Here is a 124,265-nt window from a genome sequence, read left to right on the forward strand (position 1 = left end):
CCTGAGGGTTTCCCTGCCCGCGCCATGCCCCACCCCACCCCAACCCCCATCCCGGTGGATTTCCATGGCGACACCCCTCCCGGGGGCTCGGGGGTTTCCATGGCGACGGCCGCCGCCCCCTCCGGCGCTGAGCCCCGCCGGTCCGAGCCGCCGCCCCGGTGCTGAAGCCGCTCTCCCTTTCCCCGCAGCCCCCCGAGAGCCCAGCGGGGCCCCCGATGATGCCGGGGGCGCGGGCGGCGGAGCAGCAGCAGCAGCAGCAGCAGCAGCAGCAGCACCAGCGCCTGGACGTGTGGCGGCCGCCGCCGCCCCAGTGACGGCCCCGCCATGTCGGTGATGGTGGCGAGGAAGAAGGTGGTTCGGAAATGGGAGAAGCTGCCGGGCAGGAACACCTTCTGCTGCGACGGCCGCATCATGATGGCCCGGCAGAAGGGCATCTTCTACCTGACTCTCTTCCTCATCCTCGGCACCTGCGCCCTCTTCTTCGCCTTTGAGTGAGTTCCCCGCGGCGGCCCGGTGACCCCACGGCCCCGGGACGGGGCTTGCTCGGGGCTCGTCTGCCCGGTGGCCTCGGGAGAGGGAGGGGAGCGTGGCGGAGAGGAGCCCGGCGCGGTGCGGCTCTCTCTGGCGCGATCTCCCGCTTCGCCCTCAGCGGATTGACCCCGGCGGGTTTGGGGGAGGAGGGCCCTAGGATGATGGAGCTCCCCCCCGGCTCCTCACGCTGCCCCTTCGTCCCCACCGGTTGTGCTCCCCTACGTTCGGGACTGGCGGTCCCTCGTCCTGGAGGGGACGGGGGTTGCCCCAAAGGGCAAGGGCACTGCTGCCGCAGCCGCCGGCGCCGGGCGGTGGGGCTGAGCCTGTGTCCCCGCAGCCCCCAGCTCAGCCCGGTGAGGGAGGTGACCCCGCCGGAGAAGGAAGGAACAAGGCGGGAGCTGGGGGGCAGCGGGGCTGAGCGCCGGTCCGGCTGGCCCTGCGGCTGCCTGCCAGCGCGGTGTTGCAGAGCGCTGCGCTACAGCAGAGCCTCCCGGGGGCTGGAGCCCTGGTGCTTGCGGAGGATCCGGCCGCCCTTTGAGGTCGGCTCGGCAGCCCGAGGGGCTGTGGCCGAAGTCTCGGATGCTGCCGAAAGAACAGGACCTGCCCCTTCCCCGCAGCTCTCCCGTGTGAGCTGGGCTGGGGAACTGGGCTGGCCTTCGACTAATCCTACGGGGAAAAAATAAAACCCAAAGAAAAAGGAAAACCAGCCTGTGTTTGCCTGTGCTGTGGGGAGGGGGCAGGAGTGCCCCTCTTGCCTGGTTTGGGGGTGAGCTGGGATCAGCTAAAGAGCCGCGAAACTTTCCTTCCTCTGTCTCCGCCAGCGTGTGTTTATGTTGTTCTCGGGGAGGCGAAGGTCCTGAGCGGTGCTGGGAAGCACAAAAGCTCTGTAAGGCAGGAGAGCGAGCGGGAGATCCTGCTGGCTGTTCCTCAGGTGCATACAGCTCTCGGCCCAGATGCTGGCCTCCAGCATCCTCCCCAGCGCAGGGAACCTCTCTCAGCTGCCCCTGGCCCGGCGTGGCTCTCCCGAGCTCCTCCCGTTAACGGATAGCTCCGGCAGCCTCGGAAGGGGCTTTCTGGAACAGTCTGCCACATCCCGACGGCAGCGGTGGAGTGGGTGACGTTGGGCCTGGGTCAGGTATGGGACTGGTTTTTCTGCTCGGTCTGGAGGCAGGTGCCGCAGAGCCGTAGCGCGAGGCGTGGGGGGTTCCCGGGTGTGCGAAGCCCAAATTATCCCTGACTCAGTCTGGACTCCAAGGTATGAAATGGCACCACCGGTTGTTTTGTTGTTTGGTTTGTTGTTTTTCTTCCCCCACGGCTGAAAAATGGGGCTGAGGCTTCCTGCCTTGCGGGAAGAGCTGGGAAGTGTCCCTGCTCCAGAAACACGGATCACGAGGGATAATTGCTCTGGCTCCCTGCGGAGCCTGTCCTTAGCCACATCCCGCTCTGACACGGTTGCCCTCGCCGTGGTTGGCGCGGGGCAGGGCGAGCCAAGGCTGCCCTCCCGCTCCTAGGCCGTGTGGCGGAGCCGGCGCCGCCACGGTTAGCGCGGCCGCGGGCGCGGCGGGTGCGTGAGACTCCTCGAGGAGCCCCTTCCCCTGCTGCGGGGGGCAGAGGCCTGCGGAGGGGTCGCTTGCACCAAGATGTCCAGGAGGGTGGCCTCTGCGGGGGGAGGTTTTGCCAGGAGCAGAATCGTCTCTGAATGTTGGTTAAATCCGCTGAGTAGCTTCGACTGGGGAGATGAGGAAAAGTTTGGGAAAATCCAAAATGCCCATTTGATTCTCTCAACGCACAACACCTTAACGTTTTCTGTTTGAAAGAGATGGGTTTGCTTTGAAGTCCTGCGGGGATTTTTGAATTTGGGACGGGGGTGAAATGCTGCTTTCCCCACCAGAAATGCTCCACAACGTTCCGCCCACCGAGCTGGGAAGATGAGCAGCGTGGCTGCTCGAGAGCCCGGCTCGCCCTGCCTGCCTCCCGCGTGCGTTAGGGTGCTTCTGCGTGAGGGTCTCGGCCCGGATCTCTTCGCTGTGTCGCCCGTCCCTTTCGGCTTTGGGCAGAATCTGTGGCGTTTGCGCAGAAATTCACCGTTTCCCCTTTAAAGTCGGTGCCACGGAGGGACGATCTGGGTTGTTAGGGTCTGGATTTGGAGAGCAGCGGGCTGTGGTGGGCGGAGGAGTCCTTCTTCATTCTTGTACGCTGGCTGCAGGGGTGCCTGGGTGGCGAACGCTTGTTTCATTCAGCTGAATCACTTGCGCAGTCCCACCTTGTCTGAACAAGGCTCGGGGACGCCTGAAGCCAGAAAACGCCTCGCTCCGCCACCGGAGCCGGCGCGGGGCTGATCCTCGCCCTCCCGGTGGCTCCGGCTCGGCTCCGGTGACAAACGCCGTCGCTGGAGAGCCGGCGGCGGCTGGCGTTGCGCGTCGTGAGCGGAGCCGCCGCGTTCCTTGCTCACGAAGGAGCCCTCCCCGGCTCTGAAACGACAGCCCCCCAGTCTGCGCTGCTGCTGGCGGTGTTTCGCTTTGGGGTTTGTCCCCTCCCAGCAGCTCCGCTGCCGTCGGCTCGTCTGCTGCGTCGCCGGTCGGACGCTCTGAACCCCCCTCAGCCCCGTGTGCGGGAGCGTTCGTGGTTTTCATGCCCTGGGCCGCAGAGCTGCGGTCTGGAGTCGGGCAAGCCGTGTCGTCGGGGAGCGAACGAACCCCAGCGGGCTCACTGGGGTACCGGGGCCGGACCTGGCGACCCGGCTGCTCCCTCCCCGGGGAAGCAGAGGGCCGTGGAGCTGTGCCGGCTCCCGGGGAAGGGCTCTGCAGCCTCCTCTGCCCAAGGGCACCTCTCGCCAGCGCCTTGGCAGAAGGCAGCTCCCGCTGCTCGAGGGCTGAGGCTGGTCCCCGCAGGGTCCGAGGCCGATGTTTAATCGTGTCTACTCTGCGACCGTGACGTGCCACATAAAATTCTGCTTCGTACCCTCTTGGCATCGTTTCAGACACTAAATGGGCACGTCAGCTTGTGTGGCAGGGCGCTTAGCTGGCTAACTGTGCTTGTGGTGTTGGAGCACGAGGAGAAGCCCAGGTAAAGCACTTAGTGCAATCCCTTCGGGAATCCAGGCGATGGGATGGATCGCCCGCTCTCTGGCTGCTGGGAGCTTCCCCGTTGCAGTTTGCCAGCGTGTCTGTGACGGCCCTCCTGAAGCCAGAGTTCCCCACTCAGCTCTCCAAAGCAGCTGCAAGAGAACTGGATTTCTTTTGTCTCCAGCTTTCCAGCACGAACGCTTGACGTTTGTAAATGTTACAGGCACGATAGCGCCGGCGATGCCAGGCTCCTGGCTGCAGAAGGGGCTGCTGTTTGCTTTTCCAGTCACCCGGCACGTTTATCGCTTCGGGTTTTTCCCTACTTCCTTAGCTATGCAGAGATTAAGATTTCTTTGTTTTCTGATGAGTTGAAAAAACCTGTGCTGACCCTTCATGTGACTTATTTTTTTTTTTTTTTTTCCCCAAACCCCAAAGATCCAAGATTTTGCCCTGATAAAGAGGTGCTGCTGAGATGGCTTTTCCCTCTGCTTAGGTCCGTGTCAGCCAGTGTCACAACTGACCCACAAGTTGCTTTTTGGAAGTGACTGCCTCTCGACAGAGGCAAACTCGCTGCTGTCCAGACCTCAGCCCGTTTCGCTGGCGAAGGCGGGTTTCTGCGGGAAGCGGCTGCTGCTCCCGGGATTTCGAGTTGCACGTGGGCTCGTTTCCACGAGACAGCTTCGCTCTCCCCACGTGCACGTCCTCTGCAGCCCCGCCGCTCCCCACGCGGCTCTGGGGGTGCTGCCTCGCCCGGGCAGAGGCTCGAGGGAAAGAGCCGTAACATCGGCGCGACGTTTCTGCCCCGGCCCGGGGCGGGTCGCTGCGCCGGCGGGGTTGGGCGCGGGTGGCACGTGCTCGCGGTGGAGCTGCGCTCGAGGCGGGTCTCGAGCGAGCGTTTTCTGCGTCGCTGTTGCCAGACGGGGCGGGTTTCCGTAGGCAGCCCCGGTTCTGCCCCAGTGCTGCTGGGGAGAGGGCCCCCAGCTTGTGGCACGGCAGCGCGGCGGTGCCCGGGTGTGCCGAGCGGCCGTCTCCACGCTTACCGCAAGCGCATCGGCTTCTGGAAGCCGGCCCAGGCCCGGCAGGTGCAGATGACCGTCAGTGCTCGGGTGAGGGTCGGGCGTTGGGCAAAGCCGCTCCGCTGCTCCGCCGGCGTTGGGGGCAGGCGCGCGGGACCCGGGGGTTTCCAGGTGAGTTGTACAACGGAGCTTGCGCGGGACCCCGGAGGGGCCGGGCCCTGGGACGCGCTGCCTGGGGGCCGTGGCTGAAGTCCACTTCCATCGGGGCTGGCGTGTTTGTTTTCCCCTTCCTCCAGAGCTTTGCTCAACGCGCTGGTTACCACAGGCCTTCCCGAGCGGGCGCGAAACCGTCGGTCGAGCAGCCCTTGCCCCGTGCGCTCGCGGCACCTCCCGGCTGCTGCTGCCTGCTGCTCCCCGCGTCCCACCCCGTTCTAATGACCTCTTTGTTTAAGCCCTCCTCACCCCCCCAGCCCCCCCAGCCCCACGATGATGGGTTGTGATAGTGCTGTTATTGTCTGCTCTGAGATGACAAACTGCTCCAGAGCACAGATATCGCGCCGGGAGAGGAGGAGGAGCAACATCCTGACGTGCCAACAGTGGGTCTCTGTTGACTCTCAGCTTTCCCAAACAAAAGATCTTTAAAATGTCTGTTACGTAGCGGTGTAAGTGACTTGCTGAGCGTAACCACGCTGAAGACCCCCCAGCGCCGGCGAGTACCCAGTCAGAGCCTCACTGGTGGCCGTACCTGTTGCTCAGCCGTTCTGGACGGCGCTCGGCTTTCTCTGCCCTGGGCCTGTTCCCCGAAAGACACCTCCCTAAGAGCCAGGCTCCATCAGCGCCGGGAGGGCCGGGAGGGCTCACAGTTGGGTCTGGGGGCTCACGGTCAGTGCGGTGGGGGGTTGTGTCGCTCGCACATCTCTGACCCTGCCGAGGGGCCGCGGCGCTGCCGGCCCTGCTGCCTGGGGAAGCAGGAGGGCCCTGCTCGGCCCCCGCTGTGCCGCGGCACGTCTGAGTCCAGCCCGGTGCCTGGATGGTCGCTTCGTGCCGGAGGGACGGCGGCAGCGGGACAGCGGCTTCGCCGAGCAGGCGCTTCGCCGAGCGGCGGCCGAAGGAGCTGGCGTTAGGGCTTCCTCCGGCGGGTTTCTGGGTGTCTGTTCCCCGTCAGACAGAAGAGCAGGCAGCGGGTGCTTCCCGGGGCTTTGTCCCTGTCCTCCCCCCTGCCCACCCCTGGGATCGCTTCTCTCCCCTCCTGAACTGGGGGCGTAACCTGCCCCGTGCCACACTGGGAGCCGAGGGAAGGGCTGGGAACCAGCTGGATGGTGCTGCTGCCCCTGCCGCAGCGGGGAGGACGGTCGAGCGCTCATCCCTTTCACCTCCTAAAATCGCGGGCTGCTCCCCGGTCCCACGCCACGCTCTGCGGTGCGGTGCCGTGCCTCGGGGACGCAGGGCTTGCAGCACCCCAAGGGGCAGGTGTCCTCGCACAGCGGTCAGCAGGGAGCGAGTTGTGTCCCGCGCTCCTGTGGCCATGCCGGTCGCGGCAGGGACTGATCCCGTTTGTTCCGGGGCGCCGCTGCGTGGAGCTGCCAGGACTGTGCCTGGGAGAGCTCACCCGGCCTGCGGGGGGTAGATCTCCCTGCTGACAGTGCGCCGAAGGAGCTGTAAGGTGTTGGGGTGTGTCCGAGGCCGGGAGCTCCGGCTCTGCTTTAACACACTTCACGAATCCATGTTTTCAGCCCGTCGTATGTTGGTGTTGCTACAACCGTCACAAAAGCTGTCCCGTCAGCTGGACAAGGGTCAAGCTGCAGCCCTTGGAGGCAGACCCTGTCCAGCTTTTGGAAGAGCAAACCCGTATTCCTTCCCGAGACAGGATCCAAGGTTCCTGTTTAATCGCTGGCTGACTTGCAGCTCTCTAGACTTTGCCCTTGTTGCCCGAGGCTGCCTGAAGACGGCCAGCTCAGCCCTCAGCCTGGCCCTTCGGACGTGGGCAGGGCTCCGCACGTGCTGAGGCTTCTGTTGTTTCGAGTAACTGCAGGGTTTGTAGTGCCTAAAATTAACGACGCCGGTTTAGGGGACCAGCGTGCGGCGGCTGTGGGCAGAGCAGGCGGTGGTTGAGCGGGCAGCCCCGTCTGCGCCTCGTCACACGCAGGGGACAGTCGCTGGAGTCAGGCGACGGCGAAGCGGAGCCCGCTGGGCCGTCCTGCGGCGGGCGGTGGGCTTGGGGAATGCGGTGCTGCGGAGGACCCGGCTGGCGCTGGAGCCTTCATCGGGTTTGCAGACGCTGTGGGTGGTTAGTGGCGTGGTTAATGCTGTGGATGTCGCAGAGATCGCCTTGCTTAGGGCGGTGGATCCTCGGGGGAGGACAGTCCCTCGCCTTTCGCCACTGTAGCCTTACGCTTCGTTGGAGAGCAGGAGTCTCCGTCGGGAGAACCTGGGGGAGCGCGGCGTGCGAGGGGAGGTGAAACGTTGCACGAGCGCTGGGGTTTGGGTGGGGTTTCCCTTAAACCGTAGGGAACCTCCGTAGGAGCGTCGCCCCGACATAAATGGGGTTTTCTGAAGGAATCGGGGTAAAAATATGTTTTCTTTCAGCCCAGTACATCTCTAAACCATGGCGTGTGTACAGGCCTTCTGCCGTGCCCGTGTTTGCGGGTGCCCAGAAGTGACCCGGGGCACGGTGAGATTAACTCCTTGCTCCTTTGCACCGCCTCAGTCGGCGGAATTAACGACACAAATTCCCCGTTGGGCCTTTCTGTATGGGTAAAGCAAACCAACCTTACGCCATGTCTCCCCTCTCGAGCCAGGGTTGTCTTGGGGCAGGAGCCTTTCTGCTTTATTTGGAGCTTTCGAGTCCCTTACCTCAGAAGAGTCGAAGGGAGCCGGACATCTTGCTGCACGGGAATGTTGCGCTTCCACGTGAGTCCGTTCCTGAGGAGCACGGGACGCAGTTAGTCCCTGGAAAGCCGTTCCTGTGGTCTGGGAAGCCGCTGCCTCTGCAGGGGGCAGCCAGAGGTTCCCACCCTTGCGATGTGCTTCCGCGCCTTCTGGCTGTCTGCGGCGGCGGGCTCCCACAGCAGGCCCCGGGTGCCTCTCCTGGAGGCACGGTCCGTCCCTTGGCAGCCGGCGGCGGCGGGTGTCCTCTAGGCAAGGTCCCTCTGGCGGGCTGGTTGCGGTTCTGGCATCGCCCGTGACTGAGCAGAATGGGAGCTGGAAACAAAACAAAACGCTGGGAAGCCGCCTGTGCCTGGCTGGTGAAACCCACGGTGGTGCCTTGATCGTGGCCGGTCGTTAGAGCTGCCCCGGGGGTGTTTCCCCGCGGTGGTGGGATCAGGAGGAAGTGCTGAACAGCTTCTCTGCCCCAGTTGTAACCAGTGTTCAGAAAAGTCTGGACTCTGATGCCTTGCCAGGCCCTGGCTCGGGCAGAGCTTGCAGAGGGCTGATTCATCACCTCCCGACGTCTCTCTGCAGGTGCCGGTACCTGGCAGTCCAGCTCTCCCCAGCCATCCCCGTGTTCGCGGCGGTTCTCTTCCTGTTCGCCATGGCCACGCTCCTGCGGACGAGCTTCAGCGATCCCGGGGTGATCCCGAGAGCCCTGCCTGACGAGGCAGCCTTCATCGAGATGGAGATTGGTGAGTGCGGGGCCGGCCGAGCTGGTGACGGCTGGAAAAGCCTCTCTGCTTCTGGCCTCTCGGCGGGCTGCGCGCTCCGCAGAGCCTTCCTTCCCGCTGGCCCTCCGAAAGTGAGGATTGCCCCAAGCGGGGCAGCTGACCACCCGCTGGCTGCTTCTGCTTGGCCGAGCCTCAGAGAGGCGGCGCCATGTACCTGCGTCCCTTTCTGGGAACCTCCTCCCGTGCTGTTTCCTCTCGTGGAGCTGCGTGCGTGCGAACTCGGTGTGCTCTTGGGCAGGGGTGCGGGAAGCTTGGTGTGGGCCCCTTGGTCCTTCAGGTAGAGAGGAAGTTTGGGGTGCGGGTGACACCCCCCGCAGGCCCCCGGCCCCTCTCAATGTGCCCCTGAACGCTCTGGCATCCCTTCTCCTGCCTCCAAGCTGCCAGGTTGGCTCTGGACCCTGCGAGCAGGGCTGCAGCCGCTGGCTCCGGACCCAGCAGGCTCTGATCCCGCCGGCAGGAAAAGCAGGGAGGAGAGTTGTCATTCCGGGCCCGCCGTGTTGCAGCGGCAGGGCTGATCGCTGCCGCGTTCCCTCTCTCAGAGGCCACCAACGGGACCGTGCCGCAGGGTCAGCGCCCGCCCCCGCGGATCAAAAACTTCCAGATCAACAACCAGATCGTGAAGCTGAAGTACTGCTACACCTGCAAGATCTTCCGCCCGCCCCGCGCCTCGCACTGCAGCATCTGCGACAACTGCGTGGGTGAGTCGGAGCGGCGGCGCCCGCCCCTGCGCCCGGGCGTGGGGGGAGCGCCTCCGGAGAGAGCGGGCGAAGGGCTGCGCCCCGTCTCGCTCCCTGTCGGGTCTCGCGCTGCGCCTGCGGAGCGGGTCCGGCGGGGCGGTGTGCGAACAGACGGGGACAGTCTGCCTCCTCTTCAGCTCCAGGAGCTTGAGGCTCGCTCCGAACCTGAAGCCAGATGGTTCATCTTTGCCAGCGCTGCTTTGGCAGTAACTAGGCTGGCACGAGTCTGCCTCCCCCGTGTAAATGTGCAGCCCATTTCTGAGTTTCTCCGAGCTGCTGGCCTTGCCGGGCGGGGGGGCTGTGCCTGGCGTGGAAGCAGCTCCTTGCGTCAGCACGGAGATCCTGCCGTGGCGGGGAGCGCCCCGGCTTTGGTTCCCCTCGCTGCCTGGCAGATTCTCTCTCAGCCCTCTTGTGCACCGCAGCTGGCTCGTGTTCAGCAGCCCTTCTCAAGGAAGGGGTCTCCTTGTTTTGGATCCCTTTCCACCAGATTCCCAGCCCTTTGAGTGTTTGTGCGGTTCCTTGAACCTTCTTTGATTACTCCAGTAGGAGTGAAGTGGCACGTGGGTTAGATTAGAGCCTCTGAACCCCCAGACCTTCCTCTAACCTGTGTCCTGCCTTAGTAAAAGCTGTTACACCCTCGGTCTGTGGGAGAGACGACGTGCCTGGGGCCGAGCGCTTAAACTTTACCTGAACGTGCAAAACAATCCCTCGGTAAAACGGTTTTGCGCTTCCCTGGGCTCCCCTTCTGGAAAGGGGCCGTGGTCTGGGACCCCGAGTTAGCAGAGGGTTGGCCTCGATGGCCCAGGCAGTCCTTGTCAGCCTTGGAATTTTCTGAGTTGGGGGCCCGGGAGGAGGCGCCTGGAGAGGCCCTGACCTGCTCCTCGCTTCCGCAGAGCGCTTCGACCATCACTGCCCCTGGGTGGGCAACTGCGTGGGGAAGAGGAACTACCGCTATTTCTACCTCTTCATCCTCTCGCTCTCCCTCCTCACCATCTACATCTTCACCTTCAACATCGTCTACGTAGCACTGAGTGAGTCGGGCTGCGGCGGGGAGGGCGGCGGGGCTGGCTGAGGGGGCCAGAAACGGGGGAGTGGGGAAGGGAACTGGGCTCGGTGTGACGTTCCGGGGGAATAAAAATATATCTCTCTCTCTCTCTCTGTGTTGCCAGAATCTCTGAAGATTGGGTTTCTGAACACGTTGAAGGAAACCCCAGGGACATATCCTTCCATGGTGCGGAGGGGTGGGCTTCTCCAAAGCTGGGGGGAGGGGGGTTAGTGTGAGCTGTGTTATGGAGAGACTGGAGGCCTGAAGCCTTGAGGCTTCTCTGAGGAGCCTTTCAGGGCGTGTTCCCCCGTGATTACAAGGCGAGGAGCAATGTTGTGGCTTATGGGTGGGGTCCCAACCACGTCTAGGAGGAGAAGTTAGGGTAGTGTCCCGGGGGGTGGTGGCACAGCTGGGCTGAGACTGGTCCCAGGCTGTTCCCAGTCCTTAACTGTTCTCACTGTACTGGAGGTGCTCATCTGTTTCTTCACCTTGTGGTCGGTGGTGGGGTTAACGGGGTTCCACACCTTCCTGGTGGCACTGAATCAGACAACCAACGAAGACGTGAGTAGAGTCTTTCCGTTCCTCTGAGCCGCCTCCGTGGCTCGTCGCTTCCTCGGCGCATGGCGGCTGCGCCCGCCTCGCTGCCGTGCCCGGCGGGGCGCCGGGCGCTGGGCCCAGCGGTCGGGGGAGCAGACCTGAGCTCGTGCCCTGCCCGTCGCAGATTAAGGGGTCCTGGACCGGGAAGAACCGCGTGCAGAATCCCTACAGCCATGGCAACATAGTGAAGAACTGCTGCGAGGTGCTCTGCGGGCCTCTGCCCCCCAGGTGAGCTCTCGAGGGGCAGCCCTGCCGCCCTTGCCCCCGGAGCCCAGCGCGGGACCCTGAGGAGCTCTCCTGGCTTGGGGGCAAGAGCTGGCTGCTCTTCCGCCAGCACCGAGGGCTCCTGGAGGTCACTCGGGACGCGGCTGGATGCTCTGGGGAGGAAGGGCCCGTCCTGCCTTCCTCGCACGTCTTCAGTGGTCCAAGCCTGAGCTCCCTCCCACGGGGACGGAGGAGCGGCTCCCCTTCCCTGGGGCAGCGTGCGGAGCGGGGGCTCTTTCCAGGGCGCTCGTTCCGGTGAGCTCCCGCTCTCCGAACCGGGCTGCTCTCCGAGGGGCTCGGTTTTCACAGGGGACGCTGTAAACTCCGGTTTGGGCTGCGCACCGCCCGTTTTGGAGAGGAACCCCTTCCCCTGGCGCTTGTCTTCCACCAGCCCTTTCCCTGCCGGGAGGAGAAGCCGGCTTTGGGGGGACGTGTACGCCTCTGACGGGGTGTTTCTGTCCTCGCAGCGTCTTGGACAGACGGGGCATCTTGCAGCAGGAGGAGAGCCCAGCTCAGGAGGAGTCGTGCCCACGGGGGCCCAGCGCTCAGGAGCCCCCGGCCGCTCCGGGCCCCGGCGGGCAGGCAGAGGAGGGCAGCGCTCCGCAGAAGGACGGCAGCCTTCCTCACCGGAGTGCCGTGAGTGATTCCTTCGGGGTGGGGAGAGGGGGGGGGGGGGGGCGAGCGGGCTGCGCCTGCTTGGAGCTGCTGGTGCTTTGGGCCAGCAGAGAGAAAGCCGACAGGGAGACCGAGTGGGAGCGCAGCCGCACGCGGGGCCTCGCTGAGAGGCCAACGATGAAAAGCCCCTTGTGGTCTGGCCCTGGAAAGCAGCGCCCCTTGGTCGGGTTTGATTCCCTCAAAGGAAATCCCAGCTGGCGGTGGTTTGGGAGGTGCCGGTCCTGCCGTGAGAGCGCCCGGGAGCTGGCACCTACGGAGGCTGGGAGGGGCTGAGGAGGGGTGGTGGGAGGTTTCAGGCGTCTTGTTTTGGCACGGAGTGCGAGCCGAAGGCTGTCCCTGGGAAGGGCCCTGGTGTGGGAGCTCCGGCCTTGGAGAAAGCCGTCGCCCCGCTGGACGTGGCCTCGAGCAGCCTGCCCTGCCTTTGAAATCAGCCCCGCTTGGAGGCTGTGGTGGGGCAGGAGACTCCCGGCACGCCCTGCCCGCTCCAGTTACTCTGTGGACGTGGTGGGAGATGGCTGGGCCTACCCCTGCTGGGGCACGAGCTGCTGTTTCTCTGGTGGCAACAGTCCAGCCCGCTTCTGCTGGCGCAGTCCAGTGCTCCAGATCTTCCCGAAGCTGCTGTTTTGCCTGTTTGGTGGCCCCTGGTTTCTCCTTCTCTCAAGCCCAGCTGAGACCTCTGCCTGCTGGAGCTGGCAGCAGGAGCAGGGCAGGGGGTCCAAGTGTCTGTGTGCTCAAACGGATGCTCTGTATCGGGGTGTATCCGTGCAAGTCACTGCTGTCTTCTCTCTCCAGGTCCCTGCGCCCTCCCTGAGCGATGCTGAGATGCCAGAAGAGAAGCCGCTAACGTCTGGGGAGCTCCCGGTCCCGTCCCAGGACGCTGGGCAAGCAGAGCACTAGCGTCTGCTTGAAAGGGAGAACTTTCTTGTTTTGTCTAATCGAAGCTGGAAGTGGTGGAGGAGAGGAGGAGATGGGCTGGATGGCAGGCAAACGATTCCTCATGGCCATTTTGCTTTAGTCATTATTCACCTCGGCGCGCAGGCGGTGCGGGCGGGCGCTGGCCTCGCAGGGTGCCCAAGGATAACGAGCGCGAGCGGCCGCTGAGGCTGGTCTGCCTGCAGGCCGAGGCAGGACCTCTTGCTCTGCGGGTTGTCCTGGATGCTCAGCACCGGCTGGGTGGCCGGGGCCGTCCCTCCGCCTGGCCCCGACTCTCGGACGAGACGACTTGCGGTCAAGCAGCTCCGAAGCGACGCTAGGGCCGGCCTGCTCCCTGCTGCTGAGGAATCCTGGTGGGAAGGGAAAAGCAATTTGTGGCAGTAGCGTCCTCTCTCCCCTCCTCCCTCCTTCCTCTCATCTGTGGCGTTGTTTTGTGGGTTGACGTGGCAGGGGTTGTCAGGAGGCATTTTGGTGCCGAAAGGGCCAAAACCACCGGGAAGGTGTTCTGCTGGCAGCGATTTTTTTAAAGTGGCTTCCTTCCCGCGCTCCTTCTTTTCCCGTGACGTAGCCGGCGCGAGCGCGGTCGTGGCGGGGGGCCTCCTCCCCGTCCTCCCCCGCGGCTCACGCCTCACCGGGGGCTCGAGGGAAGGAGCGGGGCAGCCTGTCCTCCTGCCGCCTGCCTCCACCCCGCGCCGCCCGCAGAGCGGTTGTGCAAGGGGTGCGCCGAGCTGCGGGGCGGGGGGGTCCTGCCCGTGCCGCGGGCGCTCCGGCTAGTGCCGGGGCTGCGTTTGCCGCCGGGGGGCCCTGCCCTCGCCCCCCCCGGGCTGTGGCACGCCGCTGGGCCGCTGCTCTGCAGAACCCCAGCCCCGATTCTGTGTCGTGTCGTCGTGTCCCCATGTCCCCCGCCCTTTCCCTGCCTTGCCCTGCGTTTCTCAGCCGTCCTCCGCTGGCTTTCGGAGCCGTGGGTCTGCCGGGGGCTCGGCCGGCTGTCCCGGGACGGGCTGCGCGGTGTCATCTGCGCCTCCGCGGCGGAGGAGGGAGGAGAGGCCAGGGCCGGGCGGCGGTGGGAGACCCCCGTGCCCTGGCAGGGCTCCTCTTCCACTGCGGCGCTCCCCGTCCTGCGCCTGGCAGCCCCCAAAGGCCGGCGACGGAGGGGAGGCCGTTCTGTGCCCTGGTGGCTCTCCGTCCCCCGCCACGGGTGCTGGGTGCCCCTGTGCCTCCCCGCAGGCGTGCGGTGGGCGGGTGGCAGTGGAGGGTGTCCTGCCGGGGCAGCCCTGCTCTCTTCTCCGCGGTGGTCCTGCCCGGCAGCGGGAAGCGGCTGCTCCTGCTTCCCTGGCCTCCTACTCCATCCCGCTCCCCACAGCGGCGTGGAGCGGGGCGAAGCGGGGCGCCTCGTCCCTCTCCGGAGCCCCACGTGTCCCTCCAGCTCGCTCCTCTTCCCCGGCCCCTCATGGCGTTGGCCTGGGCGGTGGGTGCGGTGGCATGAACGTGGCGCTGCCCCCTCTCCCGTGGCGCCAGGGTCTCCTCTCCCCGGGGGAGAGGGCAGAGCTGCCGCCCTGGGCTTGGCCAGCGGGCTCGCAGTTGCCCCGCAGCCCCCCTGAGCTGCCCCGGCTCTTGCGAGGGCAGGAGCCACCTGACGAGCTGCCACCCGGACCCTGCCCGACCCCACGGGGTGGGGAGGGGGGATCCCGGGACCAGCCCCACGCACCCCCCCGCCGGCGGTGGGAGCCGCCCCTCCTCTCCCACCCGCCCCAACACGCTACTGACCAAATCTCAAAACTCGGTGTGGAAAGGTGTATTTTTTTGGGTTTTGCTAATCTATTTTCTAACGCGGTGTGTCGAGCGCTGCCTGCCGGGGCCGTCACGGACGCTGCCTGCACCTGCGGTCACCGGCTGCTCCGGTCAGGCTCTCCGTGAAGGAAGTGGGGGTAGGGCGAGGGTTGGGGTTTCTTTGGGGGTTTTTTTCTTCTTCTTTTTTTTTTTTTTTTTTCTTTTAAAACAATGAAGGAAACTTAATTGGTTTGAAAAATGGCTGAGCTGTGGCCTCTGCCTCTGTCTGTGCCTCCCCAAGCCGGCTGCTTCTTTCCCCTTCCCTGTGGCTTTCCAGCCTCTCCCTCGCCCGCTTCCAGGGTGTCTGATCCACATCCTCCTGTCCCCCCACGGCGGGCGAAGGGGGCTCTCGGGGCGCAGATGCTGCAGCCCAGGCCGAGGGGTGACAGATCCCGGCGGGTGCAGCCGCGGAGGGTCCCGGGAAGCTTGTGGTTATCTTCAGGCGCGGGTCCCTGCCGCAGCCCCCCGCCCCAGCCTGCCCGGCGGGTGGGAGCAGGCGGGAGGCCGGGGCACAACGGACCCGCAAACTTTTATTGGCATCGAGCGCAAGGGAACAAACTGGGTGCCCGAAGGCTGACGCCTGCAGCAGCGAGAGCTGGGCTGAGGGGGGCCGGGGCAGGTACCCCCAGCCGGGCACCAGCCTGTGGATGTGTCGCCTCGCTCTGCGAGGGCCCGGCTGGTGCTTTGGGGGGATCTGGTGGTCTGGAAGGGGATGCCCTCGCCCCGCCGAGCTCGTCTGCCTGCGGAGCAGCAGGGCGGTTGCTCCAGCTCCCTCTCGTAGCCCCCTTCCCCGGGCCAGGCTTGGCGAGGGAGGGGGCTCCCAGTGCCCTTGGGCTGCTCGCAGCCCCGCTGGGCCTCTCCCCGCACGAACCTTTCCCTGGCCGAGCGAGGAGGATGCTGGAGGAAGGCAGCGCGGCCGTCCTCCCTGCCGGATCGGTGGGACCCCTGCGCCCTCGCACCCGGCTGCTCGGCACTGGGTTTGCTCCATCCCTGCCTGCCCTGGACCCCCTTGTCCTTGCGGGATCCTGCGCGCTCAGGAGGAGCTCCCAAAGCTGGGGATAGAGCGGAGCAAGCCCAGGAGAGGCAGTCAGGGCCCACGGCATCTCGGTGGGGAGCGCGGTACCCCAGGGTGCCCCCACCTTGGGGCAGCGCGGTGTGAAACGTCCTGGGGGCAGCAAACGGGGCAGCCTCGGGGGGCCGAGGGCTGAGCTGCCCGCAGCCACGCGTGGCAGGGCCACGGGGTGTCCTGCTGCCCCACCAGCAGCCGTCCCCTCCAGTCCGGACCCGCTGCCAGGGCTGGTGTGCCTGTCGGCGGGGCAGTGCTGGCAGGCAGGGTGGGCTCAGGAGGACTCTGCCAGGGAGAGACCCCGCAGCTGCCCCTCGGGACCCCCCAGCTCGGCTTCGTCCCGGCTGCTGTCTAGGGTCTCTGATCCCTCGAAGCAGCCCGAGTCCCGGGGAATGTCCCCCTTGGGCTCCGAGGGCGAAGGCTGCGCTTCCGAGCTGTCGCCTTCCTCCGCCTCGCTGGCCGCTGGGGGAGAGGGGACGCGGCGTTAGCGGGCAGCGGGGCCGCTGCGGGGGCTGCCCGGCGCGGGGGGCCGTGGGCAGCGCGGGGTGGGCGTCCCACCCCCTGCTCTTACTGTCGTAATCCAGGAGGAGCTCGGCGGCCGTGAGCAGCTTGGCGCGGTGCTGGGGGTCCGTGATGTTCAGCTCGTTGAGGTGGGTCTCCCGCAGCTCCTTGAAGTCCTCCAGGGTCTGGTAGCCGTTGAGCAGCAGGGTGGAGGTGTGCTCCTGGGGCGGGAGGGCGGCGGGCAGCACGGCACGGCACGGCACGGCTCCCCCCGGCTCCCCCCGCCTGGCCCTCGGTGCCAGCCACGTGGCTCCCGCCTCGGCAAGGGTCCACGGCGGGCGCTCGCCCGAGCATCGTCCAGAAAAGCCCCATGTGTCCCCTCTGCCCCCCCAGTGGTGCTCGGTGGGGGCACCCACGGGGATGGGGGGATAGTGAAGGGCTGCCGGGGAGCGGAGGGGAGGGTGGCCCTGCTGCTGGCGCCCTGGGCTCGTGGTGGGTGCTGCTGTCCCCCCACGGGTCCCCGTCCCTTACCTGCAGGTTGATGCGCTCCAGCAGCTCATGGAGGGTCTTGGGCTTGAGCCGCTTGCTCTTGCTGGGGCCCCGGCTCTTGCGGGCGGGCGCCGTCTCCTCGGGGATGACGTCCACGTAGATGAACTTGAAGGAGCCCACCCTGTTGTTGAGCAGCCCGGTCCAGGTGCCCACGGGCGGCTTCTCGATGATGCCGATGATGTCCCCTTTCTGGGCCAAGGGAGATGGGCGTGGAGGCGGCCTCGGGGGGCTCCCCGACCACCCTCCCTCCCCAGTGCCTGCACCCCCGTCCTGCCCTTCGCCCCAGCTCTCCCCAGCCCCGGGCTGGCCGTGGGGGGTCTCACCCGCAGCTTCAGCGAGTCCTTGTCGTACGGGCTGGGCGTGAAGTCGGTGTGGACGCGGGCTCGGCCGCAGAAGGGGCCGCTGTAGGCTGGGCCGCTCTCCTCCAGCTGCAGGCTCTCCCGGTTGCTGCCCCCGGGGCCGGGGCTGGACACTTCGCTGCCTGCGGAGGGGACGGGGGTCAGGAGGTGCCCGGCCGTGGGGCGAGGGGCTGGCGTCCTGCGGGGGCCAGGCTCACCGCTGGACAGCTGGCGGCCGAGGGCTGGGTGCCCGTCTTCCTCCGTCTCCAGGTAAGACAGGGGCACCTTGTCGTGGCTCAGCTCCTCCGGGCTGCTGGCTGGGGACGGGGGACACGGGGACCCCTCCTCCTCCACGTCTCCCTGCTGGGGGGTGGGGGGCGACACCAGGGTCAGGCCAAGGGAGGGGGAGCTGCCCCCCGCCCCCCGCCACCTGCCCGGGACCCCCGCTCACCTTCCCCTCGGCTAGTGCTTTCACGGCCATCCTGCCCATCTTGCGGTTCATGGTGCGGGAGATGACGGCCCGCCACTTCTTGCCCAGCTTCATCCCGCTGCTCCGTGCGGCGGCGTCGGGGCCGGCGCTGCTGGGCTCATCCTCGGGGATCTGGTGGAGGGAGGGAGAGTGAAGGGCAGAGCCCCCCCCCGCCAGCCCCCCACCCCGGGCAAACCTCAGCTGGGGGCTGCAAGACTCCTTGGGGAGTGAGACCCCCCAGATCTTGCCAGTGCTGGAACCCCTGGGGCTGCCCCAGGGCACACGGGCCACCAGTAGGACCAGGAGTTTGGGGACACAGGCTCTGCAAAGGGCTGTGCCCGGCGGGAGGGTGGTCCCGGGGGGAGCGGGACGTGGCAGGGGGTGCTGCCGCCCTGCGGGGGGGGGGCCGGGCACTCACGTTCTCCTCCAGGTTGACCTCCTCGCTCGGCACGGGGGAGCTGACTTTGGACTTGGCGAAGTCCTTGAAGCTGCTGGAGCGCTGGAGGGAGAGCTGGGGGAGGCGGAATGGTGTGAGGGCTTCTCCCCGTTCCCCCCCCCCAGCTCCCCCCCGCCCCTCTGGCAGCCAGAGCAGCCCCAGGGTGATGCTGGTGCTTGAAGAGTTTTTTTGGCTGGCACAGCCTCGCCCCTCCTGCCCCCTCCAAGCTCCACCGCGTGTTGCGAGCCCCCCGGGGAGCTGGGCTGCAGAGACCTGGCATCGCCGTCGGTGCGGACACGCCGAGAGCCCCCGCTCCAGCCCCCGCTGTGGGCGCTCGGGTGCTGAGCCTGGCACCGCCGAGCTGGGAGCAGCCCAGGGCTGCAACACTGCCGCTCCGCTCAGCACCCAAATCGGGGTGTGCCGAGCCGGCCCAGCCCCCAGGCCGTGGATTTTGGGAACGAGAGCGGAGGGGGACCCTCCTTGTGCGGGTGGCCGTGCCGTGGGTCGGGCCCCCCTTCCCAGCTCAAGGCTGTTTTCGGCGGCTGTGAGAGCCGCCGTGCCCCTGCTGCTGCCCTCGCGTTCGGCTCCAGGCCCGAACGCTGCCCACGTTTGCTGCCCGTGAGCATCACCCCGCGGCCCCGAGAGCACCCCCCTGCCGGCATCGCCGGCAAGCTCGGTCCTGCCTTTGCGCCAAAGCCACCGAAGCGGGTTTCGGCCCTCAGTCCTGGTGCAACCCTCCATCAGTGCCTCTTCCCGCTGCCCCCTGCCTGGCTCTCCTTCCCTCCTCTCCATGCCCACGGGTATGTTCCACATGGGAAGGGGAAGGAGCAACCCCGGTGCCGGCCAGCCGCACAGTCCCGGCTCTCCCTCGCCCCTGGGTGCCCAGCACCAGCGCTGCCGTGGGAGCCGGCTCGTGTGCCGGGGCTGGGCGAGCTCAGCTCCGCGCTCGGAGCGCACACCGCAGCTCCGTCCTGCCTCGACCGCAAACGCAGCAATTTCCTTTCTCGAGTCGCTCTGTTTGCCCTGGGCTTGCGCCGGAGGCAGCCGAGGCCCCTCGCAGCCCTGCTCGGGCACGGCCCCGCTCCTTCCCCTCCTCCTTCTCCTTTTTAACGACTCGGCCGAGCATCCTTTTTTACTTGTTTTTGCCATTTTCTTAGAGGGGGGTTGGCTCGGATGAGGGAGACCCGGCTCCATCCCCGCTGTGGCTTGGCAGGACCGGCTGAGCTGGCGCGTCCGTGCGGAGGAGATGCTGGCGGTTTGCCCCGCTCCCACCCCAGCCCCCCTGAACCAACCAGACCCAGGCAGCTGGAGCCCCTCGGGTCTCTCCCCGCATGCTTCGGATGCAACGGCCTCACGCCCCTCCCCGTAGCCAGGAAAGCTGCAGCACCGGCCGCTGCAAGAGCAGCTGCGGAAAGCCTGGCAGCGGGGGGACGTGGAGCTGGGGTGGCCGGGCCCCCCCCCTCCCCGGGGAACATGGCAGCGAGAGGGAAGTGAGAGCAGCTGCTGCGGCTGGGCAAGGGCAGGGAATGCCCGCTGGGGCCTGCCGGGCTCGTTGGGCCACCCCTGGGCACAGGGAGGGGGGTGCCTTCACCCAGACTTCCCCCAGGAGCTTCCCAGCCCAGAGGAGCTGCCATGGCGCGTGGCTCTGCTGGGACCTCTGCCCACCGAGGGCAGGAGCATGGCACCAGGCGCTGTCCCCCTGCTCCCCTCGGTGACTCCAGGGGCCGGTGGTGGCCCCCACCGGTGGCTCCAGCCCTCCAGGCGGGGTGGCAGAGGGCGGCGCAGGGTGGCACACGGCCCTGCCGTAGCGGGGGGGTGCTCTGGAGAGGCCGGGGTGCTGGTAGCCGGTGCTGCCGGTGGCTCCCAGCCCTCGGTGCGGTGCTGCCGGAGGAAGCGGCCAACGCACGTGACGGAGCTGCAGCCTGGCAGCGCCTCGACCGCAGCCACCTCGCTGCGCGGGCCGGGATGGGAGCTGTGTGCTCAGCGCTGCTGCCGTCCCCCCTCCCCGGCAGGAAGCGGCAGGCAGCCGCCCACGCTGCGGGGAGCCCGCGGGGAGGGGGACCCACTGGCCCCCCGCACAGTCCCACGGCTCCCACCCGCACCCTGGCTCGCACCCGTGCTGACCCCGAGGGGTCTGTGCATCCCGGGCGCCCACCCCTCCGGGCTGCAGGCCAGGGCGGGAGCAGGGCGCGGGACGAGGCCAGGACCATGCACTGGTGAGGCCACGGTGGTGGCAAGGACCGACTGCTGGCAGTGCCACCCCCAGGCCCCACAGGCTCTGCCCCAGCCCCCCGATATCAGTGCCCCCTGCTCAGCATCCTGTGGGCAGCGCGGACTCGGCCGGTGGCGGGCACGCAGGGACACCCGTGGGTGCCACCGGCACTCACCTTCCTGTGTCCCGGCTCCTTCTCACCGGCGTTGGAGGGCTTGCGGCGCAACATGGTGCCGGGGCCCGTTGGCAAGGGTGCGGCGTTGGGGCAGCGCCTGGCACGGCACGTACGGCAGCACCGGCACCGAGGCCGGGAGGCGCACAGGAAGCCGTCGGTCACATGAGGGGTGCTTGCAGCGGCGCGGCTCGGGGTGCGCAGGCTGGGCCAGGAGGAAGGAAACCCTCCACGAAGCCGCTGCCCTGCCCAGGGCCCCCGAGGTGGGGAGGTCTGCCTGCGCCCTGCCACCCCTCGGCGATGCTGCTGGTGGGCACCACGTCCCCCCCCATGCAAAGGACAAAGGTCCCCAACCCTCCGCCGTGCCCACTCCCCTTGCACGCTCGTTCTCCCCGCTGGCACACAATGGCCAAGCTCTCCGTGTGACGCCTGGTCCGGGATGTCCCCTGCATCCGCAGGTCCTCCTGGCCGGCCATCGAGCCTGGGTGGGACACGAGCATCGATGTCCTGCCACTGGCACCCACAGCGCAGCGGTGGTGGCCCCGCCATCTCCCCTGCATCCTCTTGCTCCCGTCCCTCCATCTCTTGTGCCAAGCATTAAAATCCACCCTGAATCTGCCTCCTCGCCGCTGGTGCTGACTTGGCGGCCCCCAGGACGGGGCAGACGGCACGGGCTGGGTGACACACGTGGGGCCGCGCGGGGCAGGACCCCAGCCCCACACCAGCGGGCGAGGGGGCTGCCGCGGCGGGACGCAGCGGCGCCTAGGCACCCGCCGGCGTTGCTCGTGTTTAATCACGAACGAGCGAATAGAAAACACACAAAAAAAGGAAGCGAGCGGCGGGGAGAAGGAACGGCCGCGGCAGGGAGGGGGCTGGCGCGGGGTCAGGCCTGCAGCCCCGGGAGCAGCGCGGAGAGGAGGGAGGCGAGGGCCAGCGCGCCCAGGGGGGTGTTGGTGTTGGTGTTGGTGGCACTGCCCAGCAGGAAGGGCTCGGTGTTCCTCTGCAGCCAGCCGTACTCCTCCTCCAGCCGCTGCCGCTGCAGCTCCGGCCCCACGCGCGCCCGGATGGTCTCGTAGTAGGCGTTCAGGTACCGGATCTGCAGCCGGGCATGGTGGGGGGCTGCGGCGGGAGCCCTTGCCCCCTGTCGGCCCTCCCCATCCAGCTACCCTCCCCCCGGTCGCTGGCCCCATCGGCAGACCCCTCTCCATCCACACATCCATCCCTGTCCTGGCCCCGTTTACCCACCCCGTCCTGGTTTCCCGCTACGTCCACCACCCCCCGCAGCCCCCTGCACTCTCCCCGTGCCCCAGGCCCATGCCCCTGCTCTGCCCCAAGCACCCCGTACCTGCTCCGCTGACAGGAGGCTGAGGTCGATGAGGTTGCGGTCGTAGGGCACCAGGGACACCACCTCGAAGGTCAGGAAGGGCTTCTCCCCGCTCTGGTGCTGCCGCAGAGAGGTGGCGTTGGGTGCCCCCAGCCCTGCCCGGGGAGGGTGCCCCAACCCCTGGCTTGATGCAGCCCCCCCCGGGGCTGTGCCACCCCTGCCACCCCTGCCCCATTGCCCTACCTTGGTCTGCGCCTCCACCACGAGGGCAACGTCCTCGATGCGGATCCCAAACTCACCATCCCGGTAGTACCCAGGCTCTGGGGGCCGGGAAAGTGCCCGGTGAGTCCCGAGCCCCAGCAACTCCCCCAGCCCATCCCACCCCACCCTAGAAGGGCTGGAGCTGGCCCCTGAGTGGGGCCGAGAGCTGGACGCCCCCTGCCCTGGCCGGGCTCTGTGCCTCATGGACGTCCCCAAGAGCCCGAGGCTCCAGCCGGAGCGGTGGGCACGCGTACCGATGGAGGTGAACATGCCGGCCACCAGTGGCACGTTGTTGGACTGGAAGCCCACGGGCCCTGCAGGGGACACAGGGTTGGTTACAGCTCCTGGGGATGGGGTGGGCTGCGGGGACACCCCAACAAGGTCCAAGGTGTCACCCCGGCAAGGACCAGGCGGCCACCATGTCAAGGACCACAGGACCACCCCAGCACGGACTGCAGGGCCACCTCAGCAAGGACACGGAGCTGCCCTGGCAAGGACCACAGGGCCACCCCAGCAAGACCGTGACTACCCTGTCATGGACCATGGGCCCACCCCAGCAAGGACCGCAGCACCTTGCAGGAAGGGGACACCCGCCCGCAGCAAGAGGCTCCGCTGGGCAATGAGAAGCCCCAGATGAGCCCCTGTCCTCGTCCCTGTCCCCCGCAGCTCAGCCCGTGTCCCCGGCGCCGGTGCCGCAGCACCTACACTCGTGGACCGAGAGGAAGTTGCCGATGCCGTGGCCGGTCCCGTGGCCGTAGTTGAGTCCCACGTCCCAGAGCGCCCGCCGGGCGAAGGACTCCACCGTTCTCCCTGGGGAACGACGAGGTGGCATGGGGACCGGCGAGCCGATGAGGGACCCCCCTGACCTCCTCCTCCCCATGCTTGGGGGGACCTGGGGGCAGGGCAGGGCTCCCCGACCCCCGGCTCAGCACCCACCCGCGGTGTTGGGTGGGAAGACGAGGCGGGACAGGTCGATGTTGCCCATCAGCACGCGGGTGTAGGCTTCCTACGAGGGGCATGGCAGGGGTGCTGAGCCTGGTGGTGCTGCACACCCTCCCCCCTGCCCCCGGCACATCCAGCCCTGGCCGGGGCCTTGGTGCTGAGCGCCGGGGGCAGGGGTGCTGGCTGGCCTGGGAGGGACTGGTACCTTCTGGAGCGGGGTGGGCACACCCCAGTGCACCGTCCGCGTGATGTCTGTCGTCCCGTCCCTGCGAAGCGGGGACATGAACGGGGGCGATGCAGCCCCCAGCGCTGGCTTTGGGGGCCTCCTGCCACCACCCAGGGCTGGGGGCACAGGGAGGGGAAGGGGGTGGCCTGTGCAGGGCTGGGGGTGGGGGGTCCGAGTGAAGGGCTACACACAGATATTGCCCTCCGGTGTCCGAAAGGTACATCTCATCCACAGAGAGCGGCCGGCTGCTCCCGTTGGAGGGGCTGCGAGGGGACGACAGGGTCAGAGCCCACTCCCAGCCTCAGGCAGCCCCCTCCCCACCACCGCTGCCGGCCCCGACCGGGGCTGAGCCGTACCTGTAGTGGGCCAGCGCCGCGTTGAGCCCGCTGGCGGAGATGGACTGGAAGCTGGGCCCGTGGCTGTACTCCTGGGCTCTGGAAGGCAGCAGGGTGGGAGATGCTGGGGGTCCCCGGCTGCCCTACACCCGGCTGGGGGAGGGGGGGCTGCAGCGTCAGCACTGACCGGCGGAGCGTGTCGATGTGCTGTGCCCCCGAAAACTCATCCACCTGGCCCTGCGGGACCATCTTCTCCAGCCACAGCAGGTACTGGATGACGGCTACCGCGTCCCGAACCTGGGGGTGGCCCAGCGGCATTTGGAGGGGGACGATGGGGGGCATCAGCACCCCGCTTCACCCCCCAGCTATGCCCTGCTTCTGCTGAGGGGCTGCGGGGACGGGGACAGCCCTCACGTGAGCGGCTCGCAGCAGCTCCTGCTCCTTGGCGTTCTTCACCGCCTTGGCCAGCATGACGGGGGAGTAGCTGTCCTCCAGCAGCTTCTCCTGCAAGGGCAGGCTGGGGGTGGCACGGCCAGGCACGGCCACCCACCCCTCGTGCCCCCGTGGCTCAGCGGCACGGGGCCACCCCCGAGCCTGGCGGGACCCCCGTCGCCCACGTGGGCGCGTGGCGGTGTCCCACCTCGGGGATGACGCCGTAGAGGCCGTAGTTGGTGTACTCGGTGCCCAGCCAGACGGTGACGTTGCCCTGGGCGTAGTGGCGGAGGTGGGCGCGCGCCTGCCCGTACTCCTGCAGCTCCACGCACAGCGGCCCCGGGCAGCCGGCCCGCAGGGACTCCCATGCCGCCACCGCCAGCCGCGCCCCGTCCACGAACAGGCTGCGGGGGGACGCGGGTGGGCACAGCCGTGGGGCCGCCTTTGGTTGCCCCCTTGCCCAAGCCCAGCCATGGGGAGGGGGCTGGGGGGGGGGGGGGAGCTCAGAGGGGATGGTGGGCTGGGAATGGGGGGGGGGGGGGGTCGGCCTCAGGCTGGGTGGAAGGGGGCTGCACCCGCAGGGTGGGCTGGGTGGGAGGGTGCTACACCCCCAGGGTGGGCTGGGTGGGAGGGGGCTGCAGCTGGGAGAGATGTGGGACTTGGAGGGGACAGTCAATGGGCATTGAGGGACGTGGTGGGGGAAGGGGGCAGCTGGGCTGAGGGGAGGGTCCCGTGGGTGCTGGCCCTGGAAGGGAAGGAGGGGCGGGTCCTGAGGCCCCATCCTGTGGGAGATGCTGCCCACCTGATGTTGGTGCTGGTCAGCAGGGTGTAGGAGTAGAAGACGGGGTTGTAGGGGATGTCATCTCCACGGAGGTTGAAGAGCCCTGCCGGGAAGGAGACCTCCGAGCCTGTGCCTGCCGGCTGCCCTCCCACCCCCAGGGCTTGGAGCCCACAGCACCCACCGTGGCACCCACCGTGGCACCCACCGCGGCGCCACGGCTACTCACAGGCCGTCTCCTCCAGCCCCGACAGCAGCACGGCTGTGGGGCGTCGAACGTGCTGCTCCATCTGCTGCCGGATCCCGGCCACCTTCTCCTGCCAGCTGCTCCCTGGGAGGGGAGCGAGCGGCTGGCTCAGCACCGGGACCACCGCGGCTCCCCGGGCTGGGGGCTGCCGTGGGCGAGCATCCACCCCGCAGCCTCGGGGAGGACGGCGGGCGTACCTGTGAAGGCTGCCGGGAGGCTGTAGATCTCGCCGGAGGCTGGAGGGGGTCTCTGGTCACCCCACACCTGATCCACGAGGTTGGTCTCGAGGGGGAGCAGGGCCCTGCCGGAGCCGTGCAGAGCCTGGCTGTAGCTGTTCCACGTGTCTGGCGGGGGGGGAGCAGCCCAGGGGTGGGGGCGCTTGGTAAATCCACACCTGGGGGCTGCCCTCCCTCACGTTGGGCAGGGTCACCCTGTGAGACTGGCAGCCCTACCGATGGAGAAGAGGAAGGGGTCCAAGCCGACGTTCCCCTCGACGGGAACCGCCTCCAGGATCCACAGCCCGATGGACTCGATCCAGACTGCAGGACAGAGCTGGGTGGCACCACGAGGACGAACCGCGTCCCGGCCCACGCTGAGCCCAGATGAGACCGGGGCTGGGGGGGGGGTGTCCTGGGGGCAGGGGCACGTGGCAGCCTCCCCAGCCCACCCCCCCACTGACTTGTCCTCTGCAGCTCCCAGTTGCAGTCCAGCTGCCGCTCTGCCTGGGTCCAGTAGCGGCTGTCAGTCCACAGGGCAGCCTTGTCCTGCGTCACCACGGCGGTGCCTGGGACAGGAGCAGGGGGTCAGGCGGCACCTCTTCCCGCTCTCCAGGCGGCCGGCGGGGACCCCCGGGGATCCCCAGCCCGACCTCCTGTGTGGAGCGGGACCATGCCCAAGGACCCCCAAGGATGAGGACCAGCAGGCAGCTGGGTGCTGGCCCCCCTCAAGCGGGGTCTGCAGGGTGCTCTCACCTGCAGAGCCGGTGAAGCCGGTCAGCCAGCCCAGCCGGGAATCCCGCTCGGCGATGTACTCGCTCTGGAGCCGGGGATGGAGCCGTGAGAGGCGGCCACGGGCACCGGCCGGGGAGCGGGTCCCCGGGGGCGCAGGCAGGCTGCCGCCGCCTTACCATGTGGGCGTCCGTGGCGGGCACGACGTAGGCCTGGACGCCGTGGGCTCGCATGGCGCCTCGCAGGGCGGCCAGCCGCGCCGTCGTGTTGGTGGCCGTCGGGGGCAGGTACTGGTGGCACAAGGGGACGCGTGCTGGGGGGGGTGGGCACCAGCTGCGGGGCTGGCGGGGGGGGGGGGGGGGGCAGTGACCCCACGGTGGGGGGGGTCCCAGGAACAGGGAGGGCTGGGCACGGCGGGGCTCACCGGTGGGTCCACGGAGCAGTCACGGATGTCGGTCCTGGCAGGGGCAACCTGCGGCGGCTGGGCTGCGGCACAGCCTGGGGGAACGGGGACACCCCGGAGCCTCGGGCTGCAGCCTGGGGTCCTGCTGGACCCTTGCTGCAGCCCGGAGACAGCACCGGGGCAGCTGTGACCCTTGTCCCCAGCCCCAAACACGGAGCCAGCCCAGCTTTGGGGCTTTTTGCAAACGACAGTGTTTCACCCAAAGAATAGTGGGCGAAAACCAACGCCGCCACCCAGCTGAGGAGGAACTGAGTGCTGCCGGGCACGGCCAGCACCCACGGCACGTTTGGGGACAGGCCCCGGGGCTGTGTGGGGTTGTCAGGAGGTGCAGCCAGTGCCCAGGAGCTGGGGAGGGGGTTGGCAGGAGCCAGCCCTGAGCATCCCTGGCGCTGGGGCTGTTGGAGGAGCCGGTTGGCAGCTGGGGATGTGCCCTGGCGGGACCTGACCTCTCCCCAGCGCTGCTCTGCATCTGGTGGCACCACCGGCACTGCCGTTCCCCGAGCTCTCCATCACCGGCACCGCTGCCGCCTGCGGGCAGGGACCTGGTGCTTCCTCTCGGGCCCAGGGCGCCGGGCTGGGGTCCGTGGGGCAGTGGGGGAACGGGTGACCCTTAGCACGGCGTGGCCTTGGGCGCCGGCTCTCTGCGCCCCTGGGCGCTGCTCCTAACCCAGAGCTCGCCCCCGGGGTCACACAGGAAGGATCGGCCCCTCTCCGCAGCCCGGCCCCCTGCCCTAGGGTTTCCCCCCAAGGTTTTTGCCTTGGCCAAACCCCCCCCTTGCATCACCCGAAGTGATGGTTCGGGCTGCTCCAAAACACCCCTTCACCCTCCAAGCTGGGACCAGCCTGGTTCCCGGGGGGTCTCAAAGATGTGTTGTCCCCTGGCCAGCCCCCCCCCCCCCCACCTCCCAGCCCCTCGGACCTACCGTGGAGCAGGAGCACCCAGGCTGCGAGCCACGGCGTGGGGTGCATGGCTGCCCTGGGGTGCCCGGCGGGGTGGGAGTGGAGGGTACGTTTCCGCAGCGCCTTGGGTGACAGGTCCTTCCTCCTGCGCCTTTGCCCCAGGGGCAGAGGGATGCTGGATGGGAGGGCCAAGGCCCGGAGCAGATATGGGGAGGGGGGGGGGTGCGTGTGTGTGTGTTTTCCTATGCATTGGGAGCGAATCCTGCCGCTAAATAAAAGCAAACAGCAAAATCAGCACAAAGTCCAAAGATCCTCCCGGGGAGGAGGTGGGGCTGTGCCATCTCAGCCTGGCACCTCCCCGGGGCCCCGGGGTTAGGGCGCTCTGCTCCCCTCTGTCCCCGGGCAAACCTCTGTCCCCTGGAGCCGGGGAGAGCTGACATGGGGGTCCCTGGGGTGGGGGCACGCTGGGGAGGAGCGGGGGGGCCCATGCTTGCCAGCCCTCCTCCTGCACCAGGACACGGAGCGGAGTATCCTCCCGGGCGTGTGGCCGTGGTCCCCAGCCCAGCACCCAGTGGCACCCCCAAGGCTGGGGCTGGCAGAGGGGACGCTGGGGCTTTCCGTAGGGCCCGAACTGCGCGCACAGGGCTGGAGCCACCGTTGGCAGGGGCAGACGGAGCACTCGCAAAACACCCACCCCAGGCTTTGGCTCCTGCAGACGGCTGCGCGCCAGTAACACAGGATTTTGCACCCCCTGGCCACGGCTGCACCCCTAATTTTTTTTTTACATGGCTGTTCTTCCACCGAGGCTCTAGCAACGGGGTCGGCAATCCTTGGGCTGCACGAGAGGTGGTGGTGAGGGAAAACCCTGTGTGCTCTGGGGAAGGGACAGGTCTCGCTGTGGCCGGCTGGAGGGGCACCCAAAATCCTACCACAGGCCCCCTTCCCGAACTGCAGAAGGAGCAGAGGTGGGTGCTGCTGCCGCCCCTGCCTGCTCTGCCCGGCCCCTGCCTGCAGGCAGAGGCAGAGCTGGAGACGGGTCGTGGAGGAGCACGAGGTCCCCACAGGACACGGAGGTGGAGGGACGGGGCCACAGCAGTGCCGGCGTCCCGGCTTTTAGCCGGTGCGATTACACGGAGAAGGGACCGAGCTTCGGAGAGACAGAGCTGAACCCCTGACCCCAGCACTAGTGTGTGGGTGCAGGGTTCTGGGGAGCAGGAACAGGGGTGAGGGCTGAAGGTAGGCAGGGGGTCGCTCCAGCGCTAGTGAGTGCAATGGTCTTGCTAACGGGGTAACGGGAATAACGAATCCGGAGGCATTAGTGGGTCGGAAACGCTGGCAAAGGGGACAATGGCAGTATTTCAGCATCGAGCAGCCTTATGTGATCAGAGACGTGGCTGGTGACAGCGTAGGAGGGAGCGTGGTGGTGGGTAACAGGTGGGGCTGTGTTGTGCAGGAGGGGTACCAGCCCCTGCCCCGGGCACGGGGCTCGGGGACCAGCGGCCACCTTCGAGGGCTGCGCCGGGCCCCGCTCTCCGCAGGAGGAGCCCGCTGGGACGTGCCCTTTGTCCTGCCAAGCCCGTGAGCTCCGGCCCGCCGTGGCACCTGCCTTGCTGAAAAGCTCACGGCGAGCCTTGACCCCGAGGCCTGTCACTTGTATTGCACACGTCTTTGACGGGTTGAATGACTCCATGGTTATCGAAGAGAACGGCCGGCGGAGGCACAGACCTGCTGCCGGCAGCAGAGGCGTCCACCCGCCGTCAGACGCGGACCTTCAGGGGAGGACGCGCATCCCCACCCAGGGCTGGGGCGCCTGGATTTGTCCGAGCCGCTCGTCGCAGACCACGAAGCCCCTTTTCACCGGCTGAGGTGGCTCCTGGACGTGCCGCACCGCAGGGTGGGCGCAGCCTCACCGTGACAGCCAGCTCACGGCCCAAGCCCGTGTTTGGAGGAGGGTGAAACGGAGCCGGGACCCGCTGCGGCGCGGGAGGGGAGCCACGCAGATAGCAAACCCCTCTGCCCACCCAGACCCCCCCCTCCTGGGGCCATCTCCAGCACCGGGCTGGGGGTCCCTGCACCACCTCACACCAGCTCTCCGGTTCCCTGGCATGGGCACGGCCGTGGGGCTGGATACAGCCGGGCCAGGGGTGGGACCCACGGACCCGCTCGGAGCTGCTGCCCCTGCCTCGACCTGGGGGACAGCCCGATCTTAACCCGTGTCCTGTGGCAGCCCCTCTGTGGGATCCTTCCGGCTGTGACTGTCCGGCTGTGACTGTCCGGCTGTGCCACCACAGAAACTGTCCGGCTGTGGCACTGCAGTGACTGACTGTCCGGCGGTGTCACCGCAGCGGCTGCCCGGCCGTGACTGTCCAGCTTTGTCCGGCTGTGTCTGTCCAGCTGTGTCTGTCCGGCTGTGTCACCGCAGCAGCTGTCCAGCTGTGGCACCGCAGTGACTGACCGCCCGGCCGTGCCACCGCAGCGGCTGCCCAGCTGTGACCGTCCAGCTGTGACCGTCCAGCTGTGTCACTGGGATCCCGCTCACCACGAGGTGGCACCAGGACCGCGCCGTGGAGCCGCGCAGACCCTTGTGTGTCCCCCCCCCCCCGTCCCCCGTCCCTCTGTCCTGTCCCCTCTCCCCGTCCCCTGCCCCCAGCCCGGCGCAGCAGCAGCCGCAGCCCCTCGCCACCCCGCCGCCCCCCTGCCGCTGCCTGCGGGCGGGCCGAGGCCGGGCACACTCATGTCACGAATGCTCTCAGGCTGCGCCCGGCATCGCCCCCCGCTCGGCGGAGGAGCCCGGAGGGGGTCGGGGGGGCATCCCCGGCATCCCCAGCACGGGCAGGACAGGGACAATGGGGTGTGTGTGGGGGGGTGTGACACCAAAGCTGCCTGTAATTGTTAGGGCGACCACAGCTCTGCAGGGACGCGTGACGCGGCTTGCAGCGCTTTGCTGCCAGCCTGCTAATTAGTGCAACGTGCTAATGATGCTGCCACCCTCCCTGCCTGGTCCCTGCCCAGTGCCAGGGTGGGGGCTGCACCCACTGCGGTGCCCAGGGCCCCCCCCCCAAACCCCCCCGCCCGGTCCCATGGTGACAGGGGGGGGTGTGGGGTGTGTCCCCACCCCCTTATCCCCAACCTCCAAGCTCATCCCTGCAATGCCACCCCCCGATGCCCCCTCCAAGGGCTGGGGCTGGCCTGCCCCCACGGGCACAGTGCCAGTGCGAGCCCTGTGGCTGCGCATCCATCCATCCATCCTCCTCCTCCTCCTCGTTGCCCAGCACCGGGCGGGTGGCACCGTCCGTCCCCGGGGACCCCCAGTGCCGCGTGCTGCTGCGAGCGGGACGGTGTCAACAGGACGAAGCTCATCGGCCGCCGCGCGTCCGGTGGGGCCCTTCCCTCCCGCGGGAGGTTTCCTCGAAGACGAGCCGGAGGAAGGCTCTGGAGGGGGGGACATCCTCCCTTTGTGGGCTATTGTGGGCCTTCCGCCACCTGCGGAGGCCGTGGGGTGACTCAGGCCGGGGTGACGCGCCCGGCAAACAGGACACGGGGCGGGTGTGCGGGGCCGCAGGAATGCGGAAGGCAGCGTGGCACGGGGGTGCTCCTGCCACGGCCCTGCCCGGGGGGGTTGTGGGGGTCCCCGCTGCACCCCAGAGCCTGGCAGCTGGCCTGCGGGGAGGGGGCTGTGGCTGCTGGACCCCAGGAGCTGCCTCCCCCCGCAAGGAGCACCCCACTTTGGGGGCGCACAACGCTGGTGGGGAGCAGTGACCCTACACTGCGCCAGCACCGGGGGCACAGCCAGCAGGACCAGAACAGGCACAGAGGGTGTTGTTCCACCCCCCCCCCAGTGCCTATGGACACGGGCAGGGTTGGACACGGTCCCCACCCCTGGCTGTAGCCCCCCTCACACGTGTCCCCCCCCAGCACAGCCCCTCCCACACCCTGTAGCCCCTCTTGCAGCCCCCCCAGCCCACCCTCACATCCCAGCGCTGGCAGGGTGCTGGCAGGGCAGGGCCACCCCTCTCTGACCCCCAGTGGGTGCTGTCCCGGGGTGCAGTTGTACTTGTCACCCACCTATCGCAGGGGCGATACCTTGTGCCTTGTGGTGGGTGACCCCGGTGGGACACTCGGTGCCCACCAAAGCCACGCGATCAATCAAAGCCGCTCGATCGCTCCCCTCCTCAGCTGGACAGGGGAGAGAAAATACAACGACAGGCTCTTGGGTCACTCACCAATTACCGTCAGAGGCACAAAACAGCCTTGACTTGGGGAAATTAGTTTAATTTATTACCAATCAAATCAGAGAAGGGTAATGAGCAATGAAAAGTAAATCCTAAAACACCTCCCCCCCACCGCTCCCTTCCTGGGCTCACCTTCACTCCCGATTTCCCTACCGCCTCCTCTCCAGCAGCGCAGGGGGATGGGGAATGGGGGTTGCCGTCAGTTCGTCACACGTTGTCTGGGCCGCTGCTTCCTCCTCACACTCTTCCTCTGCTCCGGCGTGGGCTCCTCTCTCCGCGGGGCCACAGGTCCCGGCAGGAGCCTGCTCCAGCGTGGGCTTCCCGCAGGGTCCCAGCCTCCTTTGGGCACCCACCTGCTCCAGCGCAGGGTCCTCCTTGGGCTGCAGGTGGAGATCTGCTCCACCGTGGCCCTCCGCGGGCTGCCGGGGCACAGCCTGCCTCACCGTGGTCTTCCCCACGGGCTGCGGGGGCATCTCTGCTCCGGCACCTGGAGCACCTCCTGCCCCTCCTTCTGCACTGACCTGGGCGTCCGCAGGGCTGGTGCTCTCACACGTTCTCACTGCTCTCTCCTGGCAGCTGTTGCCCCATAGAGGGTTTTTTTTGTTCCCCCCCTTCTTAGATATGCTCTCCCCGAGGTGCAACCCCCATCGCTGATGGGCTCGGCCTGGGCCAGCGGCAGGTCTGTCTCTGGGCCGGCTGGCACTGGTGCTGTCAGACATGGGGAAAGCTTCTAGCACCTTCTCACAGAAGCCATCCCTGTAGCCCCCCGCTACCAAATCCTTGCCACGCCAGCCCGACACACACCTGTACCCACAGCCCACCCTTGTCGGCCAGCTCAGGGCACCCCCACGCCCAGACCTGGAGGAGTCGCTCCCTGACCGCTGCCTCGCAGAGCCCCGCTTGTGTCCTCGGTGTGTGCCGGCTGTCACCGCGCCGCGCCTGGCGCACGTGCCTTCGTGGGGTGCCCACTCCCCGGCTGCCATCTCCCACCCCCAAATCCCTGTGGGGTGATGGGGGGGGGTCCCAGCAGCCATCACCCCCAGGATGCTGGGTTACAAACCGGGTTCGGCCTCCCCAAACGCCCCCGTCATGAGGTCTGCAGGGGCTGGAGGGTGATGTCCTGGCCCGGCGGGTGGTCCCCGTGGCCTCCCCAGCAGCACCGGGCCGCAGGCAAGGGGGTCCCTGGGCTGTGGGAGACTCCAGCTCTGCCTTCGTCACCCACCACCACACCAGTGGCTGCACCCGCCCACTCCAGTCAATGCGGGGGGGCCTCCGTCGGGGCTCAGCCAGCACCGAGGCCACAGAGGGCTGGCACCCCTGGGTGCATTGGGGGGGGGGGCTTCAGGGTGCTTTACCCTCCACCCTGGCCTGTGCAGCGCAGAGCAGGGGGCTGCAGGGCCCACCCTGCCGCGGTGCTCTGTGCCCCCTCCCCGCGCGGGCAGCGGCGCCCGCGCTGTGCCCCCGCAGAGGGGCTTCGTGCAGTGGCTGGAGGACCTGGGGGGCAGCAGGGGGGGCACAGGCGGACCCCTCCACGGGCACCGCCTGCCTGGGGATGTATGTCGGAGGGGCAGAGGCTGTTGTAGGGGAGTGGGCATGGTGGGGGGTGCTGGGACAGCCTGCTGCCCCCTTGGGTACTAGGGAATGAGTGGGTGGGCTGGAACGGGGTGCCAGGGCCAGGCTGGGTGGGGAGTCCCGGGCCCCTGGGGCCAAGCTGGGGGGTGGTCCCAGAGCCCTGGGGCTGGGGCGGGGCTGAGGGGGGTGTGTGCGTGTGCGTGTGGGATCCCCGGGGGGTGGATGGCGCTGCGGGGGGGTGTCCCTGGGGGGGGCGGGGGTGCGGGCGCTGGGCGGGGCGGGGGACGGACTCCCCCCCCCGGGGGCCCGGCAGCCACATGACCGGGCGGGCGGCGGGGCCGGGCCGGGCTCTCACCGCCTACAAATGCGGCTCCCCCGGAGCGGGGCCGCCGCCGCCGCCGCCGCCGCCCCGCAGCCCCCAGCATGGCCGCGCCGCGCTGGCTCCTGCTCCTGCTCCTGCTGCTGCTGTCGCTCGCCCTGGCCGCCTCCGCCGGTGAGTGCCGGGACCCCCGGGCTGGGGACGGGAGGGGGGCGACCGCGGCTCCGCGCAGTGCTGGGGACCCCCCGCCCCATCCCATCCCCGAGTCCGGCATCCCGGGGCTGGCAGCGGGGAGGATGGAGCGGGGGGGCGGCCGGGTGGCGGCGGGCGGAGCGGGGCTGGGATGGGATGGGATGGGGGACACACACACAGGCACCCCCTGCCCGTGCCGGCCGGGAGCCGCTGCCGCCGGGCTGGGGAGGACAAAGCGCTTTTCACGGTGCCAACAAACCCCCCCCTGTCCCCGCGGGCAGCACAAGAGCCGGCCGGGGGATGGAGAGCCGGCACCGGCACCGGCTGCCGGGGCACGACCCGCCTGGCGCGGCGGGTGACAGCCCAGGGCATCGCCGGGGGGCTGGCGGTGGGACCCGCGCTGCCCGTGGCGGGTTTCAGCCCCTTCCCCGCTTGCCGTGCCAGTCACAGCTCAGCGTGGCGCTGCCCCGCGTCTGCTGGGTGCGGGGCTGGTGGTGCTGGAGCATCTCTGCCGGGTGCCCCGGGCACCAGGGTCTTGGTGGACCCTGCCCGTCGCTAGCTGGGGGCTCAGGAGGGCAGCTTTGGGGAGGACTGAGGGCCTGAGGCCTGAGGCCGGGCTGCTCCGAGCCCCTCGGTGAGGCCGGTGGCAGCGGCGGCACGAGGTGGCCATGTGCGGCGCAGGTGGCCGGGGCGCAGGAAGCGCTTGGGCGGCCGATGGCTCCTGCTGGGGGCAATTCAGGAAAGGGCCGGCACTGCCCGGCCCTGCCGGCCTCGGGCCAGGCGGCGGGAGGAGCGGGCGAGACCCCCCGGCATTGCTGTCCCACGCGCGGGGTGGGGGGGACCCGGCTAACGCTCTTCATGCCATCCCCAGGGCCGCTGGGCCAGGCGCCGGACGGGAAGGATGCGGAGGACGGCCTCATCCGAACCCTGGTGCGGCCGCGGGGTGCGCGGCGCGGGGCCGGGCACCGGCCGGGCGGCTGGCGGAGGTACCGCCGGCCCCGGCCCCGGCTCTCCCACAAAGGCCCGATGCCCTTCTGAGGCAGGTGAGGAGCAGCAGGGGGACGAAGGGACATGTGTGACATTGCCGGCAGGGAACTCACGCGTCCCTGCGTTTGCTCTCGTTGCAGGGTTGCCACCAGCCTTCCAGGGACGCGGCTCCCATCGCCCGCTCTGTGTCCTAGCCTGCTCCGCTCATCTCCCGGCCCTGAGCACGGGGTCCTGCCTGTGAGCCCTTGGCTGGCGTCACCTCCTCCCTCCGGCTGTCCCTGGTGGTCCTGGCACCGTGAGTGCCTCCAGCCTCCCCTCACTGCCTCCCGGGGCTGGCTGAGAGCGGGTCGCCCACGTAGCTCGTGGCAGGGCCGGGTGCTGCCTCGATGGCCCCGTCCCGGTGGGTGCAGGGCTGCCCTGGGCATCGGCTCGCGGGGACCCGCGGGCTCTGCGCGAAGCACTTTGTCAGGCGGAGGAGCTTCTCCTTTGGGGCTCATGCCCCATCCCCGCCAGCCGCCCGCACGCCGGGGTGAGCACACAGCTTGTCCTGGGCTGGGGTCTATTTATTCCCGTGGTGCTAATCCCGCACCCTGGGTCAGCTGCCCTCCCCTCCCTGGCGAGCGTGGTGTCCCCTTCCCGCTGGCAAACCCACCTCCTGGGGACGTCCAAGGTGTGGGGTGCCCGCTCAGGATGCAGCACAGGGCTCTGGGCCCCTCTGCCTGCTCCACGCTGTGGGACAGCGGGAGAATGGGGGGGCACGAGGGTCTCTGTGTTAAACACTGACATATGCCAAAGGGGGGCCCTCGCTCTGGTGCCGCTGGGTCCTGTTGACCGTGTCTCTCACGTCTGTAAAGATTTATTCTGTGTAAATACATCTTTATAATAAAGAGTTATGATGGCAGTAACGCCTTGTTTTCGGAGGTGTGGGCAGGGGTCGCTCGCCTGGCAGTGGGGAGGACTCCCGGGGACCCTCTGCTCCCTCCCAGAGCTGCCCGGTGACGGCTGGGGTCCAAGGCAGCCCCTTCCCCAGCCCGGCACTGGCAGAGAAGATGCCCAGCAACAACAACCAAGCTGCAGGGCTGCCTGGCCCGTACAACTGGGGAGGAGGATGAGGGACAGGCTGTGCCACTGAGGAACCCTGCAGGGACGCAGCACGCCCAGGGGAGGGGATGCAGCCCTGCCCACCCGGCTCACCGTCCCCGTGGCACCGATGGTGCCCGGGCCTGGGGACTCGAGCAGCTCGTTAGCCGAAGCCTTTGCTGGGGTAACGGCTTTTGTGAGGCTGTTTCTGCAGGGAGGCGGGGGTGCTCCTGCCATGCTGCCCCTTGCTGAAGGCTCAGCACCCACGTCCGGCAGCACAATGCCAGAGCAGGGAGGAGGGTTTGGGCCTGGCTTGGCCCCAGCGGGGGGGAGGATGAGGCCGGTGGGGCAGGCAGGGATGGCGTGGGGGCTGCTGGGGCCGTCTCTGCCGGCTGCCAGGCGCCTCACCAGGATGCTCCAGCCCCGGTGCTGCGGGACGGCAGCCCAGTGCTGGGGACGGCTCTGTCACTGGTTCCATTTGACTCTCCTGCCTTTGGGATGGAGATGCCAGACCCCACCAGCCCTGGGCAGCTGTCCCCACGGCCCCGCACGAGGGAACAGCTGTGGGTGCCTGGTACCTGGCATCTCCATCCCTGGCATCCCCCTCCCTGGTGTCCCTGTCCTTGGTATCCCTGTTCCTGGTGTCCCCAGCATCCCCCTCCCCTGTGTCCCCATCCTTATGTCCCTGTCTCTGGTGTCCCCATCCTTGTGTCCCTGTCTCCAGTGTCCCCATCCCCACGGGGCTGTGTGTGAGCAGAACCCCTGCTGGGGGGGTGGCAGGCAGTGGATCAGGGTTCAGCAGCCTGAGGGTCCCTTGTAGGACCTTGCAGGTGGGTGGGGGCTGACCCCTGCAAAGGGATGGGACCCCTCCCAGCCCCAGCCGGGCTCCTCAAGCCAGGCACTGACCCCAAACCCCGTGCTGTTTGCAGGAGGCCTCCCACGAGCCGTGTCCCCCGGCGGAGGGCAGCTCGGCCTCGGCACCGCGGCGGGGGCTGCGGGCAGGGGAGGGGGTGGCAGCTCCGGTGGGGAGCGGGTTAACGGGGCCGCGGCGGAGCGGAAAGGCTGCAGCTGCGGGGCTGGGAGCTGAGCCTGGGGGAAGCGGGGCTGGGCCCATCTGGCCTCCATTAGCTCATCCTCCGGGACCGGGGAGGGATGTGCTCCGCGGCCACGCGCCAGCGCGCTCCCGCCACGCCGCCCGCCCACGCCCGCCGTGGCCGCCGGCCACCCCACGCGCCACCAGGGAGCCCCCGCCGCCTCGCTTCGCCCGTGCCCCCGTGGTGGGCCGGGGCGGGTGGGCAAGGGGCGCCAGCTCGCTGCCATGCCCGTGGTCTCCAGCCCCACCAGCCCCCCGGGGCCGGTGCGGTAGTGGGGGCAGGACATGGTGCCCTGGCCACAGCCCCCTCGGCTGACCCCAACTCCCGTTCTGGCTGGCCTGGGGTGGTGGGGGTGGTGGGGGTACCACCCCTGCATTGCCAACCCTACGGTGCTGCTGTTACTGGTTTGAACTGGGAAGGCTCTCCCCCTCCCCTCAAACCCCGCCTCAGCACCAGCTGCGGGCATCCAGCACCCTTCCCCGTCAGCTCCGGCTGCGGCCCCTGCTAGGGGAGGCAGCGAGTCCCACGGCATCGCCCAGCGCTGGGCTGCGGCCAGGGGATGCACAGCTGAGCCCTGACCCCAGCCCTCCCGCCCCAGCCTGGAAGGAGGAGGCCAGGGAGGACCCCCCGGTTGGGCTGTGGCCAGCCGGTGCCGGAGGAAAAGGCTCCTGGGCCGGGAGACCTAAGGAATCTCTGGCTTTTCCTGGCCTGGCCGCCTGCCCGCAGGCAGGTGGGAGACTGCCGGGCTCCGCCATGTTCCCCGTGGGCCGGGGCAGCTCCTTGCCCCCCGCCGGTGCTGCCGGAGCCCCTGCACGGTGGGCAGCGGGGCACAAGGATGGGGGCACGGGCAGGGCGGGCAGGGGCAGGCGGGGATGGGGGCTGCTGAAGCCCCATCTCCAGCGCGGTGGCGGCTCCAAGTGCTGCCGTGGGGATCGAAGCCAGGGGGCTGCGGGGTCCCTTGAGCCGGGGGCAGGTGGGAGGGCGCAGAGGCAGCCCCCCACCCCAGGCAGGTGCCTGGCTGCTGTCCCTGGGTGTGGGTGCAGGGGGCAGTCCCGGCCTGGCGAGGACAGGGTGCTCTGCTGGGTCCCCGATCCCTGAGTGGGGAAACAGGAACGGGAAGGGGCCGAGCGATTGCTGGGACCCTCCGGTCCTTGGGGACCCTTGGCTGCCTCTGGGGGGGGCGGGCAGGGCTCAGCGCCCCGCCTGGGGCCGGCGATGGACACCCAGGGTGGGCACGGGACAGGGGTTGGGCCACAACCACAGGCTGAGGCCGACCGCTCGTGGCCGGCGCGCGCTGCTGGGACGCCACCAGCTACACCAGTCCCACCGCGCGGGCGTCACCAGCAGCCGTCAGTGCCCCTGACGGCCGTGGTGGGCCCACGGGCATTCGTGAGCCCCCCACCTCCACCGAGCAGCGTGCCAACAGCCTCCGGCGTCCCCCAAAGACCCCCCTGTGCCAAACCCGGAGGATGGGCAGGCCCGAGCCTTCGGCCTCGTCCCTGGGGAGCCTCATGGCTTCGCGCTCGCTCCGGCATTTCCGCCGGCAGTGGCAGGAATGTGGCGGCTGCGGGAACAATGCCGGCACCTTGCGCCGGGTCCCCTCCGTGACGGTGCCGGGAGCAGCTGCCCGGGCACGGCCCCGCTCTCAAGGAGCCCGCAGGAAGCAGATGGAGATGACACCGGCGGCCATTTCCTGCGGCAGGACGCGGCGGCTTTCTCCAGCGGACAGCGGGAGCCGGGGTCCTCCGTGGGCAGCGCTGCTCGGGCCTCCAGCAGCCCCATGCCCCACGCTGGCACCGGCACCCCGCTCCGTGACGAGTCCCCTGGCTGCACCGTGCCCGGTGCGGGGTGTTCCAGGCCGCCCACCGAACAGGCCACGTTGGCGGCACGTTGGGAGCTGCAACCTGCCGAGCAGGAGCTGAACCCCGAGGGACCAGGCGAAGGGGAACGTCTCCCGCTGTCCCCCGGCATGGCGGGAGAGCCCCGGGAAGGACTCGGCCGCGGTTGGAAGGCTCCAGCCCCTCAGCGGGAGCGCCGGAGCCCCGGGCAGGGAGGACAGCAGAGCCAAGCCGCAGCTCTGCATCCCGGGACGCCGCAGCCACCCCCGGAGCTACAGGAGGGACGGCAGGCTGGGGGCGAGCGCCTGGCGCGGCCCCGCAAAACCTTGCACAACGGAGGTTTATTCGGAACGAACGGTTTCCCAATAAATTATGTAATTTAAAAATTTAAAAGGAAAAAAAAAAAAAAAAAAAAGAGCCACGAGGTCGGGGAGGCCCCAGCAGCTGAGCTCAGGCAACCCCCCGGGGACCCCAGAGCCCCACAGCTCTCCCCCCGTGGGCTGAGCACGGGCACAGGCTGGGCTCCCCCCACGTCTCCGGCCGCCGAGGCCGCGCAGCCCCTGGCCCGAGCAGGCAGGACTCTGCTTAGTGTTTCAGTGGGACAAGCCTCCCCCTTGCCCCCCTCCGTCGCCGGGCCCCAGGGGGGTCCCCTCCCCAGGGGTGTGTGACCCTGGCACTACAGACACACCCCCCCCCCCCTCCATGCCCCTCAGCTGCTCCCCTGGGCCTTAAGGGGATTTCTGGCTCATCTTCCCCCCTTCCCCTTCTCCCTCCAGCTTGTACCGCCAGTAGCACCTCGGGGAGGAGGGGAAGGACAGCATCCATCGCTCCCCCCCACCCCCAGTCCTACCCCCCAGGGCTGGGAGGGACAGGAGCAGCTCCTGCTGGGTGCAGGGACAGCCCCGGAGGAGCAGAGGGCAGGTCAAGCCAGGCCCCTCCACGTCGCCCACCCTCCCCTGCGCCCCAGAAGGAAGCTGGGGTGGGGGAGGTCAGAGAGGGGAGCAAGGCCCAGGGGACAGCGGCGGAAGGCGGGGAGGGCAGGGTGACCCGTGTGCCGCAGACCTGCGCCCCAGGAGGGAGGGGAGAGGGTAACACCTCGCCGAAGGGAAGAGGCCGAAGGTCCAGGTGACCTTCCCGGGGCAGCTGGGGTCCAGCTTCCACAGCGCAGCCACGAGGCACCAGCGCTGGCCGGGTCTGCTGCGTGGCAGAGGGTGCCCCCCACCAGTCCGGGGTGGAGCGGGGGGCTCTCACCAGTACAGTCCGCACACACGCCTCGCCGCGGCCCTCCGAGCGCACCCGCAGTCTCCACCCTTCCCTGCGATGGCTCCAGGGAGATGGGGGTGAGAAGGAGAGAGAGAAGCGTGACTCGGGCAACAGTGAGGCTGCCCTGGGGCGACGGGGCTGCTGGCGCAGCGCTTGGGTATCAATGGATCCTCCCCGGGAGAAAGCAGGAGGCTCCTGTCGCGGATGGCAGTGCAATGAGCGCGCAGGTCCTCTGCAGCGTAGGGTACAGCGGTGGGAAGAAGAGGGGAACACGTCCCTTCCGACTGTAAACATGGCCCTTGGAGGAGCTCAGAGCCTTTCACCCTTCCGGAGCGGCCGGAGACCCGGCCCCAGCGCACGGCCCGGGGCACGGGCCTCAGCTTTGGCACACGGGCAGGAGTCACTCCTCGTCCCCGGCAAGGAGGAAGCTGTAGAGGAAGTTGATGGCGCGCTGGCGGTCCTGCTGCGTCTGCTTGGCCATCAGGTTGGGTGGGGGGCGCAGGAGGAGGCTGGAGAACAAGGCGGCTGCAGAGGCAGGCGAAATTAGGGACGGGTCCAGAAGGGAGGCGCCGGGAGGGGGCTGCGTCTCAGCGAGGGCGGCAGGAGCGGGGCACTTACCGATCATGGCGACGCTGACGTTGTTGTCTTCCGAGTACCTGAGCAGCTCTCGGAGGAACGACATCAGGTACCGAAACACGCTGCGATGGCATCGAGGCAGCTGGAAGATCACCTGCAAGAACACACAGAGAGGAAGCTCTCTGCCAGCTCCCGTCGCTGCAGCCCGGGCACGCCGAGGCACCGCGGCCTCCAGGCAGGCACCTTCCCCCCGCCGCTGCCTGGAGGCGGCTGCGTGACCACCGGCGTGAGCCGCAGGCCCAGAAAGAAACCAGCAAGCCACCAGCTGTAGCCCAGTGCTGATGCGCTCACGGGCTTTGGCTCCTGGCAACCCTGCCTCGAGGGTCACTGCGTCCCCAGGCAAAACCCACCACTGCCCTGGGACTGCTTCCCACTCGTTTCCAGTCTGATCCCAGCTCTTGCCCCGCAGCTGCACGGCAGCAGCGTGAGGACCAGGACAAGAGGTTTCCCAGCGTACTGAAAACGAGCCCCAAAACTCCCTCCTCTGCCCGAGGACGTGCTTGGCCTCGCTTGTGCCCCACCAGCTGTTTTTAAGAGCCCCTCGCAGTCCTCAAGGGAAGCGCAGGGACTGCAGCGCTGAGCAGGCGCTTAAGCCCTCGACCCCAGCGGAGGCTCTTTCACCCCCCGTGGCTGCTGTTCCCCCCGTGCTCAGGGTGACACAAGACATCTGGGGTCTCTCTGGAAGCCACCAGGACTGCTGGGAGACACTGCAGGGCCGACCTCGGGGCGGGAAAGCACTGCAGAGCTCATGCCTCCCACTGCAAAGAACCTCCGAGTGCCGGCTCCCCACGCGCCCCGCCAGCCCACCGCAGGGGAGCGGGACCCGGCAAGCCCCAGGACCCCGGCAGAGCTCACCGGGGCATCCGGCGAGCCGCGCCGAGCCTGCGGCAGCACCGTACCTGTCGGCACAGCCGGCTGTTGTGCGACCAGTCGAGGCACCGCTGATAGAGCTCGTAGCAGATCACCGGCTCCGGCAGAGCCTCCAGGAAGATGAGGAGTGCTTCGGCCACAGAGTGGTTACTGCCCGCTGCACCGGTGGGAATCAAGGGGCACGCTGAGCAGACGGACCACCTCCCTCCCCAGTCTGCTCCCTGCCTCTCCTTCCCAGTTGCTTAGTCTGCTTCCTCCTCGCAGGCCCTGCAAGCTCTCTGCCTGCCTAACCACTCCCCGACACCAAAGCCCTCCTCCTCCTCCTCCTCCTCCTCCGTTGTCCCCCATCCATGGAAAATGCCGTTTCATCCACCCTGCGCTGCATTTGCCCACCCTGCAGCCCAGCAGAAGCCCTCTGCTCCATGAGCCCCTTCTCCAGATCACGCTCCTCACCAGCTCTCGCGCTCGGCACAGCCTTGCGGAAGCTCCCAGAGCTCTGGCCCCGTGGCTGCTTTAGCCAGCACACGTTCAGCTTCAAGAGAGGGGGACAGAGGGGAGCCAACCCCCCAGCGGGGACCCTGCTGGCTAAAGGCTGCAGACAAGCTCTCCTGAGAGGGAGCTCTCCCAGCAGAGCCGAGATCCAGCAGGCTCCTGGGGAAGTCAGGGGCAGCAAGGATACGGATTGTCTCGGGGATACTGGTGTCCAGGCAGTCAATGATCTGCTCCAACTCTTCCTGCATGCCTGGAGTCTGGAACAGGTCCTCCTGCGAAAGACAGCACAGGGATGGACAAAGCCCCCCTTCCTCAGCAAGGCTGAGGCACACAGCGACAGCGGGGTGAAAGCTGGCACCCCCAGCCAGCGCCCCAAGGAAAAGTCCTGCCCTACAAACACCGAACTGCAGCTGATCTCCAGGTGCCGGTGGCAAATCAGGTCACCAAGCTCTCCAGAGGCCCTCTCCCTCACCTGGTGGCAGGCATGCTTGAACAAGTGGTCCACCAAGAGCCAGATCTCCTTCGGCACCTGCAGGGGCATCCCACCCGCCCCCTCGCCGTCCAGGGGGCCCATCTGCAGCACGGATTTCTCCTGGCGGCAAAGAGCACACGAGGGTTCAGGGACACCTCAGGCCCTCGGCACAGAAACCCCGGGGCGGGGAAGCAGCAGGACCCAGGACTCCTCTGGCCCTGAGTCGCTCCGACAGCTCCGCTCCCTCCCGCCGCCCCCCAGAACCACCCGCCCGCTCCCCCCCGCCGCTGCGGAAGGCAGCCCCAGCCGCGCCCCAGCGCGGCTCCCCCCCACCCCAGCCCCCAGGGGAGGGGGCTCTCGCTGGCCAAAGCCCAGCTCCCACCCCGTGCCCGGCAGCCGACGCTCCGAGGACGGGAACCCAACGGCTCCTTCTGCCGCAGCCGCCCCCGCGATTCGGGGGAGCCCCAGCCCCCGCGCCCCGCTCGCCCGCTGGGCTCCTCTGGGCGCAGCCGGGGACGTGCCCTTCCCGACGGGGTGGGCTCCGGCCACGTCTGCCCGCGGGGCTCTACAGCAGCCCGGGTCCCCCAGGTTTCTCCCCGTTTTTTGAAGGAGAGGTCCCTGCTGAGCACAGACGACCCCAACACCACTGTCACATTTTCCCACTTACTCATGGAAAGCAGCTGACAAGCCCAACTGCTCGGGAATCTCCATCACACCACTCTTTACTGGGATCTGTTTTTTTGCTTGGTTTTACCCTCACTTTACAATCGCTCCTGTCCCCGTGTGCTCCCAAGGAGGAAGCCATGCAGAGCTCCCCTGAAGCACATCCAGCAAAGCGCCCAGAAGAGACCGGCACACGCAGGACCACAACCCAGCGACACCAGCACAGCGGAGCACCGCCACCACACGCAGAGCGCTTCGTTTCAGCTGTCACCTTACGTGACAAGTGCCATCGCCGTCCCCCTGCAGCACCCACAGCCAGCCGGGGCTGGGTTCGGCTCCCCCCGGGGCACCCAGCGGCACCTCAGGTTGGCCCAGGCAACAGCCACGCTGGCCACACAGCCCGGTACGGCTTGGCTTCGCCCTGCGCCCACTCGGTTTCACCCGGCCAGGTCAGGGCCCGCCTCGCTCGCCCCAGCGCCCAGGGAAGGTTCGGGAGCAGCGCGTTGGGCGAGCGCGGCACGGCGTCCCTCCGGCAGGGAGAAGGCGAGAGCTGCCGACCCTCCCGAGAGCTCTTCAACAGCGCGGCCCCGCACCGGGGCACTGCGGCCCTGGCGTGACCTGGAGAGCTGCGGGGACGCCCACGGCAGGAGCCCCCGGCTGCTCGGGGCAGAGGAGGAGGAGGAGAAGGCTTGGAGCTGCTCGGGGAAGAGGAGGAGGAGGAAGAGGAGAAGGCTTGGAGCTGCTCGGGAAGAGGAGGAGGAGGAAGAGGAGAAGGCTTGGAGCTGCTCGGGAAGAGGAGGAGGAGGAAGAGGAGAAGGCTTGGAGCTGCTCGGGACAGAGGAGGAGGAGGAGAAGGCTCGGAGCTGCTGGGGGCACAGGAGGAGGAGGAGAAGGCTCGGAGCTGCTTGGGGCACAGGAGGAGGAGGAGAAGGCTCGGAGCTGCTGGGGGCACAGGAGGAGGAGGAGAAGGCTCGGAGCTGCTGGGGGCACAGGAGGAGGAGGAGGCTCGGAGCTGCTTGGGGAAGAGGAAGAGGAGGAGGAGGAGGAGGCGGCTCGGAGCTGCTGGGGGCAGAGGAGGAGGAGGCTCGGAGCAGAGGAGGAGGAGGCGGCGCTGGGCCTTCGCTCTTCCTCGCGCATTGCCTGGCCCCGAGCGCCCTCTCCTGCCGCGTGCGGGGAAGGGAAGGCGGATCCGTGTCCTCTCCTCGGGAAGGAAGATGCTCTGCAGAGGGATGTTCCCAGAAGGCAGGCACCAAACTCCCCCTCTGCTAGGAAGGGGTCCTGGTGCAACACCCGAGTTCAAACCCCTCTCGGGGAGGGGACACCCATTCCCTCTCCTGTCGTGCCCTGTCCCTGCACTGACAGTCTGGAGAGGGACAAGCCACCCGGCCCAGAGCCAGCCCCGACAAGTTACCGAAGGTCTGAGGCGGCGCAGGGCGAGCGGGAGCGACTGCCCCACGCCCCCGGCATCTCCCACCCGCTCTTCGAGCGGCAGCTCTGACCCGCTGGGCCGCGGAGCACGAGGGCAGAGCAAAGCCGCGATCCTGCTCGGGCATCGGCGGCCGCCAGAGCCGGCGGCTGAGCTCTGCTGCTCGAGGGAGCGGAGAAACACCCGTCTCCCCCGCGAGGCCCTCCCTCGGCCTCCATAAGGAGACACGACGAGACAGAAAGAGCAAAAGACTTCAGTTTTCTAATGCAGCTCCCTCCCCACGTGTCTGGAGAGGGTGCTGTGGCGAACCCCACCTTACGTGCATGGTCAGAGCTAATTCAGGGATGTCCCAGGTTGTCAATCTTTTCTGGAAATATCTATGACGGCTGCCAGGATCGGGAGAGCCAGGTTTGTTTTTTTTTTTTCCCCACAAAGCAAATTTGGTGAGCTTGAAGCAGCTCAGTTGGGCTGGTCCCATCTTGGCTACGGGGTCACTTTGTGCTCCTACGCGTTCCCATCTAGCCCGCAGCTCCGCTAAGGGGCTTTGCTGGAACGAGCGCTCCCTCTGCACCCACCTCCCCTTCCCTCCTCCGCAGAAAGCAAGGGGAAAGCTCATTCTTTACAAACAAGTCACTGAGAAGCAGGCTTCCCCAGCGTGTGTTACCTTCTCTAAGAAGCTGTCTTCTCCCTGAGAGCAGTGGGAAAGAAAGAAGAGGAAAAAGTATTGTTAAGAGAGAGCACGCACTCTCAGATTAAGCAGAAACCTAATTTGCGTTACAAGAACCCGCTGAATGCCAGGTCCTTCACACGTTTTGCTGACACGGCCAAAGTTAAACCTGCGGTGAGAGATTTGCCTGCCAATTAGCAAAAATCCTGCTCACATGATGCACAGCCTCGTCAGGATTTCTACAGACTCCTCAAAGGCGCCTTGCAGCAGCGCTGGTCACTGTCTAGCAAACCGTCAGGCCACAGGCAGAGGAGAGGTGTCCGCCAGGAAGAAGCTCGCTGCCCTTCTTGAATCCTCCCGGTCAGAAATAAATATCCCTGTATTATTTCAGCCATCTTCCCTCGTGACCAGGCCAGAGAGAAAACATTCACTAGGCTAAATCTGTATTTCCGAGCGTGTGGCAGCTGTGGAGCTAACAGGCCCCCTAAGCAGCTTTGTGTATAGTCAGGGAAATGAGTGTTTGTGCTCAAAACCCCGGGCTGCTCGGCTGTCTCAGCCTAATAGCATTAACAGGCTGCAAGGAGGAGCTCGCCAAAGCCCCTCCAGGCTGCACGTCCAGCCCCTCAGGTGACCCCGAAGCGCAGCGTCCCTCTACTGCCGCGGTGGCGTCGGCAGGAGGACGCAGAAGCAGGTCGCCCACGCTGAGCTCTGGCAAGGTGGACCTTCCAGGGTGGGAGCACCCGAAATGCGCTCAAGGGCTGAGCTGGGACACGGCTGGGCCCGCCGGGGCGCAGGGCGCGCCTGGGAGGGGGCAGCGGCTCGGGCTCCCCTGCGACTTCGGCAGCGCCGGCTTCCCTCGCCGAGCGTTAGCGCAGCCGCCACAGACCGGCCTCTTGCAGAGAGCAGCTCGCTCCGAACGAGCTGGCGCAGGTTCTCCTTCCAAGGCGCAGGGGGAGGGACGGCCGTCGCAGGTTTGGGATGCCAGAGAGCCTCGCTGCCCAGGGGAGAGGCTCGTTTCATAACCGGGTGAGTCATCCCGGCAGCCTCCCGCCGCCTACCTGCCTGCTCGCCCCGCTGTTCCCCTCTCCTCCTGCAGGGTTCGGCACCATCAGCTCCCGGAGACCAACCTGCTCCCGACAGAGACTCTTCAAGAGGCTTTTTAAAGCCCCCAGCAGGATCCCAAGAAAAACCAGGACGGGACACTAACGCTGAAATCCCAAAGGCGAGATGCTCAAGCGTCAGCAGCTTCTCGAGCCGGGAGAGCCGCTTCCAAACAAGCTCCTACACCTCCCTGCCCCACACAGCCGCCTCTCGGAGCCCTACTGACCTCCCTCTGCTGAAGAGCAGAGACTGTCTGGCCAGGCTGAGAAAAAAGCAGAGGGCAAGCGCTAAGGCTGCAGCAGCGCGGGAGGGGAAGCGGCTCCCAGCGCGCCCACACTCCGCCTGCCTCAACATCGGCTGCAGACACAGCCCTGGACCAAACCGCTCCGGGGCTGCGGAGCGGGGAGCGCACACACCGCTCTCCCTGGCGGAAAGTGCTCGGCTCGTCCTGTCTCCAAGGGGTTCTCAACTCACAGGTATCGAACCCAAAAGACCTGAACTAGCTCTAACACGACGGCAGCTTGATAATCTAAGCTGTGGGCCGTCAACCATCGTATGCCTCGAGTTCACCTAACACGCTCCGATGGAAGTACCGCAGTCACTGACCCCCTGACGCCAGAGACTGCTCTTCGCTGCAGACGCTGGGACAGGCTGCTCTTCTCCAATTGTTTTGCTTCCTGCACTTCCAGATGTTTCACTGAACAACAGAGGGAAGCCTACAGGTAAAGGAAGCAGACGAAGCCTCAGAGTACCCTTAGAAAAGTAATAGTGTGTCCCCGTGAGGGCAGAAGCTAAGAGTCGGCTCCAGTATCCAGCAAGACGCCAGTGCTGAGCACCGAGCAGGACAGAGCAGGTGGAAAAGCCCTCAAGACTGATGAAACACTCCAGATCAACACATTTCTAGAACAACACTGACTTTCAGTCAGACCCTGGAAAGTAGGAGCAGCTTGAGGCCTGGATTAGCTGCGTGGATCGAGGAGGCAAACACCGTATCTTGCCATCTGGACTCTGCTTAGCCTGATCCTGTGACTACAAAAATCAAACCTCTGGTATAAAAACGGCCTTTCTGTGCGTTGGGCCTGTGAGAAAAGCAGAGACCTGCAATGGAAGGTGGGGACTGGGAAAGGCAGCAAGAGGCTGCAACGGCCAAAGGGAAGAGAAAGCAGCGCAAGCAGAGGGGAGCGGAAGCTGTCAGATCTACAGATGTGAAAAAGCAGCAGCATACTGGACACAAAAAATGACGTAAGGGTGACAGCGCAAGAGAGAAGAGAGGAAAGGTCTGACATGTCAGGGAGACTAAGAGAACTGGCTGAACGAGAATGGGTAAATAGTCTGAAAGTCAGGAACTGCTGAACCTCACTGAAGCAAGGCCAGGAAAGGCCGCCAGAAGAGAGGGGTGAAGGCAGGCTGACAACAAGAATTAAGATCCCCCAAACGGGGCTTAATCTCAGAAACGGCCAGGAGATGACAAAAGGTGACCAGGACACAACCGCACCCCTCGCGCACCCGAGTGGCTTCAGAAGGAGGAACACCGGTGCTCGGGGCCGGCGCCGGCTGGGGAGGGGAACAGCTCTGTCCGCTGCAGGAGAGAGGAACCGGCCAGAGAGGCTGCGAGCCTGGCCGCTCGCCGAGCCCTGCTCATCAGTACCCCTAAGGGCACCCCAGTCCCCGCTTCGGTCCTGCGTCTGCTCGCTCCTCCCCTGAGCAGCGCCGATGCCACGAGCGTCCAGAAGGGAACGGGCCCCGGAGCCCTCGTCACTGCAGAAGCAGCCTGGGCACCTCGGGGGAGAGCGCAGCAGCCCTGCCCCTCCAGCACACCAGTGCCGCCCAGCTGAGCCCACCAGCACGGCAGCAACACAAACCACAGGGCACTGGGATCGCCTTTTTGTCCCACCAAGCAAGAGTCAGAAGCTACTTGGAAACTGGGGATGAAGCACAGGCTGTCCAAAGCCGTTGGTTGTGGGGGAGGCCAACAACAAAAGCGCACTTCAAGCCCTGGAAAAAGTCAGCTCAGAGCCGGCACAGCCGACCCGAGCTGGAGGCATCGCTCCTGCTTTCAGGAGCCAGCAGAAGGGGACATGCTCTCTGCCCCCGTTACGAGCGCCGCTCCAGGACGCTGCTACTCACCAGGTCAATGAGTTTGGTGACGGGAACTTCTCGGATCGGCCGCCTCATTCGGCATAAGGCCTCCAGGGAGGTGCCAAAGCAGCTGGGCAGGTAGGTCCCGCTGATGGTGAGGAAATAGTCCTTCCCTCGGTCCAAGTGGAGGACAAGAATATCCTCAATTTTGTCCTCGCCAGAGTTCAGAAGGGTCACCGAGTCCTTACTGACGTACACATCCAGCGAGATGTCTGTGCTCTCATCTGCAACAGACAGGAGCTCTCAAGAACGCACAGACACTCTCCAAAAGGGATGACAAGGACAAACGTACAGCGGGAGGGACAAAGGCCATAAACCCGAGAAGCCAAACAGACAAGGACGACGGCAAGCAAGGCGAGACACAGGAAAGACGGGAAGGACCGAACGGAGACGGGGTGGCAGCCGACACCAGCACACGCTGTAGAAACCGCGGCAAAACCCACCTGGCTCCAGGTAACCTTCACACGGCTCGGCCCGAAGCCACGGCTTACAGTAGTGGCTGTCGTTGAGCTTTGGGATGAAGGAGAAGTGACAGGTGACCTGCCCGTTATTGGTGATCTGGAACTTCTGCTTCTGCAGCTGACGGAACTTCACGTTCTCAAACTCGAACTGCAGAGCAAGGAGAAAACACAAAGCACGTCAGTGGCCATGAGACGGGACACACAGCTCGGCACCCAGGCTCTGCAGTGGCAACCCACGGCTGAGAAGTGCCCACACCACACAGAAGCCCTAACAGGAGACCCGCCAAGAAGCCAAGACAAGAGATCCCTTCTCAGCCAATTCCTGATCATCAAATAACGGATAAGGTTCCATTTCCTATAATCCACTTTACTGACTCCAAGTAGCTCTAGTCCTTCTAAGGCTGCTGTGTTCGGGGAGTGGACAGTGACCCAGGTTGCATCCTCACTTCTCTCCTGCTTAGCTCCAGCGAAGGAAGAAAGTCATTCTCCATCCTGTCCATGATACGAACGATGTCTTCAAACAACTTCCGATACTTCTGCTCATCCACAACCTTCACCTGTGGAGTATCGGAAAACACTCAGCAAAGCTCCTGACCAGATTCACAGGAGCTCTTCTGATTGTGGGTAAACGGCAGAAGGGAAGTGTTTCTCTAAGCACTTGCTACGTGGAGCTGAAAGCTCAGAGAATTTGCACGCATGGGTGCGCCTCCCGGCTGCACATGCGACTTCACGCACATGGTATCCCTACAGACGTTACCAGGGTCTTTCTGGCCACTGATGGCACCACTGGGAGGTTACTGGGCACGATCTCTGTGGGACAGCACCGGCATCCTGCAGCATCGCTCCTGATTCTCAAGAGGAAGGCTCTCCTTTAAGGAGGCCTGAGCTACCTAGGGAGCAGGAGGTAGCAAAAACGGACGTGGACCCTCTCCCATCGGTCAGCCAGGAATCCCAAATCTGCTGCCAGCCCCTCGCACCAAAGAAATTCAGATGGGAGCCAGCGACACGCTCTCCTAACGCACCAGCGGCAAGGCCGCGACCGCAGGCACAGCTCTTCCCAGGCTCCTGCTGCGCCTCTTCGCGGAGGAGGGAGAGCAGCAGCTCACCCAGCCGAGTACCAGACACCCCGGGTTGCACCCAGCAGCCGAGCCGCCCCATCACAGCAGGCCGCGGCACCACCACACCTGCTCGGGTGATCCCCAGCGACCACCGGCACGGCCGCGGCGTAGCACGGCTGCGCCGCGCACGGAGCCCCCGGGGGCCGAGCTGCCGGCCGAGCAGAGGCTGGCACGGCTGCCCAGCAGCAGCACGCCTACGCAGTGCTCACACCTCGTCTTTATTCACTCTGTCCTCTCGCAGCAGCGTGAGCCGAGCTGCCCGGACTGTCTATGGCCACCCCCGCGGGCAGGAACGCAGGACGACACCGGGATCCCACCCTGGCATGGGAAAAATCCTTACCCCGATGCGGAACAGCGCGCTGACCGGCTTGTGGTCACTAGTCTTCAGGTCCATGTGGCTGCAGTACCGGAGCTGATGTATGTTCCCTCCTCTCCAAAGGATTCGGTCACACCACGCTGGCACACGACACTTTCCACTACAAAGAAAAACAGGTTACCAGGGAATCCAACGATCCGAACAAACCACCCAAGCTGTTCCTCTTCCCAGCCAGGCAGCTCCTGCCACCCCCATCATCAGCGAGTGCATCAGCAGTGATGAGAAACTCCTATCGCTTCCCCCAACTTGAGCACTCTGACATTTCTTCTGCTCTCTTCCCCTTTCCCTACAACACAGTAGCTAAAATGACCGTCCTTTCCAGCATCCGAAAACAAAACAACCCCAAACAAGACTGCTTCCACGGCCTGAAGCCACGTGTACTGTGACCCGAGCTGCAATAGTTTCTTTTGCTGCCCGCTACAATCCGATCCATCGCTCACCGTTCCCACCACGTCAGTCTACTCAGCTATGACTGTTCTGTTATGAAGTCTGGATTCCGGGTTATCCTTCTCCAGATTAACTACCGTGCTGATTCATAAACACAGGCAGAGTAAAATCCCATCGCTACATGGCTTGAAACTCCTTCTTGGGAGTTTCTCCATCTAGAGCAAGCTTCTGCAGCAGCTGCATGAACGTCTGGGGGAGGCACCAAGCCGAGAGCAGCAAGCAGGAACCACTGCTGCTATCGCAGCGCAGCCAGCCCTGCAAGTCAGGGGACGGGATGACTCAGAGAGGCGCTTCCTTATCTCCTCAACTCCTTTTGTTCTGTTTGTCTGTCCCTGGTAGCAGAAAAACCCCTCCAGCGCAGGGCTACCTGTGAGCTCAGCCTTTACCCGCCTTCATCTACCGGAATGAGCAGCAACCCAGGTTAAAGGCTCGAGCCTGGTCTGCTTATTTCAGAGAGCAGGGGAAACGGAGGAGCACAAACTCCTCTGTGCACTCCAGCCGCCACCATGACACTGAGGGGTACTGCCAGCTCTAGGAAGCAGGAAATCCAGTTTTGTGAGAATATCCTCGTTATGTCGTGGGTAACCAGTCCATCGGCAGCCGATTTACCTGGAGTCCCAGCGATCTGTTTTAGAGTCATATTTGTACGTGGGGATGAATTTAATCTCTCCCTCGGTGAAATCTGCAAACGCTTTCTTCTGAGTGCGCTGAATATTCAGCTAAAGCAAAAAAAGAATGCTTAAAATAAATAAATCAAACCCAAACCCAACAAACCACCCCAAACACCCACGCAGCAGCATCAGAGAGAGATCTACAGGCAGAGCAATTGCAGCCTGCGGCCGTGGGATTCACCAGACACCCCCCAAACTGCCCCTCGGACCGTAAACCTTTATCAAAGGTAAAAATCCAACACATCAGTGGAATGTTTTCTAAACAGACTGAGCACAAACTGGCCCAGCGCTGCTTACAGACCACGCAGACAGCACAAAACGTAGTTAAAGGAAATATTAATTTCTCTGCTTGTGCTAAACGCCTTCATTAGTTTTCAGGCTTAAGCATCACCATCGTTAACATTTCACTGCCAATCATTCAGCAAAAGCCTCCAGGAGTGCGCTGACACGACTTTCCTTTCCTCATTTGCTCTTCTGAAAAATTTCTTAGCTGTTTTCCTCACAAAAACCCAAGCTACAGCTGTTTTCTGCACAGCAGCAGTGAGCTACAGCACAGAATCGACCAGGTTTACTGCTAAACCCTGTCGGAGATGATGCTACACCGCTCCCGTTCACCTTTCACCAGTACAATCCTTCAGTTCAACGGCGCACCCGGGGCTGCCCCGGTTTTCCGCGCGCTGCGGGGAAGCCTACAGCACAGAACGGGGGTCAGAGTGGCCGAGCAGAGCGCCTCGGCTGCAAGCGCTGGTCTCCAAATCAACACCTCCAGGGCACCGACTACAGCAGCTTCTGTCGCTGTTACACACCCCACGTTCTGGCCTGCAGCTCGCGCACAAGGGAGAGCTCTCCCAACAGGAGTTGCAGAGACACCTCTATGGTAACTGCCCGAGTCAGCCGGTGAACGCCGGTATAAGGCCCAGCCTGGTTTTGTTCAGGGGGTTGGTGTCACCAGGACACGCAGAGCCCTGTCTCGGGTCTAGCCCCTGTGTCTGTAGACACTCACTGCCAGCTCCTCCCGCGCACAGGCACACCTCGAACCAAGGTGAGCTCGCAAGTACGCAGCAGGTGTAAGCGGAGTTCACTCACCTGGTCGTACGTCAGCAATTTCTGAAGCTCATTCTTGCTGATGAGACTTTTCACTTCACTGGCATCAGGCAGACAAAGCCTGTAGTTCAAGTCTCCCAGCCAGATGACAACACTGAGAACAAACACGGGAAAGAAGAGGCGGCCGTTAGTATCGCAGGGCACACAGGGGAGAAGGGGCGCGGGAGACTGGACGGCCGGTTGCTGCTGGTTAAGGCGGAGACGCGCGGAAGACAAAAGGAGACGTGAAAGATCAAGTCTGACGGCAGAAATTTCCAGTGGCAGCAGGTACCTCAGTACTGAGTCCATCTCCTTTGGAATCCCACCTGGGACTGAAGCGAGTTGAATGGGAGATACTTGCCTCGGACTGAAAAAAGCCGGCGAACCCCACCAGCTCCCCGAGGAAGTGAAACCGGTGTGCCTCACCAAGCTCCAGAACCTCTCAAGCTACACAAAACCCACCCAGGACTGAGGACTCGGGCTCCTCCTGTGTACAGCAGCAGTGACTGAGCTCGCCAAGCGGAGCCTGCTCCCCAACCAGCCAGGCGGGCTGACGCGCACGTCCCTGCGAGCTCGCACCCCGTGTGGTACCGCGCATCTACCGGCTCCTCCTCCACCGCCCGCCTTTCAACCAGATCGGGCCACGGCCGCATCGCCCGCCAGCAAGGGCTGACTGATGCAGAACTGGCAAAAGCAGAGCTTGGCTCCTGCTGAATTTACGGCCTCCAGACTGTCCCTGTCCTCTCGCACCCACCAGCACCTGCTCTTCCCCTGCCCCTCTCTGGGCTCCCTGCAGCCCTCTCGCTATCAGCCGCCAACGGACACTTGTGGTATTCACTCTTCACTCCATAAAGGTTTCATTTGAAGATTAACATCTATACCCCTCTCTAGTATCAAAGCTCTTCCTGTTTATAGTCAAACCTCAAAATTTCCATTAGCGGATTATCAAGGATAATCTAGCATTTGAAGTTTTTTCTGTACTAACCCCCTCTGCATTTTATTTTCAGTTTTTAAATGGTTTAAATATTAACTACAGAAGTACTAATCATTTGTATCACGCTTAAAAAAAACCCTTAATTTATATGTTTTGTGGGACACGTGTTTGAGTTTGACTTTGATTATTCAGCACCACCATCGCCTCATTAAAAATAATAATTAAAAAATAATCCAATATTGCCTGCGTATCATTCAATTAATTTAAAAAGAAGCTGCAACAGCAATCGTAAGCACTTGTGACTCAAAAGAAGCCTGAACAGCCCCTGCCCGTCCGGCTATCCCTGCTCCTCCCCTACCCACACTCCCGTTTCCCACCACAAACCCCCCCTGTTTCCTCGAGCCCTGGAGCGTTCAGCCGCTGCAACGGTGCCTGCTGGAATGGCGGCGTCGCCCCACGGGCAAGGCAGGGGCCACTGGAGGACGGGTCGCACAAGGAGGTGACCCGCAGCCGGACGGCAGGGGCTCGGCGGCCTGGGCACCGTCGCTGCGCTGCCAAGCCAGAAGAGGCACCCGCAGGAGCTCTCCTGGCGCTGTGATCCTGACCCGCTCCGGATGATCCAACAGCACTTCAAACGGGAAAGCGGCAAAACCCACTTACTCGTGCTTCATGATGTTGAGCTGAGGTAGGCTGTCATCAGGGGTCACGAAGCTCATCCGAGCACAGATATCCTTGTAGTCCTGGTTTCGCCGCTCGAAGTCCTCCACGTGAGCAGCCAGGTGGGAATTGACAACGCAGAAGGTGGTGTTGTGGAACACGAACCTCACCGCCACGCCGCCCTTGTTGCCCTGGGGAGAGCCGGTACCGGTGCCGTTAGAGAAGGCGGCAGGCGAGGCGCCAGGGAGGAGGCGGGGGTGGCACAGACTGGGGAACAAAACCGGACCGTGCCGTTTCCGGCGGGGATACAGGGAAGCAACAAAGGGGCCCCGGTGACTCACCATCTTTCCCATGATTCCTGTGCCCACAGACTCCGTCATGATCTCTCTGATGTTGCTCAGCTGATCCTTCTTCGCAAATATGAGCAACATCATCCCAACCAGACGGACCATTTGCACCTGCCGAAATAACAGGGATCCTGAGCTCCCGGACAGGCAGTGGAAATGCAGTCCTGATTTGCCTGCCCCGCTCCATGTTCTGCTTCTCTGTCTCTCCCCGTTCCTCACCACGTTTTGTACTCGATCCCTGCTTGCAGCCCCCTCCAAAGGGCCTCCTGTCCCAAAGCACGGCTCTGGAGGACACCCCAGTACCCCCCAACAGCCACCGGCTGTGCTGAGCTCACCGCGTTCCCCTCCCCGGTGCCTCCCTACAAACAGGGCTGTCTTGCGACACGACCAGAAACCGAACGAACACGTAGCAGCTCGGTCTGGGAAGGCTCAGCCTCTTACACCACGTTGTGCCCGTATCAGCCAAACCACCAGAGGAAGACACCGGGCGCTCTGGCTGGGCACGTCGCAGAGAGCTGCTGGCCGAGGGCTGCGGGTCGAGCTGGGGCTCGCCTTCGCTCGCTCTCAACGGCAGCGGAGCCGTGACCACGCTAGAGGGGAACGGACAGAAGCGTTCCCACTTCCCGCGGCAAACCCGACCCCCGGGGTAGCAAAGGCAGCCCCCTCCCAGCTTCGCAGAAAACGCTTGCTCCCTGACGCAGGGAGGCTCCTTCTGGAGCCAAGAGGCTCTCCTCTGCTGCAAAGCTCAACCCAGAGGTGTTCACACGGCGCGCCCGCGCACTGCCCCAGCGGGGATCTCGGGGCTGCTGCCGTTCTCCCGTGGACTAAGCCCACGCGCTTCCCAGCCCGTGACCTCCTGCGCCTCCAGAACAGCGGGGTCACAACTGGGAAGGCCAGTGACAAGGCCTGACCTGCTCGAGCGCCGTCAACACGCCCCCTTTAGAGGCAGAAAAGCACTAAGGTGGGTTGGGGTTAAGTCTACGTAGGGAGGGAAGACGCTGAAATCAGAGAATTGAGCTGGAAGAGCCCTCGGACTCGGCAGGAGGGGAATTCGCATGCGACCTCAAGTCTTATCTAGGGCTGCAGCCACTTCCCCTGCCTGCAGCCATATCCTCTGCCCTCCCTCTCACCAGGGTGGCAGAAATTTGCCTAAAACTCAAGTAAAGCAAAGGGACGGGCCGCGAGCCCCTCCGCAGCCAGGCTGTGACCCCTGGCTCCCTCTCGTTCCGCAAGGTGCTCCCCTTCCCTGCTGTGCCGAGCTCGACTCAAAGCAAGCAGGACGGGGGCGTGACAGCGAGCCCACGGGCTGAGGAGGAGGGGAAGCGGGTGAATGTATTTTGGGCTGGTACCTACAGCAGGAAGGTTTGCTATAGCAGAGACAAAAACCAACGGCTTGCTCTAAACCAGCCGGAATAAAGTCCTGCTGCCACAACCGAAGTGATTCTGTCCCAAGGCAGCCGCCTCCGGAAGATTTTGCCTCCTAAATGATCCCATTCCTTCACGGAAAAGCTATTCATTTTACCAGCTCGCGACACGCCTTGTTTCTATATCACAGAGGTAGATGGTAAGGCAGATAAAGAACTTGAACCTGCTGCTGTGATTCTGTTGAGCACTTCCCTGAGACCTACCTCGTACTTCACAGAGTTGTTTTGATCCCCATCTTTATAAATTTCTACTTCAAACTACAATATCCCCCTACAGCTGTGGGGCAGAAACACTCTCCAGATTTAATCTGGCGCCCTTGACATGTGCACAGGTACCCCCATGCCACGTACACACCCGTGGTTCCTCCAGTCACCGCTCCTCGGGTCGGGTGAGCAAAGGGGAAGCCCATTTCCCTCCTCCTTCCAGTCATGCCAACTCTACAAGATCCCACCACACGGAGCAGAACTCACTTTCTTATACTTCGCCTGAGGGTGCAGGGACTTCTCCACAGCAGCCAGCCATTCTTGCTCCTTTGCAGAATCAAAGTAGAAAAAAGCCTCCGTGCTGAGGTCCAGCTCCTGGAACCTAAAAACCCAGCCAGCTTAGCACAGCCCGCCTCTCCTACAGACCCCCTCTTGCTACAGGAGGCCCCATGGGAAACCTCCAGCCACAGCTCTTCTGGGAAGAGAAGCTCCTTATCCCCACTTGCTAAATAAAGCAGCAGAATTTCACCACAGGGCCTCTGAGACCCTACTGCAGTACGTGCCAGCAACCATCTCTCTGAGAAGCGTTACTGCAGGGGGAGGACAAGCAGAGAGCTCTGTGGATGCCCCAGGGGAAATCTATTTTGTTAGGTCACGCCAGCCTCGTTCAGCCCCGCACTCTGCCTCATCCAAACGGCTCCTTCCCCTCAGACAGCTCTTCTGAGAGGCAGCTCAGCTTTGTGGAACCTCCGAGAGCATGACAGGAACTAAACCCAAACACGGCCCAGCAGCACGCACGCGAGAGCAGCAAGTGAAGACGAGGCCACCGCTACTCACCCGATGCAATACACGTCCGGAGGCTCGGGGTCGCACACCAGCCAGGGCTCCAAGCTGCTGTCTGGAGACTGCCCGTTCACGTTCCACGTTCCCACAAAAAACCTGCAACGCAAAAGCCACCGAACTGTTGGAGAACACAGTAACGGCCACACCAGCCCCGTCCCTCCAGCGTTCGGGCCGGGAGCAGACGCGTCCTGTGAGCCGGCCACGCCAGCTGCAGGGCGACCAAAAACCCTCCCAGGCTTGGCTCGCCCTCAGCGACGCCCACCCCGGGGATCTGGCAACAGGCTACAGAACTAAAGACGTTTCGGGGGGGCCAGCGAACGTGTGGCTCTTTTGACACCACGTCGTGCGGGGCAACACGAGCACGGTGCGGCGGGACGCCGCCCTCACCCTCCTCCTGCCCAGCTGCCTCAGCCTTACTCGAGGGTCACGAGATCAGACACAGCAGGGGAAAAGGCGCCAGAGGAGAAGCTGCCCCGCAGGCACGTGTTGACCTTCAGCCCGCACCGACCCTGGCTCAGCCCCGACGCTGGCCAGGCACCCGCGGCGGCCCGGTTTCAAACCCGGACCAGACTCGAGCTCCCAGAGGAGACCCAGCAGCTTTGCCTCCCCGCAGGCTGCGCCCCGGCCACAGCTCTGACCTGAAGTTGTGCAGGTTGACGTACGCCTTCTCCCGCTTGGCAAGCACGTGCTTGATGAGGCCTTCTCTCTGTCCCGACTGGGTGCTGGGCAAAAACATCTTGCGCATGGTGTTGGTCACTTTGGGCTGGTCTCTCGAGGCACCTTCTCTCTCCCGGTGAAATCTAGGAAGGAAGCGAGAGCAGAATTAGCGCCGGCTCTGCTGTCTAGGAAGAGAAAGAAAAAAGGGAACAGTTACTTACTGCCTATTTTGAGGCACGGGAGGAGGTGGGGGTTCCCGGCGAGATCCCGTTTGGTGGTTTCGCATGTTTCTTTTCTCTTCAAGGCTTAGAGTGTTGAAGTCATCCTCAAACCCCAGAGCTCCTGTGATGAAGGAAAACAGGCATGATGCCCTGAGAAACCATTTAAAACCGCTCAGATCAGGAAGGAAAAAGCGTAACTCCACAGAAAGCGAAAAAGCAAATGATAACAGCAACGTATCAGCTCTGACGGCTCGGAGAAAGGAGCGCTGACCAGGAGCCAAGGCCAGCGGGAGCTTCGCATGCCCAAACGAAGGCACCGGGCAGCAGACAGCACTCGAGAAGGAATGAACGGTCCAGGGCAACAGAAACCAAGGACCGAGATGCTTTATTTCGCGCAGGGCGACGTGAAGTGAGGAAACGGGCAGAGGCCGGGCCGCCGAGTGCAGCGTCAGACACGGCTCCCTGGCCCCGAGGGCCCCGTCACCGATCAGACCACAGAGCGCACAAAGTGAGAGGCGGTTCAGTACCCGAGGAGGAGGCCTGCGACAGACCCGGGAGGTTCTTCTCCACCTGATGCCAGCCGGCCGGGTCCTTAGGGTCAGGAAGAGAAGCTTTCAGGTGGGCTGGAAAAAAAGTCAGCCCTGTCAGAGACTGCTGGCAGGCAGTGGATTTCACCGACACAGGTACAGCTCTGCTCACCTTCCTGTATGCTCTGCACCTCGGAGAGGAACCCTAAGCAGCGCTCCTCGTCAGGGATTTCGAAGAGCCGCTCCACCGTCTCGTCACCTTGTATTCGGACCTTACAGCCTGCTTCGGGCACAAACACAGACTCACGGGGTCAGCCAAGGCGGGCTCACAGCTACTGTGACCCGAGAGCGACCAGGCTTTCTAGGTGTCCTTTGAGCTCATCCACAAAAGCCAACTTCCAGCTATCGTTTCCACTGGAAACCCGCCCCTAAGCTAGTTTCCCTGGGCTTCCGAGAGCCCCCCCGCCCCGGGTATCGCCAGTCCCACTGTCCTGGCTTTAGGAACACTTCTCCTGCCGTGGTCTTGCAGAGAGGAGCTCTCAAAGTAGCAAGAAAAATGTCTGGAAAGGGAAGGCAGAACCGGTGACAAGACAGAGCGTTGTCAACACTGAAAAAGGCAGGCGGCAACCTGGGCTCAAGTATGGGTCGAAGAAAGGGAAGGGAGATGAGGACAGCCCAGGGCAACGTGGGGCCTTGGGAAAAGGTTTCAGAAGTTACAGTCTGACCCACTGCCAATAATCCAGTCTGGGCATTTAAGACCACGTCTGCCATGACAACCGATTTCTAAAAGAGCCAGAGCACGGCGTTAGAGGAAACACAATCCCCGCTCGATCGAGGGACAAGCACAAAGCACGGGGGAAGGTTATGCAGCGGCAGGTACAGCGAGCACGCCGCAGCGCCCCGCAGGCAGCCCGTCTCCTGGAGGGAGCTTCAGCTGCGTGACTGCGGTTATAAAACTTACTGTTTGTAGCTATGTCGATCAGTAACGTCTCTTCCGCCTCTGGAAAAGAGAAGAACAGGACCAAGAGAGTTCACAGGGAATGCTGCAGCAGCGGAGTACTCAAGGGCAAGCTGCCTGCTACTGGCCACAAGAGTCCTGACAAAGGAGCCAACAGCTTTGATTTACACCTGTGCTATTAACGATGGCTCCAGTCACATCTGGACAGCCTGGAGAGTCACCTCCCGTAATCCAAGTGTCACAGAGGAGATTCCCATCATTCAGAGTTCTCGCACACCTGGATGGTTTGTTCCACGTCAGTGCAGCTACTCTGGGAAACCCCAACCTGGCAATGAGCTTCAGAGCTTCTCCAGACAGCAGAAAGGATGGGCAGAGCCACACCAAACGGCATGGCGGGGTACGGGCTAACCCAGGAAAAGGTGCTTTCGCTCCTGCAAAAGCATTTGCCCCAGGGACACACGCTGCTATTGCAGTTCTTCCAAGAGGAGGCCTAAAGCTCCTTCCCGTTCCACGGGGACCTGACAGCTTGCCAGGCCTTACAGGAGTTTCGATCTAAACCTCAGGAATCAGCCTAAAGCTCCCAACTCCTGCCATCATGGAGAGGACAGACAGACAGGCACAGGAGCAGACACCAAATTCCAGCCACCACAGCCAAGTGGCGACTGTGCTGGCCCTGGCACTGAGCCCACCACGCGCCTGAACCAGCCCAGACCCTCACGACCGCAGGCTGGCACGGAAAGACGACCCACCGGGACGATGAAGAAGCAGGGTTCACAAACTGCCAGGTTTAGTTTCACAGGGAAGCATTCAGCCTACACGGGTGCTCAGGGGGGAGGTCCAGAAACGCCACTGTGTTGGGGTTTTGCTGATAAAACAGCCGCGGATCCCGGCCACCACAGCAGAGCCCACCCCAGGGGAGTCCGTACCTTGCACGCACTTAAAGCGGCTGTTGATGGGAATATAATCCGGATCAGAGTTTTCTTTCTCCTGCGAATGGATAACTATCCTGGAGACAGAAAAAAGGCTCGTAAGAGCGCAGAAATGGCTCCCTCCTCGCAGAGACAAATGCCAACGCGGGATCCCAGAGGGGCACCTTTACAGCATGTACCTCCAAACGCAAGGTTGGATTTCCACCGCCGCACCAGCGGGCCCGGAGAGAGGGGGCCCGGGGGAAGAGGGGGCCCGGGGGAAGAGGGGGCCAAGCAGCTCAGCGGCAGCAGGACCGGCTCTCGCTTCTCCGGGGCGGGCTCAGCGCGGGCGGCAGCGGCGCCGGCTCCTCGGAGAAGCCCGGAGGAGCAGGGGCACGGCGAGGGAAGGAGCTCCTCACCCCGCTCTCGGCAGGACCCCGGCCTCCCGGAGCACGCCGGGGGAAGCCGCGGCCGCCGGCCCCCGCTCAGCCCCCCCCCCCCAGCCCCTCTCTAAGCGGCGTTTAAAGCTTCCCCGAGACAGCCACGGCGGCCGTGGCCAGCTCGGTACCGGCTTGGCCACCCGGGGGCTCGGCGGCGGCAGACGGGAACGCGCCGTGCCAGGACAAGGCGCCGGCTCGGCCCGAGCCCCGCAGCGGCAGCGCCAGCCTGACTCACCGCCGCCACCGGCCCGACCGACGGACAACCGGAGCGGGGCCGGGCCCTCCCGTCCCGCTACCGGGCGAGCCGCCCCAGCCCCCCGCCGCGGCCCGGTACTCACCCGTAGCGGCCGCCCCGCCGGCCCAGGCTCAGCACGCACGGCTCCCGCCGCCCGGCCCGCACCTCCGCGCCGGCAACGCTCTGCACCGCAGCTAAGGAAACCGCCGCCGACCGGCCCTCTCCTCCCTCCCCACCGGCCCTCCCGCCCCTCCCCGGCCCCCGGGGCAGCTCCCGGCGGATACGAGGAGGCCCCAGGCCGCGGCGGGCGCCTCCATGGCGGTGCCTCGGTCTCCCGGCGACTTCGCGCCGATCGCCGGCGCGGCGCAGGGAGGGCAGCGCGGCCCATCGCAGCGCCCCCTGCCGGCAGGCGGACCGCGCCGCCCGCCTCCCAAACGGGGGGGCGTGGCTCCAAGGGAGCTGGGGATGAACCGGGTTGCGCTGGGGCGTCCTGCCCCGCCCTCCTGGCCGGCGCTGATTGGCTGCGGGCCGCGCTGATTTGCATGAGGCGCAGGGCAGGACGGGAAGGGCAGGGCCGGCGTTTGAAGGGCCGGGCGGCAGCCGGAGCGCGGGAGCGATGGCGGCCCCGGGGCTGGCGGCGGAGCGGGGGGCGCAGGAGGAGCAGCGGTACCGGGGGTGAGCGGAGCGGGGGGCCTGGGGGCTGGGGCTGAGCTGGCCCGGCCCGGCCCGGCCCGGCCTGGCCTGGGAGGGGGGTGTCGGTGGGCCGGAGCGGGGGCTGGGGTGTCGGAGGCCCCGGGGATGGGCGGCCGGGCCGGGCCGGGCCTGGCCTGGTGCGGTCGGTGCTCACGGTTATTCTCACAGGCTGGTGAACAGCGCGAAGGCGGCGGCGGGGGACGGGGACCTGGAAGAGGCGCTGCGGCTGTTCCGTTTGGCAGCTGCCATCCGCCCCAGCGAGAAGCTGTGGGGCCGCATGCGGCGGGTGGAGGAGGTGCTGGCGGCGATGCAGCAGGAGCAGCAGCAGGAGGAGGAGGAGGAGGAGGAAGGCTTCGTGGACGTGTGCGGCAGCGGCCTGCTGCTCTACGGGGAGATGCACGGGAAGCTCTTCCAGCACCAGCGGGAGGGTGTCGCCTTCCTGTACGGCCTGCACCGGGACGGCCGGCCCGGCGGCATTCTGGCGGATGACATGGGCCTGGGCAAGACCATCCAGATCATCGCTTTCCTCTCGGGCATGTTTGACGCCGAGCTGGTCCAGCACGTCCTGCTCATCATGCCCACCACCCTGGTCAGCAGCTGGCTGGCGGAGTTCGCTCGCTGGACCCCCGGCCTGCGCGTCAAGGAGTTCCACGGTGCCAGCAAGACGGAGCGCACCAGGAACCTGGAGAGGGTCCAGAGGAAGAACGGCATCGTCATCACGAGCTACCAGATGCTGATCAACAACTGGAAGCAGCTCGCCAGCAGCCACGAGCAGGAGTTTGTCTGGGACTACGTCATTCTCGACGAGGCACACAAAATCAAGTGCCCGTCGAACAAAACGACCAAGTGCGTGTACGCGATCCCGGCGAAGCATCGCCTCCTCCTCACGGGCACCCCGGTGCAGAACAACCTGCAGGAAATGTGGTCCCTGTTTGACTTCGTGTGCCAAGGCTCTCTCCTGGGAACGGCCAAAACTTTTAAAATGGAATATGAAAATCCCATTACTAGGGCAAGGGAGAAGGATGCAACCCTAGGCGAGAAGGCGCTGGGGCTAAAGATTTCTGAGAATCTAATGACAATTATAAAGCCTTATTTCCTCAGAAGAACCAAAGAAGATATCAAAAACAATCGCGCTGACGAACCAGATGCTCCTGTTCCTGAGGATCCAAGTGAGAATCGTGCTCCTGTCATGCCATCCCTCACTAGGAAAAATGACTTTGTGGTGTGGGTGTACTTGGCACCAGTGCAGGAAGAAATCTACAGGAACTTTCTCTCTCTGGATCACGTCAAGGAAGTGCTGATGACAACCCGATCGCCTTTGGCTGAGTTGACTGTCCTGAAGAAGCTGTGTGACCACCCCAGGCTTCTGCCTGCAAGAGCCTGTAACCAGCTGGGCTTGGAAGAACAGGAGTACCCCGAGCAGGACGAGCGGAGTGAAGCAGGGATGCTTTCAGGCGCTAATAAAATCGACCGTCTCTCTGATGAGACACTGATTCAGGAGTCTGGGAAGATGCTGTTCCTCGTAGGGCTTCTAGAAAGACTGCGGGAAGAGGGCCACAGAACGCTGGTGTTCTCGCAGTCGAGGAAGATGCTGGACATCATCGAGCACGTCCTGTCTCGCAGACACTTCAAGATCATGCGCATCGACGGCACAGTAACCCACCTGACCGAGCGGGAGAAGCGCATTAACGCCTTCCAGAGTAACAAGGACTACTGCCTCTTCCTGCTCACCACGCAAGTGGGTGGCGTGGGTATAACCTTGACGGCAGCCAGCCGAGTGGTGATCTTTGATCCCAGCTGGAATCCGGCCACAGATGCCCAGGCCGTAGACAGAGCTTACAGGATTGGGCAAAAAGAGAACGTAGTCATTTATAGACTGATTACCTGCGGCACGGTGGAAGAGAAAATATACAGGCGACAAGTATTTAAGGATTCGCTAATCAGACAGACCACCGGTGACAAAAAGAACCCGTTCAGGTACTTCTCCAAACAGGAGCTGAGGGAGCTTTTCACACTAGAAGATACTCGAGCATCTGCAACTCAGATCCAGCTGCAGTCTTTGCACGCCACCCAACGGGAGACTGACCTGCAGCTGGACGAACACATCGCTTACCTGCACTCTCTGGAAATGTTTGGCATTTCTGATCACGACTTGATATTTACGAGGGAGATGGCCCACGAGGAGCAGGTTGAGAGTGAAGAAGCCCACCGGTACATTCAACAGAGGGTGCAGAAGGCCCATGAGCTAGTTCAGTTAGAGTCTCAGCTTAGGGACCAGAGGTTGGAGGGGATCAGAAACGCTTGTGACGAGATGCAGCAAAGACCCCCAGAACCGGCTTCCAAGCCGAAGAAGTTGTCTCCAGGGCTGAGCAACATAAACCGCTTCGTTTCACCACCAGTAGCGGCTAAACGTGAAGATGACAAAGTCATCGATCTTACAGAAGATGAGGAGGTCCAGGTTCTTAACGTCAGCTCCAAAATGAAAAGTCTGACTGTGGAGGACCTGGATGAAGAGAAACCGGCCCAAGATGCATCCAGCGTGGACACAGAGGCGCTTAATACCAGCAAGACAGCGGAACAACGCAATATACAGGAAAATCTCGAATCCAGCACTACGCCATCGTCACCTGGGCTTCAGCCCCTTGACAAAGAGAGTCAGAGTCTCGAGCAGACACAGTGTTCCCCTGGAAATTCGGATCGCCTGGCCGAGGTAGGGAACAGCCTGTCTGGGCATCATCAGCATTCCTCCAATGGGTCTGGCATGGCTGACAGTCCCAAAAGGCTGAGGGATGCAGAGATGTCAGATGAGGTACTTGACCCAGATGCTGCCCTGGGGACAGACAAGAACGACGTTCCTGAGCTCGCTTTGGCTGCCGCGCTGCCGAGTTTATCAAGTGTTACGCCAGAAAACCATGCTGGGCTCCAGAAGTCTCACGTGCTGGAAGCCAGCTTGGAGGACATGTCCGTGCCTTCTCTCCAGGACCAAGCTGACTTCAATCTGGTCTTGGAAGAGTCTGAAGATGAGTGGCAAGATGCCTCAAATAGGGAAAGATCACTGGAATGCCCACAAAAGGAGGGCTTCCAACTAAAAGCAGAAAGTTTTTATAAATCTCCAACAAAAACATGGCTAAGTGAGGATGGTAACTGCGGAAAAGCCTTTCACGCAGCTGAAGAAGAGCCAAGTAACTCCCCACAAGGGAGTGAAGCATCAGAGGAAAGCAGTGGTGCCTTTGCTTTTGGTAGAAGGAAGTGCTGGAGAAGAATTGTTTCAGACAGCGAGGATGAAGACTGTTCCATTGTGATCTCGGAGGAAAACCAGTCTGAAAAAAGGCCCTCTCCCTCGAACAGCCCCGTGCACCAACTTCTGGAAGGAGTGACTGCATCCACTCCCAAGAGTGACAGGAGTATCGCAAAAGCCATCTTTTCTCCCCAGCTAACTAACAGCGGTAACAGATCTACCGCTTCCAGGCGATCTCTAATCAACAAGCTGGTAGATGAGGTTGAGGATATTGGAGAAATCATGGGAACCACTGATGAAGAGGACAGTGATGATGGCGATGAGGAGCAAGACGACTTTGTGGAAGAAGAAGCTGAAGAGTGTAGCGGGGAATCTGCTGAGCCTGAAGAAGAACCTGCTGGAGAAACACTTGGTACAACTGCAGCGTCCTTCCACCTCAGCAGCGCGCCCTCTGGGCGGTCGGATGCAGACGAGACTGAGTCCTCTCAGGAGGAGTCCACTGGCGATGCCGAGCTGCAGACGGGGGAGCAGATCGACTACTTCACCCAGGACAGCGCCTCCGAGAGAGAGGCTGGTCAGAGTTCCTCCCCTGCCGCCGGCGACTACAGCGCCTTGGTGGACAGCGGGAAGAAACTTCAGGGTGATGGGAAACTGCAGGAGGCGTTGGACTGTTTCCTGCAAGCTCTTGACATACGAAGTGGAGATCCTGAAGTTATGCTTATGACTCTCAACCTGTACAGACAGCTAGCCCAGAAGTGACGGTGTTTGCCTTTATTGAGTACAGTCTCACCTCTTCCCATTAAATGTTTGTCTGACTTGCATCACTGATTGTTTCTGGTTTTGAACCAGCTAAGACTGACGGCTGCAAGATACTTTGGCGGTGGCTGACCCCATTCAGCGTCTCCTCCTGCGTGAGGAAACGGCCTCAGGGTCTGGCTGTCAGGTATTGGGTGCTGGGGAAGGGACTTCACTGTGGACTCAGCTCAAAGATTAAAATGGTTCATGCTCCTGTCTGATTATTTAATAAAAAAAGTCCTTTTTTAATGTCTACACCCCGCTCTGAGCTTGCAGCCCTGGTGTCACCTTTCTGCCCTTCAGAGTCTGTCACTGCCTCTCCTGAGAGGATGCTGGGGCTGTGGCTGCACGGCAGCTGCACATGCAGCCTGAACTCGAGCTGCTGCAGTTCCTCCCTCCTTGGCTCGAGAGAAGCCCGTTTCTCTGCCTGAAGGCCACCTGCCACTTGGGTGAGCTGGGTGCCAGTGCAAAGGGGAACAGAGCTCCTGCAACCCGGTTTGGGGCTGGTCTGAGAATGGACTTGCTGTGGAGGAGGAAAACAAAAAAAACGAAGTTGGCTGCTGCTGTAAATCCTCCAGGCAAGGAGGTGCCAGCGAACGAGGCGCAGCGCAAACCCTCCTGCTCCTGTCCCTGCTGGGCTGTGGCTGCCAGAGGGGGGGTACGGAGTTGGGGGGTTGTGGAAGGACTGGTGCTGAGCACCCCAGACCTCTCGGTACTGCTGGGGGAGTCCAGGGCTTCAAAGGTGGCTCTAGTCTGACCTTGTTTGCCCCCACCCCTCTGAACAGCCAAGGCCTGCTCTTGCACGAAGGCAGCAGGAGGGGGAAATGCTGGCTTTAAAGTTTTGAGCTGCTGGCAAGGAACCCTCTCGCCCTCTTCACATACAGTTTAGCTGTGGTAGGTTAAGTATTTCTCGCTGGTACCGCAGGCATGGTGAAGGGGATTTGTAGTTCAGACCCATGCAAGCTGGAAAACAGAAGAACCTTGTTCTGGCTTGCAGCAGTGCTCTGCTCGCCTGCCTTGCCCCTCTGCCACCACGCCGAGATAAACTTGGCTGGGGCAAGCTCGTGGCTGCGACAAGCTCATGGCTGCGACTGGCTCCTGCACAGTCTTCCCCTGTGGCAATACAGCACTGAATTCTGATGCTTCCTCGTGCCACGTGCGTGGTTAGTGCCAAGCCAGTTCGCCTTCTCTATCACAGCGTGACAGCGAGGGAGACTCTCACACCTTGCTGAGTTCTGCAGTTTGCAGAGAGGAAACTGGCCTGCTGGGTTTGAACCCTTTGTACTAGGAGGCGTGACAAACACCAACAATGATCCTGTCGGCGCTGGAGGTGTGCCAATGTGCTTTTGCTAACAGAACAAAGCTCTGGTAGCCTGGAAACACGTAGTTTATTAATAGAGCATCCCTTAAACGAGGCCACATCTGCTCTGTACTGCAGAAAGGCCCATTTGCCTTTCGTAAGAAAATATTAACGAACTCGGGCTTTGCAGTCGCTCGTTGGCCTCTCTGAGCTTTCTGTTCTCCCAACAAACGCACGCCCCAAAGAGGGAGGGAGGAGAAAGACCCGCCCTGGTTTCAGCCTTGCCTCTTCCTTGTCTGTGATCCAGGGAAAGGCCTTTTGTTCTCTTTGGTGCTCTCTCCCCACCTCGGAGCCCTCCGACACCGCACGGTGCTCGTCGGCGAGCAGAGCCGGGGCCTGGCTGGCGTGCTGCCCTTCGGCAGGAAGGGGACCAAGCCCCGGGGGGCAGGAGGTGCCACGCGCCCTCTCACCCGCATCGATCGCGCCGGCCTTGGGGTTGTGTGCCAGGAGGAGGCAGCGCAGCCCGCGGGGCTCCGGACACGAACCGCACGCCCGGCGGCGGGAGCCAACAGCCAAGCACTTGGCCTTGAACGGGGGAAAAGGCACCGAGTTACACAATTCTGCCCCCAGCTTCAAGGGGGCAAGGTGCAGCTTTGGGTCCCTTTGTATTCAGGCCCCCTTCCCCGCTGCCCCCCGGCCACGGTGCCTCCAGCCCTGGCCTGGCCCCCCTCTCCGCTGGGTAACTGCAAGAACGAGCCACTCGCCCGGCGCAGGGACCACCAGCTCCAGCTGTGGCGTTACCTGCCCTCTACCAAAGGGACTGGCCTCCCGGTCCACCTCGGAGCTCTGCAGCACAGGAGCTGTCTGCAGCCTCACTGGTGAGGATGGGGATAAGGCTCAAGGCCCCGGGGAACCCCTCATTCCCCTCCTGCATCGTTTCCATTCGCAAATGAAAGCCCGAGCGCCTTATTGAGGGTGACACGTCACTGTCGGAAGCGGGAGGCTGGCCTGCCAGGCAAAGCGGATTGCAACAAGTGTGAAAAGCTCTTATTTCACCTTTTCCAGGGAACGCTTCACCTCTCTAGGCAGGGCCCTGTTCTCTGCCAGAGGTAATCTGCGCGTCCTGCCGCGACAGCAGGGACGGCCGGCTGCCTCCAAGCTGTTTACGACCAACTTGCTCCAAAGCCAAGGTGCCTGGGAAGCTCTCGGGATTCAAGCAGCCAACAAGGTCACAGTCACGCACATTTTATTTTCTGCCTTCCACCATGATAATGTGGTACCCGAACTTTGTTTTGACAGGAGGGTCTGTGTACACTGGCTTGTCCATGCTGCTCACAGGCAAGGCAAATGCTGCTTCCTGGAAAGGTCCCACCATGGAGCCTCTGGTCATCCAGCCCAAGTCTCCCTGGAAGAAGGAACCGACAGCGTTAAGCTTTGACAATCTCACTGCAACAGCAGCTTTATCAGCAGGGAGGGTGGGTGATGTGGCTGCGGGAAGAGAAACCTGTCCCGGCAGCATCTGTCTTGGCATTGAGCACCAGCACAGCACGGGGAAGAGCTCCTCGCACGGGGCCACCGCTCGGCGAGCGCTGGCTGCCTGCAGCCACGGCAGCCTTGGGCTCTGCCCGCCCCGAGGGCTGCCCTGCTGCCGTGCGGGGCTCCAAAGGCCCTTTACAGCCCAGCTACCGGCACCCACTCGTCCGGCCGCGCTCCCCTTCCCTCGCCAACCCCCCCGTGGCGGCGGCGGGCGCAGCACCTACCCCTTGCCTGGCCTTGTCCTCGCTGTACTGCGAGGCGACCTCGCTGAAGCGCTGCCCGGCCTTCAGCTTCTCCATGGCCTCCATGGCTCTGCCGTGCTTCTCGCACAGGATGTGCCGCACCTGGCGGGGAACCAAGCGGGGCCGTAGAAGGCAGGGCAGGCCGCCCCCGGGCCGGGGGAGGAGAGGGGAGACCCCCCCCCCTCCCCCGAGGGACCGCGCCCGGCCCCCGCCGCCCCCCGGGCTCACCTTCACGGCGCTGCCGCCTCCCTTCGGGCCCTGCGCTTTGCCTTCGCCGCTGCCGCTGTCGCCGCCTGTGAAAGCAGCGCCCTGAGACCGGCCCGGCCCTCACCGCACCCCCGACCCCGACCCCGACCCCGACCCCGACCCCGGGCCCGGGCCGGGCCGGGCCTCCCCCAGACCCCGGTGCCGCCGCCGGCCCCGCTCACCCTTGCCCGCCTTGCCGCCGCCTTTCCCTTTGGGCGCCATCTTGCCGCCGTCAGGCCCCGCCGAGGCCCCCGGGCTGCCCGCGGCGCGCCGGACTGGGGCTGCCCCGGTCCTTCCGCCCGCGCCCCCGCCAAGCCCGGCCGCGGGGTGTCCCCGGCACCCCCGGCTGTCCCCGGCACCCCCGGCTGTCCCCGGCACCCCCGGCTGTCCCCGCGCCCACCCGCGCTGTCCCCGGCACCTCAGGCTGTCCGCAGCACCCAGGGCTGTCCGGCCACTCCCTTTGCCTGTCGCCAGGACCCCCAGGTCGGTCCCCACCCCACCCCGACTGTCCCCAGCACCCTGCGCTGACACCAGCACCCACCCCGACACCAGCACCCACCCCAAGTTGTCCCCAGCACCCCCGGCTGTCCCCAGCATCACCCTGGGCTGTCCCTGGCACCCAAGGCCGTTCCCAGCACCCGCCCAGCACCCTGGGTTGGCACCAGCACTCACCCCAATTTGTCCCCGACCCCCCCTGGCTGTTCCCAGCACTCACCCAGAGCTGTCCCTGGCACCCTGGGCTGACCCCAGCACCATGCCGTGCTGTCCATGGCACCCTGGGCCATCCCTCCCACCTTCTCCCAGGACCCCAATTGTGTCCCCAGCCCCCCATGCCACCCCCAGCACCCACCCGGGGCTGTCCCTGACACCCTGCAGTGTCCCTGCACCCACGCAGAGCCCTTGGGGACACACGAGCGGGTGGCAGACGCTGCGAGAGGCCCCGGTGGATGGGGCTGCATGGGCCCTGCGCTTGCCAGCGTCCCCTCGAGCCACCCAGGGGGGTGTCAGGGGGTGCTTGTCCCCCCTCCTCCCCAGCACCCTTCCCCTGGGGCTCCGGCCGCAAGAACCAGCACGCAGAGGCAGCCGTCAGCAGGGAGCACTTTACCAAGCTGGCAAGATTAAAAAGTACAACATTCAGAAGTACGCATCATGGCCGGCCACCCCCTGCCCCGCGGGACCAGGGGTTGTCACCGCCGGCCGGGCTCTCCCCAGGGACCACGAACCGCTTTTCCCACCTTGAAGCGGCCGCAGAAACAGTTCTGCATCCACAGCCGGAGGGAGGAGGAAGCAAGCGGCCGAGGACGAGCTCTCAGACCTCCCGGAGCTGGCTGGCTCCGCTGGGAAGAGCCCATTCCTCCGGCCAGGGACATGGGGATCTCCATCCCACTGCCTGACCCCCGGCTCAGCAGCCAGGATTCACCCCGGGCCTCCCAGACATCTCTTACCCAGCAGCAAACAACCGCTTTCGCTGCCAGCAGCGCTGGGTTTTTGCAGGGGTGTTCCCCCGCGCTTGTCCCCAGCCCTTTTTGCCGGCTGCCATTCCCCGGCCACCGCCTCCACCACCACCAGTTTCCTGAGCAGTCATGTGCAAAATGTACTCGTCCCCAGAGATCCCCTCTCCTGTCCCCAGGGTCCCCAGGGCCCCATCCCGGCCGCGCCAGCACGCTGCCGCTGGCCCGGGAGCAGCGGGAGGGCTGGGTGCTGCGGGATGGAGATGAAGCATGGAAATTCGTTAGAGCTTTTTGTTTTTTGTTTGTTTTTTCCTGAGTTTCTCAGCCTGGATCTTAATTACAGGCTTAAATCTGCAACCCCGGGAGAGGGAAGGGAGCAATGTGCAAGTGACGGGAGGGGGAACCAACCCCAGGGAGAGCGGAGCCTCTTCTAGGGTCAAATCCAGCACGGGGGGCAGTGTTTGCAGAGGGCTGTGCTGCCCGGGGGTCCAGGCAGAGAGCAGAGCTCTCGGGGGGGAAGAGACCCCCCCAGACTAGCCCAGGCCCCTCAGAGGGGTAGCTGTCGTGCTGCCATGGCGCCCCACCAGTGCCCGGACCCAGCCGCACCACTCTGCCCCCGCGCACAGGAGGGCTGGGGCACGCCGGAGCTTGCAGAAATAGATCAAGAAATAAAGCAGAAATTTTCCTAAACACCCTGTTCCTTCGTCAGCCGCAGTCCGGCCCTTTCGCTCTCGCTACAGGCGAGCAGCCACGCTCGTGCTCTGAGCTGGGGCTGGCATGTCCTCTCAGTCCTGCCCCGGCCCCGCGGCTGTCCCTGCCCTGCTGCCCCTCACCGTGGCCTCTGTCACCGGCAGCTGGGGCTCCCATGCCAGAGCCAAGCCAGGGAGAAGCAGCTGTGGGTGAGGGGGACAAACCCCACCCTGTGCCTTCCGTTGTGCCCAGGGCAAGGGCTGGCACCCCAGCCGGGGTCGTGCAAGCCACCCCTTTGCCCAGGCTGGGCAACCGTGTCCCCCAGCGCCGCCGCGGCATGTGCCACCTCCTCGCAGCACCCGCCCCGGCAGCACGGGACACTTGGGGAACACAGTTTGGCTGGCTTGGGGACCCCCGTGTGCCACGGGGACGGCGGTGCTGCCAACAGTGCTCTCTGGGGAGCGGCGGGGTGCAGCCCCTGCTTCGCCAACGGTGCTGGCACTCATCCTGCTCGGCCTCACGCAGCTCCCCTGCGCCAGCGGGCACGGGTGGAGCAGTGGAGGGACCCCAGGAGTCACCTGGGAGGTGGCTCCGGTGACATCTGGCTGGGTTTGGCCACCCGCTCAGTGGCGACCTAGGAGCTGCAGCGGCTGACGCGGCGGACGCTTGCGGGAGGTGCTGTCGCAGGGTGCTCCGGCGCGATGCCAGAGGCAGAGCTGGGGAAGGGCTTCCCCGGGCAGCACTGGCCAGCCACAGCCCTTCCTTCCCGCACCCCACGTCACCCGAAGTCACAGCCCGGCGCAGGACCCGCTGGCGTGGGGAGGCTGGCGGGGAGCGGGGAGGCCGGCAGACCTCTGCCTGCGGCACGGCCGGCGCGGCGAGGCTCCCCGGGGCTGGCGGCGGAGGCGACCCTGGGGTTTGCTTTTGGACCGAGAGCTGAGCAGCTCTGAAATGCAGCATTTTGGGGGCTTTCGGGGGGCTGGGTTTTGGCTTGAGGTCGTCGCGCTGGCTGCGGACGCCGGGGTGCCTGTTCCCCATGCGGTGGGGAGGACGCTCGGGACGACGAGGGGGAACCGCTTGTGGCTCTTCAAAAGCGACCTCTGTTCCCGCCGGCCCCCTTACGTCTTCCCAAAGTACATCTCCGTGTATCCAGCCGAACTCAAACCCGGGATCTTTGCCTGGGAAACTCAAGGTACAACGTCAAACGAAAGAGAATAAAACATGATCACCACTGTGCGTTAGAAAAGCCATTTAAAGTACCACATGCCGAAGTGACCAAACAGTTTCAAGGTAGCTTCGCTGTGGGCGCTGGGCGACGCCGGGGGCTGCAGTCCTGCTCTGCTGCCCGAGCAGGCGCCTTCGGTCCCAGGAGCCGGCTTGGTCGGGGATGGTCCCAGCCGCGGTGCCACCTCTTCCCTCCTGGAAAGGGCCCAGCTCCGCCAGTGACATGGGGGCTTGGGCTCCAAATGCTGCCTCTCAGCCGGCGGCTCTCCAAGGAAGAAACAAAAGCAGAAGAAAACCCCCGGTGGGACACACGGACTCACCCGGGCAGCCAGGACCCCCCTTCCGCAGCGATACTCCCTCTGCAGCCATCTCCAGCCCTTCACGGCCAGAAGGGACCATGCAAGGTTAGGGCTGGCTTTTGGGGCTGTTCGCACCGTCTAGCTCGGGGGCAAACTCCGTCATGACCCTCCGAGCCAGCGGGTTTGTGGTCTTGAGCAGTTCGGCAGCAGACGGCCGGGTGCCGGGGCTGCTTTTGCTGCTCTTCTTCTGGAGCAGGGCTTTAAAGTCTTCGTTCCTGCTGGAAGACTTCCCGGTGCTGCCCGCTGCCGTTGGGGACTCGCTGGTCGGGGAGCCTGAAGTCTTTACGGGCGAGTGGGAGTTGGGCCGGCTGCTAAAGGTGTCACCAGGCTCTTTCCGCCCCAGGACCTTCCTCTTCGACCTAGGGACCAAAGAGACGGGCGGTGGGAGCAGCCCCGGGCAGGAGCCGCCCTGGATGAGCGAGGTCCTACAGCAAGGGGCACGACGCCTGCCCGGCTGTGGCCGTGCCTGCTCCGCCGGGGCACGAAGACAACCCGTGCACGGCAGGCGATGCCCCCAGCTGCTGGCAAGCGCTCTCCCAATGGCTAGGTCCCACTTGCCCCGAGGCTGATGGAGCACCGGACCCCCCGACCCTGCAAGCTCGTGACCCAGCCTGGCCGCAGGCTTGGGGTGCAAAACGCCAAAGCGCTTGAGACGGCAACAGCCAGGTTGTCCCCGAAGCGTGAGCATCGGCCCCGGTGTGGAAAATTTAAGGTGTTGTGGCGGGGGGGACACTGCACCCAGCCCTGTGACCCGCGCAGGACGCAGCAGGGGCAGGGGGCTGTGCCCACCCAGCGCCATGCACCAGCCCTACCTGTGGATCACGGTGAAGAGATCCTCCGTGGTGCGGGACGTCACGAACACGTCGTCATCCTCCTCCGTGATGGAGTCAGCCGTCTTGTCGCTGGCGAAGCTCTTCTCCTCCGTGCCAGCCTCCGCTGAGCTGCCTGCAGGTGGGGAGAAGGTAGCTGTGAACCGCCCCGTGCCGACACCGGGGGACCCCCCTGTCCCTGGGGTGAAACCCACCGTAAGGAGCTGGGAGACCCTCACCTTGCTCCGAGGCGGGGTCGCCAGCTTGTCCTGGGCCCAGGGCCTCCGGGGATGGCGGCTCCTCAGCGTCAGGGTTGCAGCAGGTGGGGTCGGCATCCAGTGTGATGATGGGGCTGGGGGTGGGCGGCTGGTCCCCCATGCCGGCTCCCAGCTGCGCCGGGGCCAGGGCGAGGGGCAGGTAGAGCACGCTGGGTTTTTTGGGCACTGGCGGTGGCACCTTGGCCTTCCTCCGCTCCCCCTCGCTGGCACCGCTCCGTTCCGGCCGCAGCTCGTCCTCCAGGCTGTCCTGTGAGAGCCGCCGGGCTCCTGCTGGGGTCAAGGGCGGGTGGGGCTCCCCCAGACCCCTCCTCAGCTCCCCTTTCCGCAGCACCACGAAGCCATCCTGCAGCAGCCCCTTCTCCTTGGTGGCGGCTCCTGGTGGGGACGTGGGGGACAGGGGACCCTCCTCCCGCAGAGCTGGGGGCTTGGGCAGGATGTTCGGGGGCCGCTTGGCCAGCGGCGGCTTCTCTGCCACGGGCGGCTTCACCTTCCTCTCCGGCCCCGGGCAGGGACCGCGCGGAGGCTCCTCGGTGTGCTCCGGGCCGTCGGTGTTGTCCTCCGGCTCCGAGCGGCTGACGGAGCGGAGGCGGACGGAGCGCAGGTCGGACTGCGTGACCACGGGCATGATGGGCATGATGGGGCTGGTCTTCTGGGCCAGCTTGGTGCCGAAGGTGGAGTCAGAGTGATGCCGGCTGACCTTCGTCTTCCCCTTCAGGGAGATTTTCAGCCCCGAGAGGTCGAGGTGGGCGGGTGGCGTGAGCGGCAGGTCGAAGGACAGCCTGGACTTGGGGCTCCTCTCCATGGGGGACGTGGGGGGCAGCGAGGACTTCCTCTCGGGGACCAGCGGCCTCACCCGTACCTGGTGCGGGGAGTGCCCAAGGATGGCGGAGGTGGGGACGGTGGGGGTCGGGGTCTCCGACTGGCTGGAGTACCCACTGGATGGGGACATCAGCCCTGTGGGCCTGCCTGGGGAGGAGGTCTTGAGGTCTGCCTCAGCGGAGAGCTGGGAGGGCGTCGTGGCCCTGGAGATGGAGGGGGACGCGAGGGACTCGGAGCTGCCCCGTGCCTTGGCGCACTCGACGGCCGTGGTCCCTGTGGCCGTGCTCGAGCTGGAGAGGGACCGGTAGGGATCGCCGGCCTTCCAGTCCGCGAGGTGCCACTGGTGGGGGGCGGCCGTGCCGTCGGCCTCCCTCCCCGCGCTCCCCTGGGGGTCGGCGTGCACCACCCGGTGGCCCTGGGGCTCCGGCGGGATGCACAGGCTCTTGGGCCGCTGATCCTTGGGCAGCGCCACGCTGAGCCCCGCAGCGTCGTCCTGCCCCTCTTTAATCAGAGAGACGCTGCGCGTGGGCGGCGAGGGCTTCTTCTTGGCCTTCTTGAGGGAGATGCTCTTGGAGCGCCGCCGCCGCTGGCCCTCCTGCTCCAGCCCCAGGGAGACGTTGTCGGTGCTGGTGCTGCCCTCCGAGCTGGCGCTGGGGTAGCCCAGGGCGTAGTTGGCGCTGCCACGCCGCGTCTCGGCGTACGCGATGTCCACGGAGCAGAGGGAGCCCGAGTCGGTGGGCACCGACAGCGACCGCTCGCGGAACCGGCACCCTGCCCGGTCCACCTCCAGCCGCGCCAGCCCCGTCGCCGGCTCCAGCTCCTCTTGGCTGCCCGGCAAGAAGTTCACCTTGGCTTCTCGGCCGTCGCACCTCTGGCCACCCCCGGAGGTGGGGGGGGACTCGGGCACCGTGCCGGAGAACAAGCTGGGCCCGTTGCTGCCCACGTGCTCCTCCACAGCAATGAAGAAGGAGGCGGTGGCGGGCGAGCCCGGGCTGGGCGATGGGCTGGAGCCACCCGGCGAGGCGCAGGTGGGCCCCTTGCCCTGGCCGGCGGAGGGGCTAGGGGGGCTCACGTAGCCCAGGGCGCTCCAGGGCGGGGGGAAGGGGGTGCCCTGCGGCCCGTTGCAGGCGCCGGCGCAGGGGGTGGCCGCGCTGTCCATGGCGGCGGGCGGCTGGCAGCAGTGGGCCCCGAGGTCACTGAAGGTCTTCCTCAGCGGGGCAGAGAGGGGCTGGCGGGGGCTGATCTCCTGGGGCGCCTTCCCCCCGCTGGCAGCCTCGGGCACGAAGCTGCAGGAGAGGGACTCGGCGATGGGCGTGCGTGCGTTGAACGTGGGGCCGTTGGCGCTGCCTGCGAGGAGAGACACAGCCCCGGTGAGCACCGTCCCGCTTCGCTCTCTGCCTGGTTGGTGGCATGGTCCTGCCCTGCGTGCCAGCGGGCCAGCACTGGTCCCACCCCATGGCCGATCTCTGGGGCCGCAGCTCTGCCCAGGCACGAAACGTGCCCCGGCGGACTGGAGGGGACGGGTCGACCTCCTCTTGCCAGCTGCTCTCCTACCCCCTGCATCGGCATGGCCATAGCCCAGCTGGGGACAGTCCCCGGCCAGCGTTAACCCTCGAGCCTGGGATCTGTTGTCTGGGATGCGCCATGGACAACTTAACAGTCACAGCAGGAGTCTCCATCCACGGGGACATCGGCCCCACAGCAACCAGAGTGCTGCCCCAATGCTGCCCCGTGGTGGGGACACAGATGGGGACCACGAAGAGCACAGCAAGGCATTGCCACCTGGGTCGGGGAGGGACACGATGGCTCAGTGCCACCTCCTCTCGGAACAGCCTGGATGGGGAAGGACCCGGGGACCCTTCTCAGAGCACACCCAGCAGACCAGGATGCTCGAGGCTGCCGCGGGCTGAGGTCGGACCGTCTCCAAGGGAGGAGCTGTGACAACCTTTTGGAGGTTTGACCACTGTCATGGCGAAAAACCTTCCTCCTACCCAGCGGCAATTTCCCCTGGTGCAGCTGGCACCATGGCTTCTCCTCCTCCTGTCCCTACCTGATCCCGAGCAGAGGCTGGCTCTGGTTTCTCTGTACCTTCCACAGGCACGACAAGACCCCCGAGCTGGGATGGCTGCTGTCCCCAGGGGGTCCAACACCGGTCCGTGACCATGCCAGCGGTGCTGCAGGCACCCTCACCCACGCGAGCGCCCTCGGCACGCTGGCACCATCCATCTCACCAGCCCCAGCAACGCCCCTGGCAGGGTGTGCGCCCCGCAGCCCCGGCACTCCGTGTGCGGGATCTTGCCCGTGGCCAGGGAGGGTGGGCATGGGGCAAGAGCTGCCAGAGCTGAGGCCAGGTGACTCCGGTCACTAGGAGAAATTTTGGTGGCCTCCCCACCCCCTAAGTGTGCAGGACCCCAACTTGGAGTGAAGGGGCTGTCCCCGATGCCATGCCAGCCCCGCAGCCAGCCCGGCATCACCAGCGTGCTCAGCACCTCGGTGCCCCAGGAGGGAGCAGAGCCAGCGTGGTGGCCTTTACCTCCCCAAGGCCAGGGCGTCCCTGGGGAGCCCATCTGTGCCCGGGCTGGCTGCCAGCCCCGGGGGTGGCTCTGCCCACCGTTGGGGCAGCTCTGGGGGGTGCCAGCCCTGCCCAGGCGCTGCCGGGGCACGGAAGCGGCTGCGCGGTTCTTGCCGTCACCTTGGTCTCGCAGGGACAGGTTAGGGAATCCGATAATGGTCCGTCTACGCCGCAGGGTGGACTTGGGGTTCATCGCGGTCTCTGTGTTAAACAGGGAGTGACGAGCACTCGCGTGCCTAGCAAAGTGCTGCCCTGTAGCCAAAACAAACAGGCTGTACGCGGCGGTGCCGGGAGGGGCTGCCGGGGCGGGGGCTTGGCCCCCCTCCATCACCGCGTGTCCCCCTGGGTGTCCCCCGGCCTGGGATGGCGACTGCAGGCAGGAGGGTGGGGTGGCAGGAGGGTGGTGAGCCATGCAGGGTGAGCCACGGGGGAGATGGAGGCACCGCCGGCCGGTGGGAAGATGGAGATGGTGCGGATGGAGGTGGGATGCACGGAAAGCTGCAGTGGCCAGCCCGGCTCTGCGTGACAGGCTCTGGTCTGTGCTGGGGAGGCCGGACCCTGCACTGCGGGGCTTTGTCATTAATGGGGCCAGCAGTGCCGAGCCACGCTGGGGACATGGACACGAGGAACAGCGGGGCAGGGAGAGGGACCGGCGTGGTCCTGGCACATCTCTCCATCACAGAGGGAAAGGGCAGAAAGTCATCTTTGGCCTTCAGGAAGGGAACTGTGCTCAGCCACTGGCCCCAGGCTCCGACTTGGGGGCAGAGCGTGGCACTCGTGTCTGCAAGGACCACGCTGCTGGGACCGGCAGCCCCCAGAGGACGGACGGACTGACGGACGGATGGACAGACAGGTGAGACAGGCTGGGCGCGTGGAGCGCGGCGAGAGCCAAGGTGACAACAGAACCGGCCGGCTGGGCAGCACAGCCGAAACACGGGACTGGATGGCAGCGGTGGTGGATGGCAAGAGAGATGGCTGGGAATGACAGACGCCAGCGGGGCCCTGCTGTCCCCTGCTCTGCCCCCGGTGCCCGCCTGGCCCGCGGGGACACACGCTTGCCGCCCCAGCCCCCCCCTCCCACCCCGCCGCAGCCAGAGATGCCGGGGAGCATCTTTGCCTGCACCCCGCATCCTCCCCCCGGTGCTGGGGCTGCCTCTTGCACTTCTCCCCCCGCTGCGCCCTGGGGGTGCTGCCCTACCCGAGACATTGATGGGGACGATGCTGGTTTGGACGGAGCAGGACTGGTGCCACTGCTTCTCCTCCACGGTGGGCAGGGGGAAGGCCCTGGTCCAGGCTGGCTGCTTGTCCGGGCTGGTGGGGAGGCTCAGCGAGGCGTCGGGTGGCTGAGCACCGAGCGCGGTCGTGCCGGTGGTCTCCTCTTCGGTTACTCGCCGGCTCGGGGGCTGCAGGGGGGAGAGGCACGTGAACCCACCAAAAGGACAAGGGTGGGACACAAATGGCTCCCCCCCGCTGGCCCTGCTGCCTGACCCCCTCGTCCGGGTGATGCTGGGTCTGTGCTGCGCCGCCCCGCCACCCCGGCACTCACCATAAGCACGAACTCGAGGCGCTTGGCAGGCGGGGGTCGGGGTGATGGCTCGGGGGGGGTGTCGGGGGGCAGGTGACCGGCGGCGCGGAAGGTCTGCCCGGTGACCCTGCTCTCGGCGTACTGCTCCTCATACTCCTCTGCAAGAGAAATGGCGCCTGGGACCCTGCTCCAGCCACCGGCTGGGGCTGAAAGTTTTGCTCCCTGGGCAGGAGGAACACGAAGGCGGCTGTTCCCGGCTCAGGAGGTGGGGAAGGGAGACCCTGAGGAATGCCAGGGCTGGGATGGGGGGGAGTTGAGGCAGCGCTGAGACCCCAGACTCCTCCCAGGGTGCTGCCTGGGGCTGCAGTGGGTCCCCTTGGGAAGCAGAGCCCTGCTGGGGACAGCCAGGAGGGAACTCAGTGTCTCCCCATCCTGTAATTGTTGAGCTAATTAATGCTGGTCGTTATGGCCTGGCGGAAACCAGGTCTGCTCAGGCTGACTTAACGAGATTACAAGCCGGGGGAAGGCCGGGCTGCTGATCTAATCGATGCCTGCAAAGCATCCGAGCCGGGGCCGCGTGACGGCTTGGTTAAGAAATTGGAAGGAAACAACATCAACGGCCACGCTGATCCGGTTGGACAGAGAGGTGGCCGGGTCTCCAAGGCCCTCGTGGGCAGAACCGCGCCCCAGCGACGGGTCTCGGCCCCCGTTGCTTCGCCGCTCGCAGCGGTGACTTGGGAGCAGAGATCAGAGGGCGGCTGCCGGAGGCTGGGACCCCCCCGGCCACCCAACTCGTACAGCTCGGCGAGGTCCGAGGAGCGGCTCGGCCACGGGCCCGTGGGAGACGACCTCGCTGTTTGCACGGTGGCTGCGCACCCACCCCGGCCACCCTCGCCCAGCTCGCCGCCGGCCCCTCTTGCCCCGCTACCTTGCAGCAAGCTCTGGAGGTTGAGCTGGGCCTCCTGGTGCAGCTGCTCCATGCCCGGCGGGCGCCCGGCCGCCAGGAAGACGTTCACCGGCTGCTGCCATGACAGCTTGGTGTGGGCGGCTTTCTTGCTCTCGAGGTCCAGGTTAGAGGTGGCTGCGAGCGGGAGGGAGCGGAGTGAGAGGGCGGCGGGAGGGCGGCTTCCCCGCCAGCGCTGCCGCAGGCTGCCGGCCGACGCCGCGCCGGCACGGCACGCTCGTCCTGTCCGAGGTCTCTCCAGGAACGCGGGGACTGGGATGCGGCTGTGTCCCACCCTGGCAAAGCCACCCGGGCAGGCTGCCGCTGGGTGGGACCAGACCCCATCCCCATCACCGCTGCCACGCCGCGGGGGCCGGACGCTCCCCGCGGGCTGCCGGAACAAGCCAGGGAGGGAGCAGGGTGAAATTGGGGAAGGAAGCCAGCAAGGCCCGTTGCCCCGGGTGACTGCCAGGCTGCTCCTGGGCGCAGGAAACGCCGCACGCTCCGCTGAAGCAACCTCCTGGCTGCAGAAGAGCAGAAGTTGCAACCGAAAAGGAGGAAGCGAAGGGGACACGGTGCCTTTCATCACACCCGTTTCAGCCTGCTCGGGGAGGTCAACGTGCCCTGCCCCAGCGGTGGATGCCCCGCCAAGGTCTCCTGGGAAGGAAACCTCTGTGGGGATGGCCCAGACCCTCTGAAGCATCCATAAGGGTGGAAAAGTCCCTGGGAGAAGGATTTGGGCTCCCCGGGGAGCTGAGCGGTGCTCTGGCAAGCAGGCTGTGCCACGGGAAGCCCTGCAGCCCCCACACCTCCTCCCCGGAGCAGCGCTGGCCCCGAGCGGATGCGGGTTTCCTACCCAGTGCGGTTCTGTGCCGGAGCCAAGGGAGTGCTGGCAGCCACACGCTGCCTGCCGAGCGCAGCCAAGCCCCGACCCGGGCAGCGGAGGCAGAGAGCGGGTTTGTGAGCTTTAAGCAGGGGGCTCCTGGATGACCAGGGTTTCATCCCAGGGGATTTAGGGCTAATCCTTCTCCAGCTGGCCCTGCTGCGGGCACAGGGGAGGCTGCTGTCGGCACCGGGCGCTGCACGAGGTCCTCTGACTGGTGTCACCCACCGGGGCTGTGTGTCACCTCTGGGGACAGGGGTCTGATATCCCTTCACCCCGTCTGGCAGCTGGGACATTCCCGCTCGGCAGCCAGCACCGCTTCACCCGCCTGGCCAGGGGGATGCACGTCCCGAGTTCAGCTCACATTCTGCAGGGAGGAGCAGTGAGCGGGGGTGCCGGGGGCTGAGGGGTTCCGACGGTGCTGGGGGTGCAGTCCCCATCCCCGTGGGTCAAGGCACTCCTCTTGCCAGCGTGACAATCGCTTCCCCCCGCCACACGCGGGGTCACGGGGCACCCATCCCCAGCGAGCACGACACCGCCCCGGCTGCCAAAACACAGCCGCCTCTGGCCGCAGCACCCTGCTCCACAGCAGACCCCAGCCGAGGCAGCGACAGCCTGGGTGAGGGGTAACGGCCCCAAAATGGGGTCAGGCTCCCCAGCACCCCCTGCACAAGCCACGTCCCCCTCTTCCTGCGGTGTTCGGTCAGCCGTGCCTCGGCTCACCCGGCACCGCACCCCGAGCATCACCCCTGCTGCCTGCGGCTGCCGTCCTGCCCGTGGGTGCCATCCCACCCAGGGGTGCCCTCCTGCCCCCGGGTGCCCTCCTGCCCACCCTTCCCCCCAGCTCCAGCTGATGGAGCAGCAGAGCCTGCACGACGCCCAGCACCCGAAAGCAAGGTGCCACGTCCCTAGCCTAGTTACTTTTATAATTTGTGTTACCATAACGACGTGCCTTAACACCAGGCTTTTTTCTTTTTTTTTTTCCTTTCTTTCTCCTTTAAATAATTTGACTCGTTTCCATATCAACCAAGAGGTGTTGGGGCGTGTGTGTGTGTGTGCAAACCACGCTGAGGCTTCACCGGCTGCGTCACCCCATGCCAGAGGGCAGTGCCACGCCGCTGGGGATGAAGTTTTCCCCACTGCGGGTGAACGCAGCCCCCCGTTCTCACACGGGGACGTGGCTTTTCCACCTCTCACCTCCCCGCTGGGCTGACACCCAGAGGGGCCTGGCAGAAGGAGCCCCGTGCCCTGGCCTCCGGCTCACCCCAAGCGCCCAGTTGTCCCCTGGGGATGGGGGAGGGTTGGGGTATCTCCCCCAAACCCCAACCTACAGAGCTGCAGGAAGGGAGCCGGGGCCACGAGGCAGGGACCACACGTCCACCTCTGCAGACCCCAGACCCCCCCCCCCCCGCTCCCTTTGGCGAGGTAGGGGCCCTGCTGCTGCCCCCTCCGTTTCTGAGCGCACCCCAAGGGTGGGCACCTCACCCCGGCACGCTGCACCCCCCGCCCCGCTCGCACAGACCCAGCCGTTGGCCTCGGCGGGCACCGATGCGCCTCGCCTTCTGCCCACACGTCCCCCAGCAGCTACGTGGCATCCCCCCAGCACTTGGGGACACCCCCAAAGCGCAGCCCCCTCTGCTCCCCCCCCACCTCCCCGAGCCACCCGGTGCCAGCACCCTGCCGGGGTGCAGCCCCCCGCCGCCCTCCCCGGAGCCGCGGGATGGGGGCTTACCTCCGCAGCCTCGGCCCTGCTGCCGGGGCACACCCGGGCACCCACCCTGTGGGCTCCAACCACGTGGGCAAACCGCAGCGCCGAAACCCGGGGCCGCCCTGGGGCGAGGAGGAAGCGCGCCGGGGCAGCGGGTGAGGGGGGGCCCAGCACCCTGGCAGCGAGGGCGGCATGGCCAGGAGGACATGGGCAGTGCGGGGCGGCCGGGGGGGTCCCGGCCCTTACAGACCCTTCCACCCTTCGCAGACACATGCTCATTTGGGAACGCGAGCGAGCCGGCACCGTTCTGAGCTCCCCCCACACCCGCAGCGGCGCGGGCATCGCCGGGGCACGGGCATCGCCGGGGCACGGGCATCGCCAGGGCACTGGCGGGGCTGGTTTCACCTTCCCAGCAGAAGCAGCGGCTGAGGAGGAGAAGGGGTGGAAAGGGCGGGTAAGCCAAGCACCCCTCTGGCAGCCCAGGCACCCCAAACCCCTGCCCCGAGGGGCTGCGCCGTGCCTGCGCTGCCCCATGTGCAAGAGTGAGCGCAACCCCCTGAGGGTTCGGCTTTTGCCCCTGGGGACCAGGCGCTCAGGGGGTTTTTGGGCACAGCCCCAGCAGCTGCTCACGGCCCAGCACCACGCGGCGGCTCTGCGACGTGGTGCTGGCAGCCTGGCCCATGGCAGGGGCTGAGAAAGCGGCGCTGCTGCCGGCGCTCCCCAGGGCCCTGGTGGACCCAGAGGCAGCCCGGTGCAGGGCTGGGGTGCCCGGCTGCCACCCACATGCATGGGGCCCAGGATGCCCCAGCTGAGCCGGAGCACCCGGTGGGAGGACACGGTGGCCCGCGGGAACGGTGCAGCCGGAGCAGAGCCCGCTGCCCTTGGCGGTGACCCTCCCGCCAGGCTTATCGGTGACGGGCCCAAAATACAAAATGCCTCAGAGGGGGCCCCCACCCCGTGGGCAAATGCCTGCGGGAGGTGAAGGGCGTCCTGGGAGTGCAGAGCCGGAGGGACGGCTCCAACCCACGCACCCCCAGCGCGCCTGACGCAAGCCTGACCAGCCTCGCTGCTGGGGGAAACTGAGGCACGGCGGGTGGGGAGGCTCCTCCCGCACATCGCTGGCCTCAGTCCCCATTCCCTGCCGCAGCACCGGGTGCTGCCACCCGTGTAACAGCTTGCAGAGCCGTACCAAGCGTGAGCGAGTGTTCCAGCTCGGGATGCCGCAGCCGCTGCGGGTGTGTAAGGACGGGGCTGAAGCCGTGGGGAGTTTGCTCCAAGGGGAGGGGAGCTTCATTCTCCCCTGGGAGAAGGGAGTCCCTGCAGGACCCCCTGCCACAGAGCACAGAATACGTGCCCTCCACGAGCACCTCCCCGGGTCATCCCCGCTCCACGCCAGCCTCCCTCTTTACCTACGGCCCAGGCATCCCGAATCCACAGGGAGATGTTGGACAGAGCCATCAGGAGCTGTGTCACTTCAGGCCGAAGCTCCCGTGAGAGGACGCCTCTTGCTCGAGCTCGCTGGCAAACTTTTCCTCCTCAAGCTCGCTCCAAGCGAGCGGAAAGCGCCAGCAATGCAGACGGTGCCGCTCGGCCCCTCGATGCCGATGCAGAGGTACCACAGGAGTGATGTAACGGCAGCAGCAGGCGATGCACCATTAGCGGAGCAGCCATGGCAACGGGTATCGGCACAGCGGCAAGCCAGCCGCCGCCGCCGCCGCCGGTCCTAGCACACCGGCGGGTGAGGACTGCGAACTTCGAGGCTGAGACTGATCCCGACACCGACCCAAACCCCGCCGGCAGGAGACGATGCGCCGCGGCGCCGCCAACGTATGCCACCGGCTTCGAGCAAGCGCCCCGGCCCGCTGCCGGCACCGCGACTGCTCGCTCGCGGCGCGTGCGGCTCGATGACATTCCCTGTGGTACGGAGCCAAGGCGCACGCTGCTCTGCGACGAGCGGAGAGGAAGAGAAAAGAGCAAACAGCGGGAGCTGGCATCGGCCGCAGAAAGCGCCTCCTGTCCCAACCTCCCCCCCCGCTGAACGCGGACCCGTCGGTCCAGCCGCCCCGCCGGGATGCGGAGCGGCACCGGCACGCACGGCAGCTCCGGGGCTGGATGCCTGCCCGGGTCCGAGCGACGTCCCGAAGCGACACCCCACTGACCACCCGCACGCCCAACGCCACGAGGGAGCGTTGCCCACCGGGCAGAGCTGCCCAGCTTGGGGTGCGTGGGCTGGGGCGTGCCTGAGACGAGCCCTTGTGGGGACGGCTGACGTACGGCGGCCTTTCCAAACCCAGACTCTCCCCAGGACATCGTCCCTCCATCACATGTCCTGCAGGCGCACCCCCGAGCCCTCAGCGAGGCAGGGCCACCCTTGCAGACGTTTGACCTGCTGGTGGTTGAGGCAGGAGGGGCTGGAAGCTTTTTAGGGGGTGCCCATGCCGGGACCCCAACGTTGCCCTGCGCAGCACGTCTGCGTGCTCCTGCCCAGCAGGACCGTGGGGCTTTGAAGAATAACATCGCCCTGCCACGCCGAATCTGCCGGAGGCTCTCGCCTCTTCTCACTCTCCCTGTTTAACATGCAATCAGCTGATTTTTGTACTGACAGGAGATAACAGCACTGCCGAAGTTGCTGGCAGGCACAGTGGGTTTGGCAGCTGTGAGGGTCACTCAGCTCGTGGGGAGAAGGCTGGATTATGTGACAGGTTTCTATTCAAACCACAGAACAGTCAATAACATCACTGTCCATCAGTAGGACTCAGAGTTAACAGTGTGCTAGGGCACTCTGCCTGCCTGACCCTGTGATGAGATCGAGTAGAACACATAAAAGCACTCTTTCTCCAGCCGCATCCCAAGTGATCCATCACCTTCGCCTCATGCCTTGCCTAGGGCAGGAGGACAGGGAACACGTGTGTTCCCCACAGACAGCGTCAGTTGTGACCCCCTACAGACAGGACAGGGGACCCTCCTGCAGTGGGTCAAAGTCCCCACGAGCTGTGGCATCGCTGGCTGAGGGGCTGCCCTTGTGCCCGGCAGCTGCAGAGGCCGGGGCCGCTGGTGAAAAGCCGCGCCGGGTACATCGGCAACGCGAGCCGGGACCCTGTCAGGGAGTTTTGGCAGGGAGGGGAGGCGCGTGTGCCGCGGGGAGGACTTGGCCAGCGAGCCCGGCACATGAGGAGCCCCAACGTGCCATCCGCCCGTGCTGCGGGGATGGGAACTGCCCGCGGCCGTGCTCGCTGCGGGGCTTGGCCCGGGACCACAGCCGGCCGCGATGAACTCATGCCGCTCCCTGCCAAGGGACCGAGAGCCACCGCTCCCGCGGACGGAGCAGCAGCCCCGGCACTGGTGGGGGCTGCTCGGGGCTCGGCCACGGGTGCTCTCATCACCCTGCCTTTGCCAGCCCGCAGCCTGGCCCGACCCAGGTCCCTGCAGCCAGCCATCAGCCACGGGCGGCAGGATCGGACCCCTTGGAGCCCTTCTCCCAGCCCCGCCGAAGCTCCCTAGCAACCTGGCCTCCTCCTCGTACCGCAACCCTCGCTCTCACACGCTTCCCACCCAAAAAAACCAGGCACGAGTCTTTCCAGAGAGCCTCAGGAAACCCAGCACGGCCCCAAGCCGGCCCTTGGCACCCCGGCACAGCATCGCTGGGCACCGCAGCCAAGGGCACCCCCAGGCACAGGGTGGCCAAGGCCAGCTGCCCGCTGGCTTCCCCCTGGTGATGTCCCCAGCCTGGCCGGGACTGCTGGACGGTGCAGGGACGCCCCGGGCCGCGCTCACGGCTCTCGCAGGCGCGCGGGCTGGGGTCCCGCAGACCCTCGCTGCGCCCGGGTGCTTCCAGGAAAGCGACGCTTCCCCTGTGCCCGGCTGGTTTTACACTCCACGGGGCCGGGACAATGCGAGGAAGTTGCCTGAGAGGGGAACGCGGCCAGGCCCCGGGACAAAGGGGCCCGAGACGTGAAATCAGCCACCGGAGCAGCGAGAGCAGCGCGGGCCCCGGCTGGCTGCGATGTTTGGGTCAACCCACGGTCCCGCTGTCCCCGCTCCTGCTGCCACCAGCAAGCCAGAGCTGCCAGGAGGGTACAGTGCCATGGGGCCGGGCAGGATCCATCCCAGCGGGGCTCAGCCCCAGCCTGGGGAGTGCTCGGTGGGACGCGTGGGTGGGGGGGTCTCTGAGCTTCTCTTGCTGTGTCAGAGCAAGGGCACCCCAGCGGGCTGGGGAACAGCAGCAAGGGTTTAAAAGGGAAGGGGACACGCCACAGCCGAGGCCAGGTTGGCACAGGCGGGACGAGACCCCCACTGCCAGGCAGCACCGACCCTGAGGCTACGGCATGGAGACGAGAGCCCGCGCCCGACAGCCCACCCCAGCCCGGGGGTCTTGCCCCGCAGAGTGAGCAGCGCCTACAAACCCCACTGCCCTGGCTGCCTGCTCCTCTCGGAGGAGGCTGCCCCGCTGCCCACCCCGGCCTTACCTGCCCGGTGCCAGGGGGCCAGGAGCCACTCCGCCTTGGCCATGGCTGCGGGCGCCGGCGGGAGGGGGCTCGCTCCGGCCGCCCGGGAGCCCTCGCTCCAAGACCAGGCCGAGAGGAGGCAGCTGCCTGCGCCTTCCCGGCTCCGGTCCGGAGTGGGGGGAGAGGAAGCGACCAGGAACTGGCTGTTTGAGTCAGCGCCACGGCCCATTGTCCCGGCCCCGGCCCCTCTTCCTTCCCTGCCACCAGCCCGGGGGAGGGATGATGGAGGGGACGTGGTTTTGCACAGCCCAGCCTCCGTCCACCCACCCTGCCGGCGGTTCGCCCGGGGGTCCCACCAGGGCGGCGGGGCGGAGGGGCTCGTCCCCCTCTCCAAACATCCCTGCCAGCATGCCTGGAGAGGGGACGGGGTCCTGGGGGCTGTGGCAAGGAAAGGCTGGGCTCCCCCAGGCTGAGCAGAGACACAGAGCCAAAACATCCCCCAGCCATGGCTGGAGCAGCAGCCGGCACCACCTGAAAGCTGCAGGTGACTTGCGGCGACACCGGCACACGCTGGCTCGTCCCACCGGCACAGCGCGGCTGTTCCTGCACGCCCTCGGCACCTGCACCTGGAAATCAGAACCCCGGAGCCCACCCCTACCTCCCAGCTGGGTCAAGACACTCTCCCCCAGCCTCCCAACGCTTATTAGCTAAAAAAAAAGAGCAAGGGGGCTTTCTGAATTCACCTGACCTTGCCCTGGAAGCTGCAAGAGCCCCCAGAGCTTCCTCGCTTCGGGTCCTTGCAAAACCCTCCAGCAAAGGCTCCTCAGGGACCACTTTCCCAGTGCCTCGGGGCTTTGTCAAGCTGAGCCAGCTTTTCCTGGAGGACCATGGAGCCCCCGGGATCCAGGACGGCAGCAGGGACGGGAACGCAGCCCTGAGCCCTGGCTTACTTCGGGAAGTGGCTGTGGGGCCACTGGGGCAGCACCAGGAGCACGTGCCTTGCCAGGGGCTGGTACCATCCACCCCCACACCAGGCACCCAGCGCCGCCGCAGACCCCAGGGGTGGGATGGGTAAAGGACGGCGGGTGCCAGTAGAGTCCATTCCCCCCCCAGCAGCACTTGCACGTGGCTCCGACGGACAGGGGGACAAGAGGACCTGCCCCAACGGCCGGTGCTTCTTCTGGGACCCCGTCCCGCGGTTACGGTGCCAGCCAAGGACGGCCTCAGTGCCTGGAGAGCTGCCTCCCAGCCCCACCAGCCCACTGAGCGCAGAGACCTGCGAACTCATCACCTCAGTTCCAGCAGCCTACGAGCACGCTGCCTCCTCCGACGAGCCCCTCCACACACCACCGCGCTCACGAGCAAGCAGCCCGGGCTCAGGAGCCGCCCGCTCGGCACTTGCGACACGTGGGAAGGGGTGCAGGGGGACGCGAGCCCCCACCAGCGTTAGAGGAGTATCAGAGACGCGCGCTGGCCAAGCGGGCAGAGATAAGGTCCGCACATCCCCAGATTCACGCAGCCTTTCCCAGCCCGTTGGGACATGAGGAAGGACGAATTTTTGATGGCGTCAGCGTAAAGACCCCTCAGTGAGTTGCCCTGTGGACGGGGCAGAAGAATGATCCTGCCCGAGAGGAGCCAAGGCACCTCCTGGTACCGCCGGCCCCTACCCTCCTCTCCCAGCTGGCGGGCGTCCTGCCCTGCCAGCCCCCCAGACCCACCGCAGGGCTGCTTCTTATCAAGTTTCAGCTCCCTCCCCTCAGCAGATAAGCTCCAGCCTGGACCTGACGCTGCCTCTCGGCATGGAAGCCTGCTCAGGAATGCCCAAGCCATCGAGGTCCCAGCAGCCCCACGCCTAAACAGCCTGGGAGCACCCAGGCATTCGCCCCAGCTTCACGCCCGAGATGAAGTTTTGCACCGTGCAGTGCCAAATCGCACCCCTCCCTGCTCCCAGCAGCCAGGCACTGCTCTGTCACCTCCCCAGGGGAGGTCGGGCAGCCGGAGGAAGATCTGCCGGAGATCTCCAGGCTGGCAGGGAGACATGGAGCAGCTTCGGCTCGAAGGCTGGCCTCGCAACCCCCCCTTGGGCCCTTCCCGGCCACGCTGGGAAGGCGATTTGCAGCTCCCAAGAATCCCTTTGATGATGCAAAAGTGCGATTAGCTCCCGTCCCCCTCGGACAGTTGCCGGGGTGGGTGAGGCAGGCAGGGAGCAGGCCAGCACCCCGCAGCCCCCTCGGAGTCCAGCCGCTGCCCGCCTCCCGTGCCCTGCGAGGTGGGAGCCCAGGGCAACGTGCTGGGTACCGACCGGCACAGCATCCTTCATCCCTCAGGACCCGCCAGATCAGCAGCATCCCTCCTGATCCCCCGTGCAACCTGAAGCCCCTTTTGCCCTGTTTCGGTCCTTTGCAACAACTGCTACAACAGCGGCTGCAAAATTAGACAGAGACAGGCTGTACTTCCACCCCCTCTGCCCGCTAATTATTAAGCTGTGACAGTCACTCCCCATTTTCTTGCAGCTTCTAAGCAATTTTCCCGAGGTCTCTCCCAGGTCTGGCAGCTCCCGGCCGCTGCCTGCGCTGCCATGTCCCAGCTCTCGAGCCAGCGGGCAGGCAAAGGGCAGTGGGCACGGGAGCTGGGGCCACGCTACGCTCCGGGGCGCCCAGACCTCGGACGGGGGCCCCGAGCCAGGAGTCATGGCAGCCCCCAGCCTCCCGGGTCTGCGGCATTTCCAGCAGCTGGGCTGGGCAGGGGAGCGGAGCCTGAGTCCTGGGTGTCTGGAAAGGGCTGCTGAACTGCCTGGGCCAGCCAGGTGGGGACAAAGGAGTGACCGGACAGGTCCTGCTTGTTCGACCCAGCTTTTTCGGAGGGCACCTGCACTCGGCTGCCCGCTCCCGAGCCCTCCACTCGCCCTGCACCCCCCAAATGCCCCCTGCAGATCTGCAGGGCCTTTTGCCTTGCTTAGATAATTTGTGGTACCAGGTCCCTCAGCGACACCCACCACCTTGGCTGTCGGTGGGAGAAGGGAGCTGGGGGCGTGGGGGGCGATGCAGGCACGGGCTCCCTGCCTCGGCAGGACCCAGCTCTAGGGCCAGCGAGTGCAAGGGCTCCCCACGGCCTGGGAACGGCTCCCCACGGCCTGGGAACGGCTCCCCATGGCCTGGGAACAGCTCCCCGCACCTTGGGGCTGGCTCCCTGCAGCTCAGAGCCGGCTCCCCGCTGCCTGGGAATGGCTCCTGCTGCCTAGGGATGGCTCCCCATGGTGGGAGCTGGATCCCCATGTTTGGAGCTGGCTCCTCACACCTTGGGGCTGGCTCCTGCTGCCTAGGGATGGCTCCCCACAGTTGAAGCTGGCTCCCTGCTGCCCGCAGCTGGCTCCCGGCTGTCCGGGAATGGCTCCCCACGGTTGGAGCTGGCTCCCCGCTGCCCGGGGCTCACTCCCTGCACTTTGGGGCTGGGTCCCCGCTGCCAGGGGCTGGCTCCCCACGGTTGGGGCTGGCTCCCCGCTGCCCGGGGTGTGGGTCAGCAGCTGCCCCACAGCCCGGAGAACCGCGGTGGGCCCCCCCCCCCCCCCTCCCGCCAGCCCCATCCCTGTCCGCCCCTGCCAGCGAGGCCGAGCCTCAGCTGGAGGTCACCTCTCCCCGCGTCCTCCAAGTGACCCAAAGGGGCCGGGTAGCCCCGCGCTGGTGGCGGCGGGGGGAGCAGCGGCAGAGGCCGACCCCCCCCCCCCCCCCCCCCCAACCTCCGCGCTGCGGCCGACCCCATCCCACACCCCGGGGGTCCGGGGGGGCGGCGGGGTCAGCGCGGGGAGCGGGTCCGGTGCCGCCCCGTCCCGTCCCCCCGGTACCTGTTGCCGAGCGCATCCTGCCCCGCCGCTGGCCGCGCGGCGCCTTCCGCTGCGCGTTGCCCATCCTCCGCCGCGGCTGGCCCGGCCCCGGTGGTCAGAGCGCCGCCGCCGCCGCCCCCGGGCCGCTCCCCGCCGGTCCCATGCCTCCCCCGCCGCCGGGCCCGCCGCGCCGAGCCGGGAGGAGGAGCCGCCGGGCCGGGCCGGGCCGAGCCCAGCCGGGCCGCATCGCATCGCGCCGCACCGGGCGGCCCCCTCCCCGCCGCATCGGCCCCGCCGCCCCCTCGGAGCCCGCCCGCCGCGCCGGGGCCGCCGCGCTGCCGAGCGGGCGCCCAATGGCGGCTGCGGCGGGGGGCGGACGGGGGCAGCGGGGGCCGGCGGGCGGGAGGGAGCGAGGGAGGGAGGGGGCGGCGCAGCCCCCGCCGCGATGGGGGTGGGTGGGAGGGGGGGTGCTGGGGCCGGGGCTGGGGCTGCGCCGCCCCCGGGGTGATGGGGGTGGAAAAGGGGGGAGTGGGGCTGGGGAGGACCCCGGGTGATGGGGCTGGGGGCGGGGGTCCTGGGGCTGGGGAGCACCCCAGGGTGGTGGGGCTGGGGGTCCTGGGGCTGGGAAGCCCCCAGGGTGATAGGGCTGGGGGGGGGGGGTGGGTGTCCTGGGGCTAGGGAGCACCCCAGGGTGATGGGGCTGGCTGGTGGGGTCCTGGGGCTGGGGAGCACCCCAGAGTGATGGGGGTGGGGGGTCCTGGGTCTGCAAAGCCCCCGGGGTGATGGGGGTGGCTGGGGTGTCCTGGGGCTGTGAGGGCCCCCAGGGTGATGGGGCTGGGTGGGAGGGTCCTGGGGCTGTGGAGGACCTCAGAGTGGTGAGCCCGGGGGATCCTGGGGCTGCACAGTCCCTGGGATGATTTGTGGAGGAGGTGATGGGGCTGGGCAGCCCCCGGGGCAAAGGGGCTGGGGGTGGCTGGGGGGAGCCCTGGGCCTAGGCAGCCCCCATGGGGTGATGGGGCTGGGGCTGGGTGGGCGATGCGAGGCTGGCCCTGTGGGGTGGGGGGCTGAGCAGGGGACGGGTGGAGGCAGGAGGGCAGGGAGCACTGGTGCAGTGGGAGGCAGGAGGGTGTGGGGTGAGCTCTCAGGGCTCGCACCCTGTGGGGAAAGCCTGTGTAAGAGCCGTGGGACACTGCAAGAGCCAGGCCTGTGAGTGACGGGGCCTCTGGTAGGAGAAATACGACGGGTCTCTGTCAGCACCTCCAGGGGCCCCATCCCTGGCACTGTGCATCCTGGGCAGCGCCACATCTGCACAAGGCTGAGCTGCACTCGGGGACCCCCCACGAGAGGGCTGCACGCCTGGATCAACTATTGCCCTTGAGCTCCTTCTTCCCCCAGCTCCAACCTCACCATATCCCTCCAATGGGGTAAAAAACCCACTCCCAAGTCACGGGAAACTTGCTCAACATGCCCTGGCCTCCAGCAAGCGAACAGCCCGTTGCACCCAGGAGCCAGAGGTACCCGGTAATGCCTCAGCCCAGCCGCTCCGTCCCAAGCTGGAGCATCCCTTACATGCCGAGGCTCGGCATCCGCGTAACGACAGAAAGGACCAGAAAGCGCTGGGAGGTTGTTATGGAAACAGCCACAAATTGGATCAGTACTTGGCGCAAGGAGCGGTTTGCGTGAGTGATGTGGGAGCAGGTGGGTGTGACAGCCGCAGCGGTGCGGGGGCCCCACGGTGGCACCCCCGGTTCCCACGGCCCCGTGCCGTGCCCCCGTGCTGGGGCAGGGCTGCCGCAGTGCCCGGGCTGGCTGGGACAGCCTGCGCTGGGGCTGCGGCAAGAGCTGCGGGCAGCGCAGGCGTGATCCCACCTCGCCCTGGCCTCCGCGCGCTCTCCGGGAAGACGAAGGGACCGAGGTGAGCCTGGGGTGGTTTGCAGAAATGCCGTCGAGAAAATATCTTCTCCCACTCCTCCAAGCCCCCAGCCAATCCGAGGCACACGGTGTCGGGCCAGGCTGTGGCAGCCCTTCTGCAAACAGCCCCGCCGTGGGCTGCGGGGCCCACGGTTCGACAGCACAGCCGCCTTTCCACACCCTGTTGCGGGGAGCTGAGCACGCTGCTGGTCGCTCCCAGCCACTCGTCATCTCTTGTGGCGAAGCCCTGGACCCCGTGTCCTCCTCCGAGCTCCGTGGGTGCAGGCAGCTCTCCTGTGCTCCCCCAGCTGCGCGCTTCGTGCCGCCCGAGCGAGCTCCCCGCACGCTGTGACGCAGCTCCCGGATGCTCCTTCCCCCCCGTGGCTCTGGGACGCACCGTGACGGGGCCCACGGAGGCAGGAGGGTGCAAACAACCCAGCGCACCCCAGCTCCAACCAGCCCCCGGCGCGGGGAGCGGCTCAGCTCCCCGTTTCCAAAGTAGCCCCTCTCCTGGCAGAGCAAGCAGCTTCCCTGAAGAAGCCATAAACACTCGCTAAGTGGACGAGCTGATTATTTCCCGGCCAAGAGACTGTGTTTAAAAATAATAACCCGCAAAGCAGATGAGCTCATTGGAGAACAACGGCTCGGGGCCGGGCGAGCGCTGGGGGAGCGGGGCCGGCGCGGAGAGCGGGCAGCACCGTGCGTCCTTCCCGGGGCCGCCTCGGACCCTCAGGGGGTCCCACGTCCCGGTGAAGCGGGTGTCGGATGGGGCAGGGTCCCGGCCGAGCTGGAAGGCAGAGCCCAGGACGCCGAGCCCGCCGAAGGTGCCCCCCTGCCTTCCCGCCCCCCCTGCCCGGCCCTGGCAGGGAATCCGCCTGCGGCCCCTCCGAAGCGGGGCTGAAGCTGCCGAAAGCTGGGCTGGAGCTGCCGTGCCACCTCGTGTCCCCTCCGGGCTCTGCATTCCTGGGATTCCTCCCGCGCAGCAACAGATTTCCCCGCTCCGTGTCCCAGGAGCCGCCCCGAGGACCGACCCCTCCTCCCTGCGACGGGGCATCCCCGGCGGTGCCCTCCGCGCTCCCGGTTCGCCCGCGGCGGCAGCCCGGCGCCCACCGAGCCGCCGTGTCCCCAGCAGCCCGCACGGGTGGGCGTATTGGGGGAGCGAGCGAGGGGCTGCGCCGCTGCGCCCACCCCCAGCGCGGTGCCCAGCTGGCTCACGGCCGGGCCGCGGCCAGGCTCTTCTCCAGGCTGGGGACCACTGCCCTGCCCGCCCCCCCCCCCCCCCCCCCCCCCCGAGCTGCCCAGGGGAGGGAAAACACGCGGTGGGCTCAGCAACGGGGTCCCCTGACGGCCACCGTGCCACCAGGTCGGGAAAACCGAGTGCACCCCAAAACGGCTGTGCCGGAGAGCCGGCGCAGACCCGCACTGCCACCATGTGCCACGATGCCATCGCTGGTTTGTGGCGTTTATGAGCCCACCGCAGGAGACGTGGGGTGGCACAGGCATCTCCCCCCTCAGGGCCAGCGGATCCCCCAGCGCAGCAGCAGGAGGTGGGCAGCAGCGTCGGGGCACGCTGGGCACCTTCCTCCCCATGGGGTCCCTGGGGATCTCCCTGCCCCAGCCCAAAGGGGGTTGGGAGGAGGAGGAGGGGACGCATCCAGCCCTAGGGCTGGGCACGGGTGCTGCCCAAGGAGCGGAGGGCACTGCAGCCCCCCCACGGGGCTCTGCCCGCTGTCACCACCAGCACATGGCGGCGAGCCCTGCCATGACAGCCCCATCCCGCCATCCCATCGCCCAGCACGTGTGGGTGGGAGCCAGAAGGAGACGAGCAGGCGGCTCTGCCAGCCCCCGCTGTGCCGGCAAGCCCTGGGGCTGCCCGCTGCCAGCACCCACCTTCAGAGACGGCCACCCGTCCCGTGCCACACACCCACCACGCTCCTTGCCCTCGTCCTGGGACACTGCCAGCCCCCTCCCCGGCGCAGGCCAGTGAATCCGGCGGGTGGGAAGGAGGACAAAACTTCTACGCACCCAGCTGTGCCTCCTCCTCTTCCTCTCCTTGCAGGGACCAAGGCCATGGGGGAAGAAGGCTGCCCTGTGCCCCACCGGCTGCTCCAAACCCCCACGGCCACTCACGGGGTGAGCTGGCAGCTGCCTCGGCTTGGAGCGGGGGAACGGCCACGGTGCCAACTCTGCCGCTCGCTTGTTCGCTTGCTCACGCTAACTCGATCCAGGTTTGCTGGGAGAAAGGCTGGATGGAAACGCTTCTCCCACCCCAGCCCAGGCCCTTCTTAAAGACATAGCTACACATCCAGAGCCATGGAGACAGAGCAGGGCCGGAGCATCCCACCAGCCTGCCCCGCATGGCACCGCTGCCAGCTGGCATCCCTCCAACAGGTCCCGGCAGCCACAACGAGGGGCACAATTGGTGGGACCCCCGGAGAGGAGATGCCACCCCACCAGCCATGCCATCGGGTCGTACCAGCCCATGTGGCTGCCGTGGGCAGCGCCAGCCGCCCTTCTCCTGCAAGTAACAGGGATCAGGCAGCTGGACGAAGGGCCTTGCTCCGGACTCCGGCCTGGAGCAGTTCCAACAGCCCCGCACGCCTGTCTGTGGGAAGGGGATGGCCCCACAGCACTCCCCGTGCCCGCAGCAAGAGCGCTGGGCTCAGGCAAGCTTCTGGCGGGGGGCTTTAGGAGACCATCGCCACAGCACAGACGGGCAGCTCATCCCAGCACGGGCTGACGGGCACCACGCTCAGCCTGGCACGACCCACCAACCCGCCCCTCGCCGCCTGCCCAGTGCTCCCGCGGGCTCCCCTCCGCCACAGCCCTTCCCCGGGGCTGGAGAAGCCGTGGGGGAGCAGAGCGACGCGTGGGGCAGGCAAAGCATCCTGCCACCCTGCCCGTACCCCTTGGTACGCCTGTCCTGAGCAGGAACCCGCGGCTGGCCGGCAGCTGCAGGCAGCTTTCACCAGCGCAAATCCCCCCTAGCCTCTGGCCTGACTTCTTCCAGCCGAGCCCCCTGCACCGGGAGCCCTCGGGCTCTCCACGCAAGCATGGAACGAGCCGTTCCCGTGTCTCCTCAGCCTGTCCTGGCCAAACCAGGAAAAGGGGGTTTGCAAAGCCACGGGGCTGCACGGCCTCATGGAGCTGGCATGGGCTGCGGCAGGGAAGGCACCGGTGCTGGCAGCGACCCTCCGACAGCTCTCGCCCCAAGGTGCCCGCTGCCAGCTGGGGGCTGCATTAGCCTCGCTTCATGCTCCCGCTGCCCATTCTGCTTGTTGCAGCAGAAAATCCCCGTTAGCCTTTTTCTGCCACTTCGGGAAATCATCTGGCAGCTTCTGCCTCTCTGCCAGCTCCGGCAAACAGCTCCCGGGCGTACGGCCCCGTCACTCAGGCGGCGATTCGGGCACGTTTGGAAAGACTGTGTGTGCCCACGACGCGGTGCGCGAGCTGATCGGCTGTGCCCGAGAGGCTGCCTGGCTGCCTGTGAGACGGCGGAGGGCGAGGGTGCCAGGCGGCCAGCCTGGCGCAGCCGAAACAGGGACGGCGTGCCGGCACCACTGCGCGGAGCACGAGCAGACACGCACCCACGAGCCGCCTGTGGGTGGGTCACGTCTGCGGTAGGAGGTGGATCCGCCACCTCCAGACCAGACGGCGCAGGCAGGTCCGGAGCATTTTCAGGAGCAAACGCAGCTCCTTCCCCCGGCTGTGCACACTTTCCCACAGCCAGACATCATCATCATCGTCATCTGTAACCCCAGGCCTGGGGGCAGAGCCTGCCAAGCAACGCCCCGGACAGACACAGGCTATCACCACCCTTCCCACCAGCAACATCCCAGCTGCTTCGGAGGAGCTCAGAGACCCTCCCTCTGCTCCAGCTCACTCCAGTCCTCACCAGTCCACAGAGCCTTCGGCCTCGTCCAGCCACTGCCCGCACCTGGCCTGCCCACAGTTGGCGGATTTCCCTCCCAGCATGGGTTGCGATGGGTTGAGCTGGAGCACCTCAGCCTCCCAGCAGCTCTTGGACAAAGCCATCGGCCCCCAAGCCGGCCCCGCAGCCCCGCCGAGGCTGGCTGCACCCCATGGCCTTCGGGGAGGCGGCCATCCCGGCTCCCCCGCCTTGGCTGGGCTCCCGGAGCGGGCAGGAAGGGAGCTGGTCCCCCACAAGCAGCCCCTCGCAGGTGGCCCCGGCAGCCCACGTGCTGCCTGACAGTCGGGACCACCCAGGAGGCTGCCGTGGGGAGGGCGAACGCCCCAGGTGGGTGGCCAGAGCCAGGGAGCCTCTCTGTGGACCGCACCGGGGTGCACCGGCCAAGCTGGATCTGCCAAGAGGGACCCGCTCCCTCTGCTCAGCAGGACGCGAGAGCTGCCGGGGTGGCGATGGGCGAGCCCTGCCCGGCGGAGAGATGCCTGGGAGGGCTGGGGAAGAGCCCTGGCACCCAGTGCTGCGGGCAGGGCAGGAGCCTGGGCAGCCCCGGCTCCATCGGCGGGCTGGGGCTGGCAGCCACGGGTGCAGCCAGCAAGCGGCGAGGGACGGCAAAGGGCGCTGGAGTAGGGATCCTGCAAATGCGGGGGGTTTGTCTCAGGGCTCACCCCCCCAGCAGCAAAGACCTCCCCAGCAGCAGAGACCCCCCCAGCGTCACTGTGCACGGAGCAAGCGCGAGACAACCCACGGGCATCTCTCCAGGCGCCACCTTCCCCTCCCCGTGCCCGGGCAGCCGGGGGGCTGATACCTTTGCCGGCGCCTGCTGCGAGCCACAGGACCCCCTTTCCTTTGGGATTTCGGAGACCATGAGAGCCACAGACAGGCTGAGGAGCGGTGAGGAGCGCTGGCTGCACAGAGCCCAACACCCATTGCATGTGCACATGCGTGCACGCTCAGACACGTGTGGACACATAAGCACACGTGTGAGGATGGCGTTTGCCCTGCGCCAGGGATGCAGGGTGACCTGCTGTCCCCACCCTCCTGCCTGGCCACGGGGACACTGAGGCAGGCTCCAAGCCCATGCTGGGGCTGTGCTGCTCGGTATGGAACACGGTCGGCGACTCAAGGTGCAGGAAAATCCCCACTAACGGCCATTGCCTGGTTAACTGGGGGAATTAGCTCGTCCCCCATGGCTGCTCTGGTCTGCCATCGTTAGACCAACTGGAGGGGCTAATGACTCGCTCGCAATCTCCGTGCTGCCCACCACTCTCAGCCTCCCCCCACCGCTGAGGCTCGAGGAGCTGCGACCAGCTGCCAGCCATTGCCCCGTGCCAGGCTGGGGCTCGGGGCTCCGGCGGAAGCGGGTCTGTCACCCCGGCGTGCCGGCGGGTACTCACCCGGAGCCGCGCAGACGCCGGTGCCCGACACGCCAGCCTGCTCCCCTGCCAGCGGCATCGCGGTGGGCGGCTGTCCTCGCTGCCAGGCACGAGCGCAGGAGGAGCGTGGCGGAGCCCGCTGGCACGGGTGAGAAGAAGAGCCGATTCTCCCCGCCAGCATACTTGGCCCCTTCAGCGCCGCGCCAGCTCTCGCTCAATCCGGGCTTTGTGCTGCCAGCGAGCGGCCCCCGTGCGTGCGCAGCGGCCAGCGTGCTGCCCGGCCCCGTGCCAGCGGCTGCGAGGTGCTGGGTATGGCCAGTGGGCACGGTGCTGGGCACCTGGGGAGCACAGACCGTGTTGGGAGCTGGACGTGAGTCCCCAGGGGACTGATGGGCTCCTAAGCAGCCAGGGGAGGTCCCTGGTGGTCCCTGTGTCCCCCCCATGCCCACCAGGAGAGAAGCAGTGGGAGCCCAGCATGCGCAAGGTTGGCTTGTGAGAGCCCTTGGTGGCATTTGGGCCGCGCTGAGCAGTGCCAGGCACAGCCACAGCCCCCAACCTGGTTGGCAGCCGAGAGCCAGGCCCTGCCTTTCCGATATTAGGGTCTCAAGACGACCTTTGCTGTGGTCAGGAGCTGCCGTACGGAGATGGTCCGTCAGGTTTGCTCAGCGTCTGGCACCTGCCAACTGGGGAAGTCCTGCCAACGGCCAGCGCTGCGGGGACGAGCCACTGATCCGCAGCAGTGCGGGTGCTGGGAGCATCACCCGTGGGTCCAGCGCCTGGCACCACCGAAAAGCATCCTCTCGAGGTAGCACAGAGCCCTCCAGCCTGGCCCAGGGGGCCACCTGCTTTCCAAACAGCTAGCCCCACTGGCTACTGGCGCTTGACGAAGCAACCGGCTGAGGGAGGGAGCGGGAGGCCCTTCTGGGAGTTGGGATGCTCCTTCGGGCAGGGTCAGAAATCCAGCCAGCGAAATGACCCCCCTGATGCTCCTCGCTGCCCGGGCAACTCGCACATGCGCCACAGGGAGGGGTCCCACCTGCACCTCACACCTCGTCCTTCTCTGAGCGCCCAGGAGATCTCTGCAGTTGGAAAACGGCTGCCAAAGGGAGCTCCAGCTCCTGCTTCCGCACGGAGGTGAACGCATCCTTCAGACTGCTCTAAGATGACGCAAGCTGCTTTGGAGGCGCGTAGCTGAAGCTGATCCGTGTTCCCGTAACCGCCGCCGTACTCGCAGCCGATGTGACATTGCAAGCGCTCCCGAAGAGGAACCACTCTGCCGTGCCGCAGAAATACCGGTGCCAAAGGAGCCTCTGCTCTAAGCTCACACCGCAGGGACTGGCCCAGGCGGGAGGAAACATGGGCACCAGGGATGTGTGAGGCTGCGAGGGGACAGTGGTGGCCACCTTCCTTCGTGCCTCCATGCGCTTCTTGATGGGTGATGGGGGTCCCGAGGACCTGCTGCCCCCAAGGACCTGCTGTCCCTGACAGCCACAGCCCAGCTCCTGAGGAAAGGCCACCAGCCAGATCAGCTCTCACGTAAATCCTTCCCAAGGGCCGCCCCAGGGTGAAAATGCTTCCAGTTGGAAACAGGATTTGGGTCCATCTAAGCAGGAATCCCAGCCCCAGCAAAACCTCAGCAGGGAGGGAGGGAGAGAAGTTGTGGTGACGAACTGGAGATGCCACCCCCAAGGTCAGCTCCCGAGACGTCCTGAGCACGTCCGCCCCGAGCAGGGCCAGGCACCCACGGGCAGGGCGTGCTGGGGGGAGCTGCAGGGTGCAAAGCTGCAGGAAGGCGGCGATGGCATCTCCCCCCACCCACCGCCCTGCCTGCAGCACCCGTGTTCGGCGAGCGGCTCCCAGCCCACCGCCCAGGCCTGCTGTCAGCCACAGCGGGTCCGGGGGGGGAGACGCCGTTCCTCATTGATCCGCCTTCGCGCTGGGCCGCTCCCGCAGACGGTTCCTGTTAAGAGGGAGGGTGCGGCTCCCACTCCCCCTCCTCTGCAGCCGAAGCCATCCAGCCCAGCCTTGGGCAGCTTCCCACCTCCCGCCCGCGCCAAGGCAGCCTTTCGGGGAGCTGTGCTCTCCCCTCCAATGCCGAAATCACCACTGGTTTAGGAAAAAGCATGTAGAGAAAGTATCTTGGAGGTCTGGGAGGTTTCTGAGAGCTGCTCTGCCCAGCAGGCGAGGCTGCAGTGGGCTGTGGGCAGCCGAGCAGCACCGGGCTCCCAGGGCGGGCACCTCCGCAAACTGCTTTGGCATCGCCATGGGGGCGAGCAGCCTTCGCCCCGCGCTTGCCCCAGCCTGTCCTGATGGCCAGGGCGACTCAGAGCTGCCCCGTGACAAGCACCACATCTCACTCTGAACCAACCCTTCTCGGCCCCTGCGTTTGGGGTGTCTCCGTCCCCGTGGCTCTGCACGGCAAGAGCCCTGCACCGCGCCCGGCATCTTCACCCTGACTGGAAGGGCACCGACCCCAAGGAGAGGAGCCAGCGAGGGCGGCTGTGGGGCTGGGGGGAGCGGGGCTCAGCCGCCCGCTGCCGTTCCCAGACGAAGGCTGTGAGGTCAGCGGACAAAATGCTGCATATTTCGGCAAGAGCAGTAAACAGCAACTCCTGCCAGCACGGCCCGGGGCTGCTTCCAGAGAACCATCCCCGCAGCTCTTCAGGGACGAGGGCTGAAATAGCTCTCGGCGCCGGGCCCCCATCCTCTTCTTTGCTGAGATTTATTTCTAGAGCCACTGGGTCCCAGGGGAGAGGGCTGAGCTGGGAGTGCTGGCTCGTGTCACCCCGCTGGTGCCACAGAGCCACGTCCCCGCTGATGGGCAGGGTGGCAGCCGGTTGGGGACCAGCACGAGAGCCAGCGAGCCGGAGCGCCGGGGGCTTCCTGGGCTGCAACGCGGCCCCCACCCTCAGTGCCAAGCGCTGGCAGGAGCACCGGGTTCGGTGCCACCCCTCCGAGATGTCACCAAGCTGAGAGAAGCAGGATGGGGAGCCTGGTCCCCGCTCTGCCCTCGGCCGCAGCAGGACCCCCGCACCCAGCCCCAGCACCCTCGCCTCCACGCCCCAGCGGGCAGGATGCGCCCAGCTCCCCGGGGACGGGCGCGCACCCTCCTGCTCTCACCCAACTGCCCAGGAATAAGAGCGGAGGAATCCGACAGCCCTCAGCTGCCGTCTCATGCTGGGAACAACCACGCTGCCCCATCGGGTTTAGTGCTCCCCCAGCCCTTTGCGGTGCGATTCCTCCGTCTGCTGCTACACCAGCACCTCCCCCTCCTGATGAGGAAGACCAGGCAGCTCCCACCGCCTCACAGCCCCCAGACAGATGGACGGACACGTCCTGCTGCACAGCGGGGACCCGAGGTCCCCAGCCGTGGGGCTTCCCTTGCCCGCAAGGAGACTCACGGCTTTCGGATCCCTTTAAACCTGCCTGGGAGGAACCAAAGCGAGGCAAAGGATCCTGACCTCGCTGAGGATGCCCAAACCGGGCAGCTGAAGTGGCCGAGGACCACCCTTAGGAAGGGCTCCCACTCGCTGTGACAGCCCCGAGAAGTCTCTGATCCCCATGACACTGTCAGGGAGGAGCCAGAGGATGGGACTAACCCGGCCCCGTGTAGATCGCAGCCAGCAGGTACTGCAGCCGGTGCCGTGACAGGCTGGTGTCGGCTCCAGCCCTGCCTGGGAGGGATGGCACCCCCTCGCTCCCAGGGCCTGACCCGTCACTGTCCCTACAAGCTGGCCAGGACGTCTGCCACACATCGCCTGGACCCGCCGGCTGCATGAAGGCTACGCCAGGGCACGTTTGGTCCTGAGCGGTTTTCCCCTGCATCTCCCAGGGACAAGACGTTGGGGTTTTATTCCAGTTTAAGAGGAGAAAAGTAATTTTTGCCGTTGAATCCTCTTCAAGAAATGGAAACGAGGAGCAAAAGAAAAAAAAAAAGACCCAAACTGCGACCAGGGTGTTGTTAAGCATTTGCTCCTCACTCAAGGGATTCCGCCCGGTGCCGCAGCTCAGTGCAAAGCGCTCTCACACAACCTTGGGCTGTCTCTGCTCTCCCCGCAGTGCCGGGGGCTTGCAGGGAGCTCCCGTCCTCTAGAGACACGAACCGTTCCCCCGTGACAGGCTGAAGCTCTTAGAAAAACAAACAGCAATCGGAATTGAGCTCTTCCCCTGCATAAAGAGTTCAGTAAAGCCGGAGGCTCCCACGTCCCGCCAGCTGCAGGAACAGCGGTGGTGGATGGATGAGGAGCGGGCAGGAGGAGGGTGGGTTGCACACGCCTTGGGGTGTGGGGAGAAATGCAACCCCCCCCCCCCCCCCCGACTCTGCCGCCAGAGCTGGAGTGAAGGGGAGGTGCGGTGGGCACAGCTCTGCTCGCTTCGCACCGCCCCAGCCATTCCCACAAAATCCCACGGCATTTTTATCTGCCCCCCCACGCACTCCGACCCCCAGCTGGGCACCGGCTCAGGAAGCCACCCCTGCCCCTCTGCACACACGCGTGTGCCCAGGGCTCTGCTGGGGAGCTGCCGCACGGGAGGAACATTTCCCCGCCGCGTTACGCTCGCCGCCTGCAGCTGAGCTGCCGCGTGGCTCCATGAGATACCCCAGGCGCAGCTGAAACCTCAACCGGGGGGCTACAAACCCCACTGCCTCCCCACCCGCGCCACGCTGCAGCCGTCCCCACCATCCCCCCGCCACGGCAGCACACAAGGCTCCTGCGGCCACCGAGCGCCTTCCCAACCTGCCGGCCAGCCGCGGGCGGCGAGGAACCATCTGGTCACCGTCACGGCCAGCTCCTCCTCCAGGAGACACCGGTCCAGCACGTGCGGCGACGACGCTGCGGGGTTTGGTGCTGCCCTGGTGCTGTGTGGGGGTCAGCTCGGGTGACTGCAGTGCCACCTTGTCCCCTCCTTTCTCTACCGGTCGAGGCACAGGGCAGCAGGATCCTCTTCTTACCCCGACAACCGATTCACCCCACCAGCATGTGCAAGAGTGGAGCATCTCCCAGGCCGGGGCTGAGCGCCCCGCTTGCTCCTTCCCTCCGGGAAGCAAGCTGCGAGGGTCTGGCACTCATTTCCCATGGCTCCACGCAGACGGAGCAGCAGAACCAGCACTTGCGAGGGGGTTTGGGGAAAGCGCAAGAGGCACGCGTACTGCCAGGGGCCTGAGGAACGCGCTGCGCTTCTGGGGAAGACGTGCTCGAACAACACTCCCCCTCCCCGCCCCGCCAAGCCTTTTAAAATAAACTTTTATAAACAGTTCCAAAACAAGCTTATTTTAAGCTCCTCTGAAACAGGCTGCCCGCTTCTGACCCAGCGCTGAAGCCTGTGCCAAACCAAAACGCTTGAAATGGGAAATGAAAGCGGTCCAGGCAAACCCAGACCCTGCTGGCTGCCAGGGGAGGGATGAGCAGCCAGCGTGCCCGGGCTACAACTTGTCATTCTCCGCGGCTGAGCAAAAGCTCCTCCACGCCGACCTGCAGCTACACACTGCCCAGCGAGGGGACAGCCACCTCATCGCCTGTGCCGGGATGGGGTGTGAAGCATCCGAGGCAAGGAGGGTGTCGTGGAGATGAGGACCAGCTCTGGTGGACCGGTGTCCCTGCTTTCCCAGCGAGCCCGGAATGAAAGAGCCCCCTGGTAATCGGGGACACAGCGTGAAAGGCGTGCTTGGCCGGCGGCCTGGAAAGTGCCCACTGTGTGCGGGAAAAGAAAGGCCGGGCAGAGGGAAAGCTGCCGCTGCGCTGTCCCGGCCTCACCCCGACGCTGCCCCCGACACCGCCACGGAAAGGGCATCGTGGTGGCATCGCCGCCCCGTCCCCCCGCTCCGCCAGACCTCCCCGTCGGCGGGACAGCGGGGACCTCGATAGCCAGAGCTGGCGTGGGTCAGCCGCCCCGGAGAGCGGCCGTGTGGGGGGACCACGTCGGGGGAGACCCCCCTGCGCTGGGGAGGGTGGACCCCCCTGCACGGACACACGCGGGGTCCCCGCCGGAGCGGGGGCACCCCCGCGGCCGTGCATCCCCCCGCCGCGGGGCTGGGTGACCCCAGGAGCCCCCCCAGGGCGCGGGCGGGGGTCGCCTTACCTGGTGCGGTGCGTCCCCCGCGCAGCGGCCGGCCCCGCAGCAGCGCCTGCAGGCGGGCGGCCCGACGGTGCAGCCGCCCGGTGCGGCGACCCAAGGCCAGGACGTGGCCCTCGATGTCGCCCAGGAGGGAGAGCGAGTGGCCGCAGAGCTCGGCGAGCTGCCGGAGCAGGGTGAGAGCCGCCAGGCTGCAGACGTCCCGCAGCTCGGCCAGCGGCACCGCCGGCCGCCCCCGCCGCACCACCACGCTCCGCTTGTAGAACGGCATGGCCCGGCTCGGCACGGCTCGGCACGGCACGGCACGGCTCGGCTCGGCTCGGCTCGGCTCGGCTCGGCTCGGCTCGGCTCGGCACGGCACGGCACGGCACGGCTCGGCACGGCTCGGCACGGCTCGGCACGGCTCGGCACGGCACGGCTCGGCTCGACTCCGCACGGCTCGGCTCGGCTCGGCCCGGCCCGGCCCGGCCCGCGGCTGCGAGGGCTCTGGGCCGGCAGCGGCGCCGGGACTCGGGGCCGGGCGGTGGGAGGAGGAGGAGGAGGAGGAAGAAGAGGGAGGGGCGGCCCCGCTCGGGGATGCTCGGGCCAGCGGCGGGGCCCGGGGCCGCATCCTGGCAGCCGGGAGGAAGAGCCCGGACCCGGCGTGGGGGCGCCGCGGGGCTGCTGCGGGCTGTGTCCCGGCGGGACCCCCCGGCGTTGGCACTGCTCGTGCTGGGGGCACGGGCACCCCCCGGTGCCCACTCGGTGGGGGCACGGGCAGCCCCGGTGCCGGCTCTGCCCCCGCCAGCGGTGCCTCCCGGGCAGGGCTGGAGGGTGCGGGCCGCGGCTTTGGGGAACCCGCAGAGGGGTGCGCACACTCGTGCGTTTTCCTGGCGCTGCTCCCCCGCGGGTGTTCTTGGCCCCCAGCAGCTGCTCCCCTCTGCCCGTCCCCCACCTCCCCAGCTCACACTAAAGCAAATATTTGTGCTGGCCCAGCAGCAGAAATCCCCCTGTTTGAAACCCTCTCGGGTGGCACCGGGATGCCACGGTGATGTACCGGCTGCCGGTGTCCCGGGTCCCTGTGAGCCCTGCGCACCGGGTGCTCCCCAGCTTGGTTTGGGCAGGGCTGGAGCTCGGGCAAGGCAAGGTGTGGGGCCGGGGAGGGTAAGTACCTGGGGTGAGATTTCACTGCAGCCTCTGGAGCCTCTTCTTTAGGTCCCTGGATATTTAACCTTCATTTTACGGCCTCGGTGGGTCTGTACATCGCCCCGGGGCCACACTGATGAATGACCCGGTGCTGCGTGCCCCTGGCTGTGTCCTGTCCAAGGGACAAGCCTGGCGAGAGTCAGGGCGCCAGGCACAGGGCAATGAGTTGGGTTTTCAAGCCCTTCGGCCGGGCTGCTGGCAGCGAGGCCCCAGCGGAGCGCGGGACCTCGGCACCCTGGGCAAGAGCGACAGCGAGGGCAGCCGTGAGGGCAGGATCCCCACCAGCCCTCAAGGAGCCTTTTGCCCTTCCCTCACTAGGCTAAATTTAACATGATCTTTTTCGATCTGTTCTTCATGACAATATTTTTTCCTCTTCAGTCAGAAAAACGTGCATTGGCAGCATGTTCTTGTGGCTGTATAGGTGTCCCCTGGGGGGGGGGACGACTCAGGCCTGAAGCACAGCACTGGGGCGGGAGGGATGGGGGAACCCTGTTGTGGCTCATGAAGAGCCCCTCGGGAGGCCAGGTTCAGTCTGAAAAGGCATTTACTAGTTCCTCGCCTGCATCTGCCTCTGTGCTGGCATGTGTCCTGGGCAGTCCTTGGCTCAGCTCGGCTTGGCAGCAGCGAAAGTTGAGAGAAGAGCAGCTGTGGTGGGTGCACCCCCTGATCCAGATAGCCTGGCACCCCGTAGCCCCAGTTGCCCGTGGCAGGGTAGGAACGGAATTCCAATTGGGTGCCATTTCTCCCTGCATGGTGAACCTTGCTGGACTCCTGAGCTCTCTGGGTGCCCCGTAGCTCTTCTCTGTGATGAGAGCTTGACACCGTCTTCACCTTCAGAGCTCTCCTGTGCTGTCTCTTCCCCAGGCCGATGAGCCCGTGGTGGTCAGCACCTTCCCAGGCGAAGTTCAGGCAGCAGGTCGGCGCCGAGGGGCACGGGCAGGCTTGGCTCTGACCCCGGCACACGGTGCTCCAGGACTGTTTGTCATACCTGCATGTTCACACTCGGCTGCCTCGGTTTCCCCGCAGCCAGGCACCTGGGTGCCTTCCTACAGCTTGCAAGGTCTCACCGGGCATGAACCCACCCCGAGCCTGGCCACCCCAGGGAGCCGCTGTCTTGCCAAGGGCACCGGCAGTGGGGGCGTGAGGTCCTCGCGATGCCGGGGAAGGGGCTCAGATCCCGGGAGGCAAGACCCTGTCCTGGCTTTTCCCTCCTGTGCACCCATGGTGGTGGGTCAGGGGAGGCGGGTGTGTGGTCGGGGTAGCAGAAAGCCGATAGGATGGCTTCTCTGGGGCAATGATGGGTTTCGGACCAGCTGGGGGCAGCTACGGCCTGGCCCTGTGGAGACGAGAGCTGTCCCAGTTTGAGCAGGACAGAGGGTGGAGCGGGAGAGCCCCGATGAAGTGGTTTGGGATGAGCCGGGCAGCTGCCAGAGGCGGTGGAGAGGGGAGGGCTGGCTTTCCGCTGCACTGGCCGCCGCCTGGAACAGGAGCTCCTCCAGCGCAGGGGGCTGAGCTGGGGAGGGCAGATCCAACACGTCATCGCAACCGCAGGTCTGAACCGATTTACCCCGGACAGATGTGTGTCTCCCCACACACCCCTCCACGGGAGCAGCCGGCTTTTGCCTAGTGCCCGTGAGACCCCAGAGCAGCCCTGCTGAGGCACCTCCCCTGTCAGCACTGTGCAGGTCTCCGTGTGTTGCAGATGGGGAAACCGAGGCACGGGGTCACAACCCACTGGGAGGCAAGGAGGGTGGAGTCAGCCCGATGGTCTTAGCCTGGTCAGTCCCCAATCATGAATCATCTTCCGGGTAGGGAGAGCATCTGGAGCCCATCAGGACCAGTGATACAGGTCTGGCGGGGAAGAACAGGCTGTGCCAAGTGCGGGGAGCCTGCTCCGCTCTGCTCTGCTCGCTTCCCATCCCCAGCCCACCCGCCCTTCCCAGCTCTGACCTCTCCTGCCAAACGAGACAGAACACACACGGACAATGTGCCTATTTTTGTGGCTTTTCCAGCAGAGAGCTGCTTACTTCAAGCTTTTCTTATAGAGCAGAATTCAAGGGCCAGGGTTAAACTGTCCTTCCCGACTGCTACAGCGCATACCCGGACACGATCCCGCTGGCGGCCAGGGGGACGGCAGGGAACCCCACCTACAACGTGAATCCATCCAATTTTCTTCTGTTTTCGAGGTGGTTTCCTCTTGCTCTGCCTTGTGGTGCAGGTTTGTTACAGCAGCAGAGCTGAGGCGTTCAGTGTTTGCTTCGGCTCGTTCCCAGGTCTTGAGGCTGGCTTAGCGAGCAGGAGGATTTTAAGCCTGGTAAAGGCTTTTTCTTTTGCTTTCGGTGTGCCTTTGGCATCATTTTCAAGCCTTTCTCTGCCACTGGCGAGGTCTGAACAACTCACCATCGAGGGGAAGTGGAGATCCTCAGGTCATCACCTGACTCTGGGAGCCAGGGGATCCATAAAACCATCACACAGCACAAGAGCCTTAATAAATCACAAAATCTGGTTGCTTGGCAACTCAAACTGCCTTTTTTTTTTCTGAAACAGGGTGTCTTTTCCTTAAGTCTTCTGTCAAACGTTCAGCATGAGAAAACAAAAACGGCCCTTTAAATGTGAAGGGAGCTGCACAGTGAAGTCACTGCGCGGTGATGATGATGGTTACCTGAAGAGCGGGGCTGGCCAGGGCAGGAGGGCTGGAAATGAGCAGCCGCAGCCCCGCGATAGCTCTGGAGCTGCCAGACAAGCCGGACAAGGGGTGGAATCCTGGGGGGAAGCAGTGCAGGAGCAGCGTGGCCCCGGGCTGGGTGACTTCCCCGCAGGTGTTGGGTCCCAATTCTCTGCCCGGGCCGGACCCCTCGGCGTGGGCAGAGCTGGGAGCCAGGCGCTGCTCTGGGGATGCGAAATCCCGGCACATGGAGCGATGGGCTGGGGATTCTGTGGGAAACAGCTTGCTTGGCTACTGGCCGGGCCGGAGCGTAGCCAGTGCTGCGAACATTGATTGCAACCAGATGCTGGAGGGGATGCTTTTCCTGCGCTGCTCCGCCCCGGAGCCTCTTCCCGGAGGAAGGGGACATGGCATGTCCTGAGGGTGATGCCTCGGGTGGGCTTTTTTGGGTGGCAGGGCTACGGATGCATCTCACTTGCTGGTGATGGGGCGGGTGGGATCCTGGAGGGGGTTAGCGAGGGGAGCTGGCCTTTCTCCATCTCCCCTGCTTGTCCCGGGGCCTCCCACTGCAGCGAGCAGCAGGCAGCAGCTTTCAAGCGATGAGATACTTGCCAAAGTGCTCGGACAGCTGCTGGCTTGGCCTCCGCTTCGCTTCCAGCCGCGAGGAGCAGCGGGGAGGGAGCGGGAGGCACGTCGAGGAGTGCAGAGCCCCCAGCCTGGCCGCCCTCGCCCCGCGGCTGACGTAATGCCGAGCTGGAGGAGGGGGGGACAGGTTTGGCAGCGAGGGCTGCCGGCTGCCTCGCATGGCTGGGCTTTCCTCTGCTGGCTGGGGACTCCGGCAAGCCGCTGTGCAGCCACCCGGCCCTGGGTTTCACTGCAGGCTCTGCTGGGTGGCCAGCTAGGCAGCTTGGCTTGGTCCTGCCCTCGCCCTGCAAATGCTGCCGGGAGCCCGTGAGGCTGACTGTGAGGTGCACACGCTGCGAGGGCGTGACGATAAACGCCTGTGCCTGGTGTGTTCTCACCTAACATCTGGTGATATGGGTAAGGACCGCCGCCTCTTTACAAAATTGCCCACCCCAGACGCGCTCTTGGAAGCCCAGCGACGCCCGATGCCTACAGGGTTCCGTGTCCAACAGCCAAACTTGCATTTTTTTGCAGAAGTTTACTCCACCAAGGCCTTGAATGCGAGGGCAACGCTCGACTGGAGCCCATGGCCACGGAGGTGAATCGAGCTTGTGCTCCCTGCGGGCAGCACCTGACCGGAGCAAGATGCGGTGGGTGCAGGCTCTGGGCCGGAGCTGCTCTGCTCCGGCTGCTCCCAGGACCCTTCACCCCGGGTCCCTGCCATGCTGCTGCGATGGCACGGTCCCTCCTGTGCCCAGTGTGCCGCCAGCAGCACGCGTGAGGCTCCCACCGGCCTCCCAGTGCCCACTGGAGGGTGCTCTCTGCCAAGGTTTGCGCCGCGGATGCTTCCGAGCAGCCCTCGGTGAGAAGAAAAAACAAGGTGGAGGTTGGAGCGGTTTTGCTGGGATCTGCAGGTAAAGACCCTTCCCCAGCGAGGAGGCAGTGCTGGAGCCCACCGGGCACCGTGCCGGACCCCCGCCGGAGCCGCGCTCCCGCCTCTCGTTTCTCCCTGGGGTGGTTTGCCCTCCCGGGCCCGTGCTGTGGGGCAGTGGCTTCGTGGAGCAGCAGCCAAGGGAGCACAGCTCCTGCTCCAGACCCCAGCAGTTTCTGCAGCCCCCCTGCTCACTCCGTGCCTCCTCCCGGGGCTCTCCGGCCACCCCCTGCAGCCTCACCCAGCAGCTCCCAGCGCGGGCACGTGGGCTGCAGGGGCCGTGGGTCTGGTGGGACGCGGTCCCGCAGCCCGGGAGGCCGAGGGCAGGGGGCAGCGCCTGGGCTCAGGCTGTTCTTCCGTGCAAGGGCTCCAGAACTCCACCCGACAGCGTGAAATGCCCCCCCAGGCAAACCGACCACAGCTACTGCCCTGTGCCCCTGCTAACTGGCAGAGCAGATACTCCGAGAGCATCTCCTGCAACGAGGTCTTCTCACTGATGCCATTCGCTTCCAAAACTGGGTACAGCATCCCCTGTTCTTAGCTCACGCATGGTCCTAATCGTCACAGCAGGATCCATGGTCCTAATCATCCCAGGAGCTCTTTTTCTCCTTAAATTATCTCACTTCTACCCTGGTAGGGACTGCCACCCGCTTCGGTGCTGGGCTTTGCACTCACTGAAACGTGTGTGCTGCAGTGTTTGTTTGCTGAAGTGGATGCTCAGCTACAAACTCATCACCCACTTCCCTGGCTGATGTTTCTCTGAGGTGCTTACAGGTCTTTCTGGATTCAATTAACTCCCATCTGTGTCATCTGCGAGCTGGGCTCTGCTTTCCAGTTCTTTCTCCTTTCCAGATCACTGCGGAAAACATTAACGTACGCTGCGATGAGATCCGTGGTGGTGGAGCTCATTCACGAAAAATTGAAGTCCTTTCAGTGTTTTCTGAGTCCTTTTTTCCGTAAGGGTATTCTTCTCCTGCCCTCTTGCCTGTCTTTAGTGCTACAGCTTGCTCAGACCTCTGGCTAGCCCAAATAAGCCGGACCTCCCATTGGAAGCAGGAGCAGTAGCAGGGCTGATTTGGAGAGGCTGACACATTTTCCTTCACGGAATCCATGTCACCCCATCTGTGCATCGTTAGTCTATTTTTAATCGCAATTTAAAAACATTTTCCAGGAACAAATACAAAGCTTACTGGCCCATAATTCCTCCAGTCCCCAGCGATGTTTTAGGTCCAGGTACATGGTTTGCTGCCAGGCAGAGCAGGGGCTGCGTTAAAGGCTCGCACGTTTTTGAAAGCAGACCAGCAGCTGGACAAGATCAGGAGAAGTCTCCCCCTTTTTAATCACATTATTGCACCTTGTTGAGCCACCGTTGTCCACCTCACTGGTTTTCTTGAGCTGGAGGCTGGTGACACTCCCCTGGTACCTTCAGCTCCTGACCCCTGCCGCCGCCCGCCGCGCACACCCTTGCCGCCGTGTTCCTCCTGCTCGGAAGGGTCCGCCGGAGGAAAGGCTGCGCTGAAGCGGAGCGGGAACGTGGATTTCGTGGGCTGTGCCGGGCGCAGGTCGTTGGGCTCCCTCCAGATTCCCTCCGGCACCGAGACCAGCACGTGCTGGTGCCTGGTTTGCAGCGAGCTGCCAGGGAGGGCTCTGTGGTGGGGTCTCGTGGGGGTCCCCCCTCTCCTCCCTCCTCTCTGCCGTGCTCACCTGTGGAGTGCCCCGGTGCTGGGGGACGAGCCTGGGCAAGGCTTCAGACTCTTGGCCATGCTGTGGCCGCTCTTTGAGGCACAAAAAGCAATCGCCCCCCTTCCCGGGGCTTTGAACAGCTGAGGCCCCTGCGCTGGGCTATCCTGTACCCGGCGCACAGGCAGCCCCCGTGGCACCCGTCTCGCCTCGTTCCCGACAGAAGAGGGATGGTCATGTGGCTCCAACAGGGATGCAAGGAGCTTGGCTCACCGATCGCGATGGGGAGGTGTAAGGTTGCCCTTAAGAATGAAAACCATCCTGTGAAAAGTTCAGCGGCACCTGGGAAGTGTCCCCCTATTCAGGGGATCCCTCTCAGTATCAAAATGTTAATTAAAAAATTTGCAAAGCTCGACTACGTTTCCTCCCCTGTATTTTACAGCGTGTTCCTATTTAATCTTTGGGGACACAGAACTCGTTATTTGATGTGCTGGCAATGATGAGTAAGTGCTTAAACAAACTGGTGCAAAATAACAATCATCTGACAAAACCCACAGGCAAAATTCAATCTACAGGGCAGAGGAACACGGTTCTTCTAACAGATACTCTGTCGGTATTTGTGTCTTATGGAAATGGCACTTTGATACCGTGAATACCCGTGGGTTTTGAGTGAGTCCTAATATGCGGGTCACCTGGGCAGAGTCTTTGTGGGTGTATCTTGCTGCATACTTGGAATTACTTGTCCTTTTCTTTTGCTGAGGGCTCCAGGCATGCTGGCAGTGTGTGGCATTCTCCACAGCGACATTTTTGTTTGTTCTATGCTCACAAAAGAAATGAGATTTTTCCTGTGCCAGCAGGTTTTTTTTTAAGATCTCCACCAGTTTAAAAGCCAGGGGCTAACATAGTCCTGCGGCGGGTGGTGGCTCGGCAGCGGCGTGGGAGGACACGCACCCGCAGGCACCAGGGGAGCCGGAGCAGGGCTGTACCCGCGACAGGGGAGAGCACACGCCAGTGTCCTGCACGTGTCACTCAGCACGAAGACGATGTGCCCGGTGAGCCCCGGCGTGGCACTCGCTGCCCGAGAACCGAAACAAGAACAGCCACAGGGGCAGCTAGAAAAAGCACTGGATTCCCGGGCTAAATGACAACCAGCGTCCTGGGGAGGTTTTGGCGTTCGGGCCGGGTACTGTCAGAGCTGGTGAGAGGGACGCAGCTGGGAGGAGGGTGTGGAGAGCAGAGGGAAATGGCTCTGGGGGGCAGGAGCCCCACGCTGCACCACCCGGCTCCACACACCCCTCGCGTTCCGGGCGTGGGTGCAGCAGCCCGAAAGCACCAGCCCAGGGGTGGCTTGGACGTGGGACGTGCAGCAGCCAGAGTCTCTGCTGGGAACCAGGGTGGGACCAGGGATTAGGGCCCTTGGGGCAGGACCTCTCTCCAGTGCAGCTTATTAAAGAGAACCACGGGACGATGCCCAGCCCTCCCTGCACTGGACGTCCCCCTCCTTGTGCCGGGCACCCTGGGCTCCCTGGAGAGGTGTAGGCGCCTCCAGGACCTGGTCTCCTTGGCCTCCTTCGGACAGGAGAAGAAGAATCAAGTGTCACTGATCCTAAACGGCACTTGGAGGATGGACCTGAGGATGCTTGTGCAGGAGGGCACGGCGAGTCCTGCACCTCAAGACTCTGATTTTGCCTAGTCAACACAAGGTCATGGTTCTCCCATGGCCGTGGGGGGGCTGGTCTGGGCTGGGCAGGTTTTGGTTGTGGTGTTGGTGCCTGAGCACCTTGCAGCAGTGCCCGGACAGGCAGAGGCGGCGTGGGGACCGTGCTGAGCTGCCTCTTGATGGCAGCATCTCCTCCAAGTGGGGAACATCCCACTAAGCCCTTTGGAGCACAGGCTACGTGGAGCAGGAGGAGCTCAAGCAGGTGAGGTGGACCTGTGGCTCATCCCAAAACAGACAGGTCCTGCATCCATCAGCTCTCGGCCAGCTCTGCCCTGGCTGGACTCGGACCAGTGCAGAGAAAAGAGCTGGTGAGGGATCCAGAGCAAAGTCCCTCTCTGCCAAAGCGTGGCTTTACATTTATATTCAGTGCTTTATATTCAGATTCCCAGTCTAATCTGAACTTCTAATGTATTGACTATAAATGGCTGAGCAGCAGCCTTATACAACGCAGCAATATATTTAATTAAATATGGGCTAGTTGATATGCAACATATATTTTAAAGACATATTGAATTACCAACATATTTTTTGCCTGGCCTTACATAAATATTTATAGGGCCCGGGGGGTGACTTCCTCTCCTGGAAATAAATGACGTTGCTTTTCGATATTGAAATACATATTTCCAGAACAGAAACGAGCTGCTTGTTCTCCTCACGTGCGGTGTGCCCAGCACCACAGCGGACTGCAGAGGGGAGCGCTCGCCCCTGGTCTCCATCCTCGGTCGCTCTGCAGCGCTGGACCCGCGTCCCCACCAGCCCCTGTGGCTGGGTGCGAGGGTGACACCAGCTTTCGGGGCCCGTCCTCTGGGTGTCACTGTGCCATCACTCTAGCAATGCTGAGCACGGCTGCTGGGGAAGGGATCCGGCCCCAAAGAGGGAAGGAAAATATTTCCCATCGCCTGCAACGGCCCCAGCGCTGCTGATGGCCGAGCGCCCTGGCTGGCTGCGGGCTCTCTTGGCCAGCTCGCTCCCGCCTGTGACCACCAGTCCCAGTAACTCCTGTGTCGGGGCTGGGAGTCCGGTCTGAGAGTCTACACGGTGCCAGCCGGTAAGCCTGATCCTCCCCCACCAGTGGAAGGCTCTGTACCCACGCCTCGGCGGGCGTCAGGCGAAGATTTGTACAGGCTTTGGGGCAGGAGGTGCTCAGCACGGGACTCTGCAAGAGGGATCCCCCCAGCCAGGAGCTTGTGCTCTGCTGGGGCAGGTGCCAGGCTGGGGACACCCATGGCCCAGTATGAGCCTGCCCGCCTTGGCCGTGCCGAGCCAGGTCGTGGCTGCACGCTCCAGCTGCTTCACGGCTCCTGCTGCGGTGGAGCGCGAGGTGTGGGCAAGGAGTCCCTGGGGACGGGAGGGAGAGAGCTGGGCGACGACCCCAGCAGGGAGAGCTGGGCAGGGAGCACCAGCCGGGGCATCCCCTGCCCTGGGTCCTGCAGCCTGCCCTGGCCGCCTGCTCAGCGTCACCCGGCGCGACCCGCAAGGCTCCGGGAGCCGCACGGTTTGCGAACGTCTGCCCTGGAAGGCTGGGGAGGGAGGTCTGGAGGCACAGCGCCTCCCTCGCGGGGTTTCGGTGGTTGCTCCTGCCCTGTCTCACAGATACCTGCACGCTGGCAGCCCTGGGCAATGCTGGAGCGTCTCCTCCCTTACAAGCCCACACACGCTCTGCAGATAGAAGGGCCCTCTCCATCCCCGGCTGCCCCCCTTTCCGTGCCAAGGTAACTACAGCGTGCCCGTGCTGCCTGGGCAGCCCAGCAGCTTTGGGGCTTGTGTGTGGGCAGCTGCGGAGAGCTGCTTTCTGCAGGGAACGGAGCCTTCCATTGCCACTCGTCGGCTCTGCGGACCTAATTACGGCGTCAGCGAGACCAGCAGGAGGGCTGGCAGCCCTCCTGTCCCCGAGGTGTCCTCTCTCACCAGCTCTGCGTCCTGCCACAGCCACCCAGCCCCTTCCTCCACCGCACAGGTCCTTATCACCACTGAAGCAGCGACGGGATCTAATTAGGATCTCCTGGGGAGGGGAGGAGGAGGCTCGTTGAATGGAAAAGCCCCGGCAGCAGATGACAATCTTGGCAGGTGGAGGTGCCTGTTCGTATCGTGCTGGTTGCACGGGCTGTACGTTTGCAGCAAAACCCGTGTGGGGAACCCGTGGTGCTGGGGAGGAAGGATGTCGGGGCTGCTGAGCCCCGCAGCTGTGGGGCGAGAGGTGGGTGATGCTGGGCAGCCCGGACCGTGCACACGAGGAGCTCAGCCGCAAAACGAGGGGGAGTGCGAGGAGGAGGAGATCCCATTTCCCGGAGGAGGGCCCGAGGGCTCTCCGGAGTAAGAGCTGGTGCTTGGTCTGATCCGCAGCTTCTGCTGCTGTTGTGGCCGTGGGGGGAACCCCTCTGGGCACAGACCCCCCCATCTCTGCCCAGGGAAGTGCCCTTCCCCGGTATGCCCCAGCCCATCCTGGTCACTGTTCCTGGGAGCTGCGTGTCTGTGCCAGGGCTGAGGGGTGCTGGGGCTTCCATCGGGGACGCAGGGCTGCTGGTCCTGGGATGCAGAGAGCCAAACCTTCTGACTGATTGCCATGAAAATGGGTGCGTTTTGCTGCTCTTTGCTTCGACTGTACTGGGTTTTGTCCTGAAATGTTCGATCTTTTGTCGGTGATGCTGCTGGGGTGGGACGGGCAGAGCAGGGCGAGCAGGTCCCGGCAGCTCGGCACGGCCGCAAAGGGCAGGTGAGAGCGCATGAGGGCAGGCTCTGAAGGGGCTTTGAAGAGGTGCTGTAACTCCCAGAAGCCACGGGGCTGGGGTGGAAAGCGAAGCTAGAGGGAAGGGCCCGCTGGGAGGACGCAGGGCAGGGGTAGGTTTATTTATGGTCACCTTTCATTTTTGTTCCGACGCACTCGGCTGCTTCTGAGCTCGCCGTCCTTTCAAAAGCAGCTTGTTCCACTTTCTCTTCAGGCAGAACTTCACTTCTGAGTTTAAAAGCTCCTTTTTGGAGGAGCTCATTATACAGAAAACTTCCAGGCAAATCCGCCTTAAACCTCCCGCTGCTCAGGGCCCTTCTTCCCCTAACAGACACAAAGCCCCCGGCCCCAGCAGACCGCTGGCGCTCGCAGCCTCTGCCCGCCCTCCTGGCCGTGCCCACCGTGCCGCGTCCCGGCACCTTCCCGCTCCTCTCTCTCTGCTTGCGCTCGTTTCTTGCCTGGAACCGGCAGCTCGGTGGGGACGAAGCTGTTTTTCCGGGCTGCGTTTGCGCAGCGCTGCGGCGGTGGTGAGGGCAGTGGGCACCACGGGCTCAGCTCCCAGCGGCGTGGGCTTTGCAGCCCAGTCAGCGTTTCCACAGGGTCTCTCACCCTCAGGGTCATAAAGAGAAGGCTTTAAACGTAACGTAGGCTAAGTGACCAGAACGCGTTGGCTAGAGGCTGAGAAATCACGGAGAAGGGGCTGCTCCCTGGAACTGGATGCCCTGCTGTGTGCCAGCAACTCCAAGGCAGCGGCTGAGCCTGCGGAGATCCCGGGATAGCGGCTATGAGATGGGAAGGAGTGCTCAGCGTTACCCCCAGGATGCTCCTCACCTCTGTGGGGATGGGTGCCCACAGCACCCTTCTCCCAGAAACACCCCGAGACACCCCGCGTGGCGCTGCCCGGGGGAGCGGCTGGGCTGGTGCAGGTTCAGTAGGGACTTTCGGAAGGTGGCCGTGCCCTGGGCGAGCAGCAGTCACCTCTGGAGGGCAGGGACCAAGGGGTGGGAGAGCTGTGCAGCCCCCCTGGTGCTTTACAGAGCAGAGGCGATGGCCCCAGCAGGGCGAGGAGCAGGGCCAGGAGGCAAAGGGCTCGCAGCCTGCTGCGCTTCCCCGTGTTCCCACCTTTCAGGGTGTGGGGACGGGCAAGTTCCCACATTTCCTTTCTCTGAATTGCCCTGGAGAGGGTTCTCCGGGGTTTTTCTCGTGGCTTTGCTTGGACTCTGCTGGATGCTGGGGAGAGGGAGGGCCAAGATGTGCCGTGGCGGTAGAAAACTGTCAAGAAACTTTTCCAAATCGCTGAGCCACGGGGTCAGTGCAGTACTTCACGGCGAGCACAGATATTTATTTAAATTAAATTAGCAGGGTTGCAGGGCAGTTTGGCGTCACTCTTTCTGCTGCAGCCAAATGGGTTCATCCAGGTTAACGATCTCACGTGGGGGATTTGTCATGATGGGCCAGCGATGGCAGGACGGGGCTCCGGGAGGGACGTGCTCAGCTCGGCAGGGCCCCATGAAATATTCAGCAGGCAAAGGCAGTCTGGCACCCCACGTGGCCTCCCGACCCTGCTGGGGACCCCTCCTGCCACTGGCTCTGTCTGGCACCGACACCAGCACGCTCTGTGCACGGCGGTGCTGGCCTCGGGGCTGGGCTGCTCCTCCCCAGCTCTCCATGTGCTGCGGCAATGGCTCGTGTCCTCACTGACCGCGGGTCCCACTGGTCTTGGCTCCTCTAAGGTAGGCAAGGGCATCTCCGGTGGTGTTTGCAAGGTGCTTGGGGCTCCATAAAATGCTAAATAAGATGTCTGCAGGCGGCTTCTTCATTCTCGGTGGGGTGAAGAGGAGGAAACGCAGCTGTTGCCCATGAGCAAAACTGATCTTGGCAGTACACGTCCTCTCACCAAATTCCCAGTGTCCCCATCACAGTTTCCAAAGATCCCCTCATCCAGAGTTTGGGCTGGCTCCAGACCTCATCACAAAAAACAGTGGTCTGGTTTCTCTGGCACCATCAGTGATCGCAGAAAAACGGTACAGCCAGCGTGCGGGGAGGAGAGTGCGTGCCTTGACCATGGTGAGATGAGCCTGGACCTGCTGCATCCAGACCCTCCAAAGTCCCCCCTGCCTCTGCAGCGGGGTGAGAACAGGCAGAGATGCTCACGCTGAGCCCAGGGCTGTCGGCAGCAGCTCCAATGGGAATGGAGAAGCAGAGGGTAGCGAGGAAGGAAAGCAATGGCAGGGAACGGAGGGAGCTGATTCCTTGTGGCGGGAAATCAATGAATCAGCGAGTCTGGCACTCCTTTTGGCACCTCACCCCACACAGAGATCCAGCTGGGAGGTGGGCAGCGCGGGGAGCTGGTGGCTCTGCAGCGAGACGCCGATGCCGCTCAGCTTGCTAAGGTCAGAAGCCAGAAAACACTTAAAAATAGCAGTTGGACGGCCTTCCCTGACCATTCAGGCGTGGTGGCGGAGGTAAGGTAGAAGGTAGGGCAGAGATGCTTTCGATTTCCTTGTGCAAGCAGATCCACCTGAGATGGAAGCTGATGTTTGATTCTTCTTTTATCTCACAGTAGTTGTACATCTTTCATAGCTCAGCGTTTTTGGCCTTTTCAAACTGAAAACTCCTGGTGAAAACAACCGGAAAATGCATTTGATGGTTTAACTCTTGAAGGTTTAATTCGTGGTCCCCAGTCAGCATTAGCTGGTTTCAGATTCAAAATTAGCAGTTGTAATTGATACCCAAGCACAAGATAACTACTTCTGGATTGAGCTTCTGTCAGCCTTCATGACAGTTCATCCAGTCACAAGATGATTTATGCAAGATCAGGGCTTCACAAGTACGATTTTGTGTTTTCCTGACTATGAACTGCTTTGGTTTTATACTAACTCACAAATGGGTGTTCATCTTCCGTCATTTATTTGTATTAGCTTAGGACTGCGTGAACACAACATTCATTAAGGAGATGAACACAAACACGAGGCGTGTGCGCCCATACATCTGGCGCTGTGGCAGGAGACAGAGCCCACATCCCGCGGCTCACGCACACACGTGTAGGGTCGTGATGCTTTAATCCATTCTCCCTGACGCTTCACGGGTCGGGTAGAAGCCCCGGCTGGGGGGGGGGGGGGGCGCAGAAAAAGCGGTGGGATGTGCTCTTCTGCACGCAGCAGGGGTGTGGCCGAGGGGGCTGGACCCCGGAGCGAGGCAGACGAGGTGCAGTGGGGCTGATGTAGGGGCTGGCTAACGAGCCGTGCCCTGGCTGGCCCCACAAGAGAGGGGCATGGCTGGGGGGTGCACTTCTTTGGGCATCCCCTGGCGCTGGCACAAGTTCAACCAGCCAAGAGACACCGTGCTCCTCGCGCAGCCCATCGTCAACCCGTGGGGACCCTCGCTACGGTTTGTCCCGCCTGTCCTCCACGGTGCGCTGGGCACACTTTGTCTTCCAGCCGCAAACTTGCCACGGACAGACGTGAGGGGTGCCAGCCGCAGGGCTGGAGCACCAGCAGACCTCAGCGGCGGCCGGTCGGCATCTCGGAGAGCGGCAGGCGTTGCCAGGCGTGCCTCCGGGCCGGCGTCCAGCCTGCAGGTCATCGCAGCTCTGCCCTGTCCGCCCCGGAGGGCTGGAGCTGCGGTGGGGAGCGCGGCGGCGTGTCTGCAGGGCTTCGCACCAGCCAGCCCGGCGTTCCCGGCCGTGCCGCAGGGCAGCCGGCGGCGCTGGCAGAAGGGCTCCCTCGCTGGCTTGGCTCGGGCTGCGGCGGGGCGCTGTCTGCTGGGTGGGGTGAGCCCCTGCCAGGACGCGCTCAGCCCTGCCCTGCGGGAAGGCTCACGGCCCAGACGCAGCCCCTGCCCTCGGAGCTGTCTCGCCCGCCCGAGGACGGGTGCCCATCCACAGAGATGTCCCTGCAGGGTGTCCCAGCTCCAGCCGGGGCACGCAGAGATGGAGGAGCCCGGGGTGGCTCAGCAAGCTGCAGAAGAGACACCGGGAAAGCGCTCGCCATAGTTAACACAAAGCCAAAAAGCAAATAAAAGGCCCTTTGTCCTTCTCCTCATTAGTCTGCGTGTCTCCCCAGTGCAGGGGAAGTAATTACCCGTTTCTTCATGCTGGTGTGGAGAGTCTCCTCTTTCCCTCGGTGCGTGCCCAAACACCTTGTCTGCAGAGTTAATTGACATGCACAATGGATTTCCTCTTGCTGTTCCCATTCTCTGAACCAGCTCTGTGTTGGAGGGGGGTTTCTTTCTTTTCTTTTTTTTTTTCCAGTGCCCACTCCGTTAACCCAATCGGGGCAATTTTGCCTTTAGGGAAGGGTTTATTGCCCTGGCAGTGAGCAGCACTCAGACACGCACACAGAGGCAGCCTCCTCGTCCCAGGCCGTGCGGGGCCCTGAGCGGGCGGCTCGTGCTTCGCGAGCGGGGCTGGCCACCAGCGCGGAGCAGGACGCACATTTGGGGACCCGCGTCTCTGGCTGCTCAGCCCCACAGCTCTGGGCACTGGTACCCCTGGGCAGAGCTGCCCCCTGCCCCTGGGCTCCTCTTCAGAGCAGATGCCCCCCTGCCAGCGGGCCACATCGCCAGTACACGGAGACTCGAGGTTAGGAAAAGGAAATCTCTGCTCTCTCCCACAGCTGTGGCTTTCAGCAGTTTACCCAGGGGATTCCAAACCCCTGTGGTCCAAAGAGTAGGAGGTGATTCCCTGGAGCAGCACCTTGTGCTCTGGCTGTGTTTCAGCCCGGGCAGTAAATCGCGTGCCCAGCCCCGGGGCAGCACGCACAGCCCTGGCGTGTGAACGGCAGGCACAGCAAAAAGTCTGGGACACCCCCCTTGGGACGGGCACCCCGGCAGGGTGAGGCTGAGGGCTCACCGTTTAAAGCCCAGTCGTGCACCACTGGTGCCAGATGGAGTTTGCCGGAGGCAGGACTGGGTCCTGACGCCTCCCAGGGGACCTGAGTCCCACCTGGCTCCTCTCCCTGCAGACGCAGCCAGGGGCTGCTCAGCCCATCCCAAATCCAACCCCCGCCCAGGGGAGCCTCGCCTGTGCAAACTCAGGGCAGCAGCAGCGCCGCGCACCGCGGCCACGCCGATCTTTGCACCCCTGTCTAACAGCCCTTTCGACAGCCCGAATGTTCTTTTGGTTTAGCATCGAGCTCTTAAAAAACACCTCCTACCTACTGGTAATGACTAATTTGGGAGATGTTATTGAATTAATACTATTGGTATCCCCTCCTGAAGGTCAGGCTGGTAATAAAGTCATACGATAGTATTTATGCTAATATTAAAATTAATTACTTGCCATTTTTATGTGTATTAATGATTTGTTTGTGATGCTCTTTATAGCTGTAATGGAAGGCCGGCGATAGCTCTGTTCTTTATGGATGTAATTAAAGAGAAAGCACTTTAAGGCATTTATTCTCAAATAACACCCACCAGGATCTGAACCTCAGGTGGTACGTCTGAGCCACGCTGTTTGTTAAATGTCATCTTCACAATTATGGGCTCCCGAGTGATTGACATCAGGTTGCTAGAGCGGGAGGTGATCTCGGGGCACGCTGCTGGTGGGCAACAAGCGGGAGCTGCCACGGGAGACGCGCAGCGACGCCGAGCCGAGTGCACCGAGGGCGAGGAGCGCAGCACCTCGCTCCCCTTCCTCCGGGCGCCTCGGTCGGTAGGAGGCTCAGAAAGCTCCTGGACGTGAGCGTCCTTCGGCCGAGGGCATGCAGCCCCGTCGGCCCCTCGCGTGCAGCCCACGGCGTCTTCTGACCCCTCTGTGGATTTTCTCATCACCTCTCGGTTTCCTTCGTCCAAAGGGACAGTTTTTAAGACTGATAATTTCACAGCCTCCCGCAGCCAAGGTTGGGGGTGAGGTTTCTTGTCGAACAGAGGTGACGGCAGCCTGTAACAAGGCTGTTTTCGTCTGAGGTTGGCTACTGAGACCTGGGGACATGCAGGGCTGCGTCTCAGCTTTGCTTGTGTAGGGTCTCTGGAAACCCCAGGAGCTAGCCCACCCCGAGCCTGCCGGGGATGGAAGTCACTGCCCTGAGCTTAACTGGGCTCCAGGCGAGGCGAGAAGCACCGACGCCGATGTGGCGCGGTGGGACTTATCCCCCGCGGGACGGGGTCGTCCCTCTGGGCTCTGCCCACTGCCGCTGGAGGCCACCGAGCAGGGGGATGAGTGGAGCTGCTCTGCACCTCCTGCTCTCCCAGAGTCATCTCTAGAGCTCCCCTCACCCTGGGGGAGCAGAAGAAGGGGCATCTGCAGAGGTAAGAGCACGATTTTCTCTCACTTGAGGGAAACAAAGGATCAGAACAGGCTTCCAAAGAGCTGCTTCCCAGTGAGACTCAGAAAAAAGAAATCGTTTCTCATAGAACTGAAGTTTTTGACTCTGTTTTAACCACTTCTTAATGTTCTAAATATATTTTAAAGCATTTTTTGAACTTACTCGGGGGAATTACTTCGGGAAGGGCTCTGACATAAGCCACTGCGTGAGATCAGCAGGAACCTGTGATTTATTCCAGAGACAAGCTTGCGTTTGTGGTGCTAAAACCTGTTGGAAAGTCTCACCTGTCTCTAATTCCCCGAGAAGATGTAACCCGTCCCCCCTCCACCCCTCTGCGCTGTGAAAACTCGCAAGCAGCAGCAATCGTCAGGCACTGCCTTCGTGGCACGTATTTCTGTCACTCCTGTCAGTTCACCGGAGTTTTTCTGCTGTTGGCAACTGCGACTGTTCCTGGTTTGTGTTAAGTAGCGCCCAGGCATCCCAGGCAAGACCAGGGCAGCGAGACCCGTGAGTACTCGTGCCACGGACGGTGTGCAATCTGAACAGATGGACAGAGAAGCAGGAGACGAGCCCTGGCGGATCTGTTATGACCTTTCCTTTTGAAGGCAGTGGTGTACGGTCGCTTACGCAGAGAGGGAATGATATTCTCTACGTCTGATTAGTATTAAACATTTCACAACTCACGAAGTCCTGGCGTGCGTTAGCATATGGCAGAGTTGCCTCGGTTTTGGCTACTGCGAGAGGATGATTAATTAGTAAGACATTTTTATGTATGAAAGGAAAAACATTACAATCCTTGTGGTTGGCAGCATGCTGATGTTTTACATTTCTGTAAGGAATAGGAGGATATGCTCGTTGGCACGCTTCCCCGAAATGTTTACCAGCAAACATTTATCCTTGTTTTCTTAAATAAAAAAATTGCATCTTATATGTCAGAGTAATAGCACGTTGGACACAGGCCCTTTGGAAGGGAGAAGGGGTGGTGTGATCTCCTGCTGCAGAAGCGCGCCTCTCCACATGTAAAAGCACACGTTGTCAGGAGGAGAGGTAAGTGTGGAGGAGCAAGGGAAGTGCAGGAGAGGTTTGCAGCAGAGCTGTTAGGAGCATTGTGAAGAGGAGATGGAGAGGCGGGTGTACGGCAGCACCTGGAGCGGCACCAGGAAAGGGGTCGGGGGACTGAGCCACAGCGATGGCTGATGACAAGAGTGACAGATGAACCAAGAGGCACGGCAGCGTGTGGCTTGTAGCAAGACCACATCACACGCCACTCCCCAGCGCGGAGCCCTCGCTCCGGTAACAGGACGATGGCACTGAGGGACAACTCGCCACATGGGCGTTTCTCTTCCTACGGCCTCAGCAGGAGGGTGATGGGTGCATGAAGATGCCCAAAACCAACGAGCAGGACACAGCGGACAGTAGTGCCATCAGAGCACCTGAGATTTGGCAAGCATGATGCCGAGACAGAAAATGCCCCCACAATAAACGCTTGGCCCCTGAAGTACGGAGGCCAATGTCCCAGCGGCCAGGGGAACAAGAGAGCACAAATCCGCCCTGGATGGAGACCCTGGACTGACCCGCCCCGAGGTCCTCCTGCGGTTCCCGTGCTTTTCCAGCTGCTGGCTCCGCAGGTCCTTGCACCGGCTGCTGAAGGGAGAAGAATTTTTGTGCAAACCAAACGTGGGTTCAGCTTACCCGAGCCCTGCCTCCTCACACCTCCTCACCGGTTGGGAGTGCATCAAAGAAAACCTTTTTTGGATCCCTTCCCAAATTGCAAGAGCTGCTCTGAAGCACTGAGAGGCTGTCACAAGGACCCTCAGGACGGCACGGGCAAGCTCAGATACCGTATGGCTTGTGAAGCGGAGAGAGCGACAGCAAACAGCAAGACTGACAGGACAACAGATCCCAGAGCCTGGAGAATCACCGGCACCCTGGACAAGAGGCGAGGACTTTCAGATCTCTCCCAGAAACTTGTTAAGTCCGTGCTCAGGGAGATGTCTTGTCTTTACGAGCTCCATGCGATGGCTGGTCCATCTTCCCTGTCAATGGTCTGGTCTGGGGTCAAGCAGCGCCAATGCCTGAAACGGCATCTTCTGTCGAGGTAAAGCATGTCTAAACTCAGACTAATTTCCCATGGTACAAAGATTTGTACAGAAATACTCGATTCAATCATGCTGTTCTTTCGGGTTAGAAAAAGCAGGCAGCTCCCTGTCCGATGAGGTCAGTGCAGGAACACGTGCAGCGACGCAGGAGGTGGGTAGAGCTGGGTCCCCGCCGAGAGCAGTCACAGATGGAGGCCCAGGGGGAGATGCACGTTAGCCATGGCCTCGCTGGAAGGCTCCAAGCGCCGGAGCCCAGCTTCGGAGAGGCTTGGACCAGGAATCCACTGCAGCTGCCTGGGGACCACCGGTTCACATCTCCAGCTCATCACCACCGAGCGACCTATCTTCCTGCACAAACACCACTGCAGAATATCCCTTCCCTTAGTGCCCCCAGGAATTTAGCAGCTCTTGAGGTCCATGTGCAAGGATTTCTCTTCGCTTCTTTCTCCCTTGTTGAGTAAGCGGTGGCAAATTAGGTCATGTGAAGCTAAATTGAGCATTAACTCTTCTCCCTTCAGAACTACCACTGCAGCCTCTCCGGGGAAATAAAAACTGTTTCAAAATGTGACTTGGATCAGATTCCTTCCCCTCCAGCGCTGGAAACCCCTGGGCTTTCCAGAGATGAACAGCTGGGACAAAGCTCCTGGTGAAAAGCAGGACTTTGGGAAGGTGTAAGGGTGAGCAAGGGTGTTGGAGTCTCCAACCCGCACTCACAACCAGCATGTTGCTCCCCACCACACAGCTCTGCTGCTGCATTTCGTGGCTCTGCTGCAGCACCTTCTGTGAAGCTCCCGGCGCACACAGTGGTGCCTCCCCCGGCAGAACCAAACCACCAGCTGCTGTTTCAGGCCCTCAGAGGTAAAAATAACGCAGAGAGAAAGGGCTGAGCACGACTGTGACCTGTTCCAGGGAGGAGGCACAGGGTCCCCAGCACCACGGATCTGGCCCCGAGTCGTCTTCGTCCCTGTAAGCTGGTGGGTGGGGGTGCGAGTGGCACAGGCAG

The 124,265-nt window shown here is 64.8% G+C and overlaps 8 protein-coding genes across 13 annotated transcripts; 3 read left to right on the plus strand and 5 right to left on the minus strand.

Annotated features, from left to right (window-relative positions):
• The first annotated feature begins 324 nt into the window (after positions 1-324).
• On the plus strand, positions 325-12,489 carry ZDHHC9 (zDHHC palmitoyltransferase 9). Of its 2 annotated transcripts, none has more exons than XM_086469885.1 (9): positions 325-491; positions 8,075-8,235; positions 8,814-8,972; positions 9,905-10,042; positions 10,181-10,229; positions 10,515-10,617; positions 10,778-10,881; positions 11,385-11,571; positions 12,385-12,489. In XM_086469885.1, exons 1-9 carry the CDS (start codon positions 325-327, stop codon positions 12,487-12,489), a joined length of 1,173 nt encoding a protein of 390 aa, XP_086326011.1. The 2 variants fall into 2 exon arrangements, with proteins under 2 accessions (XP_086326011.1, XP_086326010.1); XM_086469884.1 differs by having other exon boundaries at positions 11,385-11,553.
• A 3,206-nt stretch (positions 12,490-15,695) lies between these two features.
• On the minus strand, positions 15,696-20,155 carry SASH3 (SAM and SH3 domain containing 3). Its single transcript, XM_086470305.1, has 8 exons — positions 20,102-20,155; positions 17,697-17,789; positions 17,261-17,410; positions 17,028-17,172; positions 16,795-16,952; positions 16,454-16,660; positions 15,993-16,143; positions 15,696-15,883 (listed from the first exon to the last, which is right to left on the minus strand). The coding sequence occupies exons 1-8, from the start codon at positions 20,153-20,155 to the stop codon at positions 15,696-15,698; spliced, it is 1,146 nt and encodes a 381-aa protein (XP_086326431.1).
• Positions 20,156-20,981: 826 nt separating this feature from the next.
• On the minus strand, positions 20,982-27,022 carry XPNPEP2 (X-prolyl aminopeptidase 2). The gene is made up of 21 exons (XM_086470702.1): positions 26,977-27,022; positions 26,015-26,088; positions 25,770-25,880; positions 25,615-25,678; positions 25,323-25,427; positions 25,096-25,182; positions 24,841-24,987; positions 24,626-24,727; positions 24,421-24,502; positions 23,827-24,022; positions 23,601-23,690; positions 23,374-23,483; positions 23,208-23,285; positions 23,043-23,114; positions 22,831-22,891; positions 22,620-22,689; positions 22,389-22,493; positions 21,938-21,997; positions 21,666-21,742; positions 21,444-21,542; positions 20,982-21,194 (listed from the first exon to the last, which is right to left on the minus strand). The coding sequence occupies exons 1-21, from the start codon at positions 27,020-27,022 to the stop codon at positions 20,982-20,984; spliced, it is 2,049 nt and encodes a 682-aa protein (XP_086326828.1).
• A 6,158-nt stretch (positions 27,023-33,180) lies between these two features.
• Positions 33,181-34,306, plus strand: APLN (apelin). Its single transcript, XM_086470489.1, has 2 exons — positions 33,181-33,250; positions 34,140-34,306. Exons 1-2 carry the CDS (start codon positions 33,181-33,183, stop codon positions 34,304-34,306), a joined length of 237 nt encoding a protein of 78 aa, XP_086326615.1.
• Positions 34,307-39,510: 5,204 nt separating this feature from the next.
• Positions 39,511-60,824, minus strand: OCRL (OCRL inositol polyphosphate-5-phosphatase). Of its 2 annotated transcripts, none has more exons than XM_086470497.1 (24): positions 60,792-60,824; positions 60,611-60,690; positions 59,851-59,930; positions 58,928-58,966; positions 58,139-58,249; positions 57,982-58,062; positions 57,440-57,563; positions 57,200-57,361; positions 56,556-56,657; positions 55,986-56,100; positions 54,085-54,201; positions 53,747-53,934; positions 52,156-52,267; positions 51,008-51,117; positions 49,916-50,051; positions 48,904-49,014; positions 48,440-48,605; positions 47,985-48,220; positions 44,754-44,777; positions 42,001-42,120; positions 41,716-41,800; positions 41,066-41,193; positions 40,149-40,260; positions 39,511-40,055 (listed from the first exon to the last, which is right to left on the minus strand). In XM_086470497.1, the coding sequence occupies exons 1-24, from the start codon at positions 60,822-60,824 to the stop codon at positions 39,931-39,933; spliced, it is 2,697 nt and encodes an 898-aa protein (XP_086326623.1). In that variant the 3' UTR covers positions 39,511-39,930. The 2 variants fall into 2 exon arrangements, with proteins under 2 accessions (XP_086326623.1, XP_086326622.1); XM_086470496.1 differs by having other exon boundaries at positions 57,440-57,560; positions 57,967-58,062.
• A 299-nt stretch (positions 60,825-61,123) lies between these two features.
• On the plus strand, positions 61,124-65,231 carry ERCC6L (ERCC excision repair 6 like, spindle assembly checkpoint helicase). The gene is made up of 2 exons (XM_086470330.1): positions 61,124-61,182; positions 61,369-65,231. The coding sequence occupies exons 1-2, from the start codon at positions 61,124-61,126 to the stop codon at positions 65,195-65,197; spliced, it is 3,888 nt and encodes a 1,295-aa protein (XP_086326456.1). The 3' UTR covers positions 65,198-65,231.
• A 2,531-nt stretch (positions 65,232-67,762) lies between these two features.
• On the minus strand, positions 67,763-68,791 carry PIN4 (peptidylprolyl cis/trans isomerase, NIMA-interacting 4). 2 transcript variants are annotated; one of them, XM_086470343.1, is made up of 4 exons: positions 68,731-68,791; positions 68,540-68,604; positions 68,294-68,413; positions 67,763-67,938 (listed from the first exon to the last, which is right to left on the minus strand). In XM_086470343.1, exons 1-4 carry the CDS (start codon positions 68,777-68,779, stop codon positions 67,780-67,782), a joined length of 393 nt encoding a protein of 130 aa, XP_086326469.1. In that variant the 5' UTR covers positions 68,780-68,791; the 3' UTR covers positions 67,763-67,779. The 2 variants fall into 2 exon arrangements, with proteins under 2 accessions (XP_086326469.1, XP_086326468.1); XM_086470342.1 differs by having other exon boundaries at positions 68,740-68,779.
• Positions 68,792-72,180: 3,389 nt separating this feature from the next.
• Positions 72,181-103,638, minus strand: NHSL2 (NHS like 2). 3 transcript variants are annotated; one of them, XM_086470255.1, is made up of 8 exons: positions 103,374-103,638; positions 79,213-79,365; positions 78,306-78,442; positions 77,958-78,162; positions 76,880-77,011; positions 73,330-75,534; positions 73,094-73,226; positions 72,181-72,640 (listed from the first exon to the last, which is right to left on the minus strand). In XM_086470255.1, exons 1-8 carry the CDS (start codon positions 103,636-103,638, stop codon positions 72,328-72,330), a joined length of 3,543 nt encoding a protein of 1,180 aa, XP_086326381.1. In that variant the 3' UTR covers positions 72,181-72,327. The 3 variants fall into 3 exon arrangements, with proteins under 3 accessions (XP_086326381.1, XP_086326382.1, XP_086326380.1); XM_086470256.1 differs by having other exon boundaries at positions 73,324-75,534; XM_086470254.1 differs by having other exon boundaries at positions 73,306-75,534.
• Between the last annotated feature and the right edge of the window lie 20,627 nt (positions 103,639-124,265).

Source organism: Leptosomus discolor, chromosome 9 (assembly GCF_034619465.1).
Source record: "Leptosomus discolor isolate bLepDis1 chromosome 9, bLepDis1.hap2, whole genome shotgun sequence".
Classification (NCBI taxonomy): domain Eukaryota; kingdom Metazoa; phylum Chordata; class Aves; order Leptosomiformes; family Leptosomidae; genus Leptosomus; species Leptosomus discolor.

Bases quoted from the DNA above. Each gene is read 5' to 3' on its own strand.
- PIN4 (XM_086470343.1), bottom strand. From the start codon at position 68,779: ATGGCGCCCAAAGGGAAAGGCGGCGGCAAGGCGGGCAAGGGTGAGCGG. The intron at 68,414-68,539 runs GTGAGCCCGGGG...GTTCCCCGCCAG, and splicing joins GAGGCGGCAGCGCCGTGAAG to GTGCGGCACATCCTGTGCGA. The intron at 67,939-68,293 runs GTAGGTGCTGCG...TCCTTCTTCCAG, and splicing joins AGGACAAGGCCAGGCAAGGG to GGAGACTTGGGCTGGATGAC.
- ZDHHC9 (XM_086469885.1), top strand. From the start codon at position 325: ATGTCGGTGATGGTGGCGAGGAAGAAGGTGGTTCGGAAATGGGAGAAG. The intron at 10,882-11,384 runs GTGAGCTCTCGA...CTGTCCTCGCAG, and splicing joins TGCGGGCCTCTGCCCCCCAG to CGTCTTGGACAGACGGGGCA. The intron at 11,572-12,384 runs GTGGGGAGAGGG...TTCTCTCTCCAG, and splicing joins CCGTGAGTGATTCCTTCGGG to GTCCCTGCGCCCTCCCTGAG.
- APLN (XM_086470489.1), top strand. From the start codon at position 33,181: ATGGCCGCGCCGCGCTGGCTCCTGCTCCTGCTCCTGCTGCTGCTGTCG. The intron at 33,251-34,139 runs GTGAGTGCCGGG...TGCCATCCCCAG, and splicing joins CGCCCTGGCCGCCTCCGCCG to GGCCGCTGGGCCAGGCGCCG.
- XPNPEP2 (XM_086470702.1), bottom strand. From the start codon at position 27,022: ATGCACCCCACGCCGTGGCTCGCAGCCTGGGTGCTCCTGCTCCACG. The intron at 25,183-25,322 runs GTCAGTGGGGGG...TCTGTCCTGCAG, and splicing joins CTGGGAGCTGCAGAGGACAA to TCTGGATCGAGTCCATCGGG. The intron at 22,494-22,619 runs GTGGGTGCTGAG...GTCGTTCCCCAG, and splicing joins CTTCCCACCCAACACCGCGG to GGAGAACGGTGGAGTCCTTC.
- NHSL2 (XM_086470254.1), bottom strand. From the start codon at position 103,638: ATGCCGTTCTACAAGCGGAGCGTGGTGGTGCGGCGGGGGCGGCCGGCG. The intron at 77,012-77,957 runs GTAGGGCAGCAC...TTTTGGCTACAG, and splicing joins CGTCCCCATCAATGTCTCGG to GGCAGCACTTTGCTAGGCAC. The intron at 75,535-76,879 runs GTGACGGCAAGA...CTCTCCTCGCAG, and splicing joins CCTGTCCCTGCGAGACCAAG to GCAGCGCCAACGGCCCCACG.
- OCRL (XM_086470496.1), bottom strand. From the start codon at position 60,824: ATGGAGGCGCCCGCCGCGGCCTGGGGCCTCCTC. The intron at 59,931-60,610 runs GTGAGTACCGGG...TTCTGTCTCCAG, and splicing joins CGGCGGGGCGGCCGCTACGG to GATAGTTATCCATTCGCAGG. The intron at 40,261-41,065 runs GTACGGTGCTGC...GTGTTCTTGCAG, and splicing joins ACAGCCGGCTGTGCCGACAG to GTGATCTTCCAGCTGCCTCG.
- ERCC6L (XM_086470330.1), top strand. From the start codon at position 61,124: ATGGCGGCCCCGGGGCTGGCGGCGGAGCGGGGGGCGCAGGAGGAGCAG. The intron at 61,183-61,368 runs GTGAGCGGAGCG...TTATTCTCACAG, and splicing joins GAGGAGCAGCGGTACCGGGG to GCTGGTGAACAGCGCGAAGG.
- SASH3 (XM_086470305.1), bottom strand. From the start codon at position 20,155: ATGTTGCGCCGCAAGCCCTCCAACGCCGGTGAGAAGGAGCCGGGACAC. The intron at 17,790-20,101 runs GTGAGTGCCGGT...CGCCTCCCCCAG, and splicing joins AGGAGCCGGGACACAGGAAG to CTCTCCCTCCAGCGCTCCAG. The intron at 16,144-16,453 runs GTAAGGGACGGG...CTCCCGCCCCAG, and splicing joins TGGAGCGCATCAACCTGCAG to GAGCACACCTCCACCCTGCT.